The 143,220-nt window shown below is 40.9% G+C and overlaps 7 protein-coding genes across 10 annotated transcripts; 3 read left to right on the top strand and 4 right to left on the bottom strand.

The window, feature by feature from the left end:
- Nucleotides 1-31,780: 31,780 nt before the first annotated feature.
- Nucleotides 31,781-40,502, top strand: LOC146550922 (amphoterin-induced protein 3). Of its 2 annotated transcripts, none has more exons than XM_085260408.1 (2): nucleotides 31,781-32,195; nucleotides 33,867-40,502. In XM_085260408.1, exon 2 carries the CDS (start codon nucleotides 33,909-33,911, stop codon nucleotides 35,268-35,270), a length of 1,362 nt encoding a protein of 453 aa, XP_085116534.1. In that variant the 5' UTR covers nucleotides 31,781-32,195; nucleotides 33,867-33,908; the 3' UTR covers nucleotides 35,271-40,502. The 2 variants fall into 2 exon arrangements, with proteins under 2 accessions (XP_085116534.1, XP_085116535.1); XM_085260409.1 differs by having other exon boundaries at nucleotides 31,781-31,946.
- A 3,875-nt stretch (nucleotides 40,503-44,377) lies between these two features.
- Nucleotides 44,378-58,873, bottom strand: tasorb (transcription activation suppressor b). 2 transcript variants are annotated; one of them, XM_085259688.1, is made up of 23 exons: nucleotides 58,457-58,873; nucleotides 56,956-57,101; nucleotides 56,741-56,833; nucleotides 56,557-56,629; nucleotides 56,171-56,262; nucleotides 55,943-56,077; nucleotides 55,592-55,716; nucleotides 55,428-55,459; nucleotides 53,904-54,009; nucleotides 53,572-53,675; nucleotides 53,223-53,332; nucleotides 52,740-52,812; nucleotides 52,545-52,619; nucleotides 51,521-52,384; nucleotides 50,848-51,158; nucleotides 50,631-50,733; nucleotides 49,580-50,532; nucleotides 48,068-48,190; nucleotides 47,211-47,370; nucleotides 46,999-47,107; nucleotides 46,706-46,884; nucleotides 46,404-46,538; nucleotides 44,378-46,138 (listed from the first exon to the last, which is right to left on the bottom strand). In XM_085259688.1, the coding sequence occupies exons 1-23, from the start codon at nucleotides 58,758-58,760 to the stop codon at nucleotides 44,901-44,903; spliced, it is 5,643 nt and encodes a 1,880-aa protein (XP_085115814.1). In that variant the 5' UTR covers nucleotides 58,761-58,873; the 3' UTR covers nucleotides 44,378-44,900. The 2 variants fall into 2 exon arrangements, with proteins under 2 accessions (XP_085115814.1, XP_085115813.1); XM_085259687.1 differs by having other exon boundaries at nucleotides 44,378-46,141.
- Nucleotides 58,874-60,409: 1,536 nt separating this feature from the next.
- On the bottom strand, nucleotides 60,410-63,600 carry asb14b (ankyrin repeat and SOCS box containing 14b). Of its 2 annotated transcripts, none has more exons than XM_085259596.1 (10): nucleotides 63,559-63,600; nucleotides 62,881-63,005; nucleotides 62,731-62,783; nucleotides 62,512-62,643; nucleotides 62,266-62,424; nucleotides 61,913-62,158; nucleotides 61,657-61,825; nucleotides 61,022-61,556; nucleotides 60,752-60,905; nucleotides 60,410-60,675 (listed from the first exon to the last, which is right to left on the bottom strand). In XM_085259596.1, exons 2-10 carry the CDS (start codon nucleotides 63,003-63,005, stop codon nucleotides 60,500-60,502), a joined length of 1,749 nt encoding a protein of 582 aa, XP_085115722.1. In that variant the 5' UTR covers nucleotides 63,559-63,600; the 3' UTR covers nucleotides 60,410-60,499. The 2 variants fall into 2 exon arrangements, with proteins under 2 accessions (XP_085115722.1, XP_085115723.1); XM_085259597.1 differs by having other exon boundaries at nucleotides 62,881-63,058; nucleotides 63,559-63,599.
- Nucleotides 63,601-64,630: 1,030 nt separating this feature from the next.
- Nucleotides 64,631-90,608, bottom strand: dnah12 (dynein, axonemal, heavy chain 12). The gene is made up of 74 exons (XM_085259323.1): nucleotides 90,480-90,608; nucleotides 90,127-90,351; nucleotides 89,904-89,991; nucleotides 89,778-89,804; nucleotides 89,489-89,678; nucleotides 88,134-88,203; nucleotides 87,870-88,028; nucleotides 87,578-87,773; nucleotides 87,203-87,391; nucleotides 86,951-87,104; nucleotides 86,772-86,863; nucleotides 86,497-86,675; nucleotides 86,264-86,399; nucleotides 86,040-86,165; nucleotides 85,812-85,946; nucleotides 84,642-84,835; nucleotides 84,322-84,562; nucleotides 84,046-84,231; nucleotides 83,752-83,952; nucleotides 83,420-83,614; nucleotides 83,212-83,333; nucleotides 82,988-83,123; nucleotides 82,756-82,902; nucleotides 82,485-82,604; nucleotides 82,184-82,340; nucleotides 81,899-82,071; nucleotides 81,634-81,786; nucleotides 81,309-81,548; nucleotides 80,915-81,160; nucleotides 80,697-80,816; nucleotides 80,489-80,598; nucleotides 80,161-80,344; nucleotides 79,922-80,062; nucleotides 79,739-79,822; nucleotides 79,346-79,534; nucleotides 79,132-79,251; nucleotides 78,799-78,987; nucleotides 78,569-78,720; nucleotides 78,285-78,423; nucleotides 77,638-77,804; nucleotides 77,256-77,511; nucleotides 76,842-77,138; nucleotides 76,523-76,701; nucleotides 76,161-76,353; nucleotides 75,866-76,027; nucleotides 75,593-75,787; nucleotides 75,219-75,352; nucleotides 74,974-75,136; nucleotides 74,795-74,875; nucleotides 74,511-74,687; nucleotides 74,290-74,421; nucleotides 74,025-74,114; nucleotides 73,802-73,942; nucleotides 73,471-73,712; nucleotides 72,591-72,738; nucleotides 72,322-72,467; nucleotides 72,014-72,228; nucleotides 71,728-71,920; nucleotides 71,446-71,638; nucleotides 71,172-71,344; nucleotides 70,891-71,031; nucleotides 70,619-70,777; nucleotides 70,226-70,521; nucleotides 69,858-70,111; nucleotides 69,627-69,767; nucleotides 69,396-69,533; nucleotides 69,080-69,313; nucleotides 68,773-68,961; nucleotides 66,407-66,510; nucleotides 66,109-66,313; nucleotides 65,859-65,996; nucleotides 65,662-65,753; nucleotides 65,238-65,305; nucleotides 64,631-65,057 (listed from the first exon to the last, which is right to left on the bottom strand). The coding sequence occupies exons 2-74, from the start codon at nucleotides 90,333-90,335 to the stop codon at nucleotides 64,864-64,866; spliced, it is 11,919 nt and encodes a 3,972-aa protein (XP_085115449.1). The 5' UTR covers nucleotides 90,336-90,351; nucleotides 90,480-90,608; the 3' UTR covers nucleotides 64,631-64,863.
- Nucleotides 90,609-91,331: 723 nt separating this feature from the next.
- LOC146550926 (glucose-induced degradation protein 8-B homolog) lies at nucleotides 91,332-94,105 on the top strand. The gene is made up of 5 exons (XM_085260643.1): nucleotides 91,332-91,451; nucleotides 91,811-91,940; nucleotides 92,091-92,287; nucleotides 92,387-92,584; nucleotides 93,053-94,105. The coding sequence occupies exons 2-5, from the start codon at nucleotides 91,823-91,825 to the stop codon at nucleotides 93,224-93,226; spliced, it is 687 nt and encodes a 228-aa protein (XP_085116769.1). The 5' UTR covers nucleotides 91,332-91,451; nucleotides 91,811-91,822; the 3' UTR covers nucleotides 93,227-94,105.
- Nucleotides 94,106-97,610: 3,505 nt separating this feature from the next.
- slc17a9b (solute carrier family 17 member 9b) lies at nucleotides 97,611-109,705 on the top strand. The gene is made up of 13 exons (XM_085260337.1): nucleotides 97,611-98,293; nucleotides 98,832-99,029; nucleotides 99,530-99,669; nucleotides 101,026-101,125; nucleotides 101,403-101,533; nucleotides 101,653-101,749; nucleotides 102,463-102,559; nucleotides 103,989-104,076; nucleotides 104,181-104,215; nucleotides 104,386-104,501; nucleotides 106,603-106,658; nucleotides 106,737-106,766; nucleotides 107,141-109,705. The coding sequence occupies exons 1-13, from the start codon at nucleotides 98,163-98,165 to the stop codon at nucleotides 107,317-107,319; spliced, it is 1,398 nt and encodes a 465-aa protein (XP_085116463.1). The 5' UTR covers nucleotides 97,611-98,162; the 3' UTR covers nucleotides 107,320-109,705.
- A 26,354-nt stretch (nucleotides 109,706-136,059) lies between these two features.
- On the bottom strand, nucleotides 136,060-137,860 carry bhlhe23 (basic helix-loop-helix family, member e23). The gene has a single exon (XM_085260551.1). The coding sequence runs from the start codon at nucleotides 137,457-137,459 to the stop codon at nucleotides 136,776-136,778; it is 684 nt and encodes a 227-aa protein (XP_085116677.1). The 5' UTR covers nucleotides 137,460-137,860; the 3' UTR covers nucleotides 136,060-136,775.
- Between the last annotated feature and the right edge of the window lie 5,360 nt (nucleotides 137,861-143,220).

Below are 143,220 nucleotides of genomic sequence, written 5' to 3' on the forward strand. Positions count from 1 at the left end.
GTTTGGAGTCATGCATATTCTGCGAGGGGTGAGGTGTTAATGTTAGATCAATGTAGGAACATTGTTAGATTAGCAACATGAAGGTCACTGAGCTGCTGGGCCCCCTTGTCTCATTTTGTACCATCTGCTTTGGAATAATAAAATCAGGGCTATCCAAGCTTTTCTGTACCACTGTAACCAGAAATAGTGCCTGTAAGGAGACAAAAAAAAGCATGTTGTAATTCTACAGGCGTGCTGCACGAGAAGACAAATTCTTACCTCTTCTGCTGTTTATGCCAAAGACAAAGCAGGTGCAGTGCAGCTAGGACGATAGACTCTCCACACTCTCAATTACAATTGTAATCCATCTGTCATACCCTCTCCCTTCTAATTATGTCTCTGTAAAGCTGCTGCTGTGAGCTCAGTACCCATTCACACTCTGAAATGTGAAAGATAGACAGATAATGCACAAGTGACCACTGGAATACATAACTGCAGTGGGCAGCTTGGTGACAGCTGGTTTTCTCCTGTTTGAGTTTGCTTACATTATAAGTGCACATTGGCAAAAATATAAAGTGAGAAAATGGAAACCCAGTATAATATTAATGTAAACTATAGCTGTTTTTCTTATATAAGACAAGTGTCTACTCCTTATTGTGAGCCAGCATGGTTGTGATAATGACTATAGGTGTTATATGTGACAATAATGAATCCAAAGGTGCTGACCTTCCACCCACAGAGGCCAGGAATTTTCCAGAGACCCTATTAGTGGGTAACTGGGCCTTTGTTTTGATGGCTAACGTCATGCTCCACTGGACTCACATGGTAAGTGGGTGCAGCTGTGTTAGTTAGCCAGGAGGACTTTAGCCACAAATGTGATTGTGATAACAAATGCCTATTGCCGTACGTCCGTTAATTAGCCAATGCTTTGAGCAACTCTGTGACATTTTTCTTTTTTTTTCATCTCAAGTGTTTTTATGTGGCCTTGTGAAAGAGGAGATTTTATCCTCAGTCTCGGTCAGTGAGTCATTACAGCCCCTCTTCATCTGTGTTTCTGTTTTATGGGGATGATACGACAGGCCTGTGAAAGAATATAAAAAGCTACAGCCGGCATTTGTTTAGCTCATCTTACCAAAGGATAAAGGATAAAATTTAGGCTGGGTTAGTCCAAAAATAACCAAACCCCCCAACAAACAAAAAGCCTATAGGGCAAAGACACAAACGGGTTAAAATAAAGTCAGTGTAAACATGATATAGCCAGGCTTAAAGTCAAAATCTAGTTTGTTTTCCTATAGTTGCTACTCAGACTACACAGCTTGTAACACTAAAGACAATAGCAAGCTCCAGGTATCGACTGTACAGCTTGCAGGATTTTAGATGATGTATACTTATTGGCGATGGAAATACAGCGCACTTGATGAGGAGTTGACAGAGAGGTTTCGATTCCGTAGAAGCGATTTATTTAAACCTGCTGAGAAGCTGTTGCAATTCTTGCTGGACACAATCCAAAGATTGGTTTGTACCACTGATCGGTTTTCCCATCAACCAAATCAGTGAAAGCAGGTGAAGCTTTCCAAAAACCATCAACGGTTATACCGCTATGTACTGACCTTTTCAGTGGAGAATCGTATCAAGTTTGATTAATTTTGTGCTTTTCTTTGTGTTGCTGAGGTCTTTCCACTTTTACCTTACACTTTCTTCTCAAAGCGGGGCGCCTGACTCACTACACTCCAAGTTAAGTGCTTTTTCTGGTTAAGCTATCAAACTAGTACTGCTAGACTGTCAGTGTGTTCTTGTGCTGACTATAGCTGTTTTCTTCTTTCAATGTCAGTGAAAATGCCTTTTCTACTTCTATTATCAACAGTTACTGCAAATCAGAAGTGAAAAATCAGCAAGAGAACAACAGGCTGTTATTTATGCACCCTAGCAACTAATACTGCAAGGCAACCACGGTAGTCACATGGGTATTCACATGAATGCATCGCTAGGATCTGGCACAATTAAGACTGGGTTTTCGCTTTGTTGCTGCAAACAAATGATGCGGACAGCGTGCGTTCTAAAGACTAGTGTTAATAATAAAGTCAGGACGATGCTTAGTAAAGTCTTGTTGTTGCTGTATAGTTGCTGGGCAACCACATTGATGAAAATGAAACTCTTTAAATTTGGTTTAATATCACAGAGACATCATGGTAAGAACATCTGGATTTTAGATTTATCATAGTGCAGCTATTTCTTTAATGCATTTGCCTAAGGTTACAGATGAAGAATTAGTTTGTCACTTGTGAGTTTTTATTAATCCAAAGACTAAAAGAAACACAGTAAAACAACATTTAGGTCCAGTATTTGGGCAATGGCACATTTTATATACCACCACAGTGGATTTCACATCAAACTCTCAAGATATGATTGACTTTCAGCTTTAATTCAAGAAGTTTAACACAAGTACTTCATTAACCGTTTAGGAATTACAGACATTTTATACACAGTCCCTTATTTTCAGAGGTTCAAAGGTTAATGAACAATTGATTATCCAGCATTTTCATTACAAAGTGAGGTCGGTTCCCTTGTCATTTCATGACAAATTAAGCGAATAAAGGTTTTGCAGTCCACTCCAAGCTTTCCAGGCATCAATACAAGTGAAGCGGCCCGTCTTTAGTCTTTAGGCTGAAAAACGAAAACAGACCTATGAAAAACATTACGTGGCAAAATCAACAAACTAAATTCTTTCAGAATTCTTTCTTTACTTAAGAAAACAAACCTCTCATCACATTTAGCCATGTTAAGTAAACACATGAGGAGGTCAGATGATCATTATCAAGGTCTACAATTAAGCGATTCTTTCATGAAAAGGGTTTACACTAAGGTGCAAACAACTGGTTATGCTCAAAAAAATCTAAAAGAGTCTGTACAGTTCTGAAAAGAATATATAGAGAAAACCAAGATTTACCTGTACCAGAATGATGGGAAGAGAAAAATATGGAGAAGGAGAGAAACAGATGATGCACAGTATGCCACATCATCTGTCAAACACGGTAGAGGTAATGTTATGGCATGGGTGTGTATGACTGCAAATGCAAGCAGTTCGCAGGTGTTTATTGATGATGTGACTGCTCAGAGAAGCAGCAGAATCAGAACTCTGAAGTGTGCAGGGCAAGAATCCCTGCTCAGATTCAGGTAAATGCTGCAAAACTGGATGGATAGATGGATAATGACTCAAAGCAAACTGCAAAAGCAAACAAAGAGTTTTTCAAGGCATAGAAATAGGATATTCCTCAATGGCCAAGTCATTCCTCTGAACACAACCCAAATGAACATGCTTTTTAATAACTGAAGACAAAACTGAATCCAGAGAGACCCACAAACAAGCAGCAGCTGACAGTGGCTACAGTAAAGGCTTAGCACAGCACTGCAGAATATTTTCATCCAAGTATGAAAAACAATGCTTAAATTGAAAATTATGTTAATATGTCCAATTACTTCTGAGCCTCAGAAAAAGTGATGGCTGTAATTGCTAAACAGTTAATGTCGTTTTTAAATTAATTAGTGTTTAATTTAATTAATTAAAGCTTAAAGTCTCACTTCAATTGCATCTTTATTCGATGATTTGTGCGAAAATCGTGTAATTCTCCAAATACTTTGTAACTCTGACTGGAATAAGGACGCTCATGCACAGAATGGTGATCTGAACATTTAAAACCCTCCAGCTACAAACACTCAGTTTGTTCTTTTTGTGATATCCCAGCATGAGAAGGCAGAGGATCTCACAAAGAGCGCTTACCTGGAGAGAAAACAGACACTTGCGAACATGGCTGAAGAAAAGACGCCACAAGCTGATAGATATTCTGAAAGTCTTTGGATTTTCCAGAAACAGAAGGGGCTTTAGCTAACAGCCTCCCACAAGAATACCACAGCCACATCTGTCCACTCTAAAACACTTTTGAGCACAATTATACGACAATCACTGTTTGTGAGTATGTGTGCTCACAAACAGTGTTTACGAGCTGTGTGATTTTATCGTATCCGGTCGTTAAGTGATGACGTGACGAATCCTACTTCCGGGCCTAAAGTAGTCTGCATTTAATATGGCTTTTGTGTTGTTAACATGTTTAATGTTGTCAAAGGAGCTTGCAAAGAAAAGCGTCTGGACTTCTTTAAGTTACTTGAAGACGTTTCACCTCTCATCCGAGAAGCTTCTTCAGTTCTAAGGTCAAATGGTGGAGAGTCCCAGATATAAACCTAGTGGGAGTAACCCCCCACAGAGGGACAAAAGGACCCCCTGATGATCCTCTAATCGCCTGAGCCAAGGTGTGAAACTGGGTGTGGGTCCCAATCAGCCAGAGTTTCGGGTGAGTTCATTGTGAAACCTGGCCCCACCTTATCATGCGAATTCCTGAGATCAGATGGCCCAGGATGTGAGTGGGCGTTAAGGTGTCTGGGAAGGGATCTCAAAACTGGATTATAGATGGCAGAGAGTTGGTGTCGTAAACCCCCGCCTCTGTTCAAAGATGGTCGCTCACAGTGGACATAGATGGCTTCTTTCACTCCTCTTTCAAACCATCTGTCCTCTCTGTCCAAAATGTGAACATTGGCATCCTCGAAAGAGTGACCTTTATCCTTAAGATGCAGATGGACTGCTGAGTCTTGTCCTGTGGAGGTGGCTCTTCTGTGTTGTGCCATGCGCTTGTGAAGTGGCTGTTTGGTCTGTTTGGGCCCAGCCCAGACCTCTACATTGGAGAGATCACTGTTGACCTCCCTCGGCTTTTATTACCGCTAATCATTTATTTAAGCTCAGTTTTAAAACCTTAGGATGTAACTACAGCCCAGCCCATGCAGCAGTATATGAATGACTAACCTCGTATTGTTGATGGATTATCTCAGTTGTTCTCCTGGCTGAAGTTTGGTCCTTTTACAGCATCCTGCCATGCGATTGCATTTGTTCCTGACCACCGAGAACACTCACGTTAACTTTTATCGAGTGGAAACATTTTTAGCTTGTTTATATTATGCTAACATACCTGTGTCGCTACCGGTCACGTAGCACATCATTATATACCAGCTAGCCAAACTTCAGTAACCCTACAAACGTCACTGCTGTTTAGTTTTCTGTCTTCATTTATGTTGGAAGTGATAACAGAGCTGTACGTTTTAATTTGTTTCCAAAACCCCGCAGTCAGGACATGCTATATTGCATTTAGATAGAAGCTAGCGAGCTAACTTCCTGCTAACTTCTAACTCCGTTAAATGTCATAAATTCCGTTTTCATGGATGCCTGGATGTTAAACTCAATTGTTACACCTGGTAGAGCAGAACGCTGATCATTTTATTAAAGATGAAAGACTTTAGACAGTTTTTCAACTCTCAGTAATGCCACAGTGATCGTTTGATATATGGACCTGCAGTGGAGTTTAGGTCCAGACACAGCTAGTGACGTCAGACTTAACGACCGGATTGCTTAATCTACTCGATATAAGTACCAGAGATAAAAAAAACAAAAAACCCCAAGGCTTAAGGTCTGTGGTAAAATATCTCCAGTTTCAGACTGCACTCGATTAATATCAGGATTTTTTGCTGTATGATTGTTCAAAGGAACACAAAATGATGGGTATGAGAAAAAGCTTTAATTTAGTTTTCAGAATTAAGCATCAATGTTTAACATTGATCTTCTCCCCTCACTCCCAGCAAGAAAGCAATTAAGTGTAAGATGTTGAGTTATTCCTTTAATGAGGGTCTATATAACGATTACCTCCCTAATATCTGTGAATGAACATATTATCAGCCCTTTTAGCGAATAACCCCGAGTCGGCTGGTGAGTAACTGAAAACTAATAACTGCTGATAAATTCTAATTAGAAAAATGTCAATATTTTCTTGCCCCTCTCACTTAAACGGTGACTCACACCAGATCACTTTACATATTGATCACCTTACCATTACTCACAGTTGTTCCTTTATAACAACTGTGAAGAGCGCTGGGAAAAAAAAGAAGAGATAAAACATACAGTGATAAAAATCGGGACATTTTCTCAAAACAATGTGAAGCTGAACTGTTTTGATCTACGATTACCATTTTTATTCAAAAATGGCTTGTTCTTGTTTTGAATTGATTTCTGTCCCCAAGGTAAATGTCCAGCAGTACAAGGCATTTTGCAAAGTGCAGACTGTGGCTCCATATAAATTGTAGCACTGCACTTGTGATGTGACACAAAGGAGACCTCTGCTTCCAATCTCGACACCTACAAGCCCTCTCTCTCTCCCTTCTCCTCTTTCGGCTCAGAAGTGCACAAGTGTTAAACAGCAGTGCTTCTAAATGGGCCAAATATTCCAGATTAAAACTATCTTCGTGTTAATAAAGATGACAATACTGAGACACTGCACATATTGCACTGCAGATGGATATCATACCCTCATCAACCCTTTCACTTTGGCAGGCACGCATGCTAATTTGTTATTCTTTTAAATTTATGTTTTGGCATCTGGTCACTGTAGCGAGTTAGCATTTGACATATTTGCAATGCACAAGTCTGATGCTGAATTATGTAATTTTTTAATGCTTACTGTAATATTCCCCAAATGAGCTCAATGTTCCATTTTTCAGACAAACTTTATATTTTAAAAACTGTTGTTGTCATTAAAACCGTGTGAGTGGATTATATACCCGTGCTTCTTGAATTAACTGCAGTGCTGTTTGTGTTGCAAAAAACATATTTCCTTCATCTTACACAGCTCATTACCATATGGAGCTGCTAGCAAGGACTGCGGTGGAGGGCAGGCCTACTTATTTCAGATAAGTGCCCCTGCAGTCTTTACCGCAATTGGAAGCGCATACACAAAAGGTACACACACGCATGCACACACGCGCACACACATTTTCAACAAGAGTTTGCAAGAGTGCTCGCTATTGTGCTATTCATCATGCACATGAATTAATCTCGCTCACTCATTAGGTGGAAATTAACAGTGTAACAAATTACTGCATGTGGATATCACATAAGGTGGAACTATAAATCACTGCCTATATGTATAAAAGCCACGTGTTTCAGTCGACACTAATGGTTGCTGCCTCATACACTTTTTGTCGCCTCCTTTTAGTTGGAGACTGTACACAATTAAAAGAAGTTCCAGTTAAACCATTCCCCATTTTGACCATGTGCAAGCCTGAGGAGTGTGCAGCCTGACCGTAATCCCCTGAGTTTATCTGTTCAGTGAGCTCAGTGCTTCACGGTCCCAAGTATTCCTCCTGTCTCTCAGGCTCGCTCTGTCCCCCATGGCCCAGTGGTCCCATTGGAGCACTGTGGCTGGAACTTTGGGTCACAAAAGCTGCGTTATCCCAAGGGCAGTTCTACTGTTGGCACACTGGGTGCTTTTTTTTGTAGCCATCACAGCTGATGTCTCACATGAGAGGAAAAGTGGTGGAGAGATGCATATATTTACACAAAGCTACGCACTGGTGACATTATGGAGATAAGAGGAGTCACGGTCAAGTCACGGTCCCTATGTGGAGGTGACTGCTGTGCTCGAACATAGAGAAAGTATCAGCAAGCACACTGTTTACAGAGTTTGGAAGGAGGAATAATTGTGTATTGTAGCATTTAATGGGTGCCCGACAGTGTCAAGTGAAAGCGAGTCCTGTCGGCACAGGGCACAGCACAATACCGACAGAGCAGAATGGGACTTCTTATGGTTGCTCGGGGATTGAATAAAGCCCAGTTCATTTGCTGCATATCACGTTTTGTTACATGGTTTCCGACAATTCCTCATATTTCATCCGTGCAGCTGGCAAAGGGCGTTTTATATCCTTCCTATTTCCCCCACCTTTCAGCTCGTTTTAAGCTCCTACATGTCATGGTGGTGCTTTTTCTCCTTTTGGAATTTCTCCCTTCTTGCTTTCAAGCTGAAAATCAAATCTATAAATCAAAAGCAATGGGAGAAAGACATCAGGACTGAAGGGCATTTAAATCCTTTCAGAGTTCCCAAAGCTTCAGAGAGTGAAATAAACAGGAAATTAAAATGAAGCTGGAAATGGTAGAAAACCCTCTTTTTAGGAGATTGAAACCAGGTGCATTTCTCTGGTATATATTAAGTACTGTTGGGAATGAAGCCTCCCAACCCTTATTAAATTCATTACAAAAAGAAATGCCAGACGCGTCAAAAAATTATAACTGATGCTTTTTGCTGAAAAAGATTTGAGGAGGTCACGAAAAACGCTGTCACGCTTAATGTGCAAAAAAGCTGCCAGTTTCAAAGTTCTCTTAAATTACATCATGTCAGTTATCAGGTTGAACATAGCCTATAACCATGTCGGCTCACCTGGCTGTGTGTTTTATTAAAATATTGCTGCAGAACAAAGTTGTTGGCTGACCTTCAGAGTAAACTTCATTTGCATAAAAGCTTGTGATTAGACAAGGTGCAGCCACCACTGCAAAAACAAATTTGTTCACACTTGACAAGCACTGGCTGTGTTCATGACTGAAAGAGCAGGTGACCATAATTTACCACCCAGTGGCCAAACTTGTGCCAACAGGTGTCCACAGTCAAGCCTGTCAAGATCTGTGGCACTATGAACAGCAGTGCTTTGAGTTAAATGCTAGAGTAGATAAGGATTACATGTTTACTATGTTAGCTTAGCGGGTTAGCATGCGAGCATTTGCTACACACCACACAATCAATAATGAGATAAGAATGGACCTGACATTTTGGCATAAACATAAGCAGTGTTGGTCAAGTTACTTGAAAAAAGTAATCAGTAACTAATTACTGATTACTTCCCCCCGAAAGTAATCCCGTTACTTTACTGATTACTTATTTTCAAAAGTAATTAATTACTTAGTTACTTAGTTACTTTTTAAAAACACGATTTACAACCTGAATAGGTGATAAAGTGATAGATCTTTCAGCCCAATTCTACTTTTTCTACATAATCCATCATACAAAATGTAATCAAATGGGAAAAGTCCCTTTTTAAAACTTGTTTTATCAGTTTTAATCTTTTAACTTTATGCATCAAGCAAAAATTTTATTATATGCAACATTCTCTGACTGGAAGAAATCTGTTTAATATTTAAACCTATTTTCTGCACATTCCAGCACATAAAATATTTTTTGTGTTTACACTCACTCTTTCAAATAGATGCAAGTAAAACACAGCAGAAAATAAATAAAGTCAAATACTCAGCGGTCCTGTTGCTCTATTTTCACCTGTAAAGCAAGAGTTGGGTAGGTGGAGGTTTATCCTGGTGCAGGTGTGCCGCAGCGGTCAGTGGAAGAATCCGCGAGTTTCTCTGTGAATTTCCCATTACGTCGTAGCGCACTCGGTGCTTGCTTGGAAGTTTAGGGTTTTTTTCGCTGTAAAAAGAAGTTTTCTTCAAAAGAATGTTTTTGTCACTTTTTATGGAATCAAACTTAAAGTAAGGTCAGTACTTCCACGCTTTAAACGCTGCATGCTCATACTCTCTCCCGCACTCGATATATTATCCATTGTTGGTCTGCACACAGCTGTTTTCACGAACGTCGCACTTGCTTATGTCACTGCCATGAGACATTCTCACAAAAAAAATCACGGTTTTAGTAACACAGTAACGCAGCGTTCCTACGGGAAAGTAACGGTAATCTAATTACCGTTTTCGCAATAGTAATCCCTTACTTTACTCGTTACTTGAAAAAAGTAATCGGATTACACCATCTCTGAACATAAGCACAGAAAATGCAGCACCGTGGTGCAGTGGTTAGCACTGTCAGCAAATAGGTCCTGGGTTTGAATCTACTAGCTGGCTGAGGCTCTTCTCTAGGGACTTGACATGCTCTCCTAACAACTGTGTGAATTCTCTCCAGGCACTCCAGCTTCTTACCACAGACCACAGAAGCAGTGTGTTAGGTTAGCGGGTGATTCTAAATTGGCCGGGAGTGCAAATAGTTGTCCGTCTCTTTGTGTTAGACCTGCGACAGACTGGCAATCTGTCCAGGCTGTACCCCACCTCCTGACCTATGGCAGTTGGAATAGACTCTGGCACCTACCCTAACCCTGAAATAGATCAGCAGAATAAAATAAATGGATGGAAAACCACTGGAAATTTCACTTGACATTAAAGGTTTCTGCCAATATTTTACAAGCCGAGTGTCCACCTGGCCTGTAGGTTAATCCCCCACTGGGCATCCACATCCACTAAACAAAAATAAAATAACAAATAAAAACAACTAAAAAAAAACTTAACATGAGGAATAAAGCGATTACAGATTAAGCTAGGCTAGATTGTTTTTTCTGAATCATATTTGAGTCCATCTAACTGATGGTGACACTTCTATAGGCACTCTAATGATCAGATAACTATGAGACAACTATTAGCACAAAAGTCGACATCATAGTGATGCTACAGGAAAAGAAAATTGTCATATTCACTCAAGTTCAACCATTGGGGAACGTAAATATTTGGGCATAAGTTCCTAACAATTCAGATTAAAGATGTTGCGGTATTTCAGGCCTACTGGAATGAATAATACTGAATACTGCATACTAGGATCCCTAGAGCCATATGGCCATGAATAAAATGTGCAGTTTAAAAATGTATCCAAGGAAGCCTTAACAGCCCAATTAAGAGAAATATAATTCTGCTTTTCCTCCAGAAAGGATATTAGATGGTATACACTCAGACATTTAGTAGAAACTGAGAATGACATAGTCAACATGACTCTAACTCCCGCTTCTGTGGAGACGAATCACAAGCAAACATGATGACTCATGTAATTCCTGACAGCCTCTTTGCTGAATTTTAATTAAAGCTAAGCCTAATACCTACACACACGTCACACACGCTGTGATCACCTAAGTAACACTATTGATTAACATCCTTAAAATCTTTTCAGAAAATCGGTGTTATCGAACATTCATTTCAGGCAACTTTTCTCAATCAAAGAAAGGCCAGCAGTCCAGCTCTGCTCAAATACAAACAGATTTACTGCTCGCGGTGCATAGATCAATATTTTTTCTTCATTGTCTTGAGTTGACGTGTGAATGAGAAATCCAAAACTCAAACATAATCACATCAAAATGACTGCTGAAATGAAAAACGATACCTCTAGTTCTTTCTTTCATAGACTCCCATACAATAAATTGAACACCATCAAACCAACGTTATAAATCATGGCACTCGGAGGTAAAGGCAGGAATGAAAGGCACGCTTTCCTTTTAAGTGGAGGCTTACGATTGAACCTCGGGCACTGGAGTCCATAAATCGCAGCATCAATTATTAACCCAAATCTGTTTTAATGTGCCAAAAGAAACCCCAACGGACAAGCTAATGCAACTAGCAGGAAACGAGGAGAACAGATAAAATGACCAGTGTGGCCAGAGTAGGCCTCTTTTTATGTCAGCACTGATCTAGAGTGCAGGAAGGCATCAAACACAAAACCATCCAGTCAGACTTCGGGGGCCATCAGGAGCCATATTAGCAGCTAACAAATAGAGAATTCCACTCATTTGCAAGCGGAAATATGCTGTTAGATTGAGCCTTAAGGACATAATTGATAAAGGCCTCAGAGACATGGCAGTGCACAAGGGACCGGCAGAGTTGAGCGAAGCCACATCTTCAGCCTTCTCCCTCGATGCTTTTAGAAAGCATGTTGAAGTTTACAAAGTGATACAGGCGATTTGGAAGTGCGTAGAAAGCCAACAGCCAATAATTAGTAGACAACCTCAGCAAGTGCACAGTGCCGCTGCAGGGATGTGTGTATATCACGATCACAGACTGAGACTAAAAGCAAACAAGAAATTCATTCCCTTCAGGGTCAGTGAATTTGTGTGCAGTTCATTTTGCGGTAAATGTTTTATTTATTAACCTCTTCAAGTTGCTCACATATTATGCAGGAAGGACATTCTTGGCATGAAGGCTGCTCCGAGAGGAATTCAGGTAAACATCATTCATCATCATTCCTTATTAAATTTTGCTTATAAAACCCAATTACCAATAGGAAGGGGCTGGGAGGGGGACGTAGATAAAAGAAAAACAGGTTAGAGAGGGATATTTCAAGTTCGAAAAGAACAAACAAATTGTACAAACTCAATAGTGGAATTTATTTTTTTCCCCTTTCTTACTTCAGGGATACCGTATAAATCAAGTTGAGGCATTGATGCCATTTTCCTTGCTTCCACTATTTATTATTTAATTATTCATCATGTTTTGAGGGGGGAAACGGCATGCTGATATGGGAGCGAGCCCTAATTTTGAAAAGCAGTACTTGCCAGCATTCAGCAGCAACCCAATTCCCTATGCTCTGTGTACATGATGCAAAACCTGTAACTGGTTTTGATTTTCATACATTAAAATACAGCCTGGGGCCAAACTATACCACTAGCCAGTCAGTTGGATGTGGTTGTTCTTACTTATTTAAGAAAAGAGCTTTATTTCCATTCAGTGATCACCGGGGAGGCTCTCCAGGATGCGCTCTGATCTCCTTCTTCATCTGACAGAGGGAGGGAGGGGAGTGTGTGAGATGGACACTGAAGCTGTCTTATTAGTGCTTAACTTTCCTGCTTAGGGCTCCAGATTGACATTATAAAAAAATAGAAAAGTGTTCATGAAGGCTGCACCATAAACAGTGGCAGTGATAAATATCTGCTGTCAGTTGCAACATGACTCACTTGTCTGACTCTTAGCTTTACTGCACACAAAGGAGGCACGAGCAGAGCAACCATACACTGCTGTGAAATCTTTATCAGATTACAGATAATAGATGCACTCTATGAAATAGCTTATATTACCAGAGAGTGAGCTGAAGCGGAACACGGTTCTGCACCAAATAGTGAATAATGACCATAATTTTACAAAATCACAAACAAACATTGATACAGGTAAAAGGCCATACACGACCTCATTACTCGTTTTGTGTGGATTTCAGTTGCTTTCTCCTTCCCCTGTGTTCACCACAGTTCTGCCCGTGCACCAGCTAGGGTGAGGTTCATTTTGGAGTTCACTGAAGTGGATGGAGGATACAAGTCTAGTCCACAGCGAGACTGTAGGTGTAATATGGGGTCTGTTTATAATATGGCTAATTTCAGAACAGGAGAGATCAGAATCATAATATCATATTATTATTATTTCTATTGTTAATCAGGATTATTTGACATGACATCAGATGTGGGAAAGAGTGGCTTTGTTTTTTAATTGAGTGGTTTTCCTTGAATTTGTTTAGAAATGAGCAAAATAAATAAACCTGCAAATATAAGCTGACCTAAACCTGCCACAGGAACTTCACATTTTTACAGAACAGGAGGAGAAGCATTAAGAGAGCGTTACTTGCAAACTAGAACAGCATAATAATAATTTTTAACTTTATTATCTTGGAGTAATAATTGTTGGACAGGCAAAATTGTACTAGAAATGAAAATTAGATTCATTGCACAGCCTGCCATTATATCTATACACTTTCTGGAGCAAATCTTCATTAACACAAATATCTAATCAGCTAATCACATCTCAGGGACTCCATGATTTTATTTATGTAGATATGGTCAAGATAACCTGCTGAAGTTCAAACTGAGCATCAGAATGGGGAAGAAAGGTGACTTAAGATTATTTGAACATGGTACGGTTGATGATGTCAAAAGTGTTGACCTGAGTATTTGACTAACTGCTGATCTACTGGGATTTTCCCAAATAACCAACAACTAGGATTTACAGAGAATGGTCCCAGAATTTGGCTTAAACAACACGAAAGCTTGAATCCATTACACCCCCCAGCAAGAGGCTGGTGGGTGGTTTAATGGTGTGGGGATATTTTTGTGACACACTGTCACAAGCACCAACTGAGCATTTCTAAACACCATAGCCTATCTGAGTTTGTTGCTGGCCACGTCCATTACTTTAGAATCACGGTGTACTGCTTGTAGCAGAATAATGTCCCAAGCTCTAATCAGCTCAAACTGGTTTCTTGAACATGACAATGAGTTTCCTGTACTCAAATAGCCTCCACGGTCACCAGATCTCAATCCACTAGAGCCTCCTTGGCATGTGGTGGAATGGGAGACTGTCATTATGAATGTGCAGCCAACAAATCTGCAGCAACTGTGTGATGCTATCATATCAATATGGACGAAAATCTCTGACGAATGTTTGTGATTATCTATGCCAATTAAGGCATTTCCGAAGCCAAAAGGGCGTCCAGTGAAGGTGTAACTAACGAAGTGATCACGGTGTTTAGTTAAGGAGATTTGCATTTGTAAATCAAAAAGAAAAATAATATAACTGGAAAAATTAGTGGGCAAATTATAGGATAGGATAACATTTGTTAGATTAAGCCTGGATGTCAAGCATGTCAGCCTAAAGACATGCAAATGAAATCAGGGGGATTAATGACTCTAAATTACCCATAGATTTAAGTGTGGCTTATTAAATGAGTCAGTGATCACTCTGAAATCTGTCCAGGTTGTTTTTCTTCCTTTACTCCAATGAATGGTGTAAAGGACTCCCCAGGCCCTGACTACAGAATGACAAGTTAGAGAAATTGAATTAATTTTGTGTAGTTTCACATCACAGTTCATATATTATGATATATTTACACTTAATTCATATGCAGCTTAAACCACAGTATTTTAATCACTAAAAACAGCCAAGCCCCTTACAGAGCTCCGCTTTGGCAATGCTTACATCTATCTTGTGATGAATTCTTCCTCTCTCACTGCTGCCAGGATGAGTTCTGTTCAATCTAGATCAGTCAATAATGCTGTCTTTTGGGACACAAAGGACAAGAAATTCTTGCTAGCTTCCTAATGTCAATCCGTGGGTTGTTAATCTTCAGGGGTCACTGCAGTCAGTGCTCTAAGGCAATGGTGATAAGGCACTAATATGTTCTTTAGGTCACAATCCACTTTTGTCTGCAGTCTTATTCGTTTGCTGACTACACACGAGTTTGTGGCCATAGGTAAGTGCATCAACATGACAAATGTAACAAAAACGTATTTTCAGTGCAAGATAAACAATCCCTGCAGTTCACAGAACCCACAAATTAAGTTGCAGCAGAGAGTCATAGGTGCCATTTGGGCTGTGCACTAGTAGAAGATTAGATAAGAGCCAGTGCTTTGTGGCTTCTTGTTGAAACATCAGACCTAAACTATCTGGAATTTGTGCTAAATGAATCTGATAAAATTAACTGAGAGGCAGCAAAGGAAAGCCTTGTTTTGCCCTGCAGGTGGGGCTCTCCATAAAGATGTGACATCATGTGAAAATTATGACTAGGCATAACCCTGCAGCTGTCAGCTTTACACAAAACCATTGAGTTCAAGCAAGCATACATGTTTGAAACAGACCCAGAACAAGGAGGGACTCCTGCAGAAATTACTACAGTACACAGTGTGCAATGCTTTCATGCCATAGTAGTGCCATTCATATTTCACATGTATATCATCAGATAATGCTAAAGAGATAAACAAACAAAAAAAAACCAACAACATAAAAATGTTTCCTTTTGAGACACATTCACGTGAAAAAGAAAGTGTTAATGGGATTCTCTGTAATCTTCGTTTACTTAGTTTACAAAGTTGCATGTGAACAAACCCAGAGTCCTTTGGATATTTGAAACCAAAGCGGAGATGTGTGCCCGTGATGCACAGCGCCACATTTGGCAGAAACCAAGCACAGCATATCAGCACAAAAACTTATACATACAGCCTATCATGCACAGTAGCGGAGTGGTGATGATTTAGGCTGGTTTTAAAGCCACAGGACGTGTGCACCTTGTAGTCATGGAATTGACCATGAACTATATATAACCATATATAGAGAGAATTTTAGAGTCAATTCATCTGCAACAGAACCATGATCCCTAGCACGTCAGCACATCAGCATGGCTGAAAAAGAAAAAAAATCTAATTGTATAGCAATGGTCCAAAGGCCAGACCTTAACCTGACTGAAATACTTTGGCAGGACCTGAAGACAGCTGTGCATAAACCTGCAAACCCTTTAATAAACTAAAGCAACACTGTAAAGGAAAGTGAGCTATAACTAGTCCACAATGATGTGAGAGGTTGATAATGTCATACAGAAAATAACTACTTTACACTTTTGTTGCCAAAAGTAGTTCTAAAAGCTAGTGAATAATTAGTATAATTTTTTATGACTTAATAGAGCTCTATTTTTATGACTGTGCATCCAGCCTTTGTTTATTTTATTCAAAAGATGATATTTATATATATATATATACACAATAATTTTAAATCCTACAATTATTTATAACCTGCATAGTTCCCATTTCTGTATAACTGTATATCTCAGATTTCTGTAAAGTTTTTTTATTTCATATTTATATTTTGTTCATAGCCTGTACATACTTATAGTTATAGAATATTCATAACATACTTCATACCGTGTACATTATAACATACCATAATAGACCCATTTCTGTAATATATCTATATTATTGCTAATATATATTGTAATATATCTATATCATGGCTAAAGCACTTCTGGATGGATGCAAACTGCATTTCGTTGCCCTGTACCTGTGACATGTGCAATGACAATAAAGTTGAATTCTATTCTATTCTATATTTAGCGTTGCAAAATCTTAACACTAAAACACTATTGGGGGTGCACTGACATAAAAAAAAGAAAGTAATCCACTTGGACTTTGGTTACTTAAACGGTTGGAGTACATGTAGACTCTTGTCTTTGCATTGGCAACCAACAACAGAATATTTGGCACTCTTTGCTCATGGCTGAGAAATTTTAAGAGCAGAAGCAGCTCTAGCGAGGGAATAATGATGGATTGTAAGGCAGCTGCTCTCCATTCGAAGGCGTGCCAATAACTAGCTGCTAATCAGGCTTGATACAGATGTGTTATGTGTTGATACAGAGAAAATACAGGAGAAAGCCTGGACTACAATCAAGGCATTTAAGGCAGTTTCTGGGGGAGAGAAGTGGGTGTTTTTACCTTTTTTTCCACTTTGAAAATGCATGAAATCTAAACAATATATACGCAAAAATAAAATTAAAAACCCCACAACTAATCTGGGCACTTTAACATAGCAGCACAGCTTTGGCTTACATTTATATGAATATGAAATATTAATGATTTTTTATATTGACTAAACTTTTGAGGGGCACATTATAACCCTAACAGAAATAAAGAAACAGTCTCTGAGTTAACAGGCTGCAAAAACATTTTCTGTTTTAAATTACCTGCAAAGTCCAAGAATTTATGACTGACCAAAAAACACTTATAATTCCAGATAGGATGACGTACACTAGAGGACATTTAGCTTCAGACACCTGATGAATTATAAAGTGAGAAACTCATGAAAATGTACAGTATTAATGACTCACTGCTTTTCAGAGAAGCCATCAAGTCTTCTACGGTTCATGACAAAATGACGAGTGGAAATTTACCAAAGACGTGCTGAGAGGCCGCTTCTTTTTCTTGGCTTCAAAGAGGATTATCTGATGCTCTTTGGCAAAATATAAAGTAGCGCTATGATCAATGTGAGTTAATTAAATCTTTGTTTACTTGGGGCCATAAACATGATTAATCTATATTTTGTTTCGGAGAATATCCAGTGAGCTTTTATCCACAGGATACAGCTAAAGTTTCCCTCTGAGTAACCTAGATTGACTACCTCTCATAAATGCCAGACACACTGGGATTGAAGTAGGATTGGCAGCCTTTTAGAATTCCTTCATTTTCATTTCCCTGCACAGCAGCAACATGCAGAGCACATATGCTGCCAAGAAGCCTTTGCAACAACAACGAAATATCTTAAGAATCCTCCAACCTTGATTCAAACACTTCCTCTATTTGAATGCTTCAAGCAGCAAGCATAATAGTCTTATAGCTTTTAAAAAGCTAATGTGGGCATGCTCACCCGTATGCAATAAACCACTTTGTTCGTTGAAAACTCGCCAAGTGGCAAAAAAGCAGCTGCTATCTCTGCAGTCTCAAGGGGCTGGTTAATTTTAGAAAGATAATCTCCTGCAATATGCTGAGGGATTAAGACGTTAAAAGTCCCAACATGGAAAGACGATAAGACTGTATAGTCATGGACTGTGAGAGTCATCCAGTGTATTTTAGCGAATAGAAAACTATGTTATTGTGCTAATCAGCATGCAGATCAGGAAAAACAAACACCAGTTGTTCAATTACATGTCTGTGTAATTTGCGACTACCCCTCTCTGTCTGTGAGTCACAAATGATGATGACGATGATGGCAGTTCATCTTTGGCTATTACTATTGTCTCCCAAAGCTGAACTGCAGTACTTTCTCAAGAGATTACCTGCAGGAGAGGAATGCTACACTAAAACAGGGGATGCACTCTCTTTGGCTTAATCAATGTCATTTGCATATTTAGAATAAAAACTAATCCTCATCAAAGCGAGGTTCTCCACCTGAGGCCCTTTCTTGTCCTTTCCAAGCAATCCTTCTCTTATTAAATGATCCCTTGACGATATTCACCTTGCCAGAGAGAACAAAGCACACTCACACAGTGTGCAGAGGGAGGGGATACTACAGGGATGTTTGGACTCAGTATGAAAGCATGATGTGATGCAGAGAATAAAGACCTGGGGTATGCTGAGATGAATGCTAGAGAGAGTAGTGCAGCCGCGCTACAATGCTGTTTGGGTTTGGAAGTCAACCAAACAGTAAGTTCCAGGTGAATAACAATGTCTAGATTTGCAGGAATCAGGTTCAAAGACTGTGGGACTACAGCTAGCACAGCCAGGCCACCCACTTGCGTCTTGGGATGTGGCCAAGGTTTTTTTTTTTTCTTTTCTCCTTTCTTCAGAGCACAGCCAGGGGTGACATTCAGGCTTCCCCTGCTGCTTCTCAGCTGTGCTTGTAGGAAACGCGTCACACACAGGGCACAAATATGCAAGTAAATACACCTGAAGCAAACCTACGGATAGGAGAGCCATTTCTCCATCAGAGGGATTTGTGTCACATTAGAGGGTTGCTGAGCAAAAAAGAACTGGGTTTCAAAAGATCCCCTAAGGCCTCGTATTGAGGAGACAACCTCTTCCCTCTCAAGGGCTCCATTCTATATAAGATAAGCAAATTTACACTGGCAGACAAACGTGACTTTTTGCTGGTGCAGGAAGCGCTTAGGAGGAGGTATCATAGGTGGGCAAAGCTGATAAGATGACAGCTGGGATTGGAAAGCCTGGAAAACCAGCATGAAAAAGAGATGCCGAGAGGTTGGATTCCTCCAGGCCTTTTCATTTCAAAACATCCTTTATGTAAAGATCCATAAACCATCTGAGGTTTTAGGAGTCATAACCTGCCAGTCCACAGACTGATGCTCCTCTTCAAGCTTATTTCTTTATGGTAATATCCACCCCAGGGTGCTGTTTGGCTGAGGTTTTTTTTTCCTGGCTGAGGTTCATAAGATTCTCACCCTGTTTATTGGCTGTCAAATGGATTACAGACTCATTATCAACAGGCCTCTGCGTGGCCACACAGGCCTGTTGTTTAAATCACATTTCCACTGTGTCAGCTACAACACTGAATTCCATGGCCGGGGAGTATCAAAGGGTGTGCGTTTTGGGTTTTTTTGTGTATGTGAGTGTGTACAGAACACAGTCTAAACAAAGTGGCTACACTAAAGGCATGGCTGATCCAGTTTAACACCATGTCTCACTTCTAAAGTTGGAGCAAAGTGACTAGCCACTGAGTTTACCACCCAGACTTTAATTTCAGGACAATGGTAGGGAATGACCCGTGAATCCACTGCAGCAGTATATTCAGTGTTATTTAAAAAGAAAAGGCTTTAAGGCCACCGCTTTTTCTACTTCATTTTTCTTTTTGCTGCTCTGGCTGTGGTGTTGCACTAAACTTAGATACTCGTGTCTGCTGCAGCGTGCTGTGGTGAGGTTTGTTGGTGTGATGTAATGTGATGTGATGCTCTTTGAAGGTCCAGGGCTCAACGATGCCATATATGAGACAATTTAACATCTCTAGCCATTATGAATTTACCTGCAAAAGGTGATGGGAAAAGAAAGTAGTGTTATTCAGCTTGGAAATGACAGCATTGGCCAGAGTCTCTCTAAATCAGATTGATGATCCATTTTTCCTGCCCCGGGGCCACAGTAATGTAAGGGCCTGGGATCCACCGAGGCTGCAAAGAGACAGATGGGACCTTGTCTGCTATGACCTTGCTGAGCTAATATTTCTCCCAGGCCTTGTCTGTTGCCTCATCATTAAAGGTGCCATGGCTATTAACATTGGGAGAATACTTCAAAGACGCTGTTTACTTGGACAAGACACAAACCAGGTGAGGAAAATATCATCCGCAGAGTAACAAGGCAAAGAAGGATTGCTTGATAAATGGCAAGTGTCGTGCATTGCTGTGCAGTATACCTATTTACACATAACTCATATGCAGTACATCACAGCTGACAGTATTCCTGAATGGAGTAGTTGAAGAAAAACTTTAATATATATTAATTATAAATTGTGATTTTTCTGGGAAAAATGTCTCTTATGTTAGAGAATTTTCTTAATGATTTCCAAATCTTGGGGTTGGAACAGCTGGCGCATAATTACACAAAACAACTTTTAGAGTATTTAGAAGTTTGTAGACCGCATTCCTATTTTTCTCACCCAACACATTAAAAAAGGATAATAAGCAGAGTAGGAGACACCAGTTTAGTGAGACTTAACAATGCATATAAAACATAAATATATATTTTTTTAAAGTTTTTATTTGTCCATGTGGTCAGAAGCAATATCATTGGTTGCAGGATTAATTGCTGTCCTTGTCCCTGAAGATATTTCTCATGACCCTGGGTTATAATAATTGCCTCGAAGAGAAAAATTGGTATAATAATAATAATAACGAATTACTTATTTACATATTTATCACCTTTAACAACGAACAAAAAAAAAATAAAGACAAAATTCATGAAATTAAGGGCAAAGCAGAGCAACAAGAAGAGATAAAAATGATTTAAAAAATACAGCCAACAAGTTTTAAAACAAATAACAGTAATAATGCTAACAATAAAATGCAATAACAACATAACTGTAACAAAGCAATAAAAAAATGTCACATCAAAGCAAATCTATAAAAAATGCCTCCCTGATGATAATTTTTGACAAATATGTATTCACGCATCAATAGTAATGGTCTACTTTAAAGATGATTATCACAGTACAGATTTTGTTTAATCGTACCTGAAACAAGTTGTGTGTTATCGAAATTAAATGAAACTAAATGTTCTCAAAACTCAAACATCTCTACTCTATTCAAAACCTCAAAAAGCCACAGAGGTGAGGCCATTCATAAACACTTCCTTTCATTCCCATCCACTAATGAAACCAAAGACAGGACAAAACATGGCAGTCAGTGAATCCTGAATATGAAACTGCTACCAAAGCCAACCAAAAGCTGGACCAAGAATCATATAGGTAAATATATAGGTAAGTGTACTGTTTTTTTCTGGACTACCTGTATGCACATGGTTTTTTCAGTGTTGTTTATTGTGTCGGCACATCATTTATGAAGCTGCTATGTTGTAAAACTGCAGTTTTCATGTGTCTTTGACTACTGAAATAAAATTTATGGATTGCTCCATATAGGAAAAGGGTGGAGTCCCCACTCCGGGTCAGGGATGAGTTCCTGCCCCAAGTGGAGGAGTTCAAGTATCTCGGGGTCTTGTTCGCGAGTGATGGGAGAAGGGAGCCGGAGATCGACAGACGGGTTGGTGCTGCAGCCGCAGTGATGCGGACGCTGCACCTGTCCGTCGTGGTGAAGAGAGAGCTGAGTGTAAAAACAAAGCTCTCAATTTACCGGTCGATCTACGTCCCTACCCTCACCTATGGTCACGAGCTGTGGGTAGTGACCGAAAGAACGAGATCGCGGATACAAGCGGCGGAAATTAGCTTCCTCCGAAGGGTGGCTGGCCTCTCCCTTAGAGATAGGGTGAGAAGTCCAGGCATCCGGGAGGGGCTCAGAGTAGAGCAGCTGCTCCTCCACATCGAAAGGAGCCAGCTGAGGTGGTTCGGGCATCTGACAAGGATGCCTCCTGGGCGAGGTGTTCCGGGCATGTCCCACCGGGAGGAGGCCCCGGGGCAGACCCAGGACACACTGGAGAGATTATATCTCTCGGCTGGCCTGGGAACGCCTTGGTATTCCCCCGGATAAGCTAGAGGAGGTGGCTGGGGAGAGGGAGGTCTGGGCTTTTCTGCTTAGGCTGCTGCCCCGCAACCCGGCCCCGGATAAAGCGGAAGAAGATGGATGGATGGATGGATTGCTCCCCAATTGGGTTTTTTAATTATTGCCCAAATAAATGCCATTTAGGTATTTCCTAAATGGTTCCAGAGTGATAAGATCTGTTTCTAGATGGACATAATTCCATGTTTTTTTAGGCTCTCTGTGACACGGGGGAACGCTAGCTGTGTTTCAACAATAATAATCACTCACACCTGTGAAAGACTGTTTCTATGGTAACTATTAGTGAGACCTGGAAACAATAAAATCATTAGAGATGGCAAAACTCCCCTCAGAAAGCAACAAGGATGTTGTCTGTTGTTTCTTTTGCCACATGAACATTACAAATAGGCAGAATCTCTGCAATTCACTGAAATTTTATGTTATTGGACGTTTGTTGACCTTATTCATGAATTTTCCTGGTCAAGTTTTTTTTGTTATACTTTTAAATTCAATTGTCTGGAGATAAGGAATATGATGTGATTCCTAAGTCTTCCATGTTCTTTAGCTTAAAATACTGTCCTAACTGGTCTAAGAGTTGGAGTAAACTAACTTTTCTCAAGACTGTAAAGAACAAGAAAACTTTTAAATCCACGCAGACATTTATCTGAAGTCTGACTTTTCATTAGAGCTAACCCATAGTCTATTATTTGTTTTCATTTCACTTTCACCGACCATTAATCGCCAAGTCACATTCAGCCTCCTCATGGCAGCATGTAAGCTACATAAAGTTTATTTTATCATGAATTAATTACAGAAAATGCCTCGGAAAAAAAAAATCTACTGACATTAGGAATAAATTGCAATGCCACAGTCAGACCAGGAAATATGGTCTAGGAAGCAATCCAGTGGGTCACTGTTACTCACCGCCAGCCAGTAAAAGAGAGAGATAAGGAAATAATCAAAACAGAGAGGCGAGGGACTACTTCAGCCAGACTGCACTGACAGATGGGTTCCTACTTTTATTCTTTGGTTACCCTCCTCTCTTATTTTATCCAAACCAACCAATGCGTGTTTGATATCTGCTGGCTTTTGCAGAATATTTTGTCTTTTATAACCTTTCAGCTACTTTAGAGCTTAGTCCACAATAAAGCAAAAGAACACTCCGCAAGCCCAAACTCCCTTATCTCCAGTTTCTTATCTCTCATTAGCTTTAGCCTGTGATGAATTTTGGGGCTTTACAGGGGAGCGATTATCTATTGAAATATGGTTTCATTTTGGAAAGACTTTATCAGCAAAGCTATTTAAATGTTTATAATGAAGAACACTGTAAATCCCCCAAGTGCCCCCGTACAGCAGAGTATACACAGCACAACAGTACGCAGCAGGTGGTAATCATTGTGTAATCACTCAAACAACAGTACACACTGAGGCCCCCGAGCCTCCAGCCACTCCCCGGGCAGCCCAGCCCCTGATATTTGCCCCTGATTTGTTCTGGGATCTAAGCAATAAGTAAAGCTTCCTCGTGGCCTTGTAGCCAGATTGAATTGCAAAAAACATGTTGCACCTGGTGCAGCAAGAATGGGAAAGAGAAGCAGCAGCACTGTCTGTATTCACTATCTGATGGCTGCAACCTTATTGAAAATCTGATAATGATATTTGGTGAGCTTAATGGTTTCCCTCTGCAGGCGACAATCAGTCTCACTCAATCCTGTTTTCGTACCCACCGCTCCCCATCCCCCCTTCTCTTTTTCATCTTCTGCCTCACTTTCACAGCGTGCGGCTGACAGAGAAGCATGATATATGGCTGCATCTCTCCGTTTTAGAACCCACAGCAGCACGTCATTTTTCCCATACATTTTGTTTTTCAACTTGAATTAGCGTCTGCTTTAGTGAATAATCAATGGGAATCACTGCAGGTGATCAACGCCAGTCTGTCCTCTCGTTATGTCTATTCTGTGGCTCCACTGTGCCTCTGATTCAGCTGCTGAACAGCATAACTGAAGCAGGTAAGGGCTCTTTGTCCAGCCCAAGGTCACTTCAGCCAGAAAGGTTGGTTGTTGTAGCACCTGCTTGAAAAAAGAAATATAGAAAATGTATGATGCCAGTACAGGTTATATACTCCCCTCCACCCAACACCACCCAACATGAAGGCGTAATGACCCATTTGCCCACCGGCAACATTAAACTTTCATCAAATGCGTTCTAATGGAGTCATACATACTTTACCGAAAGACAGCAGGCTACATCCAGAGTCATATCTATCTGCTGCCGCGGCTCACTTTCGCAGCAGACGTTTTATTAACAGTTCCTCCAGAAGCACGAAGCCTGCATCACTTCCTCTGGAATACCTGAAGGCTTTCAAGCCACATTGGCATTTTCACTGTAACACATTTGCAATAATTAACAGAGCTAACTTTCTTATTGTGATTAATAATAGAGTAGAAGATACCATTATTGAGCCACACATTAAATTGCACTCATTAAATTGACTTCCCTGAATGTACCAACTCAGACTACTAAGCAGGACTGTGGAAAGGTCAATGTGATCGTTATATAATTTAGCTGGAGAACAATTATGAAATGGTCTAATAAGAGTGATTTCTAATGAGCGATGTGAGCAATGTGAGAGTGACACCCCTTCGTCGGTGCAGCTAATCTATCTCATTGTCAAAATGTGAACATCCATTTCAGGATTACTCTCCCTTTAGCTGTTTGTGGTACCTACACTGAGACTGCTAAAGCAACTCAATTATAGTTTTGTTTCTTTATACTAAGCCAAAATAGAGAATTTTTAATTCCATTGAATGCCATTTTATATTGCTTATTTCTTTACAGATTAACACCTTGGATTTTAAAATATGTGAGTGCTTAAAAAATTCTTGTTTATGCTTCTAGAAATTAACCAGTGGGTTCAAAAAACTATTTGGCTTGTAAAACCGTAGAAATAAGTGCCGTCAGGTGCTTTTGTCACTGGTGTGTAGATTTCTTTACAGAAGCCTGAAACCCTGTATAAACAGTCTAATAATCATCTAACATGCATATATTATGTGGGTTTTAAGAGCCATTTTCTGCATGATAAGTGCTTTTAATTCTCCTTCTGTGAGTATTTTTTGAAAACAAACCCCTAAAACAAGACAGACTCACATAACATATTCATTGTCTTTTCGCATCTTGTTTTTTTTTTTTTTTTTAAGTAATTGATTTCCATGCAAAATGCACAAAGTAACTCTGAATAAAAGAACCTTTCTAAAGTTTTGACACCTCATCTGCTTTGCTACAAATTAAGTCCAAATTCAGTATTTTCCCTCCTGTGCACGGAAATACTTCTGAACCAGGGCAAAGTTGGAAATGGTTGCAGATGACCAACTATCTATTCTGCTAGCTTCAGCACTCAATAGCTCTGTGATTAAAGCCAGTCCATTTTATCGATTGAAGTGGAAGGAGAAAAAAAACCCAGAACCTTTCAACATTTCAGTCTCCACTTCTCCATCTGTAAAAGTGGTGGAAAACCTTGACCATGTCCAGGCAATTTGGTCGGAGAGGGCCTCTCCTGTTGCACTCAGTGACTCTGGCCATGCTCTGTTACCTCATCTCATCAGCTGGGAAAGTATTTGTGCTTGTAGCTCCAGAGAAGGCGGCCACGAGTTAAATTGAGTTACCTGTTCGGAGATGGTTTCATTTTCCACGGATGGCCCCGGAGAGCCTTGATGGAACTGCTAACTGCTCATCACCCTTCATGTCCTCCAGTGTCTGTCTGAGCAGAGAGCAGCGACATGGCGACATCAGCAGCGTGGCTCAGGTGGCACGGACAGCTGGCCGCAGGATCCATCACACTAGCTCAACTGTGGAGTGCAGTCAGATAAATCTGCTCCAAATAAACATTGCTGTTTCCATCTTTCACTGACGTGAAGCAACATTCTACTTCTCCACTTGCCATCTCTTTTCTTAATAAGCGAACACAAGCTGCGGTCTGATGAAGCCCCGGCGTTTCTCAACTTCACTCATTCATTACAGAACAGAAGTGGTCATGCATGAGAACACACGCATACATGCAATCAGACATTTTAGATAAGTGGGCAGCGGATTCCCTCAGTAATGAGATAATGATTAATTCTATGGCTGTGATTTATATGAGAGGTCTATATTATGTAGGTTAATCCTCATTGATTTGGGTATAATGGATTTTCTAAGATATGTCAATCTCTCATAAGTGATATTGAAGGGTAAAAGGCTAGAGGCCTGACTCATGTCCTGTCTGTCTGGGTTGATAACCAAGGGGCTGGAGATGAAAGGCGGAGAGGAAAGGTGTAAAGAACTGATGTATGGAGATAAAAGTTGAGAGGATAAACGAAAGGCGAGAAATAAACGATGAGAGGGGATGAGGCAAGAAGTGAAGGAATGGAACAGAAGGAAGGTTTGCCAGGAGAGCGGGGAGGAGGGGGGGCATGTGGAGATATGGAAACTGAGGAGAGAAACAAGAGATGACAGAAACAGGAAAAAAGAAGGGGATGAGAGGATAACAGATAAAAGAGCAGAGGATGAGCAGAGAGCCAGCCACCCCACAGTCACGTCACACAATTTACTATGTTCTGGCCCATAATGTTTTATAGCACAATCATTGATAGCACAGTAGTCAGTAGCGATCTCATTTCACAACCCATATCCTTCAGTAATGTGAACACAAAGGGAGAAGCAGAGCTATTAGCAGTGTCCAGTAGTCATCCGCTGCTACTCATGCATAATTGGCTTTCATGGAAGGAAGCAAGAAAGGGTAAACAGCAAGCAATCATATTAACTCCTGCGAATCCTAATTGAAATCCGTTAACAATCAACAGAGATAATAGAGGCTGAGGAGACATGGGCAGTTCACACCCCGAGCCCTCTGTCTGCTCTTCATATACTGATACGCATCAAGACGTGTTATTATGATAATCGATAGTTACGCTTGTACTCGACGGTCGTGTAAACACCAAACATCTGAGCATGAAAGCAGTGAGGTGAGATTTCACCTCAGTGAGGGATAATTTTTCAAATTTAAGTTTGTTCTCTTTTCCGCCCGCCTCACGCTCTGCAAGATTCAAGCGGGTTTAAAAATCGAACGATGTCCAGAACTGTCAGTGTTTTTTTTTTAATGCAATCAACAAAATTGCACTATTAAAACAAGATCAATATTAATTTCATAACTGTCTGTTAAATACGGAGCCAAAGCAGGCACACAGTAATTTAGCTTAGCATAAAAAAAGCGCTGGAAGCACTGGGAGCCAGCAAGGCTAGATTACCACCTTGTTTTATCAAGTTATCCATCATGCGTTTAATATGTGCAGCTTGGATATGAAGTAAACAATATGCTAAATGAATTAAATGAGTGAGTTTCCACAAGGCAAGGCTAGTAATTTTTCACCATTAAACTGAGCTAACTGTTGCTGATTCAGGCAACATGCACGAAATATACACAAGACAGTCACTATCCAGAACTGAACCAATACATAAAGGCTGCTTTGACTGCATCATTATTAAAGTACTGTGTGTCTTCTAGCAAGTTTTACTCAGTGTTATCATGTAAATGCTACAGATTAATGCTTTCAATCAATGTTATTTAATTTGTAGAAGTGTTAATTCTAATAAGAAAACATAACAAAAATACTGTAACTGGAATGTTAAAGTCTTAAACCACTAGATGGGGTGCTTGTCTCTTCACAGTTACAGTCACTTTATGCAAGAGACTGGATGAATGAAGAACATTTCAAAGTGGAGATAGTCATGTTGTGCCTAAGTATGCTGTTTGTGATTCAGATTATGCAACGTGAAACAAAAAAAAACTCACCAGGTTGTGGGAGCTTTGAGTAAGATATTCTTGAATAATGCACTGCAATCACAGTGAACACAGAACATATGGAGCATCTGAGCAGCTCCTCGTGACAAGCAAACAGTCTCATACTGCCTGCAACTCCTTTTCAGCAAAGAACTCATCCAGACTGCAAATTCGCCCGGGGAAAGAAAAGAAATAAAATGCAATGCTCCAAATCTTTACCCAGGCACTGACTCATTTATATTTGAGAACCTGGCTGCCAGCCATGCTAACAAAAAGCTGTTGAAAGACACTGAACAAGGGTGCACCTATTCAGGTTCAAAGGTTCACAACTGGCACACAGAGGTAGTGGAAACACTTCATCTGCGGGACTTGGGAGGTCATGTCGGACTTTCCTGCGCAATAATGTGAGAGTCAAACCTGCTTTTGTGTCTCAACCTAACATGTCACAATGTCAGTCATTTATTCAGTGATTGACTCTCAGTTTGACATGACTTGTTTCACCTGAGTTTCCTTCACTTTAGCTTGTTTTTCAAATCACATCACCAAATGTTTTGTGATATTAACATATTTTTCATTTAGGACTCACGCTGGAGTGTTTTTCGCTCTGCAGTGTGACATATCCTTCGGAGAGATGTTTTATTTTTGTGTTGTTTGTGTAATGTTGTTTACCTGTGTTCATCTTTCTTTTTGCCTATCTTTGTCAGGTTTTTCTTGAAAGAGATGTTTAATCTCAGCGAGGTTTTTCTGAACCAAGGTATTATTTTTAAGTAAGAGGAAGTATAATAACAAAAGAAGTCTGAAATAGTCTTTTCTACATCCCCGCATGTCTTTAATGTTCAACAAAAATATTCTTCTTACATCTGAGAATTTAAAGCTTTATATTATCGACTCTTAGCGAGCTTTGCAGTTTCTCAAGGGCAAGATAAGAGCAGACGTTTCGCTGTGCACCACTGCGTTTCTTTTTTTCCCCCTTTCCCCCTTCCCTGCAGCAGATGGTAAAGAGAAAAAATCACTTTCTGCTGGGGGCAGGATGCATCTTGGTCAGGGTTTAAGCTTTGAGGTCCACTCTGAACCTGGCTGACTTGACAAGCGTATTTTGCATTGGCTGAGTCCAATCACATATATGAGAAGGAGGGAGGCAGGATTTGCGAAGCAGCTGGATACAAAGATACTGATTAGATTAGGGATTTTACAGAACAGCGGGCTGAAGCAACAGACACCAGCCTGACAACAGACGCACACCGGAACATGCAGAGACAAATAGAGACTCCCAAAAAGATCTGCAGGCAATCTCAAGTGGAAAAAAGGTGGAAGAGATGAAGAAGGTGCTAAAAGTGACATTCCAGGGGACCTCATTCTGTTAAAAGTACACAGACTTTTACTGTATGATGAGAGACATGTCATGGTCCTGGGTCGTGCGACCCAGTGTTTTGTGTTTTAGCCTATTTTGATGTTTATTCTTTGTTTAGGGTCACTAAGGCAGTCCAGCCATTTGTACATATTACCCGTGTATTAAGTCTCCCTTGCCCTTCATGTGTTTATGTCTGCGTGTCTTATATTGTCAAGTCCATGCTGTCGGTTATGTCATCTCCCCTGTACTACGTCTCCCCGGTTCATGTGTCTTGTCTAATCTCCATGTTTCCTGTTTTACTTTGAAAGTCTGTATTCACGGTCAGTGTATTCAGTTTCACTCCTTCTGTCCTGTCGTTAAGTTCATGTGTGTCAGCTGTGTTCCCATGTGTGGCCACTTCCCCTGATCATCCCTCATGTGTATTTAGTCTCTGTGTTTCATACAGTCTGTCTCGCGTCGTCTGTGTTACCACCTCCTGTGTTCTGTACCTCCAGCCATAGTCTTTCCTTAGTTTTGTCCAGTTTAGGTTTTCTGTTGAGTACTACACGTATGCTGCCCTCATTCTGTTTTTGTTCTTTTCATCAGCCATAATAAAAGGCTCGTTTGTTGGAATCCACTCCTGCATCCTCGTTTGTGTTCGCACCTGGGTCCACCACACACCTTTCCGCACGGTCTGCCTCCGCAGACCGTGACAAGACAATCAGCAGAAAAGGGCAAAAATAATTGTTTTGCAATTTAGGAGAATAAGCTGCATAGACGCTCAACTCTTTTTCTTTTGTTTACCTCCTCGTGCTTTGATTGAATTGATCTTGGGAGTCAAAATCAAAAATAATAAAGTACCACAATTGTTCAACCACATCAAGAGCAGCAAAACAAGGGCCTGCCTGAGCAAAAGAATACGTTCCCCACACAGTTACACCGAAGCTAAAACCAAATGCTGCCAGTGACATCACACTGGCACAATCATGAACCTAATTTAAAGCCTCATATGCCAAAACCATGAATCATTATCAGCTTATGCACACTCTGGTTTATAGGTCATGTGTGATCCCCTTATAATCAGGGACTTGGGGACTAACACTACAGCAATACATTCAGCAGCCCATTCAGCAAACGGTGCTAGGAGTGTTACATAACACCTTAAAACAATCAATGAAAGGTGAATATTTAAAAAGCTATCGAGATTAAGGCTTTCTTTATAGTAGGACAAGGTTCAATTTGCAGGCAAATAGACAAATTACTAAGAGAGCCATTTGAGCCACATTACAAGCCCACGTAAACATAACACCTACAAGAAGGGCCTGTTTAGAATCCATTCCTAACATATCTCAAATGTACACGTGTGGGTGTATGTATTTCTTACATGTTGCAGCCAAGCTGATGACTAGCCCTGGGACAAGATTGTGTCATTGCTTTTTCATTTCAGCACAAACACAGCCAAATGTGTTTTCTTCATGCTCAACCCATTTTTAAAAACAAAAAAAAACCCCAAACAAACTAAGGAGCAGGTTTTTAAATCGATCTCTTGTTGAACTTAACATTCCTCCTTAGTCGTTCTCATCCACATTTCTGTGGACACCGACATCTTTCTCCATTACCCCACCGTCTGAGAAGTGAAGCCCATCCAGCGAGTTTGAATCCGTGGGGAATCAGGTTATGTGCCTCTGCAAAGTGAGTGAGTGACTGAGTGAGTGGGAGTCAGTCAAAGCCCCGAGCACTTGCACAGAGGGAGGTGGTGGGTTGGGGCTAGCAGAGAGGAGGTGGCTGCTGGGAGGCAAAGCTAATTCACTGTGACAGAAACCAGAGCTGTCAGGACCACCATGACCAAGCACCATGGACAGCATATATCCAGTCAAACCCACAGCCAAGAGATGGGAACGGAGCAATGTTGGAGTTCAGAAAGAAAGCAGAGGATGTACTGCATAAGGCACTTAGAGGAAGAGTGAATGTGTGCATATTCGGGGGCAGGAGGAAGCTAATGTCGATCGACTTAAAACCACTCAAATAGACGCAGAGCACACAGGTGAGGAAAAGACCCGAAGAGCCTGAAAGCCTTCAAATACACCAAAAGATGAAGAGGGTTTCCAAGCTCACAGAAAAAACAGGTGTATTTACAGCATTAAGAAAACCAGCACTAAGACACAGTCACACATACTCAAAGAAAAACAAAAACACATCGAGCACAGCCAAGTTTCATGCCCCTGGGATTACTGGTGAAAGGTTACCGGATAACACATGCAATATTCATGTGTAAAGCTCCTGGGCTCTGCTAATATGTTAGCAAGCAAAATCATACAAATCTACTAGCACACTAACAGATCAGTGTGGGAAAACTGATATTGGTTAAAAATGGAGAAAGAGAGACAGAGAGAACGAGGAGGGCAGCCACCAGCATGATTACTTAATGATGAGAGAGGGAGACACAAGACTGGTCTCTAAATGACACGGAGAAGGAGGGGGGATTGTGGGAGATTAACTGAGCTCTATGCTGTTTGTTATACACTGCAAAGCACCGCAGGATGTTTCTCGAGCGGCACTCTCATTTGGGAAGAGGAGAAAAAGCCTGCTAGGGGGACCTTAAAGTTAGCTGAGGAGAACGGCGGGAGCCTTGAATTATTCCTCGAGCGCCTCGGGAGGAGGATCCGAAAGGAGATAAGGATTAGACAGCTATGTTGTGGGTATTCATTGATGGGGATACAACTCTGAAAGCGGGAAAACGAAAGAAAGTTGGAGTCTCGTATTGTCGCTAAGCAGTTTATTTTGGATTTGTGGTTTGGCCGTGTGTTCCTTTCTTCATTTTATTTTTTTGGAAGGGAGAATGAGATTAACTAAGTGAACAAAATTGCTCACTTGTCTGGGAGTAGTGTGAACTTTTCTCCTTTTGAGCTTTTAATTTCATAAAGACTTAAAAACATTTTTGAAGGTAAAGTATGTCCACACTATGCTTTCACAATGTGCTGAAAAGTTTTTAATTATATAGAGCTGTGGTGATTAGTCAGTTTATGAATTTGGTGATTAAAGGGAAATTAGTTGGCATTTATTTTCTGTAAGTTTGGTATAGATGAGTTGTTAGAGTTCAGAGGTATTGAACTGAAAAAAGCTTTATGTCGCAGGCTGAAAGACACTTTTCTGCTGTGATTGCGGATAATCTCAGTTTATGTCTGCCTTTTTTAAAGTTTTGGCTTTGGCCTCTTTGTTAGCTGCTGAATGCTCAGTTAATAACACACAACAATCGACGTGCCAAGAAACAATAAAAATAATTGTCATTTAGAGACAGTGATTACTGTGTATACAGGTCCGCGTGTAGCTGGACAAGAACACAGTTTTCACAATTTAGACTGTGCACACTCAATGGATTTTAAATGAAGCAATCAAGATGTGATTGCACTGCACTTTCAGCTTTAATTCAAGGGTGTAAACAAAAACATTGCCTTAACCATTTAGAAATTACAGCCAATTTTATACACAGTCCTCCTTTTTCAAAGAATTAGGTTTAAGCGAGCCAACTGAGCAGTTCATGGTTGGTCAGTTTACACGTTATTCATGACAAATTAAGAAACTGATTTTAAGTGTTTGGTTTGGGCTAAGTATTTTTATTGTGTAGCCGTTTATTGAAAAGATGTGAACATGGAAAATAAGAGGTCATCATTAGACTCGAAAAACAGAAACAAAACAAATTATCAAGACAATAAGAGTATATAACTGTAAGTGTATAGAGGTGTAACAGAGACTTTATAAAATAGCTGAAAACTATAGTCGATTTCTGTAGTAATACAAACTGTGGTTCAAGTAAAAAATATTTTTTTAAAGAAAATATACTTTTAGGTAAAACTCAGCATTGATTTTAAATGTTTTTTATCTGATCTGACTGACTGATTCTATTTTGAAAGTTTAATACATTTTAAAAATATTCCAAAATAGGTACCCAGAGGGGTTTTAAGATAACGGCTGGCGAGACTTGCTTCTAAAACGACCTTGGTTGGACTTTTTGCGCAAGATCAGTGAAATGCTGCAGAATGGAACTTCACAACTGAAAAATAAAATATACTGAGAAAGAAGCCCTGATCTCAACTCACCTAAACATGATTTCTGTCCAAAATAAAGACCGAACAAACATGCATGGTGATGTCTTCAGGTTAAGGCAGTCAAAAACAGTCTTTATATTTAAAAATGTCTAATTATTCAAAGACTTTGGGGTCTGTGCAAATAGAATGACTATGGAAAAGATTTCATATTTGCAATATCTTTGCTAGAGCCTTTGCATTAAAGATGAAGTTCTTGTCATTTAAAATCGCCTTTTGCTGATCTACAGAGGCATAATCACTAAATAGAGGAATAAGTAGTCTGCATGAATCTGACTGTTGAAACATTTGAAAATATCCCAGCATGAGGATTTCTTATTCCAAAGCATTCCAAATATTTTATATAGAGTTAAAAGGATTCATGGTCACTAAAGTGAACCATTTCATCTTCTACTGTACCACAGATACTGAGAGCTCCAGTATGGCTGAACAGCTCAAAGCCTGAAACACTTGAAAATAGTATACCCTTCTCATATATCACCCTGTTTCTCATTTGATTCTTATCTTTTCAGGGAGAACCAGAGGGATTAGAAACCTTGAAGGATTCAAAAACCATGACCTGCGGACTAAATCCAAGCCTTCTCTTGGTGCTGCTCTGTTTTCTCCACAGCACTGAGGAGACCTGCCCCTCCGTGTGCCTCTGTATATCCGATGCAGTAAGCTGTAGCTCCAGCAGACTTACCAAGCTACCTCACTCCCTGCCCTCTTTCTCAATAAGTCTCGACCTCAGCCACAACCATGTCTCCTGGCTGAGTCCAGGCTGCTTCAACGGGATGTCCAGGCTGGAAAACCTGCTGATGGCGCACAATCAACTCAAAGCCCTGAATCCTGGAACTTTTCAAAACGTCTCTGGTCTCAGGCACCTTGACCTGTCCTCCAATAAGTTTCGTGCGGTAGAGCAGCACTACTTTCAGGGGCTTTGGAGGCTGGAGGAGCTCCTTCTCTTCAATAATAAGATTGCACGGGTGGAGGCCGGCACACTGAGTGGCCTGAGCAGCTTAAAAAAGGTCTATTTCAGCCTCAACCAAATCACAGACTTCCCTTTCTTCTCAATCCAAGATCACACTCATCCATTCCTGAGCATGTTAGATCTCTCATCCAACCGACTGACCCATCTGCAATGGGAGGATGTGAAAGCTTTACCCAGGTTGGTGCAGCGGGGCCTGTATCTCTACAACAACTCTCTGATCTGTGACTGCTCCATGTACAGCGTGTTTTGGCACTGGGACCTGAGGGGCTATGACTCAGTGAGGGACTTTAAGGAGGAGCATATCTGCTTCATTAACGGAGACCTACGATCGTCCATCCAATTTCTACAACAGAACCGATTCTTCCTCAACTGCACTGTGGAAAAACCCGTTTTGCAGCCCGTAACAGTTCTCCTTTCCAACGTGTTGGTTTCAGAGGGAGAAAGGATGCGTCTAGACTGCCAAACATCCCTGACGAGCACAGATCTCTCCTTTACGTGGCTCTCCCCAAGCAAGGGGCACATCACCAAGGCCAACATAGATGATAATCTAATTAACCTGCTTCCTAATGGTACTTTGGAGATCCGAGCAACCAAGGTCAATGACTCGGGACTGTATGTGTGCACAGCTGTGGATATTAAACAGGCACTGAATGCAACTCGGGAGGTGAACGTGACGGTGCTGCTGCCCACGGCAGAGTTATTCAACACTGGCTACACAACGCTGCTCGGCTGTATGGTGACTACAACGATTATCCTCATCTACCTTTATCTGACTCCATGTCGCTGCATCTACTGCAAACGGTCAAAGCAGTATGAGTCAAGCAGTCTATCTTCTACCCTCTTCCACTCTACAAGAGACCAGACCAAAAGCCAAACTAATAAACACGTAGCCTTCATTGACCCGGTGATGAATGAAGAAGGAACAGATTGGTCTCTGGAAAGCTGAAGTTTTTTTTCCACCCCCCCAGGCGGAAACTGAAAGTCTTAACTGAAAACTCCTCTGTATCTAGCTAGGACATGCTATTTGAGTAATAATACTATAAAGGGAAAAAAAGAACTTCACGTCTCCTTTCCAACTGTCAGATGCAGTTAAGAGGCATCCTGAACAAAAAAAAGAAAGAGAAAAAAAGTAATATCTCCTGTTTCAATTCTCCTCTTTCTGCCATGTGGCCAGGTAGTCGGAATGAAAGTTTCAACTTTGCTTTATACCCGCAACGTACTGGCACCACCAAATCACAGCGGAGCCATTATCAGTCCTTAAAATCAGCTAATAATTTCTCCGTGCTCAGCTACAGCACTAGGGGGAATATTTCTCATGGGATCTGAGAATGAATATGGCTTCCCTTTCAAAGTTTTGAAGATGGATTAGTTCCCCCCACTCCCAAAAAAAAAAAAATGCAAGTGAATGACTGTACTGACTGCTGGAACTAAGATCAGTTTGCACACCTTACCTGGATTGAGGTTTTACAGATAGTGTAGAGCAGATAAGTGCTAGCACTGCATAAACTAAAGATAAATTTAAAAATGAAATGCAATATACACCCTATATCCCCTAATGTGTAGCTTGAACATGTAGCACCAGCTCCTGAAAACTTCATATCCTCATTTTCCTAAACTGCTTATGTCTGATTTTGTATTATTTTAGTAATCTTTTTTTTTCAGAAGCCATAGCTTACAGCAAACATTTAAAAATCTTATCTAGCTCAAAACAGAGGTGCATCCTGCAGTGAGCCATCATAAATATACATGTTTCATATAAACCTGTTGCATTAATCTGGCAGGGGGAAAAAAAGATCTGCATGCTGCTTATCTGGCAAAGAGCAAAGTGTAGAAATCAGGAGTGTCAAGAACCCAGACAAAAAGCAGCAACTGGCCTGCTCTTCAAAGACAGCATCTTTTTTTGATCAAACACAGCAGAGCACTTTGAACACTGCAGAATAAACACAACCACTAAATTTTGACTGAAGTGACAAATTCTTCAAGCAGCTGTGACTCAAACCCTGAAGGTGGCATTACTTTGTATAGCTTTGTTCTTACTGTTTGGTGTTTTGTGTTTTTGTGCGTGCTTTTTTTTTTTTTCGACTGAAGTGACTGAATATTGTTTGTTTGTTCTTTTTTTCAATTCAGCAAAACATGCTTCAAATGACAGAATTACACACTTCAACAACAGAGATGAAAGATGCTAAAGAAAAGACTCCCATGCTCCGCACTGAAGGAACAAAGTACATGGGTGAGAGGGTTTTTCCTGCATAAAGACATTTTTGGCACACCCCCCGCAGAGGTTTTTAGCCAGCCCCCAAAGGAAAATCAACCAGCACCAAATGATTAAGGGACTGAGAATAAAAGTAGCAATTTAAATCCTCTCTAAAAGAGCTTAATAACACTTTATCAAACAACCACTCAACAAGCAACGTGTCTTTTGAATTCCAGGGGTCAGGTCCCCTCTAGTCCACAGCTTTACAATCTTTTAGAACTCATTCAAACCAGTTTTGTTCATTGGATTTCATTTACTTAACCCTGCATCAGCATATTGGCCGCATTTTATCAAATGGTTGGAAAAAAGCCTGAAAATGCACATTTTTCTTATGACTTATGGCCTCTACCGTATGTAGATCAATCAGGCTTTATTGCTGCGTATAGTCACCCCACAAAGGCCGTTTCAGAGCCTAGAAAAAACCCTGAGGTTGACTGCATAAAAGAGCTAAGACAGCATATAGCTGGTCGATGATGAAGGGAACCCTGCCGAGACAAACAGCAGCCTCAAAAGAAACAAATCAATTTTCTTCAAGTCTAAGCATCCATAATGTTTTAAGATTGTAGCTTAATCTTAATAAAAACACTGGGTGGGACTAGGGATTGCATCAAGATTGAAAAGGATCAGATGTAATCCTTCATATAATGTCAGGGACAAGTCATCAGTAACTGCGTGTATTACAAAGCAGAGCTTGTCATTGGAGTTAGGGCCTTTGATTATTTTGAAATCCTTAATTAAAACATGACTCCTTTTAAGATAGAGGCGACTAATATTGTTGTGCAGCTTATATGTAAATTCAAGTTCAAAAGGAGGTGGGAAATCTGATATCAAATGGCCAACGGTGCATGAAAGTGGAACACACTGGCTCTTTGACAGCGATGAGTTTCATCAGTATTAAACTCACAGGGATTAACCCAAAAAAATTCGTGAGACTAAGGCTGCATCCATAATAACACTTTTTTTGTTATGTTTTAGAACAATGAAAACAACTTTGGTTTTAGAACAGCTTACAAAATAATCTCTGAATATACTAACACGGCTGTAAATGGACATAATATCGTGCATTCACAACATGGGCGTGTGTGTATCAGCGTAAACAGGAAGGAGAGGACTGGGTGCTGGGAGAAGAATACTGAAAAGGATGCACAACAGCGGGGAAAAGTTAGGGAAAGGTTTTTTTAACTGACAGATGATGAGGTAGAAAGTAATACACGAGCATATGGTGTTCATGGACAAAGCAGTAAAAGGTTACAATAAGAGTAATCGTAAAGTTTCTGCCTGCCCAGATACCTACGAAGGATTAGGAGGGATTAGGAGAATTAGGGCCAAAATAATACAAGTATTAAATTTAAAGGACTTTTTTATCTTGTGGTTTTTTATTATAAGGATAAAGTCAAAATTTTGTAACATTTCAAGAATAAAGTATAACAAGTTAGAAAAAAGTTGTTTCGATTCAAACTACACCTGCTAGTAATTGGCAACATCTACAAAATAGTCTTCTTCTTTCAGCTGCTCCTCTTAGGGGTCACAATGGTGGATCATCTGCCCCCAATTCACCTTATCCTTAGCAACCAACCCTCTGCATGCCCCTCTTCACTGCATCCATGGACCTCATCTGTGGTCTTTCACTTTTCATCCTGCCTGGCAGCTCCATAATAACCATCCTGTGCCCAAAATATCCATGAACTTTCCTCTGTGCATGTCCAAACCATCTCAGCCTTGCCTCACTAACTTTGTCATGATTGCCCCTGCCAAATGCCTTGCATATATTAAGATAAATCATACTTTAGACTTAGTAATGGGGATATTATTTCACTTTTAGCACATAAAGTGTGGTAATAACTACTAGATCTATGAGAGCTGACTTTATTTTTGACATTACCACTTTATTCTCAAAGTAGCACCTGAACTTTATAAAATTATAGGGGTTTTTTTCTAATTATAAAATAAAATCAGTAGCGTTTCCTGAAGTTTGAATTTTAAGGGTCCTTTATTGATGATGCTGTGTGGACCTTAGTCAGAAACGATGAGCCGTGATAGATCACCGTGCTATAATGCACTACTCTATTCATGACACCATCACTGATCGAGTATCAAACGTTTTCAGTGTGGTAAGCATCCTTTCTCAACAAAGATTACATAAGACGCTGCTGTGCGCCTGTATGATGTAACGTCTTGTATCTTGTTTTTCAGACACAGTGCACTAGAAACATTAAATGGTGCGATGAGTTGGAGTGAAATTTCAGGACATTACCACAAGGATAAAAAACCAGGTTCTTGGTGAATTGCACTGTTTTTAAATCCTTCTAATCCGCTCTCTGACGCAGCAAACACAGCTGGGTTGGGATTTATTGTTTTTCTCATATGATTAGATTAGATTAACAGGTTAAAACAAATGTTGTGAGCTTTTCATGGAGGGCTTTCCATTTCGCCGACGGTCCACAGGTGATCCTGGTTATGCAAGCTCACTCCAGCTTTAGGAAATAAACCTCAGTGTAGGCAGGATGTCAGAGTCAGGATGAGCGAAGCTGGTATCCTAAAGCTATTTGGAATCCAGCATTTTATTTTAACCTTGTGACAACAAGTACTTAACTGATAATGGGAGGCCTCAACACTGCGTTGCAAAAATGGAATGAATGATTATTGTGCTTTTTCCAGTTCATTTCAGACATGAGGAGGTAGTCAAGAGGCAGATTTGGTTTGCCGAAATCAGGACCCTTCCAGCATTTCATGTTTTGTTTATACTAACATTTAACCGCTGATGGAAAGTCCTGATAATAACACTGTAAAATAAATAGCTAATTTCCAGCATACAAAAAAAAATGCAACTCTGTACAGCTCAGTCTTTTTGCTCCCTGCAAATCATCCCGAGGCATTCTGACAAATTACCCAGATGTAAAGGAAGCAACTCCTTAATGCTCGAAAAGATGTCCTTCTCCAAAGCGAAACACTCCATCAGGCCCAAATTAAAGCATGTACTTCCCCTTTCCAGATTAATTGTTTTCCCAAGTTCGACTGGGCTCCCAGGGATTCGAAATCATCTTAGTCAAGAATCTAATTACTGTGAAAGAGGAGTTTTAGTCTGAATAGCACGGGTTGAATTGCTTTCATTCGTGGAAGGCAGCCTTGACTGTCAACACAGGCTATTACTGAACTGTCAAAACAGTCATCAGGCAAGAGTGGAGGCATCCAGCTGTGTCAGATACATACTCATTTTTCAAATGCTGTGACACCCACAAACACACACTCCCTGTGTCACCTACAATCCTTATTTTATTCTAACTGGGCACCTAACTTGGAATATGCGCTTGTGAAAAGCTACTGACTAGGCTACATTATCTTTTTTTAGGAGGTAATAATAATAATGATAATAATGAGTAGGTAGGTCAGTTGCTTCCAAAAAAAAGCCTAAAATAAATGCACACTGCTACACCAGACAACAGGCTGTTCATCATACCTCTGAGCTGAATGCGAATGCAAGCCACGTTCTGTGTTTTCAAAGCAGTGAAAAGCAGCGGGATTTCCAGCAGGGATCTGGTCTCAATCAGAGCACTGTGGAGTACATAGCATATGAATACTTCCTTAATCAGACCTACAGGCCCGTCACATTTCATTGCAAACAAATGAGTATATGCTCTTAAGCAGCATATTTTGGAGCAGTCTCCTGGCTCACTGTGTCTCACCAAGTAGAATTTAGATGGACATTATAGGATCTGACAATCAAAATGACCCAGTGTGTTTCAAGTTTTATACCGCAGCCCATGACTACGTTTTTACAACACTGTCTTGTCTATTTATTCTTCCTTGGCATTCAGTTGTATTTTTTTCCCACTGGCTTTATTGTACCTGTATCATGCTGTACCGGTTCTTTTGTTATAACGTGTCATACTTGTCCACTAAAAGACAACAATAAACTTTGATGAAATCTGGCTTTATTATTTCTATTAAAAAAAAAGACCTTAACTGTCAGAGACACTAGCGCTACCCAATCTGCAATACATTACAATGTCACTGGTGGCAGACACTCACAACTGTGCTTTATGATACTATTTGCTACCATACTTACACAATGGCTCTGAGGATTGCAGTGTTGGTCAGTCTAAAACTCTGAAACATCTCAGCTATTATTTAATGGATTCCCATTACTTTTTGTACAGACCTCGAAGAAGTAAATCTGAAGATATTCGATTTTTGAGTGAAAGAAACAAGTACTGAATGGATGGCCATAAAAAAATGTTGCACACATCCAAGTCTGTTTAGGAATAACTCTTCTGATCCCCTGATGTTTCATCAGGCACGACTGTATGTTTCATTTGGTTTCTTACCAATTTTCTAAAGAACCAATGACAGTCACACTCAATTTTGTTAATTAGCAAATAATAGAGTGATGTTGGAATTTGAAATGATTAACGTCAGCGAGCTAGCATTATCTTTGTAAGCATGCACAGTCATGTGAGAAAAAGGGCTCTATTTGGGACCAATTTGAAAGCAGCGCAAAATATTTTCCTACCAAAACCTGATTTTACACAGGTGGCAACACTTGTTGACTATCAGTTAAACAAGTCAATTTGATTGGCAGCCCCTCTCTGCTATTTACCCACTTAGATCCTAAGGATGCAGTGAGAGTGTGTTTAGATTTTCAGAGGACTGCGCAAAATAGTGTGAAAACTTTTTTTTTTTTTCACATGAATGTAGCTAGAACTTCTGCTGTGTCCAAGTGCAGCCTCATAGTGTTGCCTGCAAGGCTGTCGTTATGGTATCGCCATGTTGGCTACATTTATAATCTTAATGTAGCTATATGTGATTGACGGAGACTCATAGAAGAGCACTGGATTACATTTTTTTCCTCTGCTGTGTTGTTTACATTGTTTTGTGCATCGCCTCAAAGGGCTTCATAAAAAAAAGCTGTCTTTAAGCAACATTACTTCTCTCTGCTCAAGCTGCATTCTAATGTAATGTTTGCAATGTTGCCTTTAGGCTGCAAACTAAAGACAAGAAAAACTGCAGTGTAAGGAGGAATGGGTCTTCCATAATGTCAGGTAATGAGAGAAGGGGTACTGGTGTTACACTTGCTCGTGAACAGAGGCAAGTTTGACTCTGGCCCAAATCCCTACATCCTGCAAAGGCACATCTACAAGGTAACACCTAAACCCAGAGATCTCTGCTGCTCACTGAACCCACAGGACCAATTTTAAAGCAATGGAAATACATACTTCTGTTGACCTGGTTCTTTCTTCCACAGTGTCCCATAATCCAATGAAAATTCTTTTAAAGAATCAAGTGTATTATGTTCAAAATGATCACATTTTAGTGGTAAAAGATCTATTCAGATCAGAATTTTCAGCTGAAATTCCAACAGAGGTGCACATTTCCTCGAGAATGTACAAATTTAAGATGACTTATTTTTCAAATTAACTACATTTCAGAGAGAAATATTACATTTTAGCATAGATTTGGTGCAGTTCCTTTATTTTTAGGTCCATCTATTGCTTATCCAGATGCAGGTGTTAAGTTTCTCTTATGATCAAACACACCAGAACGGCTTCACATTCAAATTAAAATATTAAGCAATATTATAAAATGCATCATTAACTCACTTTAACATCCATTTTTATTTTTACTTTCTTATTTCTGTAACAACGATAATGCAGGACTTTTAGTTGTAAAGTATTTTATTAATAATATTAAGTGTAGTACAGTACAGGCACTTTAGCTTAAATAAAAGATCTGAAATGTTCTTCCTGCGCTGGGTGATAAAATATCAGTTTAAGAAATACTAAGTAAAAGTTCTTCCATTCTGAATTGTACCTAAATCGACATACTGAAAGCACCAAAAGGTAGAAAAAGCAGAAGTCCTGATTCTGCAGAAAAAAATGGTTCCTCTGACAGAAATATTATTATTTATGACTTTTAATATTGATGCATCACTGCTTTACCAAACATTTTACTCTTGAACCTGCTGCAGTGTGCTACTTTATTATACAAGGCTGGGTAGTTTTATCTGATAAAGCTGAAGTGCTGAGAGATGATTAATGGGGTAGCAAAGTTCTGCTATCCAAGTTTATGTTCATTTTTTTGACTCCTCTTACATCTTTGCCTCTCAAACAGTTATCTAAATGGAAACCAACTGACAGCTTGAGAGTGGAAATATCTTTTTTCTGAGTGGTGGAGACTTCACTCCTAGATTTTCTGAATGTGACAGATTGTAGAAACCAGGCTTTGTTTTCGTCTGAAAAGCAATGAGAGTTGTCAAATGTAGTGGAGGGACTGGAAGTATAAAGGAGAATAAAACGGAAGTGCTTCAGTCAAGTATGCAGGCTCTACTTTAGGGACTAAATGCACATAGTTGCGCTCCAAAATGCCTCTTGGTGACAAACTCATGAAAAATACGACAAACAGAGTGGATGAGAGCATTTTAACACGTTTCAGCTAAAACTAACCTGTTATTTTTGTTTTTGCCAAAAGCTTTTTTTTTCTGTTCAGGTTTATTCATTGTTTTGCCCACATTCTTTGAAAGAAAATGCACCAAGACCTACTCTACTTGCTCTCTGTGCAGATAACTTAAGAGTCAGATATTTTTTCCTCGAACAAACAAGCTAAGGGGAACGAGGGAACATGAGTAAAGACTTACATGAATCGATTAGCCAGGAACGAGCAGCTACTGTTAGCTTTAGCACAGTTTAAAATTTGTTATTACGGTGTCCAATTCTAAGAAAAGTAGATGCTTAAAATTATGAAAAATGTTTTAAAATAAAATATCCAATTTAATGCTTTAAAATGTCATGTTTTTTTTTATTTTTTTTAAACTATTTCTGTGGGGATTTCAAAATAAAAGTCTCAAGCTACTTTTTAGGCCGTGCTTTAAATGTCCTATTTTCAAAATAAAAACCTAACTTCAAACCTTTTAATTTTTTAACCTCTATGAGTTGCTTGAAATGATCATTTTTACAAACCTCAGCTATCATCTTTGATTTTTTTTTCGTTACAACTCTTAGCAGCAACTAACAAAGGCTAGCAGCAGCAGCATATTCAATTGCATTTTTTCCATAACTTGCATAGTAAATTATATATTTTGCGTAATGTGTATGTCCCTTTAAAAATCAGTAGAAGTCAGTCTGTTGTTTGTGCTTCATGCTCCAGAACCAAGCATACCTGTATGAGGCATACAAGCCTCAGAACTCCGCTCAATATTGCATTTATAGTGGTTATTTTAAGTATAAATAACCATGTGGAGAAGGTTGCTAAAATAAATGATAAAAATACATCTTGCTCAGCATTTGTGTGACGGGTCTTAACCATAATTGATTTAGCAGGAAGAACTTATTTTCACATTTCCCTAAGCTTCCATGGCACAGCTGGAATGAGGTTCTGTAGAAAAAGGTGCTGCTAACCCATTTCTTACATTAAAAGCAAACAGCGCCCCCTGGCGTTCCCCTCTATCAGATGGCTGATGAGACAACTCACTCATCGACCCTCTTAATGAGTCTTTCGGTTGTGACAGAGTTGAAGAGGTGGTCGCACTCCGTATGGAGCCTCAAAGGATGTAAGTGCTGGAGAATATAGATTTATTTGATGTTATGTCAATGTCAGGAAATGTTTCCTTACTGCATTTTTTTTAAAAAGGCCTCTAAATCTACCAGCACAAGCAATAACATTTGATGTCAGTATTTTAATTCCATTACAGTACTCTACACTGTCAATATTACACTTTAACTCCATCATCCACCTCCATGCTGAAAATTGAACTGTTTGGTTGGTGGGAAGTTCCAAGGCAAAGAAAAAAAAAATAGTAAGACAGCTGGGATTTATCTTTTTAATGGTTTGTTTGACACCGTCATCAAACCCATCACACACAAGATTTGAAATGTTTTATTTTTCATAGAATTCTGGACAACCAAGTGTGTAAATAAAAAGAAAAAAAGAAAAGAAAACCAACAGCAAAAGTGAAATTTCATTCACTCTTTTTTTTTCTTTAAAAAAATATCAGCCTTTCCCCTTGTTCACAAACCGTTTCCAAACTGGGACAAACAGAACATGATTAATTCGGAGAAGCTGGAAGGCCATTAACATTTGTTGGCAAATATAAATATAGTGGTTTGAACAGGGTCTCAAATAGCTCACATGGAAAGAGTGTACAGACAGTTTACACGACAGTAGGACACTCAACCCTGCCTGTATCAATTTTTATTAATGTAGAAAACCAGGATCCTTATTTTCTGCTTTAAATCAATGCATTTATGACAAGGAAATATATACATTCAGCCAGCACTTATAGTCTCTGGTGTATGGTGTTTGTGTTGCCTCTTGAATCATGTTGATTGTCTATTCAGGGGCATAATTGTGAGAATATGAATAGTCTGTGTAATAATTTGGTGGCCCACCCCTGCCTGCTGGGTAACCCCAAGAGCAGGGTCCACCTCCAGTCCCACCGCCTCGTTCGTGCCCTCGCCCAGGCCGAGGCCATAGTCCTACAGGTGGGACTCCTCTCCCTCGATAACTTCCTAAAGAACCCGGGCCCATAGCACCCATCATTGGCCTGTGATCCATATGTGGAGGCATGCAACCTATACTGCCATAGCCCACACCAGACATTGGATGTGGAGGCAGCTTAGGTCTGAGTACAGAGCCCCCTCTTGTGGGTACTGTGGGAATACCCACAGATGCACCAAGGCCGTCAGCGCAATTCACCTGAGTCCTGACCCCTTGACTACAAGGGGTGCTGCCTATAAGTGCTTCTCCAGTCTTAGCGAGCCCACTGGGATCCACCGGGGCAGGTGGGACCACGCCCGGGTTGCTTGCATTGTCACAAGCTGTGGTCCCTGCAGTCCCCCATACCCCGTCCCCAGGTCCACTGAGTGTCCTGTCCGGTTGATTGGGGGTCCCACTAGCATTCTTAGGGGTCCCAGCAATGAAACCTGGCTGAGCTGCGTCATTACGGTCTGTGAAGGGGGGGACTGTGGTGGTGAGGGGAGAGGTCCCAGCAGCTCCCGCTCCTCCAGCATCCGAGCTATATCCATGACCCAGCATCATGAGGTGAGGGGGAGGGGGAGGCTTGACCTCCAAGGGGAGGGAGGCCAGGTTAGCTAGAGGTCCTGCTGGGGGCATGACAGGCGGGGTTGGGGCTCCGGAAGAAACTGTGGTTGGAGGTTCCTGTGTGCCGCTGCAGGGGGAGGCGGGATAGGCTGGGGAGGCCGTGTAGCTAGAGGAACCCGTATATGATGACCACGAGGCCGAAGGGCACAGGAAGCTCTGGTGGGGATTCACAGGGAAACCTCCCGGTGACAAGCTGCCAATGTCTGAAGAGCCCATGCCTATCTGGTTCGTGGCTTTGAACTGAGAGATGGCTGTTTTGAAAGCACTGTAGTTAGACAGTGTAGGCGTCGTCTCAGGGGTGGTCTGCTGGTCTGGGAGCGGAGGACGAAACTCGTTCTCTGGCGGGGGTGGCTGCGGAGGCTTCTTTGCAACTTGCTGCTTTTGCTCTGGAGGATCTAATATGGTTGGTGGCTCGCCATCATCAGAGTCTAATGACATGTCCTCCTCTTCCACACACTCATCATTCACTACTGGGAGACCAGGAGAGGGCAGAGAGAGAGAGACAGAGAGAGAGAAAGTGGGAGAGTAATGGAAAAGTGGAAAGAAAGATATAATCAACAAATGTGTTATGGCTGCATTAACAACTGTGCTTTAAAAAACTGTCTGGCAGAACATAAATCTTTAACTGGTGAGATGGCTGGAGAAAAAGGCAATTTAGCAAAACAATGAGATTATACAGAAAACATGAACTCTGCTGTTTCTGTGTTCTGCGCCCTTTTTGATGCTACCCACCAGTAGAAGGAGGTGTAGGAAGCTCGTTCTGATTAATGGATCCGATGAGACTGTGGAAACCGCTCATAACATCGTCGATGCTCGCTATCACAATTCCGTTTCTGGAGTACTGCAGGAACATCTCAAACGGTCTCTCTGTAAAAATGAGCGTTTTCAGTGAGTAAAAGACATTTGCTAACACAACAGAAATACAATCTTAACGAGGCATGTGGAAATGGTGATTTTGTTTTGTTTTGTTTTGTTTTGTTTTTTTTTTTGGGGGGGGGGGGGGGGGGGGGGGGGGGGGGGTGAAGTGAGATTACCTGTGAGGAAGATGAGGTGTCGCTGTTGTGTGTGCTGAGCTTGGAGTTTGATGAGGCAGTCCAGATCTGGAGCCTGCCGCGACTGCGTGTCACACTCGTGATACGGGAGGAACTCCACTAAATGCTTTTTCTGATAGGCTGTCAGAAGATTCAGCAGCCCCATGGCATTAGTGTTTAACCTTTAAGAAACAACAGCAAAAGCAGTTCCATAGAGAGGTCAGTTAAAACCAGTATGGGCAAACATTTTGATGTGGATACAGCTATTATGGCTAATCTCTTACTGAGATACTGACCTCCCAAGCTCTTTAAGTTTCTTCTGGGACTTACAGTGAACCTTCCACTGCCAGGGGTGTTCAGGGGTGCTCTGTTCCTCCAGGAACTTCAGCAGTCCCTGCAAACGATCTGGACAAAACACACAATACAAGTTCAACACGCAATACAAGCATTAGTCGAGTAATATTTGTTTGGACCTTGTACAGTCCACACAAAGAAAAACACGACTTACCCTGCGTGATAAGATCAGGGTTGAGGACAAACTCATCAGACACCATGAAGCCGCCAGACACAAAGAGCTCATTGTAAGTGTGGTTCTTGACATCGTCCAGACTGTCCACTCCAGCAAAGCTCACTGAAGGCAACTTTTTCAAAGACACCAGAGCCGGGATCTGCATAATAAAGGAAAGAGTGAGTTTTTTTTTAATTCCCCAAACATTAAGTTGTTTTTATAGTTTCCAGATTAAACATCTTTTAATTCGAAATATAAGGTCCAGCATTTAAATCGTTTAGCATCAGGGAAGTGTCTGACTAATCCCAAACTGATTCTTCAGAATCACTGAGACCCAAAACAACAGACAGCCAGTGTTATTAAGAACTATTTACGTTGATCTGTTAGTAACTGGCCTGAGATTTTAGGGACACTACTAAATAAACAAAGCTAAAACAAACAAACAAAAAAAACCAAAAAACACCCAAAACTTAAAAGCAAAGTACTTTTATAGATACGTATATGTAGGAGACCTGGTGCTCTTTTAAAGGAAAAGGGTGCTCACTGCGAATACTGATCCTCAGTTATTTGGTAGTTTTGTTTACTGCACTGTGTGAAGTAAATTAAAGAGAAATAATTCATGATAATATTTTAAAAGCATCCTCGCTTTGCTATTGGCGCTAAAACCTTTCCGCAGCACTATAACTAAATAGAACGTGTAAATAACAGGCAACAAGACGAAAAACAGCACTCTGCGGGAGATGTAAAACTTCCCATTATTTATGTTTTATCGCTACCTGCCTCAGCGGGTGCCGATTCATCCGAACTACAATCTGGATGTGAGCGACTGGAGGGAGGATAACGGGCGGCGATTGTACCTTATGCACATGTGCTGCGATGTCCTCGTTCCGAATGATGATGAGGAGCTTATCCAAACTGCTGCTGTTTTCCAAAAATGTCTGTGGGCTGCACTCGCTGTTGCCAAGACTTTTCAAGTACTCCTTTGTGACAGACAGGAGAGGATGAGATTGTTAGAGACAGACAGATGAATGTGTCTTCTTCTTTTACACATACGAGTACTGACTGACTGACAGATACAGAAAGAGCTGAGCACTAAGACATGAACCCACAGTGACAAAGAGAAGCTATTGCAGCCTTGCACATTCCCACAATGACCTGTATTTGCACTCATGGTATGCATCCCCTCTGAAGAATAAACATGAGCTCTCTGGTTCCAGTAAAAGGAGAAAAAAAAAGTAATGAAGAAAGTGAAAGAAAACATGTAAAATGGGCAGTAACAACACCATTACTGCCGCAACCAATTACGATTTTCATTGCCGAATTCTTACAATTTTCTCCAAAATATTAGTTTTAGCCATAAAAACCTGAAAAAGTGCTTTTCCATCTTTTTTAATGAGCCCACACTGCGTGCAGTTTGCTTGTTATATGTCTGATTCACACTCCAGCAGCTAATGATATCTGAAGACTATTACACACGACAATGAAAACAGCAAATGCCTTTTTCTGAAACCATTTGGCATTTTTGAGTAAAAAAACTAAACTTTTTGTTCATTATCAAATCATCACGTAACCGCTGGAGCTCGGTGTAACATTGTTAAGTAGTTCTTCCAAAATGGCAGCACTTTAGATGTCAACTAGGGGTGTTAAGGATTGAGGACAGTGTGCACTCATTAGTTAATGACTACTCACAAGTCGTTAGCCAATGAGCAAACCCTGGATATCCTCCTTCCTGACCCTAATAATGACCATAATTTATAAAATGAACTTCACAGTTTATTAGACGTGACCTGGAAATCATGCCTGAACAGATAAACCCATCTGAGGTCACAGAGCAATGTAGCCAAGAGCTATTTTCCCATTGACTTCTACACAGCATGTAATCTTTTAGCAGTCAGAAGAATTGCCCTCTGCTGGTTATTAGAGAAAATGCATGTTTAAAGCACTGATGTTTGCTGACCTGGAAATGACATCCATCTTTTTATACTATAACTGATGATGATGACTGTGACATTTAAGCAGTGAAATATTGGAAATCCTAGACTTGTATAGAAAATAACTATGCCACTGTTTTCTTTTTGTTTGTTTTTTTTAAACCTTTGCAGATTTACAGACTCTTTCCACCTCTTATTTATATTTTGAGATGCCCCCAAAACAGATGCAAACACAAAAAAAAAAAAAAAAAAAAAAAAAAAAGATTATTTCTGCTTTTATCTTTCAACTCAATTTCCTCAGCGTCATTTTTATTACTGTCTGGCTTTTTACTGACTGACTGTATTGTAGCTGCAATAGGTTCAGCTGCAATGAATTATTTATAGAATCCTGTGGTTAATCAATAATCTTTACAAACATAATGACATAATGCATTGTACCTTGATCTCCTTGCAGACAGCGCTCTCCTCCCCCTCGTCTCCAGAATAGATGTAAAATTTAACTGTATTCTTGGTAACGTCCTTAAAAATCTCCACCAGGCTGCTGAAAACTTCGGGTTTCAATTGACCAATCAGGCTGCCGGCTAGCAGCCCAGGCCCACTGCCAGAAGCTGCGCCTGGGTTTTGTGAGTTCTGCTCCGGAGACTCCGCTGTGACTTGAGAAGGAGAGTAGACCTCTCCCCCCATCTCTGCTGACGGGGCTTCCGATTTAATCTTAGTGGATGTCATCTCTTTGATGGTGCTTGTTTTACTGCTCTGTGAGGAGACGGTGCTCTTTGACAGAGAGGGCTCTGCTTTCGTTTTGGTGGTCGGGATGGGGGCAGGGGGTGGGGTAGTAAGATTAGATGGTGTCAATGGGGGAGGTGGAGAAGTGACCTTGGAGGGAGCAGGTGGGGCTGGGATCAACTTGTCCATCTTCTCGCACAGCGCTTTGACGTGCCCCTGAATGGGGACAGGGGAGACGTAGGGCACAACGAAGTGTGAGAAGCAGCTGCTAGACACCCAGCAGTGGCGAGGAGGCAACCGCGGAGGCAGCTGCGAGGTATAGTTGATGTGTTGTGTGTGCATGATATTTTTAATGTCAGAAGATAGGCTATGGATTTCCTGATTTAGTATTGTGTCCAAGCTGATGGAGGGCCTGAATGGAACTTCCTCTACAGCAGGTAGCGTGGGTTTAGGCATCTTTTTTACTTCCACAACGGCAGGCGTTTTCGGCTCTGGGTCAACGTCTGCCGCTGGCGCAGCCACTGGCACAGGCTTTGGCTCAGGCTTCAGCTCGGACTTCAGTTCGGGTTTCAATTCAGGCTTCAGCTCAGGCTTCGTCTCGGACTTTAGCTCTAGTTTTGGCTCGGGCTTCGGCTCGGGCTTCTGCTCATTAAATGGCTGCGCTTTGTCTGAGGAAGCCAGATATGAAATTAGTCACGGTGATGCCTTGTTAGCACAAATATGCCTCAAAGATTGATGACTGTGTGAACTCATTGCTTTCAGGTACCTTCGTTGGCGGGGATATCCCAGGTTGTGTTTTCTGATGTGCATTTTTGCTCTGGTGGGGAGCCCGGGCTGAATGGACTACCTGGGCTACAGTCCATGTCCTCCTGCACAGAGAGAACACACCAGTAGATATTTTTAAGTACAATAAAATACTTATTCATCTTTGGATAGGAAAAAATATTCCAAAATAACAACCCTATCAGCTGTTTACATCTCACCTCGGCGTAGTTCGTTTGTGACGGAGGCTCGTTTTGTTTCCTATGGTCCGGGTCGTGGTAAACGGGTTCCACCCTTCCTGAACCTGTTGATGGTTCACCGTGGTTTGAGTCTGCAGACACTGAACCCTGAGCCACAGCTTTATTGAGTGTGGCCAGGAGGATCTTGAGAAGGCGTTGGGTCTCGCTGACGGCTGAGGTATTGGTGTTGCCACGGGCCCTTAGGTCGGTGTCATAGATCCCCATGCTCTCCATCACTGCCGTCAGATTTTCGTTCTGCCCACCCTCATCCACAAGGTCGTCCCCTTGTGCACCTAGTGGGGCACAAGTAAGGCAGATAAGTTAGCAGTAGTGCACGTTTTGAAACTGCAATACAGATGTGCCAAAATAAACTTGAGGTTATTCGGAAACCCTCTCATCATTTCATCACATAGGTTATTTTTCAGCTTTAGGATGTTCTTCTCAGTATGCACAGATATTCAAACAGCCCCCTGGGTTAGCGACAAAAAGACATGCATCTTGAAATGAACCTGTTTAAAAATGTATTGAAGTTATTCAATTCCTGAGAACTAATCAGACTGTTGTGAAACGAATAAAATATTCATTCATTCAATTGGCTGTGACTTAAATTCTACGACTGAAATCTGGCTCCACAGGTGATCGCAGCGCGCCTCACCTCTGCTGGGTTCTCCGTTGCTCAGCTGATCTGTGCGTTGATGTTTGTTCGCGCCTCCTCTCTCGTCCCCTTCAAATTTCCTTTTCAGACTGTTGGCATCCCAGGCGCCGTCCTCCCCCCGATCCTTCCCAGGATCCTTCACGAGTGCCTTCTTATGAAGCTGAATTAGCTTAAGCAGCTGTTTCATTTTGTCTTTATCGTACTCGTTCTGGGACAGCCGCAACCTCTGCGGCTGAGGCTGGGACTCATCGTGGGGCTTGTGTTGCAGCTGGGCTCCGTTTGAATGGGCCACCCCTGGCCTCCGTCTACTACTGCTACTAATACTACTGCCGCCGCTGCTGTCAGTCGGCGGTTTTTCCTGGGCTGGCCTTTCTGTAGGCGCCCTCTCCTGGGACAGCCTTTCTGAGGGTCTCTCTGCTCTGTCCGAGCCCCTGTCCGAGCCGCCCCAGTCAGAAACAGGGCTGTATTCCACTGGGGCTGGAGCAGGTGCGGGTGCAGGGTTCCGTATTCGTTCAATGATGTCCTTTGCCTTGTTCAGAGGTAAAATATAGTTTGCGGGGTTGTGAACGTACGATCGCAGCACAGCATCCATGTTACATTTGGGTCTGGGTGCTGTGACGGGGTTCGTCCTTTCATTTACATTATATTTGTAGTCGGGTAGGATGAATGGACGCACTGTGCCCGAATCCATACGAGTTAGGTAATCGGTGGCCTGACGCTCCACCCCAGAGCTCAGGTCCTTGCCTGGGTTTGGGCGCAACTTGAACAGGCCGTAGTGCACTGCGGGGATGAAAGACTCCATGGATGACAAGAAAGCCGGATGAGGCTCCACCGTCAGCGGCTCTGGCTCGAACAGCCTCGATGCTAAGAATGAGGGGGAAAAAATGCATCAGAATCGTGTAAAAACCGGCATGACAAAGATAACAGCGATAAACAAAAATGAAATATTCTTTAGCGTTGCACGGAGATGCTGGCACTCGGGATCAGTCAGAAAATGCATGTAGAGACAATGAATACGACTTACAGTACTTGACGATCATCCTTGGCTCCTGAAAGATGAATAATGCTTGCAGGTTCTTCTCTACCCGCCCCCGCCGCTCTAGAAAACAAACAGAGAACCTTTTTAAAACCCAAACTCTCACCGGAGGCAACAAGTAGGTGTTCAACTCACACAACAGAGAATTACAAGAGGAGAGTGGCAGATAAAGCTTTCTGGCACCTTTGGATTCAACCATCTGAGCCGAGGACAACAGGAAGAGAAAGCCTTTATCAAATAAGGACTTCACCAGCACCTGAAGAAGAAAAGCAAAAGCTGCAGTCAGAACATCAGGGAATAGATCATTATCGCACAATGGGAGCAATCATATTAGCAGTCTGTTTCTGGACAGGATTTCATTTGCTCAGTGTGTAAATGAGTGCTAAACTGACAGGTTTATGCCATTTGTTTAAAATTACTGAACAAAATAGAACAGGATTAGCACGGCAGCTTGACAGATGACATCCCTACACTGTTTTCTAAGCAATGAGAAAATGGAACTGTTTATGAAACGAGATCCTCCTTAATTGTATCAAACAAATGCACAGAAATGCAAAGTTGTCAAAACAGAAAGGAGCATTTTATTTACCTGAATATTGTACAACCTGAGAATGTTGTGTTTATTTTGCTGAGAGAACCTGGATAAACTGCAGGTATGTGACTCACCATCCGGTCTCTCTCCAGTTTGTTGACCAGAGCGGCCAAGCTGCCGCTGGTTGGTTTGCCTTTCCCGTCCACCACCTCAAACAGGCTGCAGGACATCCCACACTTCATAACTGCAGACAGAAATAAGCAGGCGGGAATGCGTTACTCGGAACTCAACATGTAATCATTTATGATACACACACACACACAAAAGCTACTTTACTGAGACAGCCGGGCTTCATGATGCATGAATGCTTTTAGAAAAGCTTTACAGAATTTCAAGTAATGCACAACCGCCCACATGCCAGGGGCCATTATGATCATTATGAGAGGAAAAAAAGGGAGAAACAAATGTGTGTTCTGGACTAACCTTCCCGTGAGACGCTGTAGGTGTCCCAGGAAAAGAGCACTGAGGGAATCTTTCGCTTCACCTGCTCTAGCTGCATGCCCCGATTCACCTCCAACTTCTCAGGCCTGCACCGGGGCACATGTTACATTATTAAAAAACATACAACAACAAGAACAACAAAACAGGACATTGTAGCTTTTTCTCCTCTCCTACAAATTATGCAAAGAGTTAAAGTTCAGCACATAAAAAACCTTGTGTAGCAAAGAGTGTCCTTAATGATTAACAAAGAAAAGTCCAGTAGCTCTGTGGACCTTTTGTTAAGACTTGCATGAGAGGGGAAAAAGTTTACTCACAGTTTGAAAGGAAGGTAAGGACGCAGGGAGGATCGTAAACAGATGGGGAACAACTCCTGGCCCTTGTTCACTAGTGGACCACTCCACACAGTGTAGCAGCTCTTCCCTGCAACAGGCAGAGGTCAAACATCAGTCATTCTTCCTGAGACTAACGTGAGCGGGATAACTGAGAACCTACACAGACATCAGTCAAAGGAGCTTGCAAAGAAAAGCGTCTGGACTTCTTTAAGTTGCTTGAAGACGTTTCACCTCTCATCCGAGAAGCTTCTTCAGTTCTAAGGTCAAATGGTGGAGAGTCCCAGATATAAACCTAGTGGGAGTTTCCCCCCACAGAAGGACAAAAGGACCCCCTGATGATCCTCTAATCGCCTGAGCCAAGGTGTGAAACTGGGTGTGGGTCCCAATCAGCCAGAGTTTCGGGTGAGTTCATTGTGAAACCTGGCCCCACCTTATCATGCGAATTCCTGAGGTCAGCTGGCCCAGGATGTGAGTGGGCGTTAAGGCGTCTGGGGAGGGATCTCAAAACTGGATTATAGATGGCAGAGAGTTGGTGTCGTAAACCCCCGCCTCTGTTCAAAGATGGTCGCTCACAGTGGACATAGATGGCTTCTTTCACTCCTCTTTCAAACCATCTGTCCTCTCTGTCCAAAATGTGAACATTGGCATCCTCGAAAGAGTGTCCTTTATCCTTAAGATGCAGATGGACTGCTGAGTCTTGTCCTGTGGAGGTGGCTCTTCTGTGTTGTGCCATGCGCTTGTGAAGTGGCTGTTTGGTCTCTCCAATGTAGAGGTCTGAGCATTCCTCGCTGCACTGTACAGCATACACCACATTGTTAAGTTTGTGTTTTGGCGTTTTGTCTTTCGGGTGAACCAGTTTTTGTCTGAGCGTGTTGCTGGGTCTGAAATGCACTGGGATGTCATGCTTGGAGAAAACTCTCCTGAACTCTCTCAATGAACTCACCCGAAACTCTGGCTGATTGGGCCCCACACCCAGTTTCACACCTTGGCTCAGGCGAGTAGAGGATCATCAGGGGGTCCTTTTGTCCCTCTGTGGGGGGTTACTCCCACTAGGTTTATATCTGGGACTCTCCACCATTTGACCTTAGAACTGAAGAAGCTTCTCGGATGAGAGGTGAAATGTCTTCAAGCAACTTAAAGAAGTCCAGACGCTTTTCTTTGCAAGCTCCTTTGACTACGATGACCTGGATGACTGAGAACCTTCACAGACATACACATTCATCAGGCATGATACTTCATAACTTTTTGTAACTGCTGCCTCATTTCAAGACACATTTGGTGTCTTAAAAGCTAGCAGCAAGACACATGAACCATGTATCTTATAGCCCCACTTCAGTATTTGTTTATTTAGCCTAAGTCATGTAATAGCACATCATAGATTTTTCTCTTATTGCACAGACCCACTTCATATATTATTACGTTTACACACACGTGGCACTATTTTAACACAACACAAAAGAAGCCAATTTCTTTGATTACATTTAAGAAAAGCTTAAATACCATTACCTTTACTCCCTTCAGAGGAAATAGTGTTAAACCTGTTAAAGAGCAAAACATAGAGGCTGTTTACAAACTCAGCGGAGATGTAATACTTTTGTTTTGTTTTTTTAAAAACTTCAACGGCCTAGAAATGCTTTCTGGCTTTTACCATTTCCTGCGGGATTACGTACCTGTGTGCAGCCATAGGAGTTGCTGCAGCTTCCTTGCCTTTGTACTGAAAGGAAACCACAGCGTAGGGGCACACGTGCCTGGGCCGCGCTTTGATCTCATCAAATGCAAACTCAAAAAAATATTGCTGCAACACACAAATGAAGATGGATTAAAACACAGCACTAGATCCCAACAACAACTGCGCAAGATTACACAGGAAGAACCCAGCTACCCACTACGAGCAAGCATTTGCTGAGAGTGGGGAGGAAGAACTTTCTTTTAACAGGAAGGGACCTTTTAGAGAACCTGGCTAACGCGCGACGGAACACCAGATTAAATAAACAGGGTAATAAAGAGGAACCAGCACTTACCTGCGTGAGCTCAAAAGCCCTGTAAGACAGCAGAGATGTAACCCTGTTGGCACTTTTGGACAAGTGACAGTCAAACTTGGGTGAAGATTCGATTGCATTCTTCGGCGTGTTCTCGTGGATGTGCTTTATTCGTCCCTGAGAGACAAAATGCAACTACTGACTCAAAGTCCAAATGGAAACAGAGAACTGTCAAAGCTCTAATGCAAAACACAGATAAGGTATTCATACCCTCATAACTTTAAAAATGATCATGTCTCCAAACGCGCCCACTTCAAAAGGATTGATTTGTAACAAATCGGAATATTTGGAGAGGTAAACACCTACAAGGATTACAAAAAACAAATTAAGGGAAAACATTTCTAATAGGCTACGTTTATGTCAATTACTTGCTGATGCTTGTTAATATTACTTAGAAACGATGTATCCGAAAACAAAGTATGTAATAAACATTGGACTAATATATTATTGCATATGTAAGAGCCATTACCTTAGACTTCAGAGGCAATTGTAAAATGCTTGTGAAACTTGCAGATAAGTAAAATAAAAAGGAATTCGACTAATTATTCTGCAAAGCCCATTTTCATATAACAGCAACATGGGAGCACCCGGCTTACCCACTGATGGATTTCCTAGTGTATTAATCTTACAGTGTCCAACTGATAAACCCTTCTCACAGATCCACTGGAGCTGGAAAACACAGAACAGGCAAAGCTCAGAAGCAAGTCAAAAACCTCCGCGCCTTCCCAATTTGTCAATATCCTTCTGCATATATGAGTGAGGTTTTGCCAGCAGGCCAACCTTGGATTTGTCTGGGAAAAGGAAGCAGTACGACTCAGCGAGTTCTTGTTCGGTCCGCCCCTCTTGCTTCATCTCTCTCCGCTTTTCTATGAACTGACGAAGAAAAGGCGAGCAGACAGTAAATTAGACACGGGGGCAACCTCGCAATATTTAACATTTCTTCAGCACAGCTATTTAAATTGCCTGCCATTTTATCCAGAAACTTGACGACTGACCTCCTTCTTCAGCAGCTCATTGTGAATTAGCCTGGCCTTGCAGTAGGTGAAGGTTCCTCGCGATGATGCGTCCAGGTAAAACGAGGAGATGATCTTCACGAGGTCCTCAAACTCCCGGCTCTCGGGGGGGAGAAACTGGTACAAGCCTGCACACAGAAGCGAATCAGCGGATTAGCATTTCCCATCTGCAGTTTGCAGGACTGAGCGAATGAGCAGAGGACGATCCCTTCGAAAAGTCACATTTTAAACTCAAATTTAACCTGCAGGAGGCAGCCACATCAAACTGATAACCAACCATTTCCCTCGATTAAAAGACAACCTCGCCGTAAGACTTTAAGTCTAAAGCGTACGGTTCCTTCTTAGGCTTTAGCTGAATATGAATGTCACGTGTTATCATTTGAAATATTAAATATACAAAATAACCATGGGCATTCGATGGTGCACTAACACCAGTGACCAGTGCTTTTTTTTTTTTTTTTTTACAATCCTGGCAGCTACACTGACACAGTGGATGAAGTCTAGTACCTGCATTTATTTACATAAGGTTTATCAAGTAATCCAAACTCATGCAAAGAAGTGAAACCATGACTAGCAGACAACCTGAATGAAATGTCAACATCCTCAAGCCTGTGTGATAAGAGTAAACCTCTCCACTGTAAGTCAAAATGACAAAAAGGCTGGAGACGGGGTACTGGGGCAGCCCAGTGTACCTCATTACTGTTAGGAAACTAACACACTTTATAAATTACTTATGCAACCTATAGTGCTAGAATAATTCCACTTCAACAGGACTTTGCATATATCCAAATAACAGATGCTCCACAGCATAGTTGTGGAAAATGTAACCAACAGTGCCCATCCACCTTTCTGCAAGAAGGAAGGGGAAGGGCGGGTGTAACGTAGGTAGGTGGATGCACAGAGTAATGCTCTCAGGGGTACTCAGGTGAAGTGCAAAACTGATGCTCTGAAATGCCAGCGACATCAAGCTGGGTTAAGGGGTGGGCAGCCCCACCAAATGAACCATGGTGCTATGAAAACACTCCGGGATGGACGTGTGGGGTGGATAAATCCGTGCCCTTCACTGAGGTCAAAGAGACACCCACATGTTGTCAGGTGATGACTGCAAACCACTCATGACTCCTGCTGTATTACTAAACAGTACTACGGTGCCGGGTAGGGATGAGAAAACGGAACATGGTGTGCTTTCAGATGGCCAGTCTTTCAAAGTGGCGCCTTCGCTGCACCGTTGCTGCCCGCTGGTTAACTTGGACTACCACAGCTAGCGGCATGCCTGCAAACAGACGCTACGCCAACCGACATTATTCGCCTGCTCAAACTGCAGCATGGTAATCTAGCCCGAAACCGAAATGTTCGCAAACCTTTAGCTAAACCAATATAACTGGCGAAAGCAAGTAGCTAGCTAGCAGGCTAGCAACATGCAGCAGCAGAATCATGAAAGACAGGACAGGCTCTGTTCAAAATAGCTGCGATATGGCACCACCTTTCCGTTCGCGAATCTTCCTCGGGATTTGGAAATTTCTCCGTGGCAGCTCATCGGTCGATCTCTGGGCAGGCAGAGGAGAACTGCTGAAGCTCCGAGCGTCCGCCTGCATGCTCCTCCGCCGCTCAGGGGCTTCTTGTTCGGGCATTACACTGTCTCCACATCCAGGCTGATCGCCATTTTGGTTGGCTGTGGCCGAGGTGGCGGCTGAATTCTTCTGGGGTTCGCCACCTTTCGGGTGGAGATCCGTCGTCTCGGTATAGTCTGAGTCCCTTTTTCCCACCGCGCTGGGGTTCAGGGCCATTTTCGGGCACCGTGCACGTATTAAAGACAATGTAGCTCTGACGATTACGGCGCCGCTGTACACACACACTCTCCTCCTCACCCAGCCTCCGCCATTGTGAAAATGACGTACACGGTCTTCTCCACCACTGCAAAACGCTGCCGTCACTGTTTACATACGAGGGAATCCGCGCCACCCAGCGACCGATAGGCGTACTGCAACACATGACGCGGTGACCGTCCGTCTGATTGGCTGTGTGTGGAGGGAACAGGATGGCAAAAGTGAAACTATTTCTCACATTAAATAAAAGAGAAAAAGAAAGAGGATGTGAAACACCGCTTTGGAGCTGTGAAAGCCCTGACAGTGTGACTTATGCAAACCGATTCTTTTCTTTTCTTTTTTCTTTTCTTTTTTTAGTACTGGCTCTGCTATGTATTTTCGGGCACCGTGCACGTATTAAAGACGTATTAAAGACTACAGCCTGTACATACTTATAGTTATAGAATATTCACAACATACTTCATACCGTGTGCATTATAACATACCATAATAGACCCATTTCTGTAATATACTTACATATCTATGTTATTGCCAATATATATTGTAATATATCTATATCACTAAAGCACTTCTGGATGGATGCAAACTGCATTTCGTTGCCCTGTACCTGTGCATGTGCAATGACAATAAAGTTGAATTCTATTCTAATTCTATTCTATTCTATGTATTAAAAATGTATTAAAATCTTGTGTAGAACTAAATACAGAGCAATCACGCGTGTAATACCCCATTCTACCACTAGATGGTAGCAGAGAGGCTGTGATTTTCATATGTGTATCGGTAATACACTTGCCTTCATACATGACTCAATAAACGTAAACCTCTACAGTAAGTAAAATCGATATTTAAAGGGTATTATTATTATTATTATTATTTTGCTGCTCCTTTTTGGAGTCGCCATAGTGGATCACACCAACCCTCTGCTTGTCCTCCTTCACTGCATCCATGACCCTTCTCTGCAGTCTTCCTCTTTGACTTCTGGCTGGATGCTAACATATTCAGATTTCTTTGTCCAGTGTATCCACTATCCTTCCTCTGCACATGTACAAACAATGTCAGCCTTTGAAAATTTGTCTCCAAACCACTCGACCTGAGCTCTCCCTCTGATATACTAATTCCTAATCTTGTACGAATCCTGGTCATTCCCATCAAAAATTTTAGACTGCCACCTCCATTTGGCCCGTGTTTTTGTCACTGTCTCCAGCATTTATCTTGCACTCTTGCTGCTATCCTTCTGTCACAAATCAGCCCTGACACTCATCTCCACCCTACCTACACTTCTCTTTTGTGCTCTGTCTGTTGCTTTGGATGGTTGAACTCATCTAACCTTCACTACCTCTACTTCTGGCATCTTCATCATTTCACCTATCTCCCTCTCATGTAGACGCATGTACTCCGTCTTGCTTCTACCGACTTTCATTCATCCTCTGTCCAGCGCATATTCCACCTCTGCAGGTTCTCTTCCACCAGCTCCCTCCTCTCACTGCAGATCGCCACGTCATCTGCAAACAAACTGTTACCCACCAATGTCCCGCTGCGCTCATATATATGTCTCTGATAGATATTTAAAAGGTGAGTACAATTTATGTTCACATTTTTTGACTGTATAAGTAATGTAATTTTAATCACACATAATAATAATAAAGCAGGAAGCTTTCTATAAAAGAGTGACATCTTTGATATCTATAAATATGTTTTCATCAGGGGATAATCATACTGCCCCTGCTGTAAATGTCAAACTCCTTGTAACGCAGATAATCTTTCAGCCTGGGAGGAAGAGGAAGGAAGTTGATAAAAGCTGGTGCTCTCAAACGCAGGCGTCTAAGGTGCTCCCTTATCCGCAGGCGACACAGGTGCTTCAGGCTCCGCACATTTCCTGTCAGACAAAAAAAGTCAGCAACTACAGATGAAGCGCACATTTTTGCTGACAACAGGTAGTGAGCAGTTCATACTTTGAATGTGGCAGATTTCTGGCCACTGTTTCTGCTCCTGCAGTGTGTCCTTTAGTTTGGTGCAGAAGGAGACGTGGTCAGTGTAGTCAAGCATGATGCGCACCACCTGGGCAGATAAGTGCTTCAGCCAGGATACTGTTATCACCTCACAGAACTAGAAAGGAAAGAGAGATGTGACAGTCAATCTGAAACTTTGTAGAATAGCATTACTCCATTGCACTTCACATGTTCCAGTCTTTATCAATTTTTTTAGCATAAACTTGGCCTCACCACCATGTCTTTAATGACTGACGTCGTCCAAGCAGTGTAATCATGGGAACTGTCACCATATGGACAGTCAAAGCAGCGCTTCACGTCATAACCATGGTTCAGGATCATTCTCAGCATAACCTCATCTTTTAAGGCATACTGCAGCGCTGAGGGGAAATGAGTGGTGTTGACACGGGAGTAGTAGTTGACATTTGCCCCATACTTCAGCAAGATGTTGATCAGTTCATAATTGCCCTGTCTCAGAGCCACCTGTAGACAGTTGATGGGATCCTGGTTCACGAGAGCCCCGGCCTCTAACAGTAAGCGGGTGCACTGGAGGTCATTGTTGGACACAGCAAAAAAGAGGGCAGACTTGCGGTCATCATCATAGTTGCGGCGGATCCTTGGGTGCAGCATGAAGTTTGGATCGTAGCCAGCTTTGAGCAGTATCTCCACACACTGGGCGTGTCCCCCAGCAGCTGCAGAATGGAGAGGACTCATCCCACTTTCCTTTACAGCATGCAGCTTCGTCACTGGGATGAGATGTTCCAGTGCTCTGTAAAAAAAACAACCCAAAAAAAATCTTTATGTGAGAACATGATATTGGTTGAAACCCTATTTAAAAATTCAGGAAAATAAGTATAGATAATGCTCACAGTCTGTGTCCATGGTATGCCACTCGATGAACTGGCAGGTGCCCACTATAAAGGGGTACGTTTGGATCTGCACCGTGTTCCAGCAGCAAGGAGATTATGTCAGGATTTCCTGATGCCGCTGCATCAAACAAAATCGTACCTGACTCCGACTCACACCACACCTGTGCACCTAAAAAATGAATTAAAGCACTATGAGAACACGCATTTACTTATATACATATGTAAAAGCAAAAGGAGATTGAATCACTACATTTACCTTTCTGTAACAGAACCTCCACCACATTTAGATGTCCATTCTGTGCAGCCAGAGCCAGTGGAGTTTTCTTTTTAACGTCACATGCATTTGGATTAGCACCAGACTCTAAGAGCAGATACACAAAATTCTCCAAGCCTAAAAACGCGGACTCATGTAGAGCTGTCCTGTCCAGTGGTCCGGTTTGGTCTATTTTGGCATTGTAACGAAGCAACAGCGTGGCCAAATCATACTGATCATTTAGAAGAGCTGTGAGCAAAAGGAGCAGGAGAGAAAAGGATGAGAAAGTGTCACACATGTTGAGGTATCTCTAAAATAAAATGTGTTTGAAGTTAGACGAACATAGCGCGAGATACCTGCCACTAATGGAGAATCCTGCTCGTCATTCTGGAGATCTGGGTTGCTACCATTCTGTAACAGGAATGTAGCATTCTCTCTGAGCCCGTGGACCACAGCTAAAAACAGTGGCGTCTCACCCTTCAGAGTGCGACACTGGGCTGCACCCGGGGGTGATGCTGGAACCCAAACACCCAGGAACCGATCAACACCTCAGGGTTGAAATGAACAAGCCTGTGCCAGTCAAAAGTTACAGCTACATTTACCTGAAAAGATAATCTCTAGCACCTTCTTATTCTGCTGTGTCGCAGCCTCGTGCAGCGGGATCCATCCTCGTGTATCAACTCTGGACAGAGTCTCCGGTTGGGCTGCAAGTCTGTTCAGGGCATTCTCATCACCTGAATATGAAGACGGGACGTATCAGATCTTTGAGAAAGATTCAGAATTGTCTGAATCAGCACTGAGGTTAAAGGTCATCAGCTTACCCTCCTTAATTGCTTTAAAAATCTCATCAGGGTCTTCACAAGGTTTCAGATCACTATTTAAAGTTATTGCACAATAAGGATTCACTTAAACAATCAAGACATTCATAATATAGATACTTATATGTGAATGCTGGGTGAGTAGATAGAAACCTTGGATTTAATCCTTTTAGCTTTCTATACTGAATTAGACTTTGTTCAATAATATATTGCGTTGCCTCATCTTCGTCCAAGTCTTCCTCTGATTGATAAAAGTCATCTTCTGTTTCCATGCTCATCTGACAAGTGTAAAAAGAGCCAGTGCAGAAGGGGTTACTCTGAGGAGGCACAGCTATAAGGTAAACAAGAGCATTAAATCACACACCACTCACAGTCCTGAATAACAACTGCAACACAGTGCAGCTAAGCAGGAAATGTGGCAGTCAGTCTCATTGTTTTTACTTTACTGACACCATAATACATGCAGGATATTGGATCTAATGACTTTAATTGGACTTATTGTCCCAATTTTCAGTCTAATAACTCTCAATGTCAAAAGCAAATCTCCAGTTGAGAAGCTGCAGGGTTTTTTTTTTCTTTCAGCATCGGCAAAACAAACAAATGGAGATTCACAAATGACTCCAGTGGACATTTCTTAAAAAGAACATATAAAGCAGCAGAGGAAATGCTGTTACGAGAGCAGAGACTGCAACACGACACAAAGTTATAGCATGGAAATTCAAATGCCACATGTATTGCAACAGTTTGTATAATATGACAGCGTGGCATTCAAGCTCCACACTAATCAAGTTTTTAACCAAATAAAAATGTTTTTCATCGCGTGGTGTTTACCTTCAGTCAAAAAGCTGCTCTCTGTGTAGTTTTAACACCAGTATAGCCAGGGGGCTCTTTAGCAGCCACACATACTGGGGCTATTTATATCCTGCCCTCTCTCTCTCTCTCTCTCTCTCTCTCTCTCTCTCTCACACACACACACACACACACACACACACTATAAATATCAGATCACAAGGTCTTCACAGCCAGTTTCTAGTTTGACCCACTAAGCAACTGCAACAACTGCCATCATTCAACTCATAAGCAATTGTATTCATAATGCAAAATCTAATATTCAAACACAAACCAACAGTTGGTTCACTTTGGAAGTTCACCCCCTCCATAAAATACAAATTTAAAATACAATTTTTCAGATTTAACAAGATTGTTTTCTTTGTGCATAGCACACTGCTAAATTCAATTATATTTAATCTCTTATGATTCACCCTAAAAGACTTTTATTTTCTACTTGTTATTGCTGCTGCACATTAATAGCTTATAGTCTATAGATGGTATCAGCTCACACTGAGGGAAAAGGAGGCAAACAGGTTACTAAGAAGGCAAATGAACAGCGAGAAAAAGGACAAAAGGTTTATAATAAGGTATCAGTCTAGACAGCAAAACTAGTTTGGAAGCTGAGGCTCTCCGTCAGTAGGTTTTCTAAGTATAATCCATGTTTTTATCTTTAGAGTGATCATTTTATTGGGCTTGTGTCCACCTTAGTATTACAGCACATGAAAAAAGTCACTCCAAGGAGACACATGGCTAAATGTAAAAACTGTAAAGGCATAACTGCAATGATATACCGTATAGGTGTAACTATCCTTTAAGCGTTCAAAGAATGTTTGCAATGTTCTTGGCTTATTCTTGTGTACTGCAGTCAAACGTTGTATTAAGTAAAATAAGAACCTACATGAAATATATTTTTAAAATGTGAGCCAAATATTTTGAAACCAGTGTGTTTGCAATTAATTTTTGACAGGTTTTTCCATCAGGACTCACACAGCACCAGCTGAGCACCGAGGCGTACCTGTTTCCATGTCTTTCTGTTCAAAAAAAGAAAACAGCACATCTGATGCGCTTAATCTTTCACTGTAACATTTCTGGTGAAAGCACAGCAGCTTTTTTATTTTGTAAGTAGTTAATGGACAAAGTTGTGAATTGAAAATACCAACATTATATTACATTAAGATCTCCACATCAGCCATAGACATTGTGTTTATTATTGTATTAAGGAACACAGAGTTTAAACTAATCCAAGCAGGATTGAGAATAGCTGCAGTAAAGCATTTGATTCTTAAAGCAATGTGCTGACTGATCTCAGTCATCAAGCTGGCAGAGCATGGCAACACCACGCTTGATCCAGTGCTGTGGGCGCTTGTTGGTGGGCAGCGTCATGGAAATGACAAAATTGGTGGAGTGGCCTGTGGTGGACAGCGTGCCTTTCCTTTCGCTGGTCTTGTATAGAGGACAAATGTACATCTTCTGAGGCTGACTGACGCTGTTCTTTTGAGCTGTTGGGCAGAAATGAAAGCAAAGGAACACAGAAAATGGTAGATAGATGGTGATAAAATAATACAAGGAAACAAGCAATTATGCACTTGAAAGAGATATCTGAAAACATTAATTGCATCCAGATTGTTGCAGATCTGAAACACCAGCTCTAGAAGTGCACAAAGTCAGGCAATACTTACTGGGTTTTACCCAGATGATTGGCATTGAGTCAAAGAGGACTTTGGGGTACTGCTCAGCCAGAACTCCACTGATAATAGAGAGAGACAAACAAACCCATCCTTATCAGGTCTCCCTATATTTCACTAGTGATGAACAAAGTAAAAAAAATCCTATATAAATCCTGTATATATATTAAAAAAAATCCCCATTACAAGTAAAGGGCCAATATTAAAAAATATAAATTTAGCCCAATAAAAAGTATTATAAATATTTAATTTTGAAATGTAATATAAAGCAACATGAAGTAGAATATTTTCATTAAATCCTCAAATGTGTGCTTAAGTACAGTGAATGACTTTTTTCCTGCAGAGTAATAGCTTATAAGCTATACTGCTATAAGCATATAGTCAATATTGTATTCCTAACGCTGCTGTGAGCATGTACCTTTCTTTGTCCCACCGAGCTCCATCAAGAAACAGTCCATTAATGTAAACACCATCTTCAGGCGTTGTTTGTATCTCGTCAAAAGGAAGGACCTGTAAGATAAAATCATAAAAGACAAACCACTAATTAGTAATGTCTAAGGGCTATGATAAGATCTTTACATGTGAAGAGAGATCCAAAAGTGTGAGTCTCCAGACCTCAAATTCGAAGCTCAGCAGGTCAATGGGGATGTGGTATTTCCTGGCATAGTTCTGCATGGCCCCAGTTAGAAAGGCCTGGGTGAAGAAGAAGCCAGACAGCCAGAACACATTGGGCTTGCTGGTGTTAAACCAAACCTACAGGCACACAAAATAAAGTGAAAATATAATGAGACTGAAAAGGTGCACAAAGCTTTGATATGCCGAGTTGAAACTGCTCATTCAAATCACTTTTGCTCACTAGTCTTACCTGCAAAAACTTGAGCCTTGACAGAAAGTCATTAATGTAACTGCCCAAGGGTTTGAGGCTGGGGTAAGAGCGCTTGGCCCATTTCTCTGGCACTTTTCCAACCACCAAACTGCCTGCAACTGCCTCCAGCTCTGCATCCATCACCACCAATCCCTTAATAGCCTTCAGCAAATTCTGCAGGCTGATACGAATCAAACTACACAACCTGAGAGAGCAAAGACAGCAGTTAAGTCATGAAAGAAAAATGGTTGCAATGGTTATATAGCTTAAAACAGGGTGGAGAGCTGTCTGTTCATACGTGTTGTAGCGTTCCATCTCTTGGACAAGGACTGTGTTCATGCTTTCTTCATAGAGCACAGGAAACTTCAAGAGAGCTGCTTCTGTGTCAAAGTTAGCTGGGAGCTTAGGGAAATAAGCAAATGTGGCAGTTATAAACACACGGTGAAGTGGACACAGAGCACAGACAACTCTCAACGTTTGTACAACGTAGAGAGTTATAGATATACTGGTGCTATCTGGACAATAAAAAGTAAATGTACCTAATACGCTAGTAACAATATGTTAACATGCTCACAATACATCCATCTATCAACTTTCTTTACCACTTGGCCCCCAAAACCATATGGCTGGAGAGTAGGACTTCCTTACACTGTCTCTGAGAGGGAGTTGGAATACCCAGAGGAAACGCAAAGCAGTAAACACAAAGCACATGTATGTTTAATGGGGATGCTATTTTTTTACAGTGCTGTGCAAATGTTTTGAGCCATCACTCATTTCTTTATTTTTTGCTTGGATAATGTGATATAGGTTCAGAAATATACTGAAGTATGAAAACATACATAGAAATAAATGACATAAGCACGCAGTCTTTAGGAATGGTTCTCCAGGCTTCTTAAAGAACATTTCAGAGCTCCACTTTGGATGTTGGCTGCTTTGTGTTCTGTTACTAATGTTGACCTCTGAGTTCAGGCAAAGACAATCCATGACTGATTGTGTTTTACTGTATGTTTTTCTATCCAAGTATGCTTTTAATGCACTGGCAAGGTGTGTGTAGGATCATTGTCATGCTGAAAAATGAGGCTGTTGCCAATCAGACATTTTCCATTTGTACTGCATGGTTGATCAAAATCTGACAGAACTTTTCTGCATTCATAATGCCATGAAATTTGACAAGATCCCCAACACTACTGACTGAAATGCAACCCCAACCCATGACAGAGGCTCCACTGTGTTTCTCAGATGGTTGCAGATGCTTACTCCTGTCTACTCATTTCCTCCATACATACTGGCCATACATATTGGTTTGAACCAATATGTATGGAGCCAGATGTATCTCTCAGGTGTCTGGTAGGGCTTTTCTTTAGGTCTGATACTTCTTTTTTGACTTCCACTTCTCCAGTTTCCTCACATGTTTTAAGGACACACTGCACACTATGCCAAGTTGTGAAACAATTTGGATAATCCCATATGGAAAAGATACATATAAATCTTATAAAGTTTGTGTCTGTCTTGTGTGAAACTTGTATGAAAAGCATACAAGAGTGAAAACAGACATAAGATCCCTAGAAAAATCATATAAATGAAACTTGTATGTTTTGGATACTTACTAAAACAATCTATGAAAGTGGCCACTTTCATGAGTAAATCATATAAGCCTTATATGATTCACTATATGAAGTAGGCCACATCTGATGCAAGTCTTTTCTATTTCTTTTCCATATGGGATAGCTCACTTGGAATCACCTTGTTGGTGCAAAAATGCAATTTTATGGCACTCAAACTCTGTTGACTTTGGCACTTTTTATAAATTCCACTAAAGTGATGGGAAATAAATCTGTGTTTTTGTGAAAGGGCCAAAGGACTCTTTGCTAAGTTGTCTGCTTTGTGTAGACACAACACTGGGTTAGGTGTCTTTTTATGCTTGAATGAGTCATAGGTCAGTGTGGCTTAAAAAAACAAAAAACATTCTTCTGAAAATGGTCGGGCTTAAGAACTGAACGAAAGATAACCGAAAACAAAAAAGCAGTCAACATTCAAAGAAAAACTGACTTACTTTCCAAAAACCTGAAAAACTATTGCTGAAGACCAATTTTCAAAACATTGTGGCTCCTTGGGAGCAATTATAAAGAAACTAGGGGTGCTTCAAGACTTTTACACAGTATATAAACTAGTCATTAACCAAACTATTTGACTAATGACAGAGAATAAAAATAATTCTCTATCAAAAGGGAGGTTATCAACCTAAATTAATTCATCCAGGAGAAGCAGGAATATGTCCACCTGCACTGCAGTTACTGAAATCCACTGAACAGATGTTGAGAAATTTGGCTTCAGTCAAAACAGAGGAGACAAAGTAAGACCAAAGTCGGTAAAATTGAAAGTAGTGTCTGGGAACTGAAAAATGTTATTTAAAAAAAAAAACCCCAAATGTGTCAATTAACTTAGCCAATGCTGAGATGCTGTATTTCACAGAATGAGTGAAATCTCGATGTGTGATGGTGCTTAAGGGAACATTAAGTAATTGCCAAAGGTTAATAGGATTATTCTGCATAAAAACTTAGGGAAATCCAACTGTTGGTATTTGAAATGTTTTTGTTTGGACCAACCATGCCATTGGTATGGCTAAAAACTCCTAAATGAAGAGGAAGTTTGATTAAGTTGTACCTTGGTGAGGATGTCATTCGCTATGTCGTACAGCATGTTGTCGCTCTCAGAATGGGTTCCGCCCTCGGAGCCTCCACCCTGGGTGAGTATCAGTGAATCAAACAGTAGTTTTGTCTGCTGCAAATCTTTGGAAATGTCTACATTTTCGTGCATCCCAAACACTTCTGGATGCTGGCTGAATGGAAGTTCCTAGAGTACAACAAAGACACTGCTGTCAGTAATATACCATAAAATTGAAAGAAATTAAGGATTATATGCAGTTATTTTATATAAATTATATATACTACTGCTTCTGGAGTGTCTGCACCTTGATAAACAGAATGTAATCCTGATAGCTAGATTTTGGTGGGGCACAGTAATCGCCACTAGGTGAGAAAGGATAGCGAAAAGTCTCAATGATGTCCTTGTTGTAGAAGTCAGCCAAGATAGTCATCAGGAGCCGCCTGTCCCAATCATCTGTCACACGGCCACCGTAATTGCACTCTCCAGTCAGATATGTTATGGCCTCCAAGGGCACCTTGTCATATTCATTTACAAACAGCTAAAGAGGAAGAGAAATTAAATGAGTTTTTGATGTTTTTTTCAGGGTAGAAACACAACAACTGAGTGTTTTGAGTAAATACCTGTAGCTGTCTGATGCTTATGCGCAGGTCAGACTCATTGAAGCCATACGGAATATTCCAGCCCAAAGGACCAAACTTTTTCCTCTCCTGAACGAGAGCATGGAAGAAGCACAGTCCATACAGGAGCTTCTCCCAGATCTAGTTAGGAAATTCATTTATTGTGTCACACACCTATAGAATTAATACATAATTATGCATAAAAAATTCTAAATAGGTTTCCTCCTGACTCACCAGCTCTTTATTGGGACAGTTGCTGAAGAAGTTTGGATCAGAAATAGGATCTGACAAATAAGACTGGAGCAGGTTGAGACGGAGTCCTGTTGGGGGCTCATTTGTCATTTTCACTCCATTCTGCAGGATGGTCACTGGAAACTGATTAATTTTTTTTTACTATACTGAAGGCTCTTTCAGATGACAGTTATATCTATTTAGTCCTTAAAGTTGTTCATTTATGGGTTTTACCTTGGCTGAAGGGTAGCTTGTGAGCCAGAGGCGGAAGTCTTGGTGGCATGTTGCAAGACTAAAGTCCTCACAGATTTTCTCTAGCATGGGCATCCAGGAAACGGCCAAGTGGCAATTTTGTAAACACACCCATGTCCCATCCTGCATGGCTGTGGATATCATTTTAGAAGCAATGGGCCCCTGTCCCTGACCCAGAGAGATAGACTGGAACTTGGCACCACCCATGTTCTTGTCACTGGCAAACTTCAGCAAGCCTGTGGAAGGATAGTTTTAGTTTTTCTAAAAGAGTTAGTTTTCCTAGTTTCAGGATTTGACACTGACTTTATGTGGCCCTTTGAAAATCAGTAAAACAGATTTATAGAACTTACTAGCCATGGGATCAGCACCTGTAGACAGCACAAACACGAGTGGGATGGCAGAGTTGGAGTCCAAGTAGCTCTTACTCAGGTCAAAGGGAGGTGGTTGGACAAATTTCTTCCCTAGGTTGCGTTTCACATATTTAGCCACAGCTGGCAGTATCTTATCAGGCCTGAGACAGCGAACGATGATCATCTTTTGCAGATCATTGAGCTGTTCACACCACGGAGCAGGCAAACCAATAGTGCATGGATCTTTGCTGTCATAAATGGACTTGAAGTCATCTGGATTTTTAATGAAAGCTTCTCTGCAAAATAAATAACAATCCACATTGGGTAAACAGTGATGATGATGATGATGATGATGATGAGGCCATTTTTATTTTAGTGATTAAAGCTTGTTACTTCAATCCTCGTAAACCAGGGAGTTCACTTGCTCTGCAGATTTCATCCCAGTTCTTGTCCTGTAGCCAGGTGGGGTCGGGATTAGCAGTGGTGTTCTGGAGGCCCACTCCCCCAGTCAGCAGGAACATAAAGTCAGTGTGTTTAATCTCCCCTTTTGCTCTTAGAAGAAAACATTGATAAAAAAAATAGCATCAAATATAAAAGTAAACATCCACATAGATTTGCACTAAGCATGAGAGTAAGAGTCAAAATTGCTTGTAACTTTAACTTACAGTAGTAATTTGCAGCAGAGAAGGAAGGAGAAGAGGAGTTTATCTTTCTCAAACAGAGAACGACATATGTTGCAGTACAAGTTATAGGTGAAGTGATCAATAAGAAACTGAAGCCTTCTTTCCAGAATCTTGGACTTGTTACTGATGAACAAAAGGCAGAATACAGTTTATAAGTTTCCAAATAACACAGACAAACTAAAAGCTATTAGTTCTGGCAGATGTGTCATAGTTCATTACTTCACCATACCACTAACCAGGTTTACTCCGCCTGGATCACTTACCTGTCTTGTATGGAGTTAATGTAGAGATTAACAAACCAGCTGAGAGAGTACTGGTACATCGGGTCAATGTTGGTCAGATCAGTAATACTGAAGAACAGGATGGACGAGTGTTTTGCAATAGCTCTGTAACCCTCTCTGGACTCTGCTATCTTGATCTCTGTCTTCTCTGCAATCTTGGAAAGATGTAAACATTAGGTTAGACTACGAGACAATCAAATTAACTTAAAAGACATCAAATTCACAATTCAGCTTTGATTTTATGTGTAATTCACACCTGCTGTTTCTTGGTAATTGTGTTGGACATGATCTTTGCTGAGTCTAAAATCTGAATGGCACTCTCATCTTCCAGGATATTTCCCTCAGAGGACTGCAGTGTCTCTAGGATCTTGTCTTCAGTTTCCTTTAGCTGCCTCTTATTTTCAGCTGACTGCAGGATTAATGCATTTCTCTCCTCCTCCAGTTCTGGCCTGTGGAAATACAAGTAGATGACATGAGTAAAAGAGCTATAAAAAAAAGTTTCGGTCAATAAAATAAGTAACCATTTTGCAGGTATTACCTCTCCTTGGCAACAACAATCCCGAGCAGCTGGTCCTCCAAGCCCTCAGGGGTTATCATGAAATTGAGCAGGGACACTTTGGTGGCCAGCTCTGGTAGGTAATGGGGGTTTCTGAGCTTTGTTGTGATGTAGAAACGGAAATCATTGGAGTACTCAATCACACTCTCCCCGAGCCTGATGCAATCAACACCGCCTAAGAGAAACAAAAAAAAAATTGGGAGCTAAGAACTGTCACTCTTTCTAAATTCAAAATTATTCTTTGGCATCCATTTTATACTTCTAGCACCTTGTTTGAAGGTTTGTTTGAGCAGCAATGGTTCCAGAGAAGGGTCCAGTTCTTCTCCTACATTTTCCAGCAGCAGTGGTGTTCCAAACTGAATACAGTTTTCTAAAGTTCTCATATAGTCCCCATCTGTTAGCTTTATTACACTCAGGCTGTTATCTTTCTCTGAATTCTTGACCCACTTGTTGGCTTGACCCTGAGGGTCAATCATCAAGGGCCTACAAGAACATTAGCATTAGGTAATAAATGAAAAGGATCTTTTCACAAATATTTCAACATAAGTTTCACAAATTTCAGAAACACAAACTCACCATCTGCGTGAATTACTGACAATGACGCCGTTGTCAATAGAGAAAGTGTCACTGGGAAGCCCTGCAATGTTCCATGCCCTGATCTTAATGGGATCCCCCAGAGTTTTACTGAGTGAGAAGTCATCTGATGATGGAATGTTCTTAGACTAGAGATAGAGGGAGGTGCAAATACAGATATTTATTTACTAAGGTAAGTAATATAGACATAGAAATACATATGTATGACAAAGATTCATAAAAATGAGAGGAGAGAAGGAAGAACTTTGTACTTTGCAAAGTTTGGTCCACAACTTGGTGCATTCTTGTCTGAAGCCAGCTGTGAAAGCCCCCAGATAAGCGATGACACCGGCAGAGATAAGAACATCTCCGGTCAAATTGTCATACGTGTTCTGCAGGTCGTCTGCTGCTTTAGACCATCTGAGTAAATAGTCACATTCAGTCACTGGTATGCAGTTATTCTTCAAATTGCAGGAAACAAGCAACAGAACAAGGCAATAAGGAGGCCAAGCAGGTCAGCTGGGCACAGTTGTCATAACAACTTCATGTAACTATGATAAAAGCATAGCTATAAGATGTAAAAACACATTTTCATTTTGAAGCTACCCGAGTGACGCAGGTAAACTTTTAAGAGGTTATAATTACAGGAAATTACTTGCCGTCTGGTGGTTTAACTGCTAATTTTTATTGGTTCTAACAGTTTTGAAAATGTAAATGCCAACTGCTTGCTTTTGTGATACTTGGTCTTTCAAGCTTGGTATTTAACTTTCATCTGCGCCAATTTTGGTGAAGGCTGGAAAAAGCTTCAGAAAGTTAAGTATAGCTTAAATTCTTGAAATATAGCTTGAACTCTGAATGATTCAAGGAATCCTTAAAAGAAGCCGGCTAACAGTTAAAAATCTGCATGCATGGACATACTTCCAACTTCCACCCATTGGTGGTGCTATAATACTTCAGACGTGAGTCTGAAGTATTATAGAGAAATTGGCAAACTGCTCCCAGTCAGTGAACAAAATCTTCAAATGTTTTACTCTACAGTCCAATGAATAATAATAAAACAAAGAGGAAGAAGAAGACCTATAAGTAAACGCATAAACAAGTCTCCTCAGCTTCACTGCTTGGCACTGAAATATTTATAAGTGTCTTCATGACCTGGTCTTCTCTCCACCCAGACCACCGATGAGTTTTTCCGCCCTTTCCAACTTCCTGGCGCACAAATCCACCTGAAATTCCAGCTGGGCTTTCTCCTCTGTCTTTTCTTGAAAAGTTTTCTGAAGAGCTGCTAAGCGATCTTCAACTTCTTTCAACTCAGCCCTCTTCTGGTCCAGAAGGGCCATGGTAGCTGCCAGGGACTCCTGTGCCACTCCAAGATTGGCCTTCTTAGGAGCCACAACCTGAAACCAAAGACGAAATCAAGAAATGTGTGAAAAAGTAAGTGTGCAGGTACAATTACAAGTGGTTTGAATATCCAAACACACTGCACCTTTGCCACCCTGTCATACACTTCCATTGCTTGGATCCATTTGCACAGGCCTTCCGCTGCAGAGGATGCCTTTGCCACTATACTGGGGTTAAAGTCGGGATTAGTCATGTACTCACTTCGGATTTTTTGCATCACATGGACCTGCAACCCAAAGACAGACGAGTAAGTTAGGGGTAAGTGCAAGTTGAATGTTTTTTAACTGTGACATAATTTTGACACTCACAGGAATGTTGTCCTTGTCATATACTCTAAGATCTCGTAAAAAATTCATATCACCCAGCAACTTCTTGCTCGGACCCCAGAAGTCAAAAACCTAGATAATAAAGCAAACATGTCACTCACTGTGTTTATGCCCTTTTTCTAACAGAATGAAAAACTATATCATTCGAATGAGGTTTAGCTGTGTTTTAAAAGACTAAAAATAAGTACCAGACTTTAATCATTTTACATGATTTAATTTTTATTTTAATTTTTGTACTCAGTCTAACCTTTTTTCCAGTCCCAGCTGGATCAGCTATCTTATCTGGCTTTATCTCCTTCATCACACACACAGCTGCCATCACCAGCTTCACCCCTGAAGGTGGATTTTTCATAGACTTCACAATTGTGACATCAGAGGGCTGAAAAGAAATGGACAGCTTGACTTGCTCAGTTATCTAACTGCAATGATATGTAATGAAAAAAAGATATTTTGCTGAAGGGCGCTCACCTTCAAAGTGTCCAAGGCAGATAGAGCAGCCTCCAGGGCAGGGATAGCTTCAGCTAAGTCACTCTCACACTCATCCTTCAAAGCCTGGGCCTCATTGGCTTTTATGGTTGCTGCCTCCTCATCAACCCGCACAACTTTGCTCTTGGCTTCCACCTCCACAGACTCCACCTCGATAACCTGAAAATTAATACATGTGTACATTTAGTACGGATTTATGTATGTTCTGATACATATGTACTCTGGGGAGGATACTGATGTTGATCGATTGTGTGAAATGTATTCACCTTCATCATTTTGGTGTTCTCTATCTTTGCCTGTTCCAGTTTAGGCTGTAGGTCTACAAGTTCCTTCTTCATCTCACCCACCTATGGAAATATATTGCTCAAATAAACTACTGCATAGGAATAATACAAGAAATAGAGAATAGACAAAACAGCTCCAGTGAAAATAGTATTTCATATACCTGAGATTCAGCAAAGGCTAGCTTATCCAGGCCATTGGTGTACCTCTGTTTTGCCTTCATGACAGTGTCTCTTTTCTGAGTGAGAAGTTGACGAAAAGCTGCAATTAGTTCCAGGTAGGATGTGGGTGTCACATAATTATGGCGACCAAGCTCAGAAAGGAATCTGCAAGTGAAAACAGCATAATTAAAGGATTAGAAATGTACTTTACATTTCATTCTGAAAAGTATGAATAAAGCTGTCATACCTCTGTGAAAGCTCTTTGGCAGAGGTGTGGAATGTCTTGCAGATAGGTATGACCTCCTGCCTCTCATTTTCATTCATTTGTAGTGACTCCAGGAAGGAGTTGGCTACTCGCTCAAGAGCTTCCTCAGGCCATGGCTGTCAAAGTACAGAGAGGAAAGCGATACTAAGGGCAGGATCAAAGATGGCATACAAAGACAAGAGTGAAGACACAGAACAGGGTCTGCTAATGAATTTACATGTCCTATTTTCTTTCTTTGGTTTTATTTCCAGATCCAAGAGCACAGCTGACGCTTAACAGATACCTATATAGTTTTCAGTGATTCAGACATTTTTATATGTAGTATATTACAATGCACGCATGTTATAGTGCCCTACCTGATACCAGTCAATGGTACAGCAGTTAATAAGAGCTGGAAACTGGCGCAGGCGATTTCGAAAGGCATCTCCAATAGGACTGAATGCCACAACAACGTGCAGGTTCTCTTTACAGCGTGCCACAAAGAAGGCAAACAGAGTCAAAGGGCTCAGCTCCAAGTTTTTATTACCAGCTTGGGCAATGGGACGTACTGCCTGGGGAAAAACAGATGAAATGAGAATTTTATTGCATACAATTTCATAAGGTATGTATATAAGATTATAATATCCTACCTCTATGATTTCTTGTTTCTCATCTATGGCAAAAAGATTGGGAACCTCTCCTGTATTCAAGACACTGTCCACGTCTTCTAGAAAAGCTTCATCTTTGATCTGAGCATCAGTTATCAAGAACACTGTCTTCTGGCCTTTCACCCCAGCATTTTTTAGCAACATCTTTATTTGAAAGGAAAGCAGTGAGACAGAGTACAGCAGCGAGGACTGTTAAAAAGCCACAGGATCTAATGAGAATAATATGACCAAAACACACTTGTATTAAACAGAAGTAACAGAAGCCTTTACAGCTTACCTTGAGGTCATCTCTCCACTCAGTCATACCGTAGCTCTTGGAGATCTCTGGCTGAAACATGGTCATATGGGCCATGAATGTGGCCAGACGGGTGATGGATTGGCGTCCACTTCCTCCCACTCCCACAAGGAGGGCATTTCCTCCTGGCTGCTTTAACACACGACTGACACGGGACAAGTGCTCCAGGACATAGCTAGATAAGATTTTATTTTCAGTTAATTAAGTTTAAACACAAATTACAAGTTACAGATAAAAACATATCTCATTCATTTACTGCACAAAAGTCAAGTCAACTTGTAAAGTTATTGCTAAAGAAAGAAAGAAAATCTATAAAAACTATATCCTCTTTGAAAGCTGTTTACCGGAAGATGACAAGGTTCATCCGATTCTTATGCATCTGGTTGTATTCTTCAAGACAGGACTTTACCACCACGGCAAATTTTTCAACTGAGGGCACCTCAGCATACAAACGCTCATCATCCTCCAGGTCAGGTTTCATGTAGTCACCAAACAGAAGATTTCGCATGTCTTCTTCAACCAGCTAGAAATTCACAAATTTAAATGCCACAGATTCAGGCACATCAAGATGTAATTCTGCAAGCACATCTTCTTTGCTGTATTGTTTCATTTTAAAAGTAGTAAAGCACATGAAATAGTAAGGATAAGGGACTATCAGCTCACTTTGCTGCCTTGTTTCAGGTGATCAAAGACCTGGTGAAAGGATTCCTTAAAGTGATCTTTCACAATGCTGCTCATCAGCGTGTAGAGCCACACTCGATCGTCATCGTCTACCAAACGGTCATAATAGACACGGAAGACCTCATGGACAAAAAGCCGTATCATAGTGCGTTTGCTCTCCAGAGATCCCTTCTTAATCAGCAGGCAACCTTGGATAACACGTGAAAAGTCCCGCAGGTTGAAGGTATAGTGAGACTTGGCTGGAGTTGGAAGCAGGTTCTCCATGGCTTTCTTATAGACCTATGGAAAATAAAAAACGTAAACATAAAGATGATTTAGATTTTTATACAACTGCAAAATGAATTTATCCAGCTTTCTGGTTTTTGTGTTCCCAATGTCTGTTTTTACAGCACTCACTTCCATTGTTGCTGTCACTATTTGGTTGCCAACAGTGAAATATTCAGGTGGGAACTGATTGTTTTTAAGATAGAAGGACACAATGTTGGAGAAAATGTGAACCATGGTGTCATCGCTGAAGGGATTAATGCTAAAAATGTTGAAATGCCGCAAGAAGCGTGAAGTCACAGCATTCCTTCCCCCACCAGGGGGGCCCATAGCTGAGATGATCTGGAGATCAACAAGAGTGATCTTGGAGGTATCCTTCAGGTCATACCTGCAAGAGTAGATGAGGTCTGTTTGTTTGAAGAACAGTGCTCTAATCTAGTGAATTCAGTCCTGTTCATATATTTATATTTCTCTCGTTAGAATATGAATTTGTCCTGTAATAGGTGGTTCATACCAGTTTCCGTGGTCTATGTACTGTCGAAGAAGCTCTACAGGAGGCTGTGCTCCAAACTGTTCCAGTGCAGGCATGTTCATGTCATCTACAAAGATGATACACTTTTTTCCCATGGGGGGTCCAAACACGCCCTTCCTTCTCTTATCTAACCTGGACATGATGATATTCTACATGATGAAATAAACAGAATAAATACAATTTAAATAACTATAACCTCTTATTTGTTTAGAAACAAACAAACACCTCACATAATATATGATCACTAAAGCTGTTTCTCTACAGGGACATTATTTCACATACAGTGCTTAACAAATTTATTAGACCAGTATGTGCAACTTCTTTGATCAAAATCAGATTTTTAAGGCTAACATTAATAATTACTGAAGCACATTATTATTTTTGAATTAAGATGGCAAATTACAGTTATTTACTTGCATTCCTGAACAGAAAAAAAATTATTGGTTGAAAGTTATGCTCTTGACCAGTGCATCAGGTCAAATTTGGGTATAAAATGTTTCTTGTTCCTTTTATGTAAGTTTTAGGCAGATTTTCAAAAAAATATTTGTTAATATTTATTTTCTCGTTTGTATGACAGGTGGTCTAATACATTTGTTAAGAACTGTATGTCTCATGTCTCTCACACTAACCTGAGTTTGGTTTGAACTTGTGCGGGCTGAAAAGTTGATGAAGAAGGGTAGGTACTGATCTTTGTCCAGATTATTCATGAGTTTTTCCTTCACATACACAGATTTTCCAGTTCCAGTAGGACCCACAAACAGGGAAGGACTTAAAGGCAAAACAAAACATATATTTTTAAGTGTATTATGTTTGATTAAATGTATATAAGTTCAGGCTATGCACTATTATCATAGTACTAAAGATGCAAAGAACAACAAAAACAGTTTTGACCAATCCCTCAGAGAATACTGACACTTCGTAGTTGATGCAAAGATCCATCAAGTAGTTGTAGCGAACTGTGTCTATGGTGGGTACAATGATCTCTTGCACTTTGGTGGTTTTGTCGCCCAGGTTGATGTTTTTAATGGCCTCATTCCAGTGAAACCATTTGCCTTTCCCTTTAAACTGGAAATGAAAGAATATATTATGATTTTCTGGTATAACACAAGCTAAAGTCTTCTGAGTGACATAATTACACAATACCTCATAGAAATAGTCATACACTAGCCCCTTCTCCTCAAATGGACACTCCCATTTTCCCACTGTTTCAGGGATAGGATGTTCTTTTTTTTGTCCTGCAACAATCAACCTGAAGAAGCTACTAAACTTCTCTCTACTGTCTGCATCACAGCTCCCACCCACAGACCACACGAGTGAGAACGCAAATGCTGCCTGCGGGCAAAAAGAAAAAGTAGCAGTGCAAAGTGCATATACAAAAAACATTTTTGCAAAACATTTGCAAGGTGCAGATCCTAACAAGTATTTTGAATAAGTTCAAATATTATATCAAATTCTAAAAGATATAAGCCCTTTTACCATTATCCAGCAGCGGATATTTTTATCACTTTGACCCGTCTTCACAGGTTTAGTGAGAAGCATCTCAAACAGTCGACACAAAGACACCGCAATGTTGCTGTTGCTCCTGGAAACGACTTCCTATAAACCAAACCAAAATTTAGCATGTCAAATAATTATTGTATTGATATAATGTGAATAACACATACACTCCCTGGATTCTGAGGCCACTTACTCTGCAATGTTTTCGAAGCATTGTGAGAGCAGGTGGCAGGAGCCAGTGGAAAAGCTCCAGTAACAAGGAACGGTTGTCTGGAGTCTGAAGATCATCAAGAAGAGTGTTCATCCAGGAGAGCACCAAGGGCTTCCAGCCCAGCTGAGATGGTTCCATGTAGATCATACCACATCGACTGACTGTGGCTGGCTTCATTTGGAGAAAATGCAGAAAAAAGCATCCTATCAATTCAAGCTACAGTAATGCTACAGTAACAGTCTTATCAAGCACCTTTTAGAAAGACAGTTTTCTTCATAAAAGAAAGGTTATCATTTTGCAAATTAACTAGAAATTATTTTACATTTTAAAATAAGATTAGCAAATAACTTTATTAACTGCAAACATCCAACTCACAGAGGCCTGTGATAGATCCATAGCTTCAAAAATCAAACTCATCTGACTTGACATCTGGATGATCTCACCGCTCATCAGGCACAACTGTCAAGGAAGCAAAAAATAAAAAGGTATGAAAAACAGAAAAATATATATAATTACATTATATATATTATATACATTATTTTACTGTGCAACATGTACCTTTTTGTTGTCATCCAGCACCGTGTTCATGCTCTCAATCCATAGTGTATCTATTGGACCATCAAACACCACCCATTTACGGTCAGGAGTGTCAGCCGATGCAAACTCCCGAAACGTGTTAGCCACAATCCCATCTGTCCACTAAGAATGAGGATAAAAAATTAAAGCCACCTCTATGTCAATACTGTAAACACGCTTTTATTTATCTGTAAAACAAAAGATCGATGGCACGGGTTTACCTCATGAGAAACTAGATCAAACTGTCCAAACAGCTGTCCCATAGTAATTGACTTTGGGTTTAACGTCCTGAAGATGACTTTCTCCTCCTGGCCGTGTCCTCTCTCATTCATGAGAGTCAGAGTGTCAGCTAAAACATGTAGCACTTTGGTCTTTCCAGCAAAAGGCTCTCCCACCAGCATGAATCTTAAAAACAGTATTTATAACAATATTTATAAATCCATATTGAATTTTAGATCATTTCCTCCAAGCCATTTTCCAATCATGTGAATATCAAGCAGGAAATCATAATATAGTACACCAGCATGGAAACTGAAACACATAACATACCCGTGCCTAACAATCATCATCTCATAGGTCTGGATCATCTTCTGTATGAAAACGTCTGTTGGCTGTACATTGTGATTTTTGCAGCATTCTTTAGCAGCCTCTAGAAACAGCTGACAAACAAAAAACAGATTCTAACACACATAACCACACAAATAAAGGGTTTTGTTAGATTTTGGGCAAAACAATATGGACCCAAATCAACACTGACCTGGTAATCAGCCTCGGGAAGGCAAATGCCTGGGAACAAATCACTGGTGATTCCATTGAACAGCGGAATATCATGGGAGAGAAACTTGGGCTCATTAACATCCTTTATGGATCTCAGGAGCTGAATGTTACAACATGAATAAGAAATTGAAAGGATCAAAAACTGGCAATAAAGTTCACAATCAGGACACAAAGTATAGATCGATGTTTAGTAAATACCAGAATGTCCTCATTCTCCTTGGGATACTTGAGCTTGAGGTTTCCTGCAGCCACAAGGACAGCTTTGACAGCCCTCATGCCATAATCATAATGGAACTGAGAGGAGAGCTGCTCTGAGCAAAGCCTGTAGGTCATCACAATCTTCACCGAGAGAGGTTTGGCATTTAAGAAGCCATATGAATACAGAGATATCTCTGCTATAAGTGCATAGTTGGGCACCATCATGGCAACTGTTCGGAACAAAACCTGCACAGAGAAAATATAAAAAACGTTGAACAGTAACATACATTTTTCAGATTATACTTAAGGATGTGTAGAGCACCAGCATGTGTGATTTGAAACAGAACAGCAATGTGTATGCTATGTGTGATAAAATATTTTACTGGTAAAAGACCTTGAGGTTGTCTGGGAGTTCTGATCGTCCTGCGTAGCCAGGGTTCATTGTTATGGACACAAAGCAGTTGGGATTGAGTTTGAGCATGGTCCCTTCAAAGTCAAAGTACTCCAGCTTCTGCTCGATGGCCCTTTGAATACAGAGAACCTGCTGGGCCACTACAGACAGCACTTCCAGCTCAATACGGTTGAATTCGTCAAAGCAGGCCCACGCACCAGATGAAGCAAGACCTTTAAAAAACTATATGAAATTACAAGTTAGTAAACCATGTTTTGAATGTCTGAAAAAGCATTAGAAAGGAAAATTTTCAACTTGTGGATGTTACTTTTCCCATAGCCAGATAATCCAGTCCATCTGAACAGTTAAAGACGACACACTGCACAGCAAGTGCTTTAGCCAGATCCTTAGTCGTCTCTGTCTTTCCTGTTCCAGCTGGACCCTCTGGTGCACCACCCAAATTCATGTAGAAAGCTCCAATCTCAAAAAGAATAGTTAAAATATGATGTCAGTTATCACTCCTACAGCAAAAGCAAAAGTATGCAAGTTCTGAAACATATTTAATTAACTATTTTTAAAAAATGTTTTCTTACCAGGGTTCGATAGCATCGGTCAGTCAGAGGAGTGATGACCAGGCGTGGCGAGTTCCCCAGATACTCATAGGCATACTTAACATCACAGTTGATTATGCGAACGCGAACATTATCACTACTCCAGTAATAACGAAGCTGGGCCAGCCACTGAAAGTCAGCTTCTTGTGATACACCTATTAAAAATCCAGAAAACATTTTAATCGCTGTGCATTTTCTCTTTATCGTTCAAAGGTATTTTATATAATAATGCATAATACTAATAAACCTGTTTTGTTCTTGCAGTACCTTTCTCAATAAGCTCCATGACTACATCCCTGGCATGGACATCAATTGTGACCAGAGCTCCCAAAGTAATCCGTGTTTGCTTGGCCAGTTTTCCTCTCACCAGCTCTACGATGTCATTCAGCTGACTCTGAAGTTTCTGATAGTACTTCTTTAAACCCTGCAGAGAACAGCCGGCTACTATTTTAGTTTCTTCCCAAGGTGATATTTTTAAGGTGTCTAGTTCATTGTAAAAGATACTCAGGTCACTTGATCAAGAGTGAGAAACATCACTTCTTTATTAGAAACATGTAAAAGGACCCACGTTAGGGTGTGCTCTGATAGCCTCATGAACCTCCAATGTCCAGAAAATCTGTGAGGTGCAAAGTACCACCTGCCCAGGCCACTCCGTGACCCACTGGCTCCGTGGAGTCTCAGCGTATGCCTGCCAAAGACACCCATATACATCCATTCATTTGTCACTGACTCACATGCATATATATATATATTGATGCACAGGATCATACACAGTATGACAGCATTGTAAGTAAACCATAATACTATTTCAAATTAGGTACGAAGAACAGTGATCTCACCACCCTGGACCGGGCTATTACATCTCTAACACTCCGAAGCATCACGTCTTCCACCTGAATCAGCCACTTCTCCACAGCTCCTTTGGCTTCGGACGTGGAGATGTGCTGGATGAGCTGAACGCGCTCCCCTTCACTGCTATACATGGCCTGAACAAGAACATTGTGCAGTTTAGTCAAAGGCTTAATCATCCACACCATTATGTAATGAAAACAACATGTGTGACTGCCTTGCCTGGATATCCAAATTGGGCAGAAAGTCTAGTTTGGAAATACCCTCAAAGCACTTCTTCAGATGTGGCTGCACTCGCTGTGGATCCTTGGTCTCAGACAGAATCTCCAGCATTTCATCGTTGGACAAGAAGAAGAACCTATCACCAGGGTTAGCATTACATATTAAAATCTGTGATAATATGAAAGATCTGGACAGAAATAAAATCTGCAAAAAAATATTTTTACCGAGGAAAAAACAGACGTTTCTTCTCCAGATATGCATTCAAGCCCTTCATAATGCTATCAAGAAGGGTGTTGGAATCTTGCAGTTTCTCTAGCAAACCAGGTAGCGAGGTTGCTGGGAGAATCTATGTTAACAAATTATCCAGTTAATCAACCAAAAAATTATAGTTTTAGATTTACTTTCTGTAAATGTAAATGCATTTTTTCTTACCTTAGGGTTCTTAACACAATGCCTCATAACCTCTTTATAGTTCCTGTCAACAGTTTGAAAAAGTCGCCCCTCTTCTGGAATCTGCTGCATGATGTCCTTGGATGAAAAGATGGGCTCCAGGTAAAGCCACTGGGCTTGTACTTTCAGCCACTCATCTATGGATTCCTGGATACGAAGCAGACGCTCCTCCCATTGCTAACATCACAGAACAAATGGTTAAAGCTTTCTCTATATGTAGGAGGTTAAAAAAATACTCCCAGGTGCCAAATTATACAAATTTAATAGGCAAATTCAGCATTTATTTGTTATGCAAATATAAAACTCATATTAACCTTGATTTCATTTTCAAAGGGCTTTATGAAAGGTGAGCCCCTCATAGTCTGAGTCTTCACAATCTGGTCATCTAACATTGTCTGAATGTCATCTAAGGCGGTCAGGATGGAAACGCCAGTCTCCCTGTAAGGTTGATGGTGAAAGGAGACACTATCCCAAATGCCCACCATGGTTTTCATAGCCTTCTCAAGGGAAAACTCCTGTAGTGAGTAATAGAGTGGACATATATAATTTAACACAAAGAATAAAGTACAACCTGTATAAACACACACAGACTTTCAAAATCTTCTCACTTTGCTGGCAGCAGCACTGATGGACTCAAAGTCTTCCAGGTATGGAGTCAGATTTTGCTTGAGAACTTTCCGTAGTGTTGTACCACCATTGGGGGTGATTTCATTGCTAACTATCTGTGACATCTGGGTCCAGTGGCGAGATCTGAGGCCAGGGTTGCACAAGATGGACACCAGGGGGATATGTTTCTAAACACAAACACATTCCTTTTAATGGCATTCCATAAAAAGCAACACTTTGTTAATGAACTCTTTTTAAATATCAGTTGTGTAGAATACCTTAAAGTTTTTAATCTGCTCCATTACAGCCGAACACAAACTGATAGTTGGGCTTTCTTCCTTTGTCACATCATCCTCAGTAGGGTGTCGCCTCTTCTCAGAGATCCTCTCCATCTCTTGCGCAGCCTTAATCTTTTTCTGTTGGAAAAACTTGAGCATCTTGAAGATTTCCCTATAGAATTCATCCACTTTTACCTCCATCGTCTCACCATTAAGGTCCTGGAAGGAGCCATCCATCCACCTAGGCACAAAAGAAACAAAAGGTTAGCAGGATTTAAAAATTTAAAAAAGGAACAGCATGCATCAAATAGGAATCTGACCTGCTCTCTGTGCGCTGCCAGTTCAGGACAAATCCAAACAGCTTCTGATATGGTTCGATATTCTCGTTGATGATCTCAACTTCTGGGAAACATGTCAGGTCCCACTTGTAGAAGGCCTCTTCCTTATTAATGAGTGTAATAGCCTCCTCAGCCTCGTGGAGAAGTTTCTGAACTATTCGGACATCCGCAACATACTGATTTAAAAAAAAGAGATACCAGTTATAGCAATGCTGCTGACATGTTTTGCTATTGATTAGCGTCTAAGCTGGAAATAACAAAACAAATAATACAGTCTTATTGTTGCTGTGTAATAAATATGTCAAAATAACATGCAATTTAGGCCAGGAGTATAAAGTTGTATCACTTTTTGCTAAATTTTACAGTTCTTTCAGAATTGACGTTTTTAGCATCAGGCTGGAGCAACGGATAATCTACTCTGTTCAGAAGTAAATCACTATTATGCAAAAACCGAACCCGGCCAGGCATAGGTCCTGAAGCTTGGCGATGGCATATATTGGACAGACTGTCTCTTAAGCTAAGCTACATCCCTAGCATGGCCTACTGTGATTTTTGATCCTGTGGGTGTGTCTTGCTCGCTGTCAAGCTTTAGGCGCTACCCTTCTGTGCAGCTGACTCTACTCAGCAATAGGCCAGAGTACTTAAGGTGATAGTAATGGTGACAGTGTTTTGACTGTCTTCTTCAGTTTAATCAATGAAAATACTTTAATTGCCAAGTTTGCTTTCTTGTCTCTTTTTTCAACCTAGACCAGGGGTCTTGAACTCCAGGCCTCGATGGCCGGTGTCCTGCAGGTTTTAGATGTGTCTTTGATCCAAGACAGCTGGTTTAAATGGCTAAATTACCTCCTCAACATGTCTTGAAGTTCTTCAGAGGCCTGGTAATGAACTAATCATTTGATTCAGGTGTATGATATCTAAAAGGTGATATCTAAAACCTGCATAACACCAGCCCTCGAGGCCTGGAGTTTGAGACCCCTGACCTAGACCCTCCTTTGTTGCTTCCCCATATCCACTGGACTTTCAAAGAATGTAACAAACATATTTACTGTACAGATGGGACAGGCAAGAATACAAATAAAGAATTTACTAAAAAAAGAAAGGAAGAAAAAACTCTTTCATTAAAGGTATTCTGAAACATAAACCATGCTCTACCTGCTGCATCATTTCCAGCTCAGAGAGAAATTTAAACTCCTCAGTCCTGCGTCCCAACTTTTCAAGCTGCACCATTAATTTTTCTCTTTTAGCAACCAACTCATCCTCTCCTTTCTTCTTGGCCTTCTCCATTAACTGGAAAACAATAGAGCCGTCCAGAATCAAGATTATTCATAACAAAACAAAACACTCATGTTATATTGAACTAAGCACACGCTACCGCATTACCTCATCGCTGAGTTCAAAAGTATGAAGGATGTTTTGTGGCCAGAGAAAAACAGTCGAATTAAGCTCCATATCCTCTGCTTCAATGACGTGGACTTCCAAGAGGTAGATTAGTCTGCAGCATGCTTCCTGTCAAAGCGAGACAGCAAACCAGGTTAGAATTGATGCAAGACATCAAAAATTAGTATGCTTTTATAACAGGTGGAAGCAATTACTGGTTTATTTACCTTAATTTTTTCATTAAGCTCTGCAAGACCTTTACTCTTAGCTTCATGTATAAAGTCAAGCATCTGAGCCATTTCCTCTGTATTCTCTGGAACTTTCAAAGCTCTCATTCTGATGTTTTCAAACTCAGAGCAAATCCTTTTACAGACACACACACACAAACAAGAATTAAAATGTGACCAATTTAAGCATAGAAGGACAGATTTGTTTGGTAGTATTATAAGAACTGACTTACTCTAGATTTTGTTCATGGTGCCTGGAGACTAATTTCTTCAGAAGTATTTCGGCATAAGCTTTGGCTTTGTTGGCAAGCCCTTGTTTCAGCTCCTCACAGTCCAGATGGACCATTGTGAAGCGGGCTTTTGATGGGAGGCTCATAATCTCCTTTGACAGAGCACGAAACTCCTCCACTTGCTTTAATAAGCAGTGAGATTACACAATGACAGTCACCAGAAAACAAGATAAAACAAGATAAGGCAAGAATCTGAATTCAACTTTATGATTTGCTACCTTAGTGTATTCATCAAAAGAGTGTTCCTCTTCCATAAACGTCTCTACTTTAGCCTGTGCAGTTCCATTAACCAGCCAGTCGTAACTGTCAACTACGAAATAAACCACAAATTTCACCAATAAACTGAAGTAATATTACTGGAGTGCAGATTACAAATGACCATATTGTGGCACATTACCATAGTTCTGGAAATATTTGTCAGGCTCCTCTAGATTTCTGCGCACAGCACTCTTCACGGTGGCCTGAGCCCAAGCATGGATCTGATCAGTCACCTTGGCATCCATAAATAAAGATGTGTTTTGTGCCAGCCACGACTGGACAGTTTGTACTTTCTGTAGAACAATGTCATAGATATCATTACCAGCTCTGAATGCATTTTTGGCAAATTTAGCATAAATTTGACACATTTGGCATAAAGTGATAATTTCACCTGAAAAGTGTTTGTTATGGCACTTAGAATGTCAAGAACAGCAGCTTCCAGATCTTGTAAGGCGGGATAAATTTCCATCTTTTCATCGTCAAAGGTTAAAGCCATCCGAAAGATGGGCAAGCGGTGGTGATTGCTTGGATCAAATACACCGACAAACTCCTCCACACTTCCATGAAGAAGAGATTTCAGCTACGAATTTACAGAAAAACATATGCATGAGACTAACTGTACAATTAAGAATCACATTTTACATATATTTAAGCTTTTCATTAAATGAAACACTGTGAAATACTGATTTTACTAGCTGTCAACCGCCAATTATGAAATGGTCTTTATGACATTCTTCAGGTTAAAATATAGTGAGCATCATCTTACCTGATTGGAAATTAGGGTGGAAGCACAATTGTAAAAGGAATCAATTTTTTCCTCTTTAACTCCCTTGAGAGTTTCTTGATTTGTTAAAAGGTGGATGACTTTGGGAAACCAGGTGTTCATGATGCGATCTTCTGTCCTCTTACACTCCACAGCCATTTTGTTCTGTAGGCTCTTAGAATCCACAGGTCCTGAAGCTCTATATCAACAGAAGCCAAAGTAAAATCAAATAGATGTCTATATTTGCTGAGACAGGTCAAATTTGCCTGTTTGCCTTTATGTCCACATCCCTCACCTGTATGATGAAAGCTCAATTAGGACCAGTGAAGAGAATGTTGTGTTTCCAAGATCCAACAGAGTCTGCATTACAGGATTAAGAATATGCAAGTTTGCCTTTATCATCTTGCGGCTTCTGATAAAACTATCATGCCATGGACGGGAGAAGCTGAGAATTCTGCAAATGATCAAAAATACAGTTTAAAAATGGGAACATAAAAAGACTGATGAATATTAGTCATTATGTCTAAATCACAGATCTAAACGCACACTAAGGACTCACTTTGGTTGTGTAGCGCTCTGTTTTTCTGAGTTCAATCCATCTGCCTGTGGATTCTTTAACACTGTGCCCACTATAGGAGATCAACATACCAGTGACACATATCTGGTTAGTTTAAGACAATCTAGATGTTTAGACTCTAATCTATATGATCAGCAGATATTGTCATTGTGCAACATAACAATAGCCATAAAACACTTAAAGTGAGTTGAAAAAACCTGCAACAAAAAGTCCTGCAAAATCCTGCTACCCCAGAGCCCCAGTTTTAACAATAAATCACTTTGGGGAAGTATAAAGCCACAGAAAAACTAAGGTATGGTGTCTAAGCTGCTTGGAAGACCATGCAAATGTTTACATTTATATGGATTTGAAAAAGAAAACTTTCACTGAATTGCACACCCCTTCTGCTTCCATTGAAATTAATAAGTGATTGATCTGATTTGCAGTCAAATCAACTGATTGTGTGACCACCTCTATCAAAGGAAAACATCTTGTTAGTTTGCTAGTCCGGAGGATTCAGGTGTGTTTTAATGCAATGCCACACTGTTCCCAGGGAGTAGACATCCCAGCAAATCCACGCCAAGGTCTGACTGTGCAATGCTCAGAGACGCTCCAAAAAAAAAGTAAGAGGTGCAGCTCAGACTATAACCTGTTAACTATTTAAAGCCAGAACCATGAAAACTAAACAAGTGTGGCTTGTTATGAAGGATTTCCAGGAGAAAAGCATCTCCTCTTTAAAAAGAACATGGCAGCACAGCTTAGGTTTGCAAAGTTGCATCTGATCAAACCCGAAGACTTCTGGAGTAATGTCCTTTGGACAAACAAGACCAAAGTGGAGATGTTTGGCCATGGCACACAGTGTCTTGTTGGATGAAACCCAAACACAGCATATCAGAAACACCTCATATCAGCTGTGAAGTACAGCACTGAATAATCTGACACTGTTTTGGAGCTACTGAGTCCACCATTGAATACCAAAGTATTCAAGACCCAAATGTGAGGCCATCTGTCCAACAGCTAACACTTGGTCAAAAATAAAACAATTAAAATTTTGCAGATTCCCAGTTGTGCATTAACAAACACACACAAACCACAATCGAATCAACGTTGTAAAAAAGAGTGGGCCAAGATTCCTACACAGCAATGTGGGAGACTGATGAAATCATATAGAAAACTATTACTTCAAGTTACTGCTGAAAAAGGAATACAACTTTCTTCTTTACTGTTGGAAAACTGTTTTTTTACTACATTTAAAAATTAAAGTAAAACATATTTTTGAAAGCTTTCTGTTTTTAATTTCAGTACCTACACTCTTGCACTGCACTGTACATTCATACAACATAAATAACTGGAAATACCTGTGTACTTTACAATTACACTATTGAAATTGTCGCTGACTTCCTTGCAGAGCTCCTGCAGCAGTTTTTCTGACTCGGGGCTGCCTCTTAGTCTTGCTGGGACTCGATCTACAATCGAGTCTAACCACTGCTGCTGAATAACTGGACATTCGCGTCTCTCCACACACTGCTTAAGGAAGTTGTAATTCATCTGTAAAAGTGGAAATACATTAAATAGTCAAGGATTAACATAGATGTTAATGAGGTTGTCTGTTCACATATCAAATTTAATACTTAAAAGTACACATACCATTTGTTTCCGTTGCTCACTAAACATCTGTAAAGTAAGGATTGAAATATACCATTATTTTGGGGAATATTTTCTTATTTAGCTAGTACTTGTATGTATGTATGCATAAATAAGTAGATGCCATACAGAAGGTGGGAGCTGTGGCTCTGGGGACAAGCTGCGGACAACTCCCCTCTCTCTGTTCTGTCTTAAATCCTCTGCTGCTTTAGAGACCCTAAAAAATTCAAGCAACAAACTGCCACACTTCAGGAAACAGAAACCAATATAAATACCTGCATATGTCAGACATATGGACTACTTTAACACAGAAAAAAAAATTAAATAAATCATAGCTGAAGAAAGGACATACAGTATCTTTAGGCGTTGCTTTACTTCCATTTTGCTCCTTTTGTGTCTCAGCAGCTTCTTGGAGACCGCTACCTTCTCCGCTATTTCCTCCTTCTTGGCTATGATTTGCTCAATTTCTCCAAGCTGTTGTGCCCCTTCAATAGGGGGCAGGACTGGAAAGTTGGACATCCTTTTCTGTGTGTTTTTGAACACTCCGGGAGAGGTGGCCATTCCTGACAGCAAGAAACTGAAGAGAACCAGAAGAAAAACTAGCTGAAAGATTCCAAGCTATTTGGTTAACTAACTTTAGTGTTCTGCTAACATTTCACCGTGAACAGGCAAACGTTACGTTGCATTATTTATTACAGTATTTACCTGCAGTGAAAATCTGTCGATTCACCTGTTTGTTCCTCCAATACATTTACGCTTTGCTTAGTTTACTCATAAATAATCACAATTTAGTCTCTGAACCGACTTGTGAAGCTTTAACGGCGTCGTTACCATAGAAACAGTTAACAGGCCACAGGAAGAGGCGGAGTTTATTGTTCCCATCCTTGAAACAAATGGCAGATCGCTAGTAACAAAGTGCATAAAGATACTTACATCTTTATTTATTTATTTAGCCAATTTATTTGGTATGTGTAAACACAGCACTGGTTCATCAACTAAGTGCTTTTTTATGCTTGAATGATAAATTGGTAACTGTTAAGTGCCTTAAGAGACAAAATATATATATTTCTCTGAAAATGGCTATGAACTTGACTAAGAATGTTTTGGGTTTTTTTGCAAAAAAAAAAAAAAAAAAAAGCATACAAGAACAGTTTAACAAAATTACAAGAAAATCTGGTTCCCTGGAAGCAACATTGAAAGAAATACGGGTGGCTCATGCATTTATAATATATTTTCTTCACCAGTGAAATGATCGTTTAAATAGCTGTAATACAATACAAAGGGAAGTCTGGTCAGTTGATAATTTGAACAGATTTCAGAGTAAAGTATCAGGTTTAGGATTTATCAGGATATTCACACTAACTTAATTTCGCGGTAATTACTGAAGAAAGCTCTTTTTTGAAGAAGAGACATGAATACAGACATTTTTAGATTGTTCTAACTCCTATTCTACACCTGTGGTCCTCTTCAAACCGCACTGAAAACGGTATGTTTTATGCACAATGGACTTTGTCACAGAGTGTGCATTTGCTGTGCTTCGGGTTTATTCTAGGGGGCAGCATTTTCTCTGCGGCACATTCTGCTACCGGAAATAAGGAAGACGAAGGAAGAAGAAGAAGAGGCTTACTCTCCGTTAGCTACCTAGCTACTGCTTGAAAGTAGCGACAAAATATTCAGGTATTGTGATAAAACTACCCATTATGTGGACATTATGTAGTATATAAATACTAATAGAATATAATTAAATATATTAAGGCTCGTCCTTGATGCGTTTATCCGAAGTATATGCTTTTAAAGGTGCAGGTTATCTTTGTTTTGATTCGTGTTGACGAAAGTCAGGCTTCAGTGTTGTGTTTTTCAGAGAAGGCCCAAACTATTGTTACGTAGAATTTCATATGTCATGTTGTCATGTTGCAGTCACACTGAAGGAATTACAGTTAGTTACATAAACCGTTAATACTACATAAGCCAATATTCTCGGTGTCTAAAATTATATCTTTTTAAATTGTAAACATAACCCCGATGCACTCCTGCAGGATCTTATCATAATGAGTTATGCAGAGAAGCCGGAGGATATAACAAGGGAGGAGTGGATGGAAAAACTCAACAATGTCCACATCCAGAGGGCTGATATGAACAGACTCATTATGAACTACCTGGTGACAGGTGAGGTATCTTTTTGTGGTTTTTGTTACAGAAAGTTGGGTTTCAGATGTCTATTCTTACAGACATCTGAAGCCAAGTACAGATGTGAGTGTGGATTTTGGGAGCGGATTTTTTCTTATGTGTATATATATATTTTTTCCTGTCCAACAGAGGGTTTTAAGGAGGCAGCAGAGAAGTTCAGGATGGAGTCTGGGATAGAGCCTAGTGTGGACTTGGACTCCTTAGATGAAAGAATTAAGATCAGAGAAATGATCTTGAAAGGACAGATCCAGGATGCTATCGCCCTAATCAACAGTCTGCACCCAGAGCTGTTGGACACAAATCGTTACCTCTACTTTCATCTCCAGGTGAGACATCTCAGCTTTGTACTTTAATAACTGCTTCTTGTTATGTATGCCTTGCTATTTTAACACCTGATTGCATCCATGGCTTTCTGGTTTTTGCAGCAGCAGCATCTTATTGAGCTGATTCGTTTGAGGGAGACTGAAGCTGCCCTTGAATTTGCTCAGTCTCAGCTAGCAGAACAGGGGGAAGAAAGCCGAGAATGTCTGACAGAGATGGAGAGGACGCTGGCCTTGCTGGCATTTGACAACCCAGAAGAGTCACCTTTCGGAGACCTCCTTAACATGATGCAGAGGCAAAAGGTAGAATCAGCACATTATAATTATTATACACACATTATAATTTTAAACTGATTTACTGTATAGGCAAAGTGTCCTTTAACTGATTGAAGGGAACATTCTAGCAGTTTTACATAAGAAGCCAATTTAAATTATCAGTACTACTCTCACCCAGTGAGCGTTTGTAAAGTTCAGTTCAATTCAGCTTTTTTTATGTTGTGCGAATTTACAACAGTCAATTCAGGGAATTTTATATTATTAGGTTTAAACCCAACAGTATTACAAAGATAACTCCAACAATCAGACAGTCCCTTATGAGCAGCAGCTAGTGATGGTGTGAGATAAAAACTCCCATCAACAGGAAGTGACCTTCATCCTGTGACGTCTGCTGTAGTTCTGAAGACAGATTTTTATAATCTGAGAACATCAAATGAAGTGATCTCATTTTCATACACAAGAAATTATTCTATATGTTGCTTTCTGTTTTTTTAGGTGTGGAGTGAAGTAAATCAGTGTGTACTAGACTATGAAAACAGAGAGTCAACCCCGAAGCTGGCCAAGCTCCTGAAGCTGCTGCTGTGGGCTCAAAATGAACTTGACCAAAAGAAAGTGAAGTATCCTAAAATGACTGACCTCAGCAAGGGAACCATTGAAGACCCAAAATAAGGATCAAAGTGAAAAAAGTACCACAGCATCACAAGATGGACACATTTCCTTTATCTATTCATACCCCGCAACAAACTGACTCATATAGAGTACAACCTTTTCTTTTTGTAAGGGTTGCTTTTTGATACTTTATTAACTCAGAATGTGCAGGAAACTGGATGGCATTTTAAAATGACCTCTCACACTAAAGTGACGTGCAAGTATTTCACTTGGTATTCTAATTTACATATTTGTTTATATAAAATTAGTATACTTAAGTTACACTAGTTTTTCTGTCTTTTGGCAGGGAAAGTTGTTGGCATTGGAATGTGTGAATAAAGCCTAAATTAGGCTATCACTTTCTGTGTGTAACCACTTAGAGGAGGAAAAGTTTGATCAGGATAAATGGTTGGCTTAGTGTGCACTGCTTCAAATAAACATATATTCCATCCCTAGAAAAAAAGTCTGCTCAGCTAAGCTGTTGGTCTTTCAGCTACTACTCTTGTGTGATGACAGTAGCCACAACTTGATACTTGGGGTGTTTGAAGCTACTGTTACCTTTTAAAGTTAAAATCTGCTTCAGATTTTATGCTGTATTGTTGCTTGAGGCATTATTAAAAAAAAGATGCCCACAAAGACTTTCAGACTAAATATAATATTAGCAATCTAGGAGATTACCGGAATGCCATCAAGTGTAAAGGCAGCCTCAGTTTCAGTGTTTTGAATACTGTTGATAATGTTTAAAGATGTGAATGGATAATGTGTCCGCAGACATGGAGGCACTTTTACAGATGGATTTATTTACATTTATGAAACCAGTCGCTGTTTTGCAAAATTTAATGTGCTTTTCTTTTTTTGCTGGGATATTATTTTGCAATAAAAGTGGGATTTTTAAACTGGGCAAGTGTTGAAAGACTTGGTGTGTTTCAATTCTAGAGACTTCAAACTGTAGAGGTAAAGAGCAATCAAGTATATTTAATTCCATTAAAATTCTGGTATATGACAGCTTACCAATTACATTAAACATTACCATGTTATACTGACTGTTACCAAACAAACAATATCATACTTTCACTTATAGGAATTCACTGAAAGAGACACAATGATGAATGACATGCTGTGAAACAAGTGTTCACTTTATTAACTCTAGAAAGTGTCCTGCCTGTGAATCATACTTATTACTGATGCATTCATGTATAGGTGATCTCTAATGAGAGTAGGGAGAGATGGAAGAGAGCCTGGAGTGGTGGAGGTATGTTCTGGAGTATAAGAAGCCAGATGGAGTACATGTGATTCCCGGCCGCGTCCTCAGGTCATGCGCGGCTCAGCTGGCTGGAGTGTTCACGCACATCTTCAACCTTTCCCTCTCTCTGTCTGTAGTCCCAGCCTGCTTCAAAATGGCCACCATCGTCCCTGTACCCAAATCCTCCACCATCTCCTCATTGAACGACTGGCGACCTGTAGCCCTGACCCCCATCGTAAGCAAATGCTTCGAGAAGCTGGTCAGGGACTTCATCTGCTCTGCACTACCCGACTCACTGGACCCTCTACAGTTTGCATACCGCCACAACAGGTCCACTGATGATGCCATAGCCTTGACACTACACACTGCCCTGTCACACCTGGAGAAGAGAGACACGTATGTGAGGATGCTGTTTGTAGATTACAGCTCAGCATTCAATACCATCGTTCCCTCGAAGCTGGACAGGAAACTGCAGGATCTAGGACTGAGCAGCTCCCTCTGCAGCTGGATCCTTAGCTTCCTGTCTGACAGACGCCAGGTGGTCAGACTGGGCAGCATCACCTCATCCCCCATCACACTGAACACTGGTGCTCCACAGGGGTGTGTACTGAGCCCTCTCCTGTACTCACTCTACACCTACGACTGCACGGCCACTAACAACTCCAACATCATTGTGAAGTTTGCGGACGACACTACAGTGGTGGGTCTTATCACCAACGGTGATGAGACGGCTTACAGGGAGGAGGTCAGCGCCCTGACCCACTGGTGTCAAGACAACCATCTCACCCTCAACGTCGCAAAGACAAAGGAGTTGATAGTGGACTTCCGGAGGTGCAGAGAAGTACACACCCCCATCACCATCAACGGCGCTGCTGTGGAGAGAGTGAGCAGCTTCCGGTTCCTTGGAGTACATCTGGCTGAGGATCTTACGTGGTCAGTACACACAAACAAAACAGTGAAGAAGGCGCAGCAGCGCCTCTTCTTTCTCAGGAGACTGAAAAGATTCGGCATGAGCCCCCGCATCCTCAGGACCTTCTATCACTGTGCCATTGAGAGCATCCTCACTGGATGCATCACCACCTGGTATGGCAACAGCACCGCCTACAACTGCAAAGCTCTCCAGCGAGTAGTGCGGTGCTCTGAACGGATAATTGGAGGTGAGCTTCCCTCCCTCCAAGACATCTACAGGAAGCGCTGCCTGAGGAAAGCGGGGAGGATCATCAAGGACTCCAGTCACCCCAGCCATAAACTGTTCAGACTGCTTCCATCAGGAAGGAGGTTCTGCAGCATCCGGTCCCGTACCAGCAGACTGAGAGACAGCTTTTTCCATCAGGCCATCAGACTGCTGAACACGTCATAGACACCTCAGCTTCACTACTGGAACTTCAACATTATGCACTCCACACTGTATATAAATGCCACTTGTTTTGCACATATTCAACTCTGTATATTTTATATATTTTATTATTATTATTTTTTTTTTTTTTTTAATTATTTTTTTTTTTACTATTTAATTTGTAAAAATGTGTATACACACACACACACACACACGTAGGAAAATATTTAGTATACACATCCAGAAATGCATACACTATTATATATTGTACATATATTTATTAGTTTCAGGTTGGCCATTCTTGTATTTTGCTCGTTTGTGTTGTTGTGTTTGCACATCTCTGTTGCTTGTGGGGCTCGCACACAAGAATTTCACTCGCATGTGCTGTGCCAGTGTGCCTGCACATGTGATGTGACAATAAAAGTGATTTGATTTGATTTGATTTGATTTGATTTGATGTGAATGAATAGGAAAAAGATAAGTGGAAAGGTGAACATGCAAGGAGGAGATCTAGTGAGATGACATGAGTTTGAAAACCTGGGGTCTGTCATCCATAGCAACTAACAGTGCACAAGAAAGATGAAGAAGAAAGTGCAGGCAGGGTAGACTGGGTGAAAATGGTTGTCGGGGAATTTGTGACAGAAGGACAGCAGAAAGAGTGAAAGGGGAGGTTTATAAGATGACAGTGAGGCCTCTGCGTGTTTGTATGGATCCATGGTTTGGAGACAGTGGCACAGACAAAAAGACAGGAGGCAGACTGAAGCTATTAAGATTTGTATTGGGAGTGACAAGAATGGACAGGATTAGAAATGAGCATATCAAAGGGACAGCTTAGGTTAAGTGCTTTGGAAACAAAGATAAAGAGGCAAGGTTGTAATGGTTTAGACATGTGCAGAGGAGGGAAAATGGATGTGCCAGACAAAGATGTTGAATATGGAGATGCCAGACAGGAAAAAAAGAGGAAGAACACAGAGAAAATTCACTGATGTATTCAAAGGATTCAAATTCAAAGGATATTCAAAGGATTGGTGTAACAGAAGAGTAAGCTAGTGATTGGATGAGATAGAGACAGACAACACACTGCGGTGATATCTAAACGGTGACTAAATATGCAACTAAAAAAATCTTAAATTCTTAACTTGCCCCTGCGGGCAGTCTTTATCCTTCAAGCTTGGGTCTTTGCTGTTCCTGGAACTGCACTGTTCTGAACAGAGATCTACCAGTCTATCCACTCTACCAGTCTGGGGGTCACTGTTGGCTTCACCCTTCAAATCGCCGCTCTCAGCCCTTGGTATTTCTCAAGCTTCTGAGAATTCCTTCTACCTGATGTTACCATATATATATATATATATATATATATATATATATATATATATATATATATATATATATATATATATATGTGTGTGTATATATATATATATATATATATATATATATATATATATATATATATGTATATATATATATATATATATGTATATATATATATATATATATATATATATATATATATATATATATGTGTATATATATATATATATATATTTAAATATATATATATATATATGTATGTATGTATGTGTGTGTGTGTGTGTGTGTGTGTGTGTGTAGGTGAAGTCTGCTGTTAATTTGTCCTCTTATTTTACTATCAAAAAGTTTGTTACTTTACACTGTTGCCGTACATTAATTCCCACCGGCAACCAGCATACATGCTGTGACGTGTTATGTAACAATTTCCTGCTAACTCAGTATAGCCGGGGGAGCATTTCAGCAACCTTCTAGGTACTGCGCATTTTGGTGCCCCATCCCGACAGCTGCATCTCAGCACGGGGAGAATCACATCTTCATCCGGCAAGGACAGCTCACCGACAGAGCCCATCCTGGTTCTCCGCGGAGGCTCTGTTTCTACTTGCAGTACTGCATCGTCATCATCGCCGAGGGCCCGGAGTCACAGGCGTCTCTCTGACGTTTCAGATGATAAGGTAACGGATGAAGCAGCCGGGCTAAACCACTTCCTGATTAACCCTAGCGACGACAAGAAGAACTGCTGCGTGGCTGCTGGCTGGAGGAGGAGGCAGGGAAGAAAAACTGACACGTGGATTACTCCTCCTAGCGCATCAGGAAAAACAGACTGCCCCCCCTTCTAGCTCTGTTTCGAATACGGCGATCACCTCCTCTCTCTCTGTTAGTCCAGTTTTACAGGGTATGGAATTCACCGTCAGGATCCTATGATGTGATTTCGCGCATACTTTTAGGAGAAGATTTCCCCTTTTCACCCGAACGCTTACTTTTCTCACTGATCGACCGGAAAGGGAAGAAAGTGTAGTATACCCGGAGCGGTTAAGAAGAGGCTGCCGTCCGTCACCTCACGTTGAATGGCAGTTATTCAAAAACATGGCAAGACCTATAGTCCAGATTTGGTCTGTCACAAGGACAACCACCCGCCCGCCAAGATCGTCCCCGGGTGTCATAAGAAGTGGCCTGAACACAACACCAGCTGGTCAAGGTAACCGTTGGTAACACCAACTCATCGGGGCTCGTTTTAACCATGTTTTAACAACTCTACTAAATCAAACCCACCGCCTAAAAGGCTCACAGAGGCCATATGGAGGGGGGAGAGTTTTTAACTTTTAAATCGTTAATGACGCTTAATGCCTGCCGGTCCTCTCAGGGTTTCTGAAGTGCTGTATCTGGTGGTGACACGTATCTTTTCTGGCCTTTCATGGCTCAGTGTTTTTATGCAGTGCTGTTTTGGCTAAAAAGAAGGAAATAACAGTGCTGCCTTTATGAAAAGACTGCCATGAACTATTATAAAGTTATGATGTACATTTTGAATACTAGTATCTTATGTATAAATCTAACCAAACCATGTTAGAACCCATCACCACTAACCCCTGTTGAATGTCCTACAGGTTGGACTTGCTTCCGCCACATACTGTAGATAAGACAGCCCCTACGAACTGGTCTAACAAGGCCAAAGTTTGTCCCCAGCTGTTGGGGGATGTGCAGCCAAATTCAAATTGTTCTGCTCTCCTCCGGTGCAGGCCTGTGGCAAGGATATGGACAGTGGTGCTGCTTCTGGGGACGTGCCTCCTGTACTGCGCCCGTGTGGCGATGCCCATCTGTGCCGTCAGCATGGCAGAGCAGTTCGGCTGGAGCAAGAGGGAGTCCGGCATGGTACTGGGCAGCTTCTTTTGGGGATACTGCTTCACTCAGGTGTTCGGAGGCTACGTGAGTGACCGGTAAGAAACCGCATGCTCTATAAGTTGGTAGGCTCTGGGTTTATGATTGAAAATCATCTTGAGTCTACAGAACTCTGAAGCGGGTCTTCAGTTGGCATCTGTTCTAGTTTTAGAGTTGTAATTAAAATCAAGTCGCTTTATGTTGAACCGTGCTGGCACTGACGTAAGCAGCCCAGTGGTGTTTGCTCAGTCTACAGAGCGAGATGTTTGCCCTGTAATGTCATGTTAAGTCACAGTGTCATTAACAGATAAGCTGCATGGGTGTCTGCACAGTATTTTTTTTCCCCACTCTAGAAACTGTTAACAGTCCAAAATACTTGATCTAAATGCTCACCTTATTTAGATCAAATATTCTCTATGATTATATTTTCAGCCAAAGTTATCCAAAAGATTAAAACCTCTCAATGTGTTCTTCCAAGCTGATATCTTAGAAGTCAAAAGTTGATATCTTAGTAGGCCAAAGTTAAAGCTAATGCAACCCATCTGTGCTCTGTTCACAGGGTGGGAGGTGAGAAGGTCCTCCTGCTGTCTGCAGCAGCCTGGGGTTCAATGACAGCTTTCACCCCAATCCTGGCCCACTTCTGCTCCCAGCCGATCCTCTCTATGACACTAGCTCGCTTCCTCATGGGCCTACTGCAAGGTGAGATTAGCGGTGTGCAAGATGAATCACCACTTGAGATTACATTAGTGAGGTGTAAGATCCAGGTAATGAAAAAGGTCTCGGACAGTACTCCCATCGGTCGCAGTTTCGGGTTCCCGATAACTGCCAGACTTATTTGCATCTGTAATTGCTGTTTTTCAGTCGTATGTCCCTGCCAAAAAGTCATGCTTCCGTTTAAATGGACTCACATTGTGAAGACTTCTGAAATACAGTGTTGAGTGAGGGCCAGAAGTTTTTTGATTATTTTTCAGACCTTTAACATGCAAATGTGCAAATCTTTGACCTTTTGAATATAAAATGTCACCACTCCCCCCCCCCTTAACGTTTTTGTAATTTTCTATTCTATCTATGGCCTTATGTGACCTTGAAACATTTTTAAGCCCAAGAAGACGTTCGTGCCAAACCTGAAGACACAAAATTTCCTTTAGGGTTACTTGAGATATCATCTTCACAACAACTGAAGAGACAACAAAGCGATGTGAGGTCAGAGTGACTTTCTTTGAGTCCAAGTGAATGTTTTCCCCAGATTTGGTGAGATTTTCTCAGTGTGCTCTAAAGATATTGTGCACAAGAACAGTAGGGATGGGCAATCAGACATTATTCATCTGACCACAACTGCTGCTGCCTTTAATGCCTCAAGAACATTTGCCAGTAAATGGTCTTTCATTTATTTTTTGTGGCATTTCTTACAAAATTCTGTTTGCAATGCATCTGCTTACTGTCTGCATCAGGGAAGTCGAAATAATCTATCTGACCCACATGAACTCGTGCAGACACTTGTTAAAGTCCTTGTTGGTTCATGTTTGCGGACGTTTGTCTTGTGTTTAATGATTCAATTTGTCAGTCACACTTACAAGGAATGTGACTTGAACGTGTCCACTGCAGCGACAACAAAGAAATGCTAAAAACACCCTTGCACTAGCTAGTCTTTTAATGTTAAAAATGTGGGATCCCAGGAATCCAAGATCTTTGAGTATCCTACATTCATCATGGCTACTTTTTATATAGAAAACAAATAATAATTCTCATATTTGTTGAGCAATCAAGACATATTTACCTCTGCTGGTGGGATGTTCGATTTGTCAAACAGACATCTGTACTTTGCTTTGTTTGGCTTTAGAACAGCGATTAAGTTTAGTCATTTAAAAGTGTCCTTAAATTGATTTGACTGCATTGTTTTATTTCAAATAACCCAGCACAGTATCATATGTACTACTCTGTTTCTATTTTCTGTCACATTTTTACGTTTGTCTTATTAGACAATAATGTGTAACGTTCTTCCGCTGAAGCTTAAGCCCTTCTAAAATTTGGTTATGCTTTGTGTTTTCATGTCAGGAGTTCATTACCCCTCTCTTGCAAGTCTGTGCTCACAAAAGGTGGTGGAAAGTGAAAGAGGCTTCCTCATGAGCACCGTGGGTAGTGGCTCCTATCTGGGGTGAGTCAAGTGTTATGCAATAACTGGGTAGTAGTGAGAAAAGGCTGAGTGTTCCTTCTTAGTTCATTATTGGGTGTTTTTATTGCAAAACAAGAAGTTTTTTTGTGCTTTTATTGATTTTAATAGCAGTTACTATTACATATGGTGATTTTATTGTTTCTGTAAAAATGTATAAGGAAATTTCACAATAAAATTCTGTCATACTAATCACATGCGGAAATGTCTTTTTACAGGGTTGTGTTTTAACTTGTCATGTTGTTGTGGTTTTATTTCCCAGCACTCTGGTAATTGGGGGGGCAGGCTCCCTCATGTTGGACCTTTACGGCTGGCAGAGTGTTTTTTATGTTTCTGGACTCCTTTCAGTCCTGTGGGCCTACTGCATGTGGAAATATCTACTCAAAGGAGAAGGCAAGTGATGCTTCAGCTGTGTCAGTAGTTTCTGTGCTGTCTCTTATCTTGTACCTGCTCAGCTGGAGTCAGCATCTTCTTCTGTGCTCATGTTCCTGTATTTTATCTGTGTTTTGTAGGGCCTATAATCACCCTGGAGTCCCTGGGCAGCAGTGGAGCCCAGTCCAAACTGACCAAAAGACATTGGTTACGGCTCTTAAAACAACCTGCTGTCTGGTGAGATAAAGCCTGTGTTTATTTATGAGGGTGTGACTTTATGTGCAATTGCACCTATAATTTTTGCACACATATTTTATGCTCTGTGCACATGTGCAGTACTGCATGCTTGTTTTCATATTCAGATGGATAAGCAGCAATAATCTTGCCTGTGTGCCTTCAGGTTCTGATGTAATGCTTCGGCTGATTTACTGCAACCTCAAAATTTCAGAATACTAATTGTAACCATTGCATGTGTGTTGAGCTAGAAGAAAAAAAATAGGTGGAGGAATGTGGAAATATGTAAAATATCTTATTATTGGATTTATGTTGGTGTTCCTCAACTGTCTGAATCATGTCTCTGAGGTCTTTTCCTTCCAGTCCCTCCCTATGACCTAGATATTTATACACTGTAATACACCTGATGTGCTCCATTTTCAGTGACACAGAGTACATGTGTGGTCTTAATTGATCTGATCCCTGTTGACACCTCCACATATTACATGGTAGTTTAGGCTTGTAAGTATTACGATGCTGTTGACTCACTTTAACATAATGCATCATACCTTCATAGAGGTATCGGTTAATAACAAATAGCACAGATACAAACCTTTGTCTAATAGGAAAAACAGTATCTAAGTCAATGTGTCATTGTGTGCTAAAAAACCCAGAGCGAGTAGTTGTGTAATTATAATGGGCTCACTGAGACTTGTTTTTCTTCATTCAATAACCAGTGCTGTAATAGTGACGCACCTCTGCACGGCGAGCACCTTCTTTACTCTTTTGTCATGGCTGCCAACATTCTTTAAAGACACATTCCCCGATGCCAAGGTAACTATTTTCTCATGACTCCTTTGATTATTAGAGAAACCAATCAATAAAAAAAGGGCTTAAGGGATAAAAATATGAAATACTGCACCTTTATTTACTAGACTTAGAGTCTACAGCCATGTGAGTGACTTTGTGAAAGTAGAATTAGATATAAAGGCGCTTTGAACTATGTTCTAAGTTTTGCAGTTATATAAATCAAAACTCTGAATAGGTTAAAATTTTGACCAAATGGTGGCGCTTGAGGAAAAGTCAAGGAAAAATGCACTCTTTTGTAAACTCCTGTTTTGAAGCTTTGATTTTAGAATTTTGGCCATCACCATCCTGGTTTCATGGAACCAGAAGTGACCACTTAAATGACACTGTGGAGGATTCATAGACTGCATTGCACAGACACAGATATCTGCTGAATAACATACGAATAAAATACTACAGTTTGACTCTTTAGAATTCACATATAGGCTGTAGGAAAAAATAACCAGCAAAAATGGTGCCAGCAATATTATATGTCAGGTAGTTGCATTAAACAGGCTCCAAAAGGCACAAGTAACACAAGTGCAATTGAGTCATCTGGTTCAGTGACTCAAATTAGCTGAGGTGAACTAGCTTTGGACATCTTATTCTGCATCTTTTAAGACTTAATGAAATTTAAGAAGGAGATTACAAGAAAGGATGAAAAATAAAATCAACCTCCCAGAACTGTTATGGAAGTAGATATTAGGTGGGGTTTTTTTTTGGCCAAAACCTCCTTTTTTGTACTAGGCTGCAAACATGTTTACTTATGGTACAATGTTGAGCATTTTAACTTGAAAATCTGTCTGACCAAGCAGCTGGAAAAATTACAAGAACTATAGTTCCTGGAGGGGCCACTTGAGCCTGGCTGCAAAACAGAGGCAATCTCCATAGATTTGCATGCTAAAATGTCCAAATTAACAAACACCACTGCAAAGCATGTTTACAACCTAGCACAAAAATGGCCCAAATTCATAACAGCTCTACAATTGGTGGGTTTTCTTGTTGTTTTAACTCGTGGTTTTTCTAAGATTTTTAGCTGTGGCCACTTTGATTGCCAGATTTGGTGATGTAGGCAGCTGGTTTGTCAGGTATAGAACAAGTATATTTAGCACCCTGCCATATTTCCTAAACATGGGTTCCTCTGGTTCCTTAAAAGCATGACAGTGACTAAAATGCTATTGCTTAGGCTTTAAAATGCAGTCAAGAAACCACTGGGTTTCTACATCCATCTTCTAAAAATAATTTTTAAGACTCGTCGACTTTTTAAAGCAACATTAAGTCACAGTTATTTGTCATTAATTGTTAGGATCATCATCACTGAGACAGGTCACTAAAACAGCACATGTCCTTGATACACTACACGAAGCTGGCTGCTGTATGTGGTCAAATAAAGCCCAAAAATATTTTATCTTTCCAGGGCTGGGTGTTCAATGTCATTCCTTGGTTAGTGGCCATACCGTCATCCCTCTTTAGTGGCTGTCTCTCTGACCACCTCATCAGTCAAGGTAAACAATAGGAGAAATAAACTGTACATCAGTATTATTTTAAATGTTTAGTGCACTGATATCGTTACATTGGACTTCCCTAATCTCTCTTCTGAATCCCTCAGGCTTCGATACAGCATCAGTGAGGAAGTTGATGCAGGTACGATATTTCTCAGTTGTTCAGTTATTCTGTTGTATGTTGCATGTTTAGTGTGATTCTTCTTCCCAGTACAAAGTGCATGACTGTCCTGTTTACACTGCTTATGTAATGAATTATGTACAATTGTGTTTGATGTGGGGTTTTTTAATGTGTCCATCCCTCTGTGTTAGTTTTTCTCCATGGGTGTGTCCAGTGTGTTTACCCTTCTTCTGTGTGGCACAACTACCTTCCCCTGGGCTGTAGCATTTGTGTCTGCCACCATGGGCCTCACCACCTTCAGTCACAGGTACTGCCACCCATTGTTTCCTCATACTCTGTAGCTGTATTCACACTTATGCTGCAGCCCTGAACTTTTCTAAACATTACCCGACAGAGGTGCTTATGAGAACACATTGATCCCACGTGACTGGCTCAAATATTAAATGGTCTTTAACCTGCTTGTTCCTTAGTAAGAAATGTTTTGCCCCATTGTGGGTATTTGTGCAGATGTGAGGTTAGCTTTACATGTGAATGTGGTGTTTCCTGAGAGATTGTTTTGTGTTTTGTTCACTCAAACTTGATGATACAATTTCAGAATATTACCCTTATTTGCATAGCTGCTTAGAAATTAAATGTTAAATATTTCACCACTCCGCCCCCCAGTGTACAACTTTGTATTTGAAAAAGTCTTAAATCATGCTGCTTGGCTCAGGCATAACCAAGGAAGACTTGGCAGATCTCAGCTTTTATTAGGCATGCAGTTTGTCTAGTTGTCATTGTATCGGATCAGTGTCTGTAAGCATTTATGTTTTAACCACTTTACCTAGTAGTGCCTTGGTTTGTCTTGGAATTCGTCATCCCAGCTACTAACAGGGCATAAACATCGGCTTTAATTATAATAAGTTAAAATAACTTCCAAAGTAAATACTGCATTTTTTTAAAGAATGCATCAATGCATGTTTGGTGTGCTAATAAGTATGCAAGCCAACTTGGGTTTATGGTAATGAAGGTACAGCCGCTACAATGGTATGATTCATTGATGTGTATTTAATAACTTGTGAACAACACTGGAGCTCTTTGGCACAGAGGAACATTTTAAAAAAGAGTGACTAAAGAAAAGGATAAAAAAGAATAAGAAAACAATGATCAGTTCTTTGGTGGTTTGGGGCTTTTAAGGGATTTGTTCAAAGCAATAAGATATCAAAAATATCCATCCATCCATTCGCTTTCGCTTCTCCTTTTCAGGGTCGCGGGGGGGGGGGGGCGCTGGAGCCTATCCCAGCTGTCATAGGGCGAGAGGCGGGGTACACCCTGGACAGGTCGCCAGTCTGTCGCAGGGCCAACACACAGGGACAGACAACCATTCGCTCTCACATTCACTCGCACATTCACACCTAGTGGCAATTTGGATTTTCCAATTACCGGTAACCTATCCTCACAAGCTGCATGTCTTTGGACGGTGGGAGGAAGCCGGAGTACCCGGAGGGAACCCACGCAAACACGGGGAGAACATGCAAACTCCACACAGAAAGACCCCGGCCTGATGTTGGAATTGAACTCAGGACCTTCTTGCTGTGCGGCAACAGTGCTAACCCTATCAAAAATATATCTAAAAATAATCAGATATCCTTTAAATGAAATTGTGAGTGCACTTCTTTTAGTGTATTCAGTTGCATATTGAAAGGGGAAGCTTGAGGAACAATGACCATGGTAACCATCAATGACTTTGCATCTGTTCATTAGCAGCCTTTTACCAGCCATGTGGTTTTTCTGTTTGATAAAATAGTGTTTATGTGCTTAAAGAAAAAAAATTTTCCTTCCTTGTTACTAAAGCTGATTCTGAAGTATGATTTCACTAACTCAGAAGGTACAGCAACCGTGGCAGTTGGTCTTGAATCAACTGTAATCTCCACATTTTGATTTTTTTCTTGAAATTCTAACTTTATTCTCAAAACAATCATCAATATAGATTTTTTTTAACTGTGGCCCTAATACTACATTTTATACATATTTGAATGGTGTAAATAAAAAGTATAAGTTATATACATATATTACCTCGTAGTAATAATCAGTAAATTTAATGATTATGATGTGGACAATAAATGTATTTCATTTTGTTTTTATGTGGCTCCATTAATGATATTTCGAACTCACTAAAGAAAATCTATTCTTCACTCTGGTTCCAGCCTTGATGACTAAAAGAGAGTGGAATTGATATAGATATGTTTACAATAAACCAGTAAATATGCATTCAGCAGTAGCCCATACAGACACAGATTTTCTCTCCATCTGTTTTTTTATGGGAAAAAATGCCATTCAGAGTTAGGCTTATACTCTGTTGCGGTTTGGGATGTATTTAGAGTCATTTCTGAAGTTCAAATTGACAATGACATGTTTTTCTGTTGCAGTGGTGTTTCTGTAAATGTTCAAGATCTTGCTCCGTCCTGTGCTGGCGCTTTATTTGGTAAGTTCTAAAAATGTGTTTTAGAACAATGGCAAAATGTCACACCTTACGAGTAATTACTGTACATTTCTTTTCCAGGCGTTATGAATACATGCGGTGCTTTCTCAGGTGAGTTTGTATTAATTAAAAAAATATCTACATGTCATTAATCTTTTACCAGTAGTTGCTTCCATGCTTTTAAGTGAAATCATTGATTCACTTCTCTAAATTCTAACTTTGAGGTGATGTGCTGAATGTCAGTCCCGCTTGTCTCTTTGTCCCATTCATATTTCATCAAGGGACCATGATGAAGTTTGTGTCAGATGAATAATACAGGGATGAGGAGATGACAGTTAGTGGTCCTGTGAGGGACACAGAAAAGATTGACATTTTCTCTGTAGAAATTTAGATGTGGGACAAATTGAATAGTTTTGCCACTTGCACATGTTGTTACCCTCTTTGTGCTGCTTTGCTATTTATAGCTACTCTGTGTTCCTGTGCAGGGGTCTTAATGGTGTACTTCTCGGGGTATCTCATTGAGGCGACAGGCTCGTGGGCTTCTGTGTTTGCCCTCATCACCACGGTCAACTTGCTTGGCCTCTGTACCTTCCTGGCATTCGCTGAGGCACGCCGGGTTGACATTGACTCTACTAAGTTCCGCCACCACAACATACACATCTAAATCGTCAGTTATTGGAGGGACCTGAATGTGACCTCGGGCAACCAGCAGCTGCGATATTATCCAGCGCATAGATGGAACTGCACACAACAATTATGAAAAGTTTGATTGGCTCTGTGGTTGTTTGACTGCAACAGCAGCACACAGCAGAGCCTGCACAATGTTACTGAAAAGTCTTGTCGGGCTTTAACCTTGGATCCTGGAAAGAAGACAACTGTGTTAAAGGGTGCTGTGCTAGTTAAAGAAGAACGTGGAAGTAGGAAAGACTACACTACCTCCAGGCTCCATGGAAAATAGTTTACACTTAACATGTGTACAAACTGTGTTACTTAGGAACAAGAAAATCAAACAGATTGTTAACTGAAAGCCATAGCCCACTGCTCTGCTGTGTTTGTGCCGAAGGAGCTGTGACAGTGATGGATGTGTCACTCTCCGGAGTGAGAGCTGTGACAGACCGAGGTGGTTTGTTTTTGCCCTGCAGGGATGGGTTAGGCGGCGTGGATGACACAGGGAGAGTCCAGCCTCTCATACCTGAAGTCTTTTATTAGTACGCCTCACTCAGCCGTCACTGAGAGATCTGAGTGACACCTCATTACCCAGCCACTAATTACTTTAAAGGCGGTTTAATGTCCTATACAATTTACCTTCTGTGGTTCGAATCACCAAGAGCTTTATGGCAGCAAGGCTTTGCCTAGGCGCTCTCGCTGATCGTTGTCTCCAAGGGTTTGTTTTAAGTTGAAAGACCAAAGGTTATTAATTAATTTAAATAATTGTATTTTCATTATTTGTAATTGCATGGAATAGAAATACCTCACCTAACTGCTTTGAGTAATTTTATATTTATATGGATAGAGTTTGAAAGACTTTCTTTTTTTAAATTGTGTTAAATAGACAACAAATATATCTAAATAATCACCAGTGTGATATCATAATAATGTAAAAACAACACATGCAGACAACACGATTCTTCAAGAAGAAACCTTTTTAGGTTGCATTATTATCATCGCACTTAATACCTTTGTTACTTAGGCACTAGACAGGAAGTGATATCAGTATTTGAGAGGGCATCCATTAATTTTTCATGATAGATAGTGCTAGCTGTCACTAAGGCAGTTTGAAATAGTCTCCAAGTTACACAGTGACGTTATGAATGTTAGGGGACAGGCGAGATAACGATAAATTATCGGATTCAGTACAATCGAACTGGAAACCTATGTAGCAACGTAAAACTAGCTGCATAACTCCGTCTGAAGGTTTAGGTAAATGTAATGTTTATCTTTGGCGTTCACAGTTTTACAAGTTCTGTTTTCATGTTAGGTCCAGATGCTTATTTGATACCTTAAATCTATGCATTTATTGTTTCGTGCCTCAGTTGAGCAACAAGAAAACTGCAAGACATGCACCTTCGTGGTAACAAAGTGTCAAGTGCTGATTGCTGTACATTGCTGATAGTTGCCTTATTTGTTGGATTTTTGTTGCCTCTTTGTCTTTTGTTACTGTTATTGGCATACAACTCCACATTGGCTTATATTTTCTAGGATTTTATTCCATGTATACTTGGAGGTGTAACATGAAGTGCATTTCTGATGTTGGCATTGTCACTTGTTACAAAAAAGAATGAAGTCATTGGATTTATTTAAAGCGCAGCTCTCCGTCTTTCAGAGTAAAAAAAAAAAAGAACATTTCTTTACCTATTTATTTTTGTGTTTGGTAGAAAAACATAATCCTAAGTAGCTATAAATTATGATTACCTTTTTAAAAACTCTTATCTAAAATCGAGTATCTTTCCCCAAATCTCTTAAAATTCTGTTCCAACACTATGTTTTTAGTGTGGCCGTACACAGAGTGTGTTTTGCTTGGGTGTATCGATATCCACGTATTGGTATTGTTCCGGGATCATCATAATTAATGTTCGTTAGGGTGTGATTTTGGGCTAGGGTTAGTGTTACTGGCTATAGTTATGGTTATGAGCTTGTGATGACATCACAACATAGGTTTTGATGATCCAACAACAACACAAATGCGGGGACATCAGATCATGCTTGTGTTTGTGTCTTACATAAGACTACTGTACAAAATAATCCCTCTTCAACAGTTTTTTTTTTTTCTTATGCTGGATCTCACAGTTGCTTGCACTGCACTATTCACAAATGCCCACATGCCTCTTTTTTTTGTTATGTTCACATCTTGAAAATGTAAACCTTTTACATTATAAATAGTTTTCGCCAACATATCTTACTACAGGTTGCTGAAAGCCTTCTGTCAAATAGTTTTTGATAACCTGTAATGTACACGTTAGATAAAATAAAATGCAGTATTCTAATGTGTTTCAGATATACTGTATTTAAAAGCTCTTGAGTTTGAATAAAAAAAAATATATTTTTGTCAACTATTTTGAGTTTCTTCAATATGTTGCACAGAGAAAATACTGCGTGTATTTTCTCTGCATCTCCACAGAGAGGCAGTGCAGCATCAGTAATGAGGCGAGCACACGGCGTGCTTCCCAATCTCCAGATACTCCACAGTTCCTGTTATGTATAAAGGGGTCCTCCTGTTTAACAGCATACCCATGAAGTTTTCATGAATGTCGATTTGCAGCAAATATCGCCAGCTTCTGCACGAAAGAGCCTTTTCATACACAAAGCGTTCAAGCTTTTCAGGAACCATAAAGGTTTGTCCTGGGAACCTTTTATTTGGACTCCATTATTTAGACCAGTCCAAAGCAGGTTCCACCGCAGGTTCGTCGTGTTCACACTACCGGCCACACTACAGCCCCGGATCCCGAGTCCAGGCCAGCAGTACTTATGTGGTGGCACCATATGGCAGGATGCTGTGTGCCATGTTGGCTAGCTGGCACTACCCACGTGCGAATGGCCAGACGCTAGTCACTCCCCCTCATGGGACCGAATGGCTCGGGTTGCTATGGAGACGGATGGCTTGTGGCTGCCGCGTGGCGATGAAAAAAAAAAAAAAAAAAGGAGGGGTCACAAGTGAGTGAAAGTAACAAGTCAGATAAAAGTCAGAGGAGCGGAGCGGGTTGGCAGTGAATCTAGCTTTTTGATGTACAGTTCATATAAAAAAAGAAAACACGTCGGTGTTAAAGAGATGGCCAGTCACTTATTGGAGTGCTCTCACTGACACAAAATGGTGTTGTAAAAGCAGACATAATCATGATGAGTGGCCCACTATTTAATTAGCAGAGATGAAACACTGAGGGGAGAGTAGAGGAGAGAGGGGGAGATAAACCCTCCCCACCTCCTCTCTACTTGTTGGCTGGTAGGAGTAACCCAGTAAATGCAGGGCCCATCAGAGAGCCAGAGATACATGTAAATGAAATATCCCCATTAATTAGTAATTAACATCAAGTTAATGACATTTCACTGTGTCGCCATCTCATCCTATGTCCTTCCTCTGTGGTGGAGGGGTTGTCTCTCGGGTCCCTGATCTGAATGCTAATTAGTGAAAAGCTAAAATGCTATATAGGACTACCTAATAATATAGAGGCCCAGTTTAAGACTGGTCATTGTTAGGGAGGATTAATCACTTTGTGGCAATAGATCAGGAGGCTTTACAAGTCTCCCACTCCTTAGAGGGCTGTGATACTGAAGGCCATTGACAGGCTTTATGTGCTAATTGCATTGCGCCTGTTAGCCTAACGTTTTGTTATCCTTCAGGACTTCGAACTACTTTCAACCATTTTTCACCAATCATCCAAGAAATATTTCCATTTAAGTGAGTGTAAAATGGTTTCGTATGTTACGTCTTGTTATTTCAGTCTCTTGTTATAGCAGCGATTGAGTTTGAACACAACCGCAGACACAGTCTTTGGTTTTGGGTCCCCTCCTGAGCTTAAAGCAGCTCTGTGACAGAGGTAATTTTACATGATTTGACTGCAGCCTGGTGCATTATCTCTGTGGAGCTGAATGAAACATGAAGTTAGTGCTCTGTACACCCAGTGTGTTCCTGGGATGGACAATGAATGTCAGCTCCAAAATGAAGGAAATTGTAATCACTCACTGATGTGCATGATTATGTCCTACAATGCTAAACGAGACCCGCAGCGTTTTTCCATCCCTTTCTTTCTTTCTTTCTTTCTTTCTTCTGATAGATAATTGACCCTTTAAAGGGATCCCCTGATGCCCAAGCTCATCCACCATTAGCGCACCATCGCACATACACATGCGCACAACCAAATATGTTGATTTCTGTCAATTAAAACCCCATCAGCTGTTTGCCTCCTGCTAGACATATGGCCCGTGTTAAATCTAAAGAGCAAATGGAGCCTCCATTGAGAGGGGCATCATTTTAATGGAACCCTGAGGGACAAGACCCACACCTGCGTGATAATAACATTAAACCATGCTCAGCCCACTGGCCAGATGAGGACAGTGTTGGTTTGTGTGTGTGTGTGTGTGTGTGTGTGTGTGTGTGTGTATACATGCACATGGCTCTACTGTATCTCATTTCAGCCTCACCTGCAATTGTTTGGTCTGTTTCTAGAACCCACAGGTATGTTTGGTTTGAATCCTTCGCAGCGATATGTTTTCTGTTTTCAGAGCCACAACAGCAGAAAAGAGGCTCAGGCTGTTTTCAGAGTCTAATATTTATTATATAACCCTGAGAAGCAAAGACACAAATGCACTCCATCACTGCAAACCAGCTCTCCCCTGCAGTCAGAGTGAGAGTACAGATTTTTCTTCTTTTGCCAAATGAATGGTTATGGAGTTCACAGGTCCTTAGTCAGAAACAGAGACAAATATCTGAACAAATGTTTAGAAATATAATTTTAGAAAACAATATGGTGCTACGCCTTTGGCACAGAGTGTCAGATGCTTGGTTTTAAGGCAAGAACAGAACAGATAAAACACTGATGGGGTAAATATAGCATGCCTTTTCAGTTCACCCATAACAAATGAAAGTATATTTATTAAACATGAATGTCTGTGCGTTGCTGTTAATGAGAATGACTTTACTTCTCCTAATATTTTTAATATTAAGACGAGTAAAAGTATTTCTTTTAGCTCCCAGTGTTCTCATTATTTTTTCATAAATCATTTGCCAGTAAAATCTGTTTTGTACATTTTGTTAAAAAATTCAAAACACAAAGAAAATCTGTTTACTAATGCAAGAGATAGAAAAATCATTAACCAAAAATGGGAGGCTCTTATCGCAAAATGTTTTCTGCTACTGCTCATAAAATCATCAATTAATCAGAAATATCAAACAGTTGAGGATGAATTATCTTACCGTCTCATCTCACCTGAAACAAGCAAATTTGAATTACAACATTCAGTGCATCTCTTGCTATATGATCTTGAAAAAAATGAATACTTGAATACTGGGGTGAATAAATTAGGTGACTGGAGCAGTAAATTACAAATAAACACAGCCCCTTTGCTATGTGTAGCAGGTATGCAGATCTAGGGTTGCGGTTTATTTGTGTTATTAATTAATCTCAAATTTATTATCCCGATTGAGTCCAGAAGTGGAGTCCAGGGGAAGGTGGATTTGGATTTAGCTTTCTGGGGGTGGCTGTGGCCCAGAAGGGAATAGCGGGTTGTGCACTGATTGGGGGGGTGGGGGGGGGGTGGGGGGTGGATTTGATCCCCAGCTCCTCCACTGTGCATTCTGAAGCGGTTGCTACTGAACCTAGAGTTGGCCCGAGTGGGGTTGATTGGATGGTGTGTGTGGGAGTGTTGGTCAAGGCGATGTATGTGATTGGGTGAATGAGGCTTTTAGATCCTTTACCGAAGTAAGAATAACAGCACACATTAAGACTACTCCAGTACAAGTTAAAAACCTTCATTCAAAAGTATTTAACAATTTTTAGCAGAATGTAATTAAAGTATGACAAATAAAGGTAATTATTCCACAATAAAATAGTCCCTCGCAGATACAGTGTGTGGCATTTTGGATTAATATTCTTGTTGCATTTTTTTTGTTGTTGCAGTAGATGTTTAAGGCTGAGCTGATTTTAATACTGTTTAATCTACAGTAGTGTATGATATTCTACAATGTCGCATATGCCTTTTCCATTCCTGTAATTGCCTTGGTGTTTTTAAAATTAAAGTTTTCATGAGCCCGCAGAAGCAGCCATGTATTCAGATTAGAGACATTGCTTAGCTTTTTTCTTTAAAATGAACAAACTTCCAGTTTTTACTTAATCTAATCAGAAAAAAATGTCACATTTAAGATAATCATATTCAGAGATACACAGCTTTAGATGGACAGGAATGGTATAAAAATTATAAACCTAAAGTATAAGGTTTAAAAAAGCTCCAATATCACTGTAGTAGGTTCAAAATGAGCAAGAATTTCCACGTTTTTTATGTAACGTATGAGGCTTGAATAAACATACTTTCATTTCATCAGTGACAGAGTCCAGGTCAGCATCGTCAGATTCACTGTTATGTCTGAGCAACAGTCCAAAACCTAAAGATATTTGATTTGCATTGATACATATCAGAGAAAAGCAGCAACTCCTCAGACTGGAGAATCTGGCTTCAGGAGACATTTTTAAGCTGTTTCATGAAATTGTTTAAAATTGTCACTTTTCAAACTAGTTGCTGATTAACCATCAATTAAGTGGTTAATCCAATTGCTTATTTTTCAGAAAAGAAATGCCAGTATAGTGATTCTTTCTTCACATACCGCTGTGTCCATGTGGACAACATGGTTAGAGAACAAAAAGCCTGAAATCATAAAATATTGTGAAATAGTTCTGTTTTGCTTGTTATGTTCCCAATAATTTGCTGCATTCTGTTTGTGCATGCACACCAGGAGGTTAAATAAATCACCCCCGCCGCCCTCTCGCCCACCCCCACCCCCCCTCAGTACCCCTCCACTCATCTGTTCCAGCTCTCCCCAGCTTCACACCGCTCACATCTCCAACACCACCAGATCTCCCCTTTTTTTTCCTGCTTGCTCTTTACTAAAGTTTGGCTGTCAATCAGCAGTGGCCTCAGGCAACAGGCACTGATGAAAAGACCCCTGAGACAAGGAGACCCAAATTAGATTTCAATAAGGATGTTGAATATTCATATCAGGGAAACATCTAAAGGTAAACGCTTTTTGATCTCCTCGCACAAATATCACTTGTGTGCATTCCCAGGTCCTGGCGCTCTGGTTCTAGTGTTTTCTCTCCCAGCCTGGTCCGGCCCCGGCCTCGGCCTCGGCTCTGTCTCACTCCTCAGGGGATGTGGTGGAATAATGATGATGGAGCTACAAAGGAGAAAAAGCACTATAATGAATGTTTATACTAAAGGGACCCAATAGAAAGGGCATCCGTACTAAGTATTCAGTAATTAGTATTTAGCAGAAGTTGATCGCCGAGTGCACACATTCAAACAGAGAGAGACGCGCACACACACATATCCAGGGCAAAATCAGTGAAGCATAATCATTTACTATGTAAACTTTAGACAGGGGAACCTCCCTCGACAGGAGCAGTCAAAACACAGTTTCGTTTCTCCTGTCAACATGTTTACTTTATTTTTATAATTGACTCACTTTGGGTTCTTTCTCTGCAAAATGTCAACAGAATTCACAGTGGGGCTGTTTATTTTCCTGAACATACCTGCGTTCTGTTGCTCAGCTGCTTTGCACAGAATTATAATTATCACCTTAACTCATGTAACACATTTCTTACCTTGATGATCATTTTTCTTCAAAACTGTACTTGGTATGAGAACTAAAAATTTTTTTAAAAAGGGCCAGCATCCTCCTAATACCCTAAAGAAATTGCCATCACTTCCATCTACTCGGAGATGGTAATGTGTGATGGTGGAGGATGTGGGGAGGGTGTGGGGGAGACTGCCTTAGGCTCTTTCATCCGCAGAGTCCATTCCACTCGGGAACGCACTTATAAAACAAGTCCTGAAATGAGACCAAAGGATGGAAGCGCCATCTCTTTTTGACGTAGGAAGCGACAACCCAGCTAATAGTCCACGCCAACTCCTATCATCAATAAGGCGTCAAGAGTGAGTGTGATAGTTGCAAACGAGCAACTGGGGCTCATAATGCGGGGAGACAAGCGACTCCGTCTTTCGGTAAAGCTACTAAAGACACATCCATTCTCATCTTACGTTATACTTTTTTCTTGTTATTTCTCTCACTCTGTGTTCCTCTCAACCTCCCCCGCCCCTTCCTTACAACATGATGGTCAGTCCATTGCCAGGCAATCTGGTCTGTGATGTTGTTCACACCTTCGACGAGCCAAAAAGGAAAAAAAAAAAATCTTTGACAAGATATGATGACTTGCCCAGGTGGTGTGTTTCACTGGTCTCTTGGTCTTATGGGTGAGGGCAGCCAACCAAGGTATGTGTATGTGTGTATGTGTTTGCCTCTACAGTATATGATGGTGTGTTTACCCCAGGCCCTGTGCTGTGGTGCTGTGATGCTGAGTGTCACCCTGCTCCGGCCTGAGCCCTGCAGCCAGAGAAACCAGCTGTGAAACTGACAGGTTTGTCTCCTGCACTCACCTACACTCTTTCTTCCCCCTGAACACGCACGTACTGATCCATACACATGCAACCGCATACACATAATGAGACGCGCGCACACACACACACACACACACAGACACGCACAGACACGCACACACTTTCATGGCCTGAGGTTTAAGTACACATGCACACATAAGCCCCCCCACATCCACACATATCCACAGACCATCACACAAGCTGCAGGCAGTCTCTCTCATGCCAGCTCCAAACACGGCGCAAAAGGAATATGCTTACAGAGCTCCAATTTATAGTGGCTGCTCACTGAACACATTTTTACAATTTGATAAAAATCTGCAAACAGAGATGTTAAAATCCAAGAGATGTATCCATTAAACTCTGACTTTCAATCAGTATTTCTAATCATGGCTCTATACTTTGATCCATGTAGTTTCATTGTGCAGGGATTTTATGCTGTCAGTAGCAATGTTAGCTTCATTCCATTAAATGGAACATTTTATCCCGCACATTTTATAATTAAAAAAACATAGAATATTTCGATTGCGTTCCTTAAGTGAAAATTTCTATCTGATGCAAATAAATCAGAAAACATTTTAAACACACAATGCTTCATTATTTCACACTGAAGTGTATTTTTCCAACCTTTCCAAGCCAAACACTAAACTGTCATTCAGTGAAAGTTTAGCTAAATTTTTTTTAAAAAATTTTGCTCAATGAATTGTGCTAACCTAGTTATTGACAGTATGAGTAAATATGGCTTCCTCCTCCTACACGAGTCTTGCAGTATGCACACTGTACATATGCAGTACATACGTGTTCATGTGTATCATGTAGGTCAGTGAGGACATGCAGCACTGCTCTAAGCGTCTGAACTTGTGGTCCATCCAGGAAAAGCTCATGAGTTACCCTCAGGAGATGCTGCCTTCTATGGAACCTTCCCCCCACACCTAATGCACACCTAGCTAGCACACAAACCCTCACGCACACACACGTGGACTTTGACACACAGTAGTGAAGGATGCCATGTGCATCCAGGTGTCTGGCTGTGCTGTAGCGCCCTTCAGATGTCACAACGACAGAAATCAGTGTTCTGACCAGAAAGTCTGCAGGCAGCATGCGTGTGTTACCTTGCCACATTTGTGTACATGAGCACCAGCGTGCGTGCATGTGTGTTGGTGCATCTGCGCACGCATTTGCATGTGTGTACTTCTGGTTGCCTGTTCCTAGAGGGTGGGGGTGAGAAAAACAAGTGAGAAAAACAGCAAAACAAGTTAAGAGACAATGAAGAAAGCAACACTGGCACCTGTTTCCCCTGGTGTTGAGGGCGAAGAATCCACCACAGAAACTACAATGACTGGTCCTTTGATGTACTCTGACTCTAATAACACCACTGATGATTTTATTTCTGGGTATTTTAGTTCAATAGCATGCACTATATCACCTTTTCCTCCAGCATAAACATGTTCTCTTCCTAACACACATGCACACTTTTGTTGGGTTCAGTTATGTGGCCAGATGTCCAAGTTGACACAGCGCTTAAGGCGTTTGACTGGATGAAACAGTGCATTGGCTGCGGGTAAAGAGGGATTAAAACAAGGCCTGAGGCACTTGTGTTATATTGAAAACATCCTGGGCTGCTTTGTATGGAGATTTGCATACATTGGGGTCTGTGCAGCGATGGCCCATCTGCTGAAGTGCATTGTCCCCAAACAACAAAGTGTGTTTAAATATTTCACATCTCCATCTACTGGGACAGAGGTACACCGAAATGAGTGGAGAGTAAGTGAGAGAAATAGAGGGAGACTGAGGGGGTGAAAAAAAAGACAAAAAAAGGAATGAGTAGATTGGCACAGCTTTGAATTTGAACTGCTCCCAAATGTGCCTCAGTCAGAGCCACAGTAAATAACACTATTGCCGGCCAGAATCCGGGAAAATGAGGAGAATCTAAATATAATATTTTGTGAATCTGATGTCTACTGGAAAATTCTTCTGAATACAGAAATTAAGATGTGGAATGTATGCTTTGGTAATCATATCACACTATGGTTGTTCTCTGAATATTCAGTTAAAGATAAAACGGATTTCCACACATGCAATTTAACATTTAACCTGATATTAATAAACGAATTGTCTAATGTATGCAGTGTGTTTAACTATGAAAGACACTGCTGATGTTGGTAGAATGAAACTGGCAAAAATCCACAGCAGACACTTTGGAGCAGTAGTAAGTTATCATCCCTCTGGCCCAAAACCTCTTTATTGTATTAATGTCATAACTCTGGATTTCTGTGACATTTAATGGCACTGTAAAATTAGATAATTACTGTAATATATCTGTGTACTCATGCCCGTTTCTGAGGTCAGAAACATAAAAATTAATGAGGAACAAGTGGGAGAAAGGGGATAGAGAAGAGAGATTAAATGAGAGAGCGAGTGTGCGAGAGTTTAAAAGATGGCAAAAGTTAGTTTTATTAATGCAAGGAGAAGACAGTCTTTAGTCACTTTGCATCCAATGTTTATGCATCTTGTCTTGATACCCCTGCATTTTTATTTTCTCTTCTCTCCCCGTGTGTCTTTCATTTCGACCAAAACATACATCAAATGAAAAACATGCTCAGGGCAGTGGATGGTGGATGGAACAGTAAGGTGATTTAACGACGGGACGGTTTGTGTGTAGGCTGGACAGCCTGGTGCAGCCTCCGTCTTCACAACCAGCACACACAAACCAATGCACACATTTACACATTTACACACACACAGATAGACACACACACTGACACCAAATATCTGAAAAAAAAACGAAAAAAAAAACAGCCAAGATGGACGTGAGGAACATGTTGCTTGCACGGGGGAGGATTTTGGAAAGAGGAGCGTGGTCAATCTGTTTGTTTCTCTGCCACATCCAAGAAGAGTGATAATTTCATTTTCTTTCATTATTTTCTCTCTTTTATTTTACTCCTAATGTCAGATTTTGAAAGCTGCTGAGGTTTATGTTCAAGGAAGGAGCATATCAGACAATGGTTTTTATTTATTTTTTGAAATGGAATAGTGGACATCGTGGCAGAAAAACAGACATAGCCTGTGGTATTACCTGATCCTTGTACCTCTTCCTTGTCTGCCTGTGTCTCCGTCTATCTAATTATATCTCATAAGCCAGTTCATTTATGCAAACTATTTAGCTGTAGAAGGTCACGGTTGGGGGATCTGTGAAAAAGTTTAACAGACACACATTAACCCTCATTTAATCAGGATTACAGAGAACAACCAAGCATTATTTAACACACATCACAGACCATGGCAGCAGTAGGAAAATATGGGACACACACACACAGACACAAATCCAGCACAATCAATCTAATGGTGTGCATTAGTTAACTGCCAAATGTTGGGCTTTTTATGGCAGGATCACCCATCCCTTGAAAAGATAAATACGGTGCACAGATCCCAGTAATTACAGCAATCCCCTTACAGCACACAGAGACTGTCCTCACTCACCAGCCTCTCTGGAGTACTATTGCCCTGTAGATTAAGTCATTTAGGACAGTTTTAGGGCAGCCGACTGACTGACAGAAAAGGAGCTGGACGGAGAGGAGACAAAAGGAGGGAGAGGAGTGTTGTCAACGTGTTTTGTGGTGTGTTTTTTGGGGGGGATGGGTCCTATTTGCAAGGAATATGGACAGAGCAGACAAAATAAATTGCACCGGACAATCAAATGTATTTTGACACACCTGCGTTACGCAGGCAGACACTTGCACTGCTTTACTCAGGTTAACCACCAACATAGAAAAAATCCAACTGAAGAATGAAAAGGAATCACAGTTAAACCGTGCAATATAAAGGACTCGTGGCCTTTGTGACATACGGCAAATTAATGTCCGATAAAGCAATCAGAACAAAAAAGCAAATATTTAAGTTTTCCACTGCATTTCATGTTGCAAACTGGAGTATTTTTTACACAAATATAGTAAGCTTAAGTGCAATTTATACAATTTAATACAACTACTGTACAGGTAATATCATAAACTGTCACCGTGAACTCTGTTTTGCTCCTTTAAAGTCATGTGATTTTGTTGATTAATGAAAGTACACACAATATGTGTACAGTTTCAGAACAATGCTAAAGTGATTTCTACTGTGTGTATCATCAAGCACTAAAAAGATGCTTAAAAGATGCTAAATGTATTTTCTTCCTAATAAAATCCTGTTGTTGTTGTTGTTGTTTTTGTTTGTTTGTTTTAAAATTCCCATTTCATAGGTCCAGTGCACTCTTTGTGTGTCACTGTCAAATATCAGCAGGATAGCTGAAATGAGAAGCAGTAGTTTGCGTCATTCAAATGCTGGCCTGTATGCACTGTATAAGCAACAACAGGGATCCCCTCCATATAACAGTATACCATGGTAGTCAAAATCTCCACAGGGCACCTTTAAACTTTGTGTTGTTGTACCAACTGCTTGTGTGGAATCAGAGCTCAGAACTGAGTCATCTGTCTTTATACCTGCTTTTCCAGAGGAGCTCGCTGTGATGATGCACCCCTTTCTGGTATAGACCACAAAAGAGTTAGACTACTCAAGAAAAATACCTCGACTGTCCGTGTGGGCAGGTCTGTGTGGCTGTGTCCAAAGGGCAGCGATGGGTGTGGTTTCGCAAAGGGAACTGAGTAAAGCCTTCAGGCCTTTCAGGGCAATTGATGTCCAACGGGTGGCTGAGGAACACTAACTCACTCTGCTCTCTGGGTGCAGCTACAACTCTCATTAGTTTAAGTGTGTGAGAGTGAGAGTTCTCTGCCTCTGCAGCCTTTTGACTGAACAAAGCAGCAAAGGGCCAAAATCTCCTCAGATGGCTTTCTCTACAGGGGGAGGGATGCACAGAAGCAAATGTGCATGTATTTAAGCTAAACTGTGTATGCAAATAATAGCACTCCTACGTATTTCTTCCTTTTTTTCTTTTGCAGCCATGCGTGTACTGTACATAACTGTGAGCATGCAGATTAACAGCGGAACCTAATCACGTCTGAAATATAAGCGGTAAACATTTGTATGGACAGATGTGGATTAATGTTCATCTTTTCTTCAAGCCACAGATTAAACCTGATTTACTGCCTAACAGGTTTTAGTTTTGTTCTATTTAATTTCAGAGAGATAGAAAAGAAGAAAGGATGTAAATGAGGCAGAAAGAGAAACAAAGGAAGGAAGCAGAGTGACTGTGTGATTGTGTCTCCTACTTGTGGGGAACTTGCCAGAAGAAGCCAGACAGTGAAAGTGGAAAGAACAAAGAAAAAAAAATAGATGGATTGGATGGAAAGGGAGGCAGAGGGAATCGTCAGATGCTCCTCATTCCTGTTGTGGGTTGCTGAAGTGAAGGAGAAGAAATTTGAGTCACAGAGACGGAATCAGAAATGTCAACAGATTGAGTCAGAGCAGAACTGGGACCGTCTGGAAGGAGAGAGTATCAACACTGACGGAGGGGCATGCAAGATTTTGGGACCATCACTGAGCTAATGGCAAAATTATTGGACATTATGTGTGTGCGTGTGTGGATGTGTGTGTACGTGTTGCATGGGGGCGGATGTGGGATTGGCTTAGTCTGCTGTCTATAATGAATGGTTAATGTTAGTCGGGGAAAAAATGAATACGGTCACCATCTGCTCGATCTAAGTCTGCGTTCTGTGCATGTGTGTGTGCACATTTGTGTGTATGACAATCATGCAGACGCACACACACACACACACACACACACACACACACACACACACACACAATGTGCTCTTGGAGAGGGATTTGGAAATATGGGATGGAGGAAAAAGGAGGGAGGAAGAAAGAGAGGATGAAACAGCTAGCAGAGGAGATACGAACAACAGAAACCTGTGCTAACATGAAGAAAGAAACAATGAAAGTGATATAAGGAGAGAGTCTGAAAAAATGTTCATGTAGTTAACATCATATGTGTTGAGATACAGCAGAGACACAAATACAGGTGAGCACAAATAGGGCACAAATTACAAATTCTGTCAGGTTTCCTCAGCGCATCTAGCCTGTGGTTGCAAGCAAACATGCAAAAAAAGCACACTTGCAAAAAATAGAAAACTGTAAAGGAAAAAAAATACTTTTTTTGTTGTTTTATTACTAACACTGTCCAAGCTGAAAACAATGTATACATCCATGAATATACAGGAGTAAAATAGGTTTACAAAACATTTGCTGGAGTAACAACAAGATCCATAAAAAGTGCATAAAATTATATGTAAGCAACAGCAGTGACATTGGCTGCTAGTTTTAAAGTAAATAAAATATTTGTGCAGAATTGCACTTGTTATATAATCTTTCCCAAAAATGTTGAAAATGCAGCTGGCTAATGAACCAAATCTGAAAGTGTTTTCTACGGTTATGGGCTGTCTGAATCAGAGCTATCGCTTAACATTTTAGGCTTCTGAACAGATTTAATGTTTTGTCTATTTGAATCTGGATAGCCATCTGTTGTATAATGTTTAATTCTGAAATGCAAGCAGCACATAATAACAATACTCAAACAACAAAAAGATAACCAAAAAGGTTATTTGTATGTTTCCACTAGTCCAGATACACCAGGCAGACTTCTGAATGACTCGAAGGACTGTGGATTTAATATGTATTGTTCACAATATCTTATGTGATGACTTCATACGAATAAAGTAACTGAAATATTTAATTTTAGTTTTAAATGGTAGGCAGATAAGAGAAAATATTACACAATACAGGTAAATATCATGGCTAAATTTAGGACTTTTGTGCAGCTATCTATTACCAGACTACAATTTGAATACAGTATTTAAAGCTTTAGGGAGATTACAAGTGTTGAGGACACCGGAACAGAATCATCCCCGGCTGTGCTCAAGCACACACACACTCTCTCGCCCACTCACACACCAACACAGAACAAATACAAGACTTAGCTTTTTCTCTTTGGTCCATGAATGCACTATATTTGTGTCCAAAGTTTAAATCATAGAAGCCTTGCACTTTTCATGCATCATCACCATGCTCACGGGGAGCCTTTACAGGAGAAAAAAATACAGCACAGATAAAACATTTGTGATACATCTTTAAACACTGGGTTGATAAGTAAATACAGCCTACATCAATAATCCTCATGTCACTGCGCACTCTGTATTATGCAGAGTTGCACACGCACGCACACACAGACACACAGAGACACTGCCAGGTTGTGATTAAATTCTCTGTGGCCTATGATCCGCCTCTAAATCTTTGCAATTTTCATTTTATGCAGCTTTAATATGGATCATAGTTGCTCTCAGAGTGCCCCATCTCCTAATCTGGAGCAATCTGAGTTGAGCCTGGCTGGGCCAACAGCTGACGCTAAGCCAGCCAGTCACACTCAACCAGCCAGCAAGTCAGCCACAAAGCCTCTGTGCAAGTATAGGCCTAAAAATGATGTGAGACAGGAGACGGTGGAGACATTTTAGAGGAAGCTTAAAATATTTTTGCACAAATGCAGAATATAACAAAAAAAAAGTGCCAGATTAGGGGGAAAAAACAAAAACACAATTAAATTAAATCTCAGAATAAAGATTTTATAAAGGAAATCAGGATAATATCCGAGTTTCAAGATGCTTTAATAAATAGTGTGCGTGTGCACCTACATATTGTAAATCCTGATTAGGTTAAAATGAGATGGGCCTGTCTGAGTGTTTGTGAGGGGGTGGCAGGAGGTGAAGGGAGGGGCTGAATGGTAATGTTTGTTGAGGTCATAGTGTCGCAGTGTTTTTGGGTGTGGCAATTTCTTTGCAATAGGTCATATCATTTTCTCATACACATGCTCTATATTTTCACACGACCTTGTTTATCAGAGAATTGGAGAAGCCATAAGAGGATCAAGTAATTAAGTGTACACTGTTAAAAAATGTATATTAATATTGTAATGCTTATATCCAGGAAATCCAAACGCACTGGATGATCTCTCCTGCAATAATTTTGTTTGAAAAAAGATACATCTATGTCATTTATAGTAAAGTAAAAATATATGAATTTGCATGCTGTATCGTGTTTCTCTCAATCTAGATTAAACTGTCATGTCAAATATCAACAGACTAACCAAGTAAAATGTTGGATCAGGAGCAGGCACCCTGCTGGGACTCATGTAAATAATACTGCTGCTGATGGAGGAAACCCCACTAACTGAGCAAAGCTAATGCTCGGCTTATCTATCTCTCTGCTCCTCTGTCTCCCACACACATGCAGTACAGTAGCAGACAGCCTTGTATTTTAAGTCTTTACATTTGTAATACTGCAGAGACATTAGTTAGTGTAGTTCAATCTGCCTTTTGGTAAAAAAAAAATATCCTCAGGTGATTATTTTAGCAGATAGTAATGAAGAGCACAGGGTGAAAATGTAAGAGGGAGAGTGAACATCAGGAGGAGGAGATCACCCCCCATTTTAGCCTTTTTAATCCTCCCAGTGGCAGACGGGAACACCATTTAGATATCAGGGGACCCCTATGGATATATTAAGAGCACTGATTTTATATGAACACATTGATATTGATGTACACTTGAAATTTATGTGAATCTGACAGGTATGACTAGAAACTAAAACATGTTTATTTTATATATAAATTACCCTGGATTTGAATTTAGCTTGCACAAAAAGCAGTTTAATAAGAAATATGTAGGAATGTATGAGTCCAGTTACCTCAAAAATCCTTTGTGACACACTAACTCTTTGCATTTCTTTTAATCTTTTGCACATTGTTCATGACATAGTTTATCCTCATAGCATTTGCTTAACCATAATCTGTCTATTATGTGTCTAGGGATTGCTAAGTAATCCATCTTTGCTGTGTCAAATGTTAAAGATGCCCCCACCCCCAAAAACACAAAACGTAAACCAAACAGACCTTCAGTCTTCTAAATTCCTTTTTTTTTTTTTTTTTTTTTTTTTTTTAATAAATAGGACAGGGGGAATGAATGAGAGAAAGAGGGGGAGAGAAAGAAAGAAAACCAAAGGGGAGAAGAGATGGTGAGAAGGGGGGGGGGAAGAGAGAGAAAAAAAAAAGAACTCCTGGGTCACCTGTATGGAGAAAAAAAACAAAAAAACAAAACAAAAAAAACAAACAGCGGAGACAGCAAACAACAAAGAGCAACATAATAATAGAGAAAACAAAGCACCATCACAATAAACTAGCTAGTCATAGATATCAATATTTACTAAATAATAAACGATATTGTGCAGCACGCAAGATAGACAGCGCACAGTGTGCTTTGAGGTAGCAGCCAAGAAAGCTTTAGTCCGCGTCTGTGAATACCCATGTGTGCATACCTGTGTGGATCAGCATGCTTGCATTCCAAAGGTTTCTCCATGTAATGATCTGCTAGGGAGTGTGGGGGGGCCACAGCCCCGTCCTCCAGGGTGTGAAGCGGGTATGGAGGAGATCAAAACTCCAGACATCCAGAGGCCCCCAGAACACAAGAGACCATGGAAGACCAACAGAGGGGCAGCCGCGCCACTGTTCCAGTAAGAGCTGAGGAGAGTCCCAGATGAGGGCTCGCCCAGCAGCCGCGGAGCAGAAGTCAGGGGGAGTTGCAGTGACGCGCCCGTGAGCTCCGCCGGCCCCCAGCTGTGCCTGAGTGACCGAGCCCCAGGCCGAGAGGCCGGGGGCACCCCACCTCCAAAGGGGCCCGAGCGAGCCCCAGGCCCCAGGCCCCGACAAGCGGCCGCCAAGGAGTGAGCCGGTGTGTACCCGGACGCCCACCCCCAGACACAAAGAACCACCAACACACCGACACCTGAGGGAGTCCACCACCGGCAGGGGAAGTGGTGGTGGGTGGAGATAGGCCTCCAAACCTTGGAGGGCCTGAGGTGTCCCCAGAGAGGTGGCGTCTGATACCCAACCTGACATATAGACACAGACATACAGGCACACACAGATACAAACATCCATTCCCACCCTCATGCTCTCATATGCACTCACTCCACACTCAACCAACGTGGAGACAGACATAAAGAGACGCTGTACACACAATCACACTCCCCAAGCGTACTCTACAGACCGGGTCTAGGTACCCTTGCCCCTGGAGGGGTGAATTGCACCCAGACCCAGGTGGTGTTACCCTTTTCCCTGCGGTGGGGAGAGGCAGACCACCCCGACTCCGCAGCAGCAGGGAGGCCCCACACCCCAGACCGCAGTCGGACGGCCAACTCCTCCTTCTAAATTCCTACACTTACATTTTCAACTTTTTTTTTCTTTTGGCAAAACTTTAAAGCATAACTCAAGTGATTTTTTTTAAAATTCCTTAGTGTCAACACAATAAGTACTGACTTGACAAATATTGCTTGTGTCACCACAGCCTAGGTCATAAACGTGCATTATTATCAAAAGAAATTAAGAGTGAACTGCATGACCACACTGGGTGATGATGAAAGAGAGTATGGTAGATTATATTTGCAGCAGTAGGACATGCACTGTGTGTGTAAATGTTCAGTTAAACATCACATACACAGCTGAAGATAATTTCACACAAAGGTACCATTTACTTCTGTTTAATTAACATTTCCTAAAAATAGAGTTTCCAGGTATTTCAGGAAATTTTATCCTTATTTATTTAGATCTTTGTCTGTAATGAACAGGCTTGTTGTGTCAGACAGGGTTGGGGCATCAAATATGTTTTATTTTGTCTCTTCTCTGAAAATGATAGAATATTGCTAACCTACAATTTTAAATACTTTTGAACCTATATCAATATCAATCCCTTTTGTTTTATTTCTGTCACCTACCTCTAATCCTACACAATCAGGAACGCTGTCCTAAAGTAATGTACAACCATATGAAAAATGGCTGAAAGATCCTATCATAAACTATGCACTGCTGCACGCTGTAGCATAGCGGCAGAATGTTGATAATACCAACAAACTTGTCCCTGTCTGTGCTGAAATATTAAGACCACTTTCTGCCTGTCAGGAAGTAGATAAGTGCAGGTTCACCTCAGTGAACATGATTAAATCACACAATAACCTCCTTCCCCTTATCAAATCCTCTTAAGCAGGCTGCATTACATATCTGCCAAACAAAGAAAACTCAATCAGAACAATCAACCAAGCCAGGCCAAGCCCGTCCCACTAGCTTGTCTGATCCCATTGTCGTGATTAAAATGAAAATGGAGCTGGGACATTACCAGAAATCCCATGTTCACCTTATGAGGAAGATCAGAAATGTGTGTGTGTGTGTGTGTGTGTGTGTGTGTGTGTGTGTGTGTGTGTGTACTCGTATTACTGGCTCTGTGAGGACGCACATGTTTATTAAGTCAATGTGAGGACCTCGTTACCCTGTGTAGGTTAAGTCTTCTAGGAATTTCCTGATTATGGTGATGACAAGTGAATGAATTAAATCAATGTACTGTCCTCTGAAGTGAAGGAAACAGGACTTTTTATCTTGCCCTCTCTCTCTCTGTCTCGCTCTTTGTGTGTGTGTGTGTGTGTGTGTGTGTGTGTGCATAAAAGAGGAAGATAAGATAAATGTATCCCGTGTTATTTCCTGTTTGTTTGTTTTTATAAAAAAAAATAGGGTTTTATTGTCTGCAGTATTAACAGAAGATACATTCTAACTGATAGCATTGGATTGGTGATATTTATTGTTTTCATTCTTAGTAGTAATAAATTAATTTATTCATGTGCAGTTTGTTTGAAGCAAAAACATGTTTTTAATGTGATTCAACACAGAGTCACCTGTATGGACATATTCCAAATGTGCTGCGGGGTTTTGGATTATGACTCTTATGAAATGGCAAAATATGAAATAAACCACTGGGTACAAAGATTTGGCTCAATTAATCTGCTTATTCATTTATCTCTTTATTTATTTATACGTTAAATTAATTATACTGTAGGATATTCTCAGTTCCGTGAGTATTTTGAAAATTATGCAGTTTTCAAATTTTTGCCACCAGCACAAAGGATTTGTGATGCAATAAATACTTGAATTGCAGACATCAAGCTTTAATTCAAGGTCTTTAACAAATGTCTCTCCATGTATCTGTGTGAGCGCTTATTTGTGTGTGTGTGTGTGTGTGTGTGTGTGTGTGTGTGTGTGTGTGTGTGTGTGTGTGTGTGTGTGTGTGTGTGTGTGTGTGTGTGTCAGCAACTCCTGGGCAAGCTTACAGTAAGAGGCACACTTCATATTATTGTTGCTCCAGTTCACTTCCTGGGATAATCCTTAACACAACAGAGTGAACGGCAGGTGACCTGGACCAACGGTGATACAGTATGGGGCTCCATTACCAAACACACACACACACACATACTCACACACACAGAGTCATCCATTCATAAATAATATCAATATGACCCACTCGTCCCTCCTTCCTTCTGCTTTATCGCCACTCCTCTAACACATTTCTCCGTCTTGAGCTCCCCTCCTCTACTCTTAGCAAAACATATTGTAGCCCTGCAGCCTGAGATGAGGGAGTGTCATTCATCCACAGCCCCAAAGTCATCTCCTCCATTAACAGCACTGTCTAATTAAACCTGTAAATGACAAACACATAGACACAAACACAGGCTGTGCTCTAATGACCTGCTGTAGCAGGAGACTGATGGGCAGCTGTCTCTTGTCCATCCTCTGTGCAGATCAACCTTGAGACAGGAGACCTGAGGGATGACAATTGGACCTCCGAGATAAAACCGGAAGGTTACCAGAGCATTGATAATGAATGATTTATATACAGGAGCTTAGCAGTTAGATAAGTTGATTGATTCATTAGCTGAGAACAATATTGTCTTTTAACAAGATGATGTTTTCAGTGCTGTGCTTAGTAGGTCTCACATATGATTTCATCTCCTTCCAGATATTCACCATAGCAAAACAAAAACAACAAGGGATACTGGAGAAACAAACAAGAGGTGTTTTTCTGCTGTTTGACTCAGAATCAAAAACAATAGCAGTCTCCGGGGATCATATCTGGCATTATTATCCTCTTATTTGTATTGTATGAAAAGGGAATAACAATAGAGTGGGTCCATGGCTTATCTAGAGCTCCTGTATTAACCACTGTGGGATTAGCATTAGCAGCCAGAAGCTAACTTGGTTATGTAGCTCAAGATGCTACATCAAGAGGGTGGCAAAAATCAAAAGCCTTGAAAACCCCTGTTTCTTACTAAGAGAGAAAGAGAGAGGCTTTATTGCATAACAGTGATGCTAAAACCCAGCCTCTCTGAGAATAAAGCATCTGTCTGTTTGTTTGTTCCTCTCGCTGTCAATCACTAAAATCACCCTGCTTGTCCACTACACTGTCCCAGAGAAACCTAAGCATGGACAAAATAAACAAATACTCTTCAATCCATTTTCATATTAGTAATAAAATGTTCGAATATTTCAGAGGAATTATCCCTTCCAAAAAACAGAATAAAAGCCCTCTTATTCCCGCTAATCCCTCAAAGACTGTGATATTACCTGATAGGATGTTGTACAGTGTGAATACTATCAACAAGGCATGGCGAAAAATAATGTAAGCAGTTTCCCATTCTGGAGATTAAACCGAGCATGTCTCTTTTCCAATTTTTCTCTTCCCCAGAATGTAAAGCTTGTTTTTTTCGCTGAAGTTCTCTCTCCTTGCCCCAGAATGAGTCATAAACAGTTTCTTTTTCTTTGTCATGCAGCTTAAAGAAACAGAAGTTATTTACTATATCTCCAATAAAAGGGTTAATTAAGGAAACATAATTTTGGGTTCACTTTTTCAGTTAGCTTTGAGGATTTTACACATTTGTGATTTTCAGCTGTGATGAGTGAAGTATTTCTAACTGTGTCAGTTAGGCCACGACTTTGGTCTATTTCACCAGCTTGTGATTGCTATGAAATTTTGAACATTTGATGTTGGTGTTGTCACTCCTTTGATGCTGGCGAGTTTATTTCCCTCCTGAAATCACAAACTACATGATTCTCAAACTGTGGGATGGCCACACTGGCAGGACACGAAGCCACTGCATGAAGGGCATGGATGATCGACGGAAAAATATGAATGAATTACCTTTTTAAACAAAAAAAGTTTGCTAATGCAATCAGATTGAGATTTATGCAACTAGAAGCTAGCTTGGATCTTTTGTTATTGTTAATCATTGACAAAAATTGTGGGTTGTGAGAAGTGAACTGAGAAGTGAGGGGGCATGCCAGAAAATCCCTGAGAACCACTGCGCTAAGTCATTCAGGGTCTTTTTGTCTAAGCACATTTTCACACATTGCCCACACCAAAACAAATTTTACACATCAAATGAAACAAAATGAACACCATCAGCTGCTGGAATCTAGAATGACTGATGTACACTTGTCTCAGTTTAACAGCCTACTGTAACAGAGCAGGGTCCTCCGACTGATTGTTTGTGGTTATTAGTCCTAGAGTGAAGAAAATCCCAGAGGCTGAGCTGTATGACACTCAAAGCCCCTCAAGTCCAGCTCTTTTCTGCTCTATACATATTGAACAGTGAAGTCAGGGGGCTAAGAAGATTAACACAATGGGATAAAGAGGCTGTAAGAGCTTTTGTGTAGCCTCTGTATTGTGGGTGGGTTAGAAATGCACAATGAAAGTTGTGACAGCACTCACAAGCCCTTAAACTGCTTGACCTTAATGTTTATGAGCTTTCAAAGAAAAAGCTGTGGGAAGAGGAGAAAATGAAAAAAACAAAACAAAAAACGTAACATGGTAAAATGCAGTGTTGCTAATTCTGTTTGGCAGCACTGCACAAAGAAAGAATAGAAAAACACTGTCAGGTTGAGAATGGGTGTCATCAAGATCACCTGAAGCAAAACTGTCATTGTCTTTCTTTTCACTTAAAATGTAAAAGTTGTTGCTGCGCCTTCCTTGTTCGGCAAAGGATTATTGTGTGTGTGTGAGTGAGTGTGTATGTGTGTGTATGTGCACAGTAAGAGTGACTGGAGCACTGAAATGACATGAAGAGTTATTTGGGCTGTAATGAAGCTGCTTAATGAAATCAGTGCCCTTGAAAGTTCTTCATCAATTCCAGCTCCCTTGCTCACTTGCTTGCACTCCACCATTCCAGCCTGTCAGCTAATCCACGTGCGCGACACAATATTAATTAAACACAGCGTTTCCTGAAGTACTTAAGTGAAGCGCTATCATTGATAATGAGCAGGTTTAAAGGAGTCACATCCCTCCAAAATTACTTTTTAAACCGGCCTTATTAAGCAGAAAATGAGGCCCAAATCAGCCTACAAGCTCCTCATTAAAAGCCACTGATCCTTGGCTACGCGCATGTTCCAGTGGTTTTAATTAGGCTAGTGCAAGATCGTCAGCGACAGGAAGTGCCATTAATCTTGTCTTTTCATCCTGAGTGGGGGGGTTACAGCATGTTGCAGTGTGGTGCTCCAGCCTGGGCCCAGTGGAGCCTTAAACAGTACAATAAGATGAGAATTAAAAACCAAGTGACACACTTTGAAATGTTCTTCATTTGTGTAAAATGACACCGAAACTGTGGGAACACACAGAGTCACGCTTCCCTCTTCTTGCAACCTTTGGTATCACTTTGCATGTCTTTCAGTTAATGTGCATCAGAAGCCACACATAAATACTGACGCACAAAAACAGGATGAAATGTGTCTTCATTTACCCTCGGTGTGTGTGTTTATGAGTAGCACTCGCTGTAGAGGATGGTCCCGGCCCTGCCTGTCACACCGTCTCCGCATGGAGGATTATGGATGGCCAATTACATCGCTTTTGTCATTAATTAATGAGGATAACGAGCTCCCCCTGCTCCCCACAAAACCATGGTGCTCCTCAGCTGGTACTGAGCAGCGAGAGGGGTGCTGGGGCCTGTGTGTGAAAGTGTGTGTGTGCGCGTGTAGATGGGTGTATACTTTACTTCTGCATTACGTGCCTTGTCGATAATTCTTCAAATTCAATGGCTGAGATGTGGTTTAAAGTTGGAGTACTGGTTAGTGCTAGGCAAGAAGTGTTTAAAGTTAGGGTAAGTCTTTGGGACTAGAAGGAGATACAGTGTGATGGAGGGTTTGCTGATTGCTGACTCCAGGGCATTCATGTACATTTGTCTAGTAAGTTGAGGTGTGTTTGCGTGTCTATGTGTCTGTGTATGTCTAGTGTTCGCCCACCACCAGTTATGTATGTCTGGGACCATTACAGAGATTAGGCCATGCTACAATAACGGATGCCCCCGTTTGTCAGCTCATATCCTCTGTCAAGACAACAAGCTAAAGGAGAAAGAGTGTGATGAGCACAGGGATAGAAAAAGGGGGAGGGACTGCAGGAGGAGGAGAAATAGAGGCAAGTTAGCAGGAGAATGTAGGGGTGAGAAAAGCTTTAGTAAAGTGCAAAAGAGGTCTTGAAAGAAAATTGAGCCTTTGAGAATCAAAATGTCCTGGGATCAACAAAAAATGAGGGTAATTTTGGCCTAGGATATCATTTTCAACAATGGCTCAGACTGTTGTCATCAAGTGCTGCCTATCCCAGCTCCTCTCCCCCCCTACCAGGCCCAATTTGGCCCCTGCCACACTGTCTGGGTCTACCATGCGTCGTGTCAGGTGCCTTGTGGCGATAGGCAAAACGCTTTGCATGGCTGCCATGTTTCAAGGGTTTTCAGCCATATGAGCACAAAACACGGGCATCCGCGCACACACATTCACACGATGCACAAAAACACAGACACATACAAACAGACATCCTCTCTCCAACCCCCCTTTAGACATCTGATTAACGAATGAAAGGCCCTGGCCCGTCCCCGCTACACTTGTAGGAACGTCGCCCCAAATCACATGGCTCCTCGGAACCAACTGACTCACCCGCTTATCGCTTCCGACAAGGCGGGGCTGGGAGGGACGACAAAGTGTGATGTCATAGTGAAGCAGAGAAGTTGGAGGTCCACGGGTGGCTGGGTGGGTGAATGTGGGGCATCCTTACAGTGCAACCTCTGGCATTCTCATCTCCTCAGCACCTCATCTCTTCCTCCACGTGCTGTGCCCTCTTTTTTACTCCACACACTGATGAACCCCCCGCGCACACATCCACTTGCCTAGGTCTATTCTCTATCTCACATCCTCGCCCCTTCCCCCTCTCAGGAACCTGCATAAAAACAAGCCTTCAATGCCACTTCACATACAAAGCCTCAACTATGCTTCTGTGAGCGCATTTTAATGAAGACAAAAAATCTCTAATGTTTAATAAACCCTTTGGTCCCCCTGCAGTAAGCTTAATCAGAGTCGAAGGGTGTTCATTTTCCTTCAAGGCCCCTGTTGTAAGTACAGTTTGTGTGTTGGGCTATGTGTGTGTGAAACGGAGTGCTACAATGTGCATCAGACACATGAGCTTGCACATGGAGAGAACTTAATTAGAGAAAACAGCGCTGTCAGATGCATTAGGCAGAGGTACGCACTTAAGGGCATATGGTTTTAGTACTATACCATCGGGTTGGAGAAAAGCACACAAACATACCTCAAAGCTCTGAGCCATGGTAATGAAATCACTCCCTTTCTATCCCACCGAGAGCAAACACAAATGTTTACAGACATCACACAGTCTGTCCGTACTCCTGCACCACACTGGGCTGTGAGAGTAGTAAAGCACCGAGGATTTCTCCGAATAAATACACTGTCCACAAGAGAAAATAGGTGAGAAAAGGCAGCAATAATAGTTTGCAATCTTAATATATGCTATACAATACTACAATGCATTTATAGTAAAATATTTTCTTTCAACACTTTGAAATACCTGGATTATATCATATTTAGAGATGAATCTACGTTCAACTGCAGTACTCCCACTACCTGTTTGAAAATGTGTTTTTGTGAGGAGAGGACAGTGATGACGCAGGTTAATATGACTATTTTTAAATTCTGTGTGTGAGGTGACTCCACAATCTGTCATGGTAGAACAGATCAGACAGGTCCAGATGAGGAATATAAGTACACATAACTGTCTTTCACTGTACTTCATTCATAGTTTTAAATGATGACTTTAAATCTTGTTTTTATAATTGTAGCCTTCACAAACATGTGGCAGATTTTGTTTTTAACCTTGCCCGGAGCATATCCAGAAATGTATCTATTTTCTGTGTTGCATCCAAAATCAATGGGTTTGTATAATTGTAGTTGTATGGATAAAAATTCTTTACGTGTGTTTGTTTTATTCTTTCTTCTTTTCTTTTCTTTTTTTTACTGTATGTTATGAAAAAAGATATGTACATTTCTCTCAATTTTAATATTTTTAAACACCAAATTGTACTTTCTGATATTGCATTAGACACTTACTTTAAGTCACATGAATTATCCATGTAATTATCAATTTATTACATGGATAATTAAGAACAGTTATTTAATTTGAGTCCATTTATCAGCAAATTAAATGAGCAGTCAACATGTTGCACAACAAGAAAAAGGAATGTTTGCCACTTCCCACATCTTCAGATTCTGATTTACATTTACGAAAATTGTAAAACACACAAAAGTGCCCTCGTTATACAGAAAAATGAAGATAAATGATTATTTAAAACACACTTCATTCACTGCTGACTGGCTAAAGCATCGGGGAACACCATCATGTGACCAGCAAGACCGCAAATCTGTCTTAATGTATAGCCAACATGTCAAATAACACACTACCACTATGCACGCTGATGGCCATTAAGATAATAAGGTGCCAAAATATAACATATATTTCTTTAGCTCGACATCTGAGGCCTATAGGGAGGAACAGTGACCACCCAACCATCGGTACACAAAAAGCAACAGTCTCATTTATGGCTATTAGGCTGCACAGGGACTGATGAAACGCAGGGCCAGAGTCCTCACATCATTGGCAGCATTTGTCACATTTCATCTCCGCTGTCCTAACTGTCTCACGGGGCCTCAGACAAGGCATGTGTCATCAAAGGTCCCATTTAAGATGCCATGGGTGGCCTGTTGTTGTGACATGTATCTAAATTGTAAGAGAGACACACTGTGGTGGATCACTTAGTCTCTGACTAGATTTACCAGACTGCTCAAGAACAAATGTCTGGTTTAATGTATTCATCGGAGCAAGTAGAAAGAACACAAATGAGTGTGAATATGTCAGTGTAGGAAAAGCACCTGTGAGATTAAAGGCAACATTTATTCTGGTATTACTCATTTTTTCTAAGTTCTTTCTTACAAATCAAAGTACTTTTCAGGCTGGTGGTGATTGAAAAAGAGCACATTTACCTAACGGTTTACAATTGTAATCAGTCTAATGGAAGCGTTGTTTAATCCACTACTACTGTGTGGATCTTTGTTCAGTGTTAATTTCCAGATCAATAGGTTAAATATGTAATATATTTTGTGACGTTAGATGTTTTTTATTTACACCCCAAAACCACAAATGGAAATCTGACTATTTACATTAACATATGTACACTACTATAACTAAAAAGAGAAATAATAAAGCACTGATATGTAAACTTAGCGATAACATGGACTTGTTATTAGTGTGCCAAACAGAGATACTATCAGACAGTTAGAGATGATCAAAAACAAAGACAAATGCTTGTTTTCAGGAATGTGAATATCACTTCTCTCTGACCAGTACAAATACCAAGCATATTTTCTTTTTAAATATGTATATACTTTGCTCTAAATTCATCCAGTGCCCAACCTGCAAAGGGGAGCTGGCCCTGTAACGTTCAGTGAATTGTCTACCAAAGAGACAGGAGCAGAAATCGTGTTAATAGCTGTCCAGGCTTTAAGAGCCCGCCAAGGAAGCATACAATCACCCAAATAACCAGAGACAGGTCCTGGGTGCCCCGGGCGGCTCTTGCGTACTTCCCTTCAGCGCCACCGACCCCACTGCGTGCCAAACAGGCCTCACCAGCCCCACTGAGCTCGTTTAGACCCATCTCTTCATGTCAAAGGCTTGAAATGCAAGAACAGAAAAATGCCAACTCATTTTTTGCGGGGTGAGTGGGGGGTTCAACTCAGAGGGTAAGAAGTAGAGATCATGTTAGCAGCGTGATAGTTTTTATTTTCTTTTTCACATATAAAATTTGTCTGTGGCTACAATGCACCGTTATTCTCCCATTTGTTTGCCTTGAAAAATAGATGCGTTAAAAGTGTGTCAGTTTTTTCAGGGTTTCCTAAAAAACACGGCATTGTGTCCGGAACGTAAATATAAACAGAATGCATTTGAAAATTTTGAAATTTTAAATTAAGTAAAGTGTGTATTTTTACACTGCCTGAAGTTTAAATATCATGTCAGCGGTGTGTCTCGTGTAAAACTGTTTTAAAGCTGTGGCGTTGTTGTTGAAATGAAGCAAACCGAGTCCGAGCATAGATATGTGTTTTAATTATAAAGACATATAAACAATATATGAAATCCATGTTGCAACACAACCAAAACGCTTCTTCAGTTGATAGGCTGTAGTCATATAACCATTAAGATAACCGGGCTTGAAGCAAGTGATTTTTTTTTTAAGTTGTACAATACAATCATGAGAAATGTGCAGTAACGTAAAATAAAAACAAACCTGTCAACACATGGTATCAGAAAATATCAGTCAGAATCACATAAAGTTGTGTTTTTTATCTCCCACATAGCATCATATAGTCAGTCGGGGGAAGCCTTAATTGCGGTTTCAAATCTAAATGTTGTAGCATTGGGTCCCGTTTCGTCGTTTCGTGTTGTTGTTACTGAATGTTGCATAGATTACAAATGAGCTGATAACAAAAGCTTTCTCAAATTTACCCAAATTTGGACATGGCCTGTAAGTGTTTGTAAAGTACAAGCGACAAAGTAACAGGGACGTCATCCAATAAGAAGGCCTAAGCAGTTCAGTTTCTATGTAGCGTCAGTTAAATCTGGATGAAACATTGCAATATGCTCACTTAACCATATCTTAAGATTATGCATTAGACTAAAGTCGTTTTTTTTTTCTTCTTTTTTTCCACAGAATGGTTTTAAAATAACTAGGGTGGGTGAGAGACCGACACGGGTGCAGTATAGGTAGGCTAAAAGTTCAGGAAAGAGAGTTAAAGCAAATCAAGGCTTGTCGTTACAGTGTTTGAAGAGACTCGACGGTGCCCCAGAGTAAGTAGTGCACTTCTCGGCACAGGTGGCGAGTGCGGAACCCGAGAAGGGGTATACGGCAGCCTGTCCAAAGGGTGCCAGGGCGGTGGGGATCGGTGAGGTTATGGTCTGTCCTTGGTTCAGATACGCCACCAGCCGCCTCATCTCCTCCAGAGCCTGCGCCTGCATGAGGATGTAGTTCTTGGCCAGGAGGAGAGTGGCTATTTTGGAGAGTTTTCTCACCGAGGGGCTGTGGGCGTAGGGAATAACGGCGCGCAGGCCGTCCAGCGCGTCGTTCAGGTCGTGCATCCTCCTTCTCTCGCGGGCGTTGATGCTGAGCCGCAGGGACCGTTGCTCCTTGCTCTTCTTAGCGAGGGCCCCTCCGGGCTTGTCGTCCCCAAATGACGAGCCCCTTTTCCGGGACTCCAGCGAGTCGAAGCCATCCTCGTCGTCGCTCGTGTGTTCCCCGCCGCTCTCGTTGGACTTCGCGGTCTGCCCGGAGAGGAAATCAGTGGCAGGTGTAAGCGGGTACCGGCCGGGGCTTCCAGCACCATGGCCAGCGCCAAACCCGAAGGCTGACTGCCCGTAGCGCTGCGTCAGGTCGAGGAGCGCGTCGTTGCTGATGGACTTGAGCAGATTCTCTTCGTTGACATTCATTTTCTCTTCCAGAGCAGGTTTTGACCAGGAAAAGTCTACCGCGCTTCCTTTATCCTTATCCTTTATCCTAGCTTTTGTTTTGGAAACAGTAGCGTGTTCTCGCGTAGTTCTCTCCAAGAGTTGCTGTTTCCAAGGAGTTCCTCTCCTTCTTCACTCCTTTCCTCTGTCAGTGCAGTGACTCTTCAAGAAGGAGGCTGTGAATCTGAAGCTTCTACATGCATTCACCTCCTCTGTACACTGCGCTCCCCCCTTGTTGCGCGCATAGCCCACGTTCAACAACACTTCTCTAACTGTGCTCGTTGAGACCGGAGCGCTCGTGTCCCTTTCGTACGGTCGGTTTCCTCTCGCGCGTCTTTCTTGCCCTCCCTCGCCTTGGGCAGATTGTGACTGGCGCTCTGCCCTGCTTGCAAGTTAGTAGGAGCACGAGGCCCGTCGGGATTATCTGCCCGTCCAATCAGGGGGGCGTTTTAATTAACTCAGGAAGAGCGCAGGTCTGCTCCCAATTTCAATCACAAAGCGATAAATGCAACACAAACTGACACAGCCGCGTGTATGCCGGCACTCTCCACGAATAAATACAAATTTAACAAAACTGTTCTTTCCGATACTTTAAATAAACTTGAAGTTGGAGGTATTTGTAGGATTTTTTTTTAGGCATTTAAAATGCACAAATGAAGAAGAGCTCAAGCCTTAACATACGACTAGGTCGTTGGAGAAAAAGGACTCACCTATCTGAAGAAGTCTAGATCAGAAACATAGTGAGGGATCAGGTAAAGGACATTTTGTGAGGTTTGGGAATGTGACCTCCAGGTTCGAGCGTTTTGCTTTTTGAAGTGAATGTGATAGATAGACAAGCTGACAGTGCAGTGACAGTTTTGGGCATCAGTTTCAATTGTGCAGCCTTCTCTGATTGATAGTCCTAACAATGAACCCACAGTCCTCCTGACCGCCGTTCACCTGCACTCTGCTATCAGCACCAACAAAAGCTCGTGGGCAGATACACTCAGACATCAGGTGTTACAGCCCCTTACACTATCCAGTCAGTGATTAGTGAAAGAATCAGTAACCAAATGTCATGAAAATGGTCACAATTTGCGATAATATTAAAGGCCAATACTCTTCTTTGCAAGAAGAGACAATAGGATGCTTTGATAGAATTTAAAGAAAATAGCTCAGCGTCAACTTGAGATCTCTAAATATCTGCTAAATCTGCTAAATAAAGATTTGTAATACAATTATATACCAAACGATAATCAGAATTAAAACGTCATTATATCTGTAGGTGTTAGAGTGCAAGTCAGACACTTCCTGAGGATGAGGAACAGGTGTCCTGACTGTCACTAAGTTGATAGCTGAGATAACGGTGCCACTCTGAGTTCACTGTAGAGCATTACACCACGGTGAAGCCTCCCGTAACTCACTAAAGCCATACACTGTACATTCAGCTCCCCCTATGTTAGTGTATATTTTTGTTTAGGTGATGGTGCCACCTTGTGGAGATGCCTTAAAAATGCTCTAGTGCGACAGCTTGACGAGGTATATATATATATATATATATATATATATATATATATATATATATATATATGTAGTATATGGTGGGATAGACTGAAGTGCTAGGCATGGGACTAGAGCCAGAGGAGCCTACACTGGTGGTCCTTCGAGCCGGAGAACTGGCCAACATGCTCTTCATGGAAGCAGTGAAGGAGAACCACAAGATATATGTATATATATATATATATATATATATATATATATATATATATATATATATATATATATATATACGCAGTACTCTTGAAGATGCCCGTAGTATACCTGCATTGAAGAGTAGTGTATACTTCCAGGGGCTCATACTTCACTTAGACACTTAGATGTTTGATCTTCATGATGCACAATGATTCACTGTATGTGAAAAGCTCAGTCACAGCAGTTTGCACCTTCATTTCATGGGGAGAGAAAGTGTGACATTCTGATCGTGTGCAAATGCAATTATTAGCACGTGTTTGATATATTGTATTATTATAATGGCTTAGATAAACTTCCCTCAAGCCCTGTGAACATTGTTTTTGTTGCTAAGTTTAAGAGAACTGTGTTTATTGCATCTGCTGTGGTGTTTTTAGTTTTGTTACTGCAGATGTACAGTTGTTGTTGTGGAAAATAGATAATGCACCATGAGTGGAGTTATGTGTGTGGTTAATGGCCCCTTGGAAGCACAGCATTAGACGTTGTCTAGGTCTCTCAGTAAAACTGTAATGCTTCGGTGCTATTCAGGGGCTTAAAAGATGGGACATTTGAGTCTGTCCACGGGACTACATGTCTTAGTCATTCTTGGTACACTATCTCAATGTGCTTTTTTGTATTTCCACTCCTTTGGATTAGGAATTACTGTTGAATCGAATTTGACACAATTACTACTAGTTGATGTATAATGACTTAGTTGTGTGGTAGTTGTGTGGCAACCTATTGCTCTGACATCCTGAAGCAACTGATTTCACTGAATTTTGAAACATTTAACTGAATTATTGTTGGTGTGATTTGACAAGTGGCAGATGCGGTCTAAAATAAGACAACCTAACATAATACAAAAAAGTTTCTTAAAAAGTTGCGGTAAAAGAATGCAGGGTACCCCCTGGACAGGTCATCAGTCAATTGCAGAAACAGACAACTAGTCTCCTCAGTTCTCATTTGCTTACAGAGTGCATTTAAAGAGGAGGTAGCACAAAACATCGGTAAATATGACATCCTTCTTTTTCAATCAAATTGAAAATAAGCATATACCAAAATAATAATAACACATTTCTGTCTACCAACATCTGATATGTTGTCTTTGCCCCTAGTTGTAATCATTTCCAAAACAATTTATTGTGTTTTTATTTACATTTTTACAGTCTTACAGCTTTTTGGAAACTGTAATGACAAAAAGTAAGTCATGACAGTGTGACAGTAAGCACCATGCACAATGCCATAACTCTGAAAATGCAGCAGCTTTGTGGAATAATCTGTTATTAATTTTGTTATCAGTGCTTAGCGAGACACATAAAAATATCTCAGGTAAAAAGATAACATAAAGCACAACAGGGTATAAAGATTTTCCATATACAAAAGATTGAAGGCTGTAGCAAACATGTAGCTTCATGATAACAAACAAATTCTACAATATCCTTCCCACAGAAATATTAATATGCTTTCTAGTTATATATTCTTAATATCACACAGAGAATAGCGAGGTGTTTGATCACAAACCTCTCAGTGTGGGTTTGATTTTATTTTTATTGTTGCTATTTACATATTTTTTGTAGGTGAAAACCTCATTTTATATTACAATTTATTCACGTGTGTGACTTCAAACACTACATAGTCCAGGTTTACTCTGATGATTAAGGGTGGGCGTTACATCACGTCATAGTTTGTTAAATCTAATTCTCAAACTTAATGTGCAATTCACCTTTTCAGTATTAGTTTCTGCCAGCAGATGGCAGAGACGTCCATTAATTGAAAAAAAAAAAAAAGAATACCCTAGACATATTACAACAGAAAAGAAACGGTCTGTCTGTAAAGAAAGTTTTGGTCATTTCTTGAGTTATTTTGTGTGATTTGATTATGCTATTTCTACCGCACAAATGTTCATGTCAATCTAACTACTGAAGCTTATTTTAAAGGGGTTTTGCAAACAGCATCTAAACAAAAGCAGAGCTCTAAGGTGTACACAGAGCATTAATAATATCACTAACTTTAAGACTAAGGATCTAGAGTGTTAGTGAAACGTGGCCTTGTACTGTAAGTAGATACAGCAATGGCAGTACTGCACTTCTCTGCTCACTGAGATCAGATCCCCAAGTGTTCGGCTAACAGCACTACACAGAATCCTCACCTTCTCCAAGCAGGACTGGGCACTAAAAGCTCCCGCTTCACAGAGAATGGAAGAAGCACAAAAAGTGTCAACACACCAACTATTAATACATGATGCTTTTAAAGCCTCTGCTGCAGCTCCGTGTCGCCATGGCAACTGCAGGCTCAGCTGCCAAGCGATGGTGGCGTACCACCATCCTCTGTGACAGTGTCTGCTGCGAGGAAGGGAGAAGGGCTTACGCTGCAGTGACAGGGGAGGACCACCATGGGGCAGGAAAGTACTTTCCATTGCACCGAAATTGGCGGCGGTCACATTTGACAGGAACAATGCACGCGGCAAAGCACGTAGGCAAATGCGTTTATATGTGCATGCATGCAGACGTGTGGACGCGAGCATCCATGTTATACACACGGCTGTGTTGGCTTCACGCTGTCATCATGATGTGCGCTAATTTTGCTCTTTGTAGACTCCCGTGCATGCAGTGAGCGGGAGCATTTTTTTTCTTCTCTTTTTAGTCTTAACAGGTGCTGATATTCAAAGTTAGACCAGGTCTTGATTGTATCTCAAACCCCAGCAGGATGAGAGTTTTCTTTTCAGGCTGTCTTTCAACCCTGCTCCCTCTCTGTCTGACTCACTCCCCATCTCTCTCTCTGTCTCTCTCTCTCTCTCTCTCACACACACACACACACACACACACACACGCACACACATGCACACATCAAAGTGCTGCTCTGAGTAAAGATGGAACAGGCTCCTTTGATCTCTCCCTGCCGACTCTGATTAATGTGTGGATTTACAGTGCAGACCTGCAGGGACCTGGCAGCCATGACACCCCTCTGCTGCACTGGAATCTAGTTTCTTCTTCTTCTTCTTCTTTTGCACAAATAATTAGAGCTCTTTATTTTATTCATTGCTCCGGTCGTGATGCTTTCAGCCAAGGCACTCATGAAACAAACCCAAAAGTCTTAGTCTCACTCAACCTTAAGCACGCAATCCAGAGTCTCCAAAAATCCCCACGCTGTCACAAATCACCGGACACACTTTGTACCTGCCCAATCAGAGAGATTTCGCAAAACTTTCCGCTTTGCAAAGCCTTTCCCCAATTCAAACCTCTCTATTTTCATCTTAGAATTGACAGGAAGTTAGTTAGCACGAGATCGCTGTGGTCGGTGTGGTAAATGTTTAATTCAGTCAGTCTTAGGAGTCAGCTGAAATGGCGGGTACAATGTTAGTGTTTGGGAAGATCTTTTCTGATGATGACAGAGCAAAAGTTGGCAAAATTTAGCATTGAACATGAAAGGAAATCTTTGTCAAGTGCAGCTTGCACATTGTACGTTGCATATCGCCTATTGCACCCACGTTTCATCACAAGCCGAGCCAAAAGAACTAAACAAAGTACTCGCTCCTGACTCTGTGTTTGGTCTCTTTATCCCGAAATTCCATCCTCCACGGTTCCCCTCGCGCCATATCTCTTTTTCCCTCCATTTTGTCTCCCCTCACTGCAGTGCAATGCAGATTTTTCACAGGGTGGAGGTATGGTAGAGATAGGCGGGGTCCCATGAATAATTGTTGAAGATATTTTTACTCTGACCCACTTTAGAGTCCCTTTCGCCCCCCTTAAAGGTGCCGCAGCCGTACTCTGTAATAAGTCAACACAAAATGTTTAAATGAGTGCTGCAAAAGGAACAGAACCAATTCACAAGTGAGTTGTGTGGTCTCAGCTGTCAAACGCATGTCTACAGCTATTTAAGAACATGCATCATGATCGAGTTCAAAAAAACAGTATTTCCGCAGTGCTCACTCGCCAGCTTTTCTAGAAGATGCCTTTAAGTTGAATGCAATGGTTTCTGAAAGACAAAAGTAGCCCTCCAGTCTCTTCTCCATATGCACCAAGGTGTTCACTAACAT

The sequence above is a fragment of the Mchenga conophoros genome, linkage group LG20, assembly GCF_057382185.1.
Source record: "Mchenga conophoros isolate Kocher_MC1m ecotype Shallow Benthic linkage group LG20, M_conophoros_male_GT1.1, whole genome shotgun sequence".
Taxonomy (NCBI): Eukaryota; Metazoa; Chordata; class Actinopteri; order Cichliformes; family Cichlidae; genus Mchenga; species Mchenga conophoros.

Bases quoted from the DNA above. Each gene is read 5' to 3' on its own strand.
- slc17a9b (XM_085260337.1), top strand. From the start codon at position 98,163: ATGGCAGTTATTCAAAAACATGGCAAGACCTATAGTCCAGATTTGGTC. The intron at 101,126-101,402 runs GTGAGTCAAGTG...TTTATTTCCCAG, and splicing joins GGTAGTGGCTCCTATCTGGG to CACTCTGGTAATTGGGGGGG. The intron at 101,534-101,652 runs GCAAGTGATGCT...TGTGTTTTGTAG, and splicing joins ATATCTACTCAAAGGAGAAG to GGCCTATAATCACCCTGGAG.
- tasorb (XM_085259687.1), bottom strand. From the start codon at position 58,760: ATGGCCCTGAACCCCAGCGCGGTGGGAAAAAGGGACTCAGACTATACC. The intron at 56,078-56,170 runs GTATGAATACCT...TTTGTCTCTCAG, and splicing joins TCATTTTTAAAGTTATGAGG to GGACGAATAAAGCACATCCA. The intron at 52,620-52,739 runs GTGCCAGAAAGC...TTTGTTTTCTAG, and splicing joins TCAGATGGTTGAATCCAAAG to AGCGGCGGGGGCGGGTAGAG.
- dnah12 (XM_085259323.1), bottom strand. From the start codon at position 90,335: ATGGCCACCTCTCCCGGAGTGTTCAAAAACACACAGAAAAGGATGTCC. The intron at 86,864-86,950 runs GTAATGTGCCAC...TTTATTTCGTAG, and splicing joins CAAATATTTCCAGAACTATG to TTGACAGTTACGACTGGCTG. The intron at 86,400-86,496 runs GTAAGTCAGTTC...TGTCTGTAAAAG, and splicing joins CACCATGAACAAAATCTAGA to GATTTGCTCTGAGTTTGAAA.
- LOC146550926 (XM_085260643.1), top strand. From the start codon at position 91,823: ATGAGTTATGCAGAGAAGCCGGAGGATATAACAAGGGAGGAGTGGATG. The intron at 92,288-92,386 runs GTGAGACATCTC...TGGTTTTTGCAG, and splicing joins ACCTCTACTTTCATCTCCAG to CAGCAGCATCTTATTGAGCT. The intron at 92,585-93,052 runs GTAGAATCAGCA...CTGTTTTTTTAG, and splicing joins ACATGATGCAGAGGCAAAAG to GTGTGGAGTGAAGTAAATCA.
- bhlhe23 (XM_085260551.1), bottom strand. From the start codon at position 137,459: ATGAATGTCAACGAAGAGAATCTGCTCAAGTCCATCAGCAACGACGCG.
- LOC146550922 (XM_085260408.1), top strand. From the start codon at position 33,909: ATGACCTGCGGACTAAATCCAAGCCTTCTCTTGGTGCTGCTCTGTTTT.
- asb14b (XM_085259596.1), bottom strand. From the start codon at position 63,005: ATGAGCATGGAAACAGAAGATGACTTTTATCAATCAGAGGAAGACTTG. The intron at 62,784-62,880 runs GTTTCTATCTAC...AACTTTAAATAG, and splicing joins CTAAAAGGATTAAATCCAAG to TGATCTGAAACCTTGTGAAG. The intron at 61,557-61,656 runs GTGAGCATTATC...TTTTTTTTACAG, and splicing joins GCATACCATGGACACAGACT to AGCACTGGAACATCTCATCC.